A 137354-nucleotide genomic window follows, 5' to 3' on the forward strand; every position below is an offset into this window, starting at 1 on the left:
AAGGCACCTGCGTGATCAGGTTCCTGTCTGCCTCTTGCTTCTCACATCAGCTTTCGGAACTATCCTTAGGCACACTGGTTTTCTCCATAGAACCAAGCTTCTTTCTCTTCCTTCCTTCCTTCCTTCCTTCCTTCCTTCCTTCCTTCCTTCCTTCCTTCCTTCCTTCCTTCCTTCCTTCCTTCCTCCCTCCCTCCCTCCCTCCCTCCCTCCCTCCTTCCCTCCCTCTCTCCCTCTTTCTTTCTCTCTTTCTTTCATGGAGTCTTGGTCGCCCAGGCTGGAGTGCAGAGGTGGAGTCTTGGCTCACTGCAACCTCTGCCTCCCAGGTTCAAGCAATTATTGTGCCTTAGCCTCCCTAAGAGCTGGGATTACAGGCATGTGCCATCACGCCTGGCTAATGTTTTGTATTTTTAGTGGGAATAGGGTTTCACCATGTTGGCCAGGCTGGTCTCGAACTACCGACCTCAAGTGATCTACCTGCTTCGGCCTTCCAAAGTGCTGGGATTACAGGCATGAGCCACCGTGCCCAGTTGAACCAAGCTTTTTTCTGACTCGACCTTTACACGTCCTGTTCTTCAGCCTTACGTGAACAACTTCTACCCATTCTTCAGGCCTCAGCTTAAGTATCAGTTTCTCAGAGAGTCATTTATTTCCTCACTCCCCAAACTAATCTATGATGTCCCCGTGATTCTTTCTCACAGTACTAGGTTCTTTTCCTTCATTGTGCTTGCTGCACTTGGTAATGATATATGTATTTATTGCTTGCTTAATGTCTGTCTCTCCCCTAGATTGCAAGGCCTTTGAAGGAGCTTACAGGATTTACTATTCTACATCCAGCTCCTTGAAAGCATGGGCTAGGAACGGCCTCATGAGCGTAACTTGATACTAAGTGTCAACTTTTCCTATTTTGTGTTACCATTTTTTTTTTTCTTTTTTGAGACACAGTTTTACTCTTTTTGCCCAGGCTGGAGTGCAATGGCACGATCTTGGCTCACTGCAACCTCCTCCTCCTGGGTTCAAGTGATTCTCCTGCCTCAGCCTCCCGATATCTGGGATTACAGGCATGTGCCACCATGCCCGGATAATTTTGTATTTTTAGTAGAGACGGGGTTTCACCATGTTGGCCAGGCTGGTCTCAAACTCCTGACTTCAGGTGATCCACCCGCCTCAGCCTCCCAAAGTGCTGGGATTACAGGTGTGAGCCACCACACCCGGCCTTATAATTCTTTACAGATGTGCAGAGATGAAATGGCCAGAAGTAATTATCAGAAATGCTGAGTCCACCTAACAGGAGGGATGGGGAGAAGTGACAGCCACGAGGCATATGTGGCGCATGTGCACGCTGCTGAGATTCACACGCAGAGGGACTACGTTTCCCTGTCATGCGGCCTGGGTGCTTGGACTATGACACTGGTATGGAGAAGAGTGGTGAAAGAACATGAGAATATTTGCATTACATAAAGCAGGGAGTATGCTTTGTTTTATTAATTATATTTATTAATTATATTTATATTAATTATAAAATCCAGTTGGGCACAGTGGCTAACGCTTGTAATCGTAGCACTTTGGGAGGCCGAGGCAGGCAGATCACTTGAGCTCACAAGTTCAAGACCACCCTGGGCAACATGGCAAAACCCCCATCTCTACAAAAAATACAAAAATTAGCCGGGTGTGGTGGTGCACACCTATAGTCCCAGCGCTCGGGAGGCTGAATTGGGAAGGATTGCTTGAGCCTGGGAAGCAGTGGTTGCAGTGAGCTGAGATTGTGCCACCGCACTCCAGCCTGGGCAATAGAGCCAGAACTTGTTTCAGAAAATAAATAAATAAATAAATAAATAAATAAATAAATAAAACAAAATAAAGTCCTCCCCCTCTTTTTTTTCTAAATCGAGTTCATTCTTTTCTCATAATGTGATGGGTATTTATTCCTACATTCACATTTATCCAATACACATCTGGGACCATATGCTATGCATTGTGTAGGGCTAAAAAGATACAAAATTTCACTTCCATTCTTTAAGAACTCAACATTTAGTATGGGAGTTTTAATATGATAGACATATATTCAAATTTAATATTAGATATTCAAATTAAATGTGGTATATATATTCATATTACAACACACAGCTGCCTATAATAAATAAGATGTGCAGAAAAATGAAGTGTTCTAGAACTTCAGTTACCTAGCCAGTGGTACCCTGATTTACTGACTTTTAGAGGATTACTTAGGACTTAACCAGTGAGCTAGACATGCAGAACTGAGAAGAGTCAACAGGGATGTAATCTAAATATGAAAAACACAGTACTGCATAGGTCCTGACTAACCAGAACATGTCTGACTAATCAGCTAGCACTCCCAACCAATGAGAACAAATGTTGGCCAAATGTCAGTTACATTCAACACTGACATCTGTCATGAATTAAGTACTGTCATAAAGGAGTTCATAGTTTGGTTACAATGCTATAAGTGAGGCAGGGATTACAAGTAGTTTTCCATTTTTGAGCCGAATCCAATTGATAGGTAGTGGCTCCCTGGATAGCAGAGTGAGGGATTCTGAAGCTATGTCTGGGCTCACTGTCAGAGTGTGGTGATTGACATGTGCCCTGGAAGAAGAAAAGACAAACTGGGCCGGGTGCGGTGGCTCACGCCTGTAATCCCAGCACTTCAGGAGGCCGAGGTGGGCAGATCACGAGGTCGGGAGATTGAGACCATCCTGGCTAACACGGTGAAACCTCGTCTCTACTAAAAATACAAACAATTAGCCGGGTGTGGTGGTGGGCACCTGTAGTCCCAGCTACTCGGGAGGCTGAGGCAAGAGAATGGTGTGAACCTGGGAGGCGGAGCTTGCAGTGAGCCGAGATTGCGTCACTGCACTCCAGCCTGGGCAACAGAGCGAGACTCCGTCTCAAAAAAAAAAAAAAAAAAAAAGACAAATTGGAGCATGCATGCCATCTATCTGACGTCACTGCTTGTGATTAAAAGACAGAAAAACCTGCATTCAAATCCTTCTTCAAGTCCTCGGGAATTGTGTAACTTTGGGCAAACGGCTTTATGCATCTGAGTTTACCTTTTCTCACTGATAGACGACCTGCCTCCTAGGATTGCTGTCAGAATTCAACAAGATATTATTAGAGGGGCAATGTGGAGAACAGTGTGTGAGAATTCCACTGTATGGAATGACAACTTCCATGGAAATGTTCTGCCCATAGGATGGAGGTGAGATTCCAGCCTCATGTTGAAGCTAACGGCTGCAGAGGCAAGGAAATAAGGGAGGAGGAGGAAGCCTGAGAGTGGAACTGACCCAAGAGATCTTAGTGGTGGGGAAGAGGAAGTGATGGGGCCAAGAGCAGAGACTGGGAGAAGAGATGCATCTAACAGAGATTTTTTTGGGGGGCAGGGGTGGGGGGGGAATGCTACGTGCCTTGACCCATCTCCCTGGTCCCTTGAATCTTCAGGAAAACCCCTCAAGTCACAAGATGCTTGGCCCATTGCATATTTTTTTTGGAAGTCATTGAAAGGGCTGATCACGACTGGCAAGGGTCCAAAACACTGTCTTCTCTTGGGGGCTGTTACCATCCATACTGCTACTACAGGTCCTTCGGTCAACATGAACACGCTAGAATGAGGGATGGGAGGACGAAGAGCTCATTTGGCCTGGGTGTGTCTGTCCTTAATTACACTGTTCTCAAACATGTGTTCCAGCCAGAGGCTTGTTAAGAAGAAGCCTTTGTTTAAATTTCAGGGCCCACAAAGCATTTTAGAGTCCAGACTCTAGAAAGTTTTATAGGCTGGAAGTCTGTGTGATCTGAGTGAGATGAGCCCTTGTGTTTTATCAAAGGACATTCTGGGAACATAAACCTGTTTGTCTTCATGACAAGGCAACTCCTGGGTAGAGTTCAGTTCTCTGTGAAGAGAAGTGAATATGCCACAGGTACACATGCCTTTCAAACTTCCTGATCCCCACGCAAGACTGATTTCACAGGCTCCTTGACATCTGTGTTTAACCCCCAAATGTCCTCTGCTGGGTACCTCTTTCGCTTTTCTCAATCTCACTGCCCACATTGCTATTTGCTATGACATTTTCTTTTTGCTTTTTGGATCTTGTACTCATTACTGCTTCCTGACCCTTTTTGGCACCCATGTAGCTGAGGGTACTACCCTCCACTTCAGATAAGTCAGTGGAGTTCAGATTTGTCCATCCTCTGCTGATAGATGTAGGAATGGCTTCCAGGAATCTCTCTGCAGAGGGAGTGAGGCGCCTCCTGGGAGAACTTCAGCTTAGACACATAAGTCGTGATGAGAAACTCAGCTCAGGAACAAAGCTTTAGTCCCTACAGCAGAAAGGCAATCCTAAGGAGAGCAGCGCCTGAACCCTTTCCTACCATCAAGAACTCAAGAAGTCAGGTCTGTAATTTACAAAGGCATGGGGTGACCAGTGTCACAGAGATTGGCTAGATGCTCCCCAAACTCGTCTCCTTTTCTTCCTGGGCTCATACCTTCCCAGCACACATATTCTGTGTCTAAGGTCTAGCCTAATAAATGTGGGCAGAAGTCACGTACACCAGCTCCAGGCCTGGCCCATAAAACTTCCTGCATGATCTGGGATGCAAATGATCCAGTGGAGACCTCTGAGGCCCTAAGGATGAAGCAGCTGGAGACAGAAGGGTCTGGGTCCCTGAATGACTGGGAGGAACAGAGCCCCAGCGCAGTCTCCTTGCACCCCCACCTTGACTGTGACATAGGCAGAAATAAACTTTTACACTCTAAAATCACTGAAATCTTGAGGTTGTTTGTTACAGCAATTATCTTGCTCTGGTTGACTCGCTAAGTAACCAGAGCTCTGTCTAATGAAAATACTGCATTCAACCTGAAGGAGTAGCAGCATAGCACTGGCAATTTCCTAATAAAGTGTAACATAAAAAGGAGAGAGAGGCAGTCTTCCGTAGTTACTTTGCTCCTCACAGCTTTGACATTTTAGGAGCACTAAAATATGAGGTGGCATTCAGTGGGAGATACAGGAAGAGGCAGCAGTTTTTGAGAGGAGGCGGTTTTTGAGGGGCCTGGCAGCGCAGTGGAACCAAGGAGGAAGGGAGGCGGCTGCTGGTAGATACAGTGGCATTGATTCCAAGAGGAGGTGGTGAAACCTAGCAGGGGTAGTCAGGACCAGCAGAAGTGGCCACACTGTCCAGGGAAAGGCAAGCATTAGATGGCCAGATTTGATCATAAACCCATGCAGGACACTTAGAGATTTTGAGCAGTACTTGGAGTATGACGAAGGTAATAACCAGCAATATGGGTTCCCTCTATGAGTTATGGGAACTTGAGAAGTTTGGGGAAGAACACTGTCACTGGAGATCAATGTAGGAAAAATAGAAGGTGATTTTTCTGGCTTCAGTTGTGCTTTTTCAGAAACGTAATTTCTTCAAAGAGGCACAGCCGCCAGGCAGGTTAGACTGTCCATAGGCATCCTGCCCCTGCCACTCTTGTACTTGTCAGGGAGGCAAGCCAAGTTCAGAAGGCAGAGAGGGCCCGGGTGTTTGCATTTTCCACAGTGACCTCAGTGGGTGTTTGGGCAACAAAGGTATTCACATTCCACTCGGTAGCTAGAGAGGAACTCACAGGTATTCTCTATGTAAAAGGTAAGGATCCTGATTCATTTGGCAGCTGCTTTGAAGTTTTTTCTTTAATTGAAAAAAAGTACGGGAAATACTATTCTAAGCTGCAGTTCCTATATTCAAATGGAAAAAAGTTGTGGAGGGATGAAAGAGATTTCCAGAGGGACAAGGAAGACAAAGTGGGGGAAAGCTCAGAGAGCCAAGGAAGGAGGGATTCCTGGGCGCTGGCCTCCTGGCAAAAGTCATTTGGGCAAAGCTGGGGTGATTATGGAGCGTGGAGATGCCTTAAAGGTCAAGCATTGAAATCTGAGGAGCTGGAGATGCTGCATCTATTGGATGTGTGTACACTAACACATGTTTATATGTACACATGTAAGTGTGTGCATGCACATGAGCACTTTGGATAACTACACAGTTTGAAGCAAAGTTTTTTTTTTTTCTTTTTTTTGAGACAGGGGTCTCATACTGTTGCCCAGGGTGGAGTGCAGTGGTTCAGTCACGGTTCACTGCAGCTTCTAACTCCTCAACTCCAGTAATCCTCCCGCCTCAGCCTCTCAAAGTTCTGGGATTGCAGGCACAAGCCACTGTGCCTGGTCCTGAGAAAAGTTTTTAAATAAAACTTTACATTTTACATCTTTATTTTATTTATATCACAGAAGAAAGTACTCTCCTGGAATATACCTTTTTACTAAGAAAAGGAGACAGATTTTTCTTCTTTCTTCCTATCCTGTGTGACCTGGCTATGCCTTTCCACCCAAACTTTCTCCTAGAAACTCAAGTTCTTGTTCTGCAACTAAAATGAACATTTTTCTACATCCCTGTCACATTCACAGGTTACTTTTCTCAGTCTTCATATTTCAGGAATGTGTTTCATTTAGTTAAACTGATATCAGGCAAGCTACTACTGGCTCATGGTGACTTGTAGTGTTGCTCCTCTTAGATGACCTACATAGATGTAAAATATGTTTTTTAATCATGCCTCTAGAGATGTGGCAAGCTGTAGAAATTTTGGGTATTGTAGAATGCTGAAAGAATTAATAAATAAATACATTACTAAACCATTAAATTACTATGAAATGTATTATTTGTTATTAAGTTACAAATTCTAAATTGTTAAAACATTAAGAAATTATTGATAAAAAGAGTGAACACTTAGAAAACACTTAAGTACCAGGCACTGTTGTAAGTACTTTCCACATATACATTTAATTCTCAGGAGAACTCGATAAACTAGAAACTGTTTTGTCCCCATTTTGCAGATGAGAAAATTGAGGTGGGGAGAAATTAAGCAACTAACCCTCTGCCTGGCATCTAGGAAATGAGGGAGTCGGGATTTGATCTCCACAGGCCTGGCTCCTGGCTCCAGAGCCTGTGCTCTATCAGAGACAATGACATTTTTTTTTTTTTTCCCGTGGGAAGAAAGGAGGTGAGACTGATTGCTGGAGACTCTCAGATTACTCCCACAGGATAGTCCTGTCTGCAGTTTCTCACGGGAATTAGGCAGCCTGCAAATGAGATTATCTTGGAGCTTTTGTTGTGACCCTCAGAAGTTACATTACCTTTCTATTTCTCAGCTTTCTCTTAAATAAAACAAGGAGAGTGGGACTAGATGGCCTCTAGGATCTGTTCCAGTTCTAAGATAACATAGTATTAGCATCCCTGCACTAAAATGCTGATCTCTTGCTTGTGGGAAAGCAGCAAGTCAGTTCTTCCTTCTACACCACTGTGCCTGGTCCTGAGGCAAGCCAAATTCAGAAGGCAGAGAGGGCCCGGGTGGTGTTTGCATTTTCCGCAGTGACCTCAGTGGGTGTTTGGGCAACAAAGGTATTCACATTCCACTCGGTAGCTAGAGAGGAACTCACAGGTATTCTCTATGTAAAGGTAAGGATCCTGATTCATTTGGCAGCTGCTTTGATTTTTTTTCTTTAATTGAAAAAAAAAGTACATTAAATTTGGGAAATACTATTCTAAGCTGCAGTTCCTATATTCAAATGGAAAAAAGTTGTGGAGGGATGAAAGAGATTTCCAGAGGGACAAGGAAGACAAAGTGGGGGAAAGCTCAGAGAGCCAAGGAAGGAGGGATTCCTGGGCGCTGGCCTCCTGGCAAAAGTCATTCGGGCAAAGCTGGGGTGATTATGGAGCGTGGAGATGCCTTAAAGGTCAAGCATTGATATCTGAGGAGCTGGAGATGCTGCATCTATTGGATGTGTGTACACAGTCAGTTGCTCCTTCTACACCCTTCAACTAGAAGCTGCAGCGTAGGATGCTGAGTAGACACCTGTAAAGAACTGGGAGCAAGAAATGAGGGTTCCAGCTAATAGCAAACTTCAACCTCTACCTAAGAAGCATAATAGAAACACTCTTACTAGGTGCCTACTGTGTGCTGTGTGTTTTAAACAGGTCATATCATTTAATTCTCACTGCAAGCCTGTGAAGTATGTAGTATGCCTTTAATTTAAAAAAAGCAGCTGCAGCTCAGATGCCCCAAGGGACTTGCCCAAGATGGCCCAGCTAGTAAGTGATGCAAGCAGGATTCAAATCCAGTCTGCCTGATTTCAAAGACCACGTACACTGCACAATCCACACCTCCTTAAATATCTCGTTCGAATCATTTTCACTGCAAGCTTACGGGGTATTTTCTCCCCATTTCACTGACAAGGCAAGTGAGACTCAGAATGGTGAGGTGACCTGCACAGGTAGGGTGGAAGAAAAGTCTGCGGAGCTTGTACTCGGGCTTGGCTTCCCTCGGCTCTGTCCCCAGCAAGCAGGTCTCACCTTTCCCGGTGCCAGCCCGGCGCACCGCCCGCCCGGAACTACGCTTCCCGGCAGAACCCGGGCGTGCGCACGCGCACCGGGGCCTCCGCCATGGCGACCGTGCTGTCCAGGGCGCTCAAGCTCCCGGGTAAGGAGTCGCAACCTTGCGACCACCCTGTCCCCGCCAGTGTTGGAATAAGGGGAGGCGAGGCTCTGGGGTGAGGCCGGTCGGGCCTTGGCCTCAACCCAGACACAGCTGCAGGCGCCCAGTGGCGAGGAGGGTGCAGTCCCTGGGGGCTGGGGTTCCTGTGCCACCAGGGGGCGAGAGGGGCGTCCAGCGGGGCAGGGGTCGCGGGTGCCGGGCGAACGCGGAGACGCGCGGGGAGAGGGCGCCGAGCAGGTGTTGTGGCGGGGAGTGTCAGGACGCCGGTCGCCGCTGTCCCGAGGGGAGGCTAGTGAGAGGAGCATCCTTCCCGAGCGCCGCGGACCGGGCACCGCGGGGACTCCGGCGCCTTCTGTCTTGGCTGGACCTGGGCGGGGGCGGCGGGACGGCGAGTGGCCCTCTGTGGATCATCCCCTCTACCTAATGACAGCAGCGAAGCATCCATGAGGCAGGTGGGACAGGTGTTTACGTCCCTTCCTAGTTTACAGAAGACAAAATGAGAGTTATTTGGCTAATTGAATTGTCCCAGGTCTCTCAAGTATTGGGAAAGCTCGGCCTTGAACGTCAGGGGTCTTTTCACTCTAAATCCTGAACTTTTGATTCCACTTGGTCGGTCTCCAGCTGCCGAGATTAAGCATGGGAAATGATTTGGCACCTATAAGTTGAAGATAATGTATGGAATCTTCTTTAAGGCAGCGTTAGGGGTGATGACAACTTCCAGAGCTGATTCAGTACTTCGGGCAGCAGCTCCAAGTTTTTTTTTCCTTTCTTTTTTTTTTTTTTTTTTTTCCTTCCTGAACCTCCAGAGTAGGATTGTACTGTTAGAAACTTGCTATTTTAATAAAAATATATTTATTCCACCCAAGTAAATTTTAAACATTAGGCTTTAGAAAAACTGATGGTTCTATCTAAATAAGTTTTAAGCATTAAACTATAAACATTTGTTTGCTGATAATTTGTATTAGAGGGAAAAGCAGTTGCTTTCACTGTTATCTCTAGAGAGGGCTCTTTGGGTGTTGGGTGGATAGCTAGTTTGAGGTTGCAGGGGGATTACAGGGTCCTTGTTCTCAAGGAGCTTCCAGTTTGCTACCCTGAAGTGAACCTTGCCATTTGGATGACACTGGGTTGGATATTAATTTGCATTTCTGTCCCCAGACTTCATGACCTCAGACAGGTTTTTTTTTTTTTTTTTTTATGGGCTCATTGGAACATTGGAAGGAACACTGATAGTATCTGTCTTGGAATGTGTACATAACACTGGAATTAAATGAGAGACGTGGCCCTTTACTTGCAGGATTAATTTTTTACTTTGAAGAGAGTAGCCTTGTATATCCTTAGTGTAGAATGATATCCTCCCAGAGGGGTAATAAGATGTCAGACACATTTAGCTTTATTTCTTTTTTTCTTTTAGGGTCCTTTTTTTTAAAAAAAATTTTTATTTCAGTGTAGGTCATTGTTATTCTCTAAGAATGAGAATGCGGGGAAATCTTGCTTTAGCAACTCTTGAGCTCTTTTGTGTTCTTATGCCCCAAGGCTGTGGTGTTATTACTCCCTGGAGTATTAGTTATAGGAACTGGTTGGGGTTCCCATAGGCCAGTCCCTGAGCCTGTTTGGCAGGCAGCTTGGCCCTGAACCCTGAGACATGCTTGATACCTTTTTAGGCCCAGATATAGTAGGCATGTGTTCTTTCATGTGATGTGGGTTTTAAGAAAATAAAACCACTTGCACTTTTCCTCGTCTTCTTGCCCTTTCTTGCCTCCACCCAAAATACTATTGTTAGTTTTTGCATTAGGTACAAGTTGTTTTCATATAGCTTTTTTTGACTCCCCTGTAATTGGGGTTCTGAGACTGCTGTCCTGTTTGGGCTACTGTGTTATGTTCCCGTAGTTAACATCCCCACTGTTTTCTTTTTTGTTTTTGTTTTTGAGATGGAGTTTCGCTCTTCTTGCCCAGGCTGGAGTGCAATGGCGTGATCTCGGTTCACTGCAACCTCCGCCTTCTGGGTTCAAGCAATTCTCCTGCCTCAGCCTCCCGAGTAGCTGGGATTACGGGCATGCTCCACAACACCCGGCTAATTTTGTATTTTTAGTAGAGACGGGGTTTCTCCATGTTGGTCAGGCTGGTCGCGAACTCCTGACCTCAGGTGATCACCTGCCTTGGCCTCCCAAAGTGCTGGGTTTACAGGCGTGAGCCACTGTGCCAAGCCCCAACATCCCTACTGTTTTCATGTGTGAGGACGTCAGGATGGAATGGTGGCTGAGAGCATGAAACAGGCTCAGATTCAAATCCAGTCTTTACTTAATTAGTTACTTAATCTCTTTAAGCTTTAGTTTCCTCATCTGTAACAATAACATTATTATGGAACATTCACTCTATGCCACACATTCTACTACATATTTACCTCCTAGGGTTATCTGAAATAGTAAAGGACATGGATGTACTTAGGAGATCTAGTAAGCTCTGACATACGTTAATTAGTCAGTAAGTGTTAGCTGTTGTCATCAGCACCATGCTCATTTATGAATGTGATACCTGAAGGAAGGCTTGATGTAATAGTGAGCTCTTGACAGATCTCAGCAGCCTTGTTAGAAAAGAGCAGTTTCGCTAAGCTCGGGAAGGAAAGATGTTTGGCTCACATGCATAAAATGAGGTTAATTAGTAGCAGAAGGCCAATATGACATTCATAAAGCCAGTAGGACAGCTTGTCTCCTAAGTATATATGTATTTTTTTCCTTAGGCCATTTTATAGTTTGAAGGTCAAACACTGGAGGGAATATCAGAGCAAAATGATTTTTTATGATTTGTTTTATTTGTGTAACTTAGAGTCATTATATGCCCTTGGATAAACTAACCCATGATATGAATTATTTACCTTTAGTTGCAGTAGAGTGTATTGTATAGTATATGTACAGTACAGTGTATGCTATAGTATCATATATGTTATAGAATAGTGTATGTTTTAGTATATTTCCTGAAAACATTTGGGTATGGTATAATTGCATCACTTTCCTATTTGTGTTTTCCTCTCTACCATTTTGGAAATCCTATTATATTTAAACAGCATCTTTAGTCTTCCTAAGAGGAAAAGCAATAGCTGTGGAAAGCTCACTTACAATGATTTGCTATGAAATCAGTGCCCTCTCCCTTATTCTTTGAAAACCTTTCATTCATTAAAAATTTGGGTGCTGGCTGAAAGTAGCAAGGAAGCGAGTGAGTGTTAAGTGTCCTGAACTTGGAAGCTGGATTTGATGCCTAGCTCCTCAGCCTGAGTAGGACTTAAGGCAAGTTGGCGGACTTCTTTTCCTTCACTCTCTCTTATTGTCTTTCTGTAAATAGAAAAAAAAATTATTTAAGACTTCTGTAATAAAAACTTGCAGTCGGTGATCCTTAAGCTGAAGTTTGTTTTTGCACTATCTGAAAAAAAATTAGTATAAAAGTATTTATTCCTCTGAAAAGGCTGGCCAAGAACTGGCCCCTAGTCTTCTGTAATGTAAAGAAAGCACAGGAGTATGATAACTCTGAGCACTTGTGTGCTTGTCTTTATATTTCGGCGATATCCTGGCTGGGTCAGAATGCTTGGACATCAAATTGCATGTTCTTTCTCTGAGGACTTTTGAGATATTGCTCCACCATCTTTTAATAGTGTGTGTGAGTATGGAGAAATCTTTGCCTGATTTTTGTTCCCGTCAGTAGTGACTTGATTCTTTTTCCTTTGGCCTGGCTGCTCATAGGATTCCTTCTTTGTCCTTGAAGTCCTGCGCCTTTACTAGGATGTATTTCAGTATTGATTCTTCTGAATCAGTTTTTTTTGGGACTCTGTGTACTCATTATTCTGCAGTTTTAGGTCTTTATTGTAGGAACTTTTTTTTTTGCAACCCTTTAAAATACTGCTTTTGGTATTTTCTTTTCTGTTATCCTCTTCCGTCATGCATATATTGGCTCACCTTTGTTGTCAGTATCTATCATGTTGTTTCTAGTCTTTTTAAAAAGCCTTGATTTTTTTCCATGGGATCATATGTAGCCAGTACAGACTTTGAGGCCAGACTAGTTTGAATTGTTACCTATCACTTGCTGTTTAACTATAGGCCAGTGTGTTAGTCTGTTTTCGCACTGCTAATAAAGACATACTTGAGACGAGGCAATTTACAAAAGAAAGAGATTTAATGGACTTACAGTTCCATGTGCCTAGGGAGGCCTCACAATCATGGTGGAAGGTAAAAGGCACATCTTACATGGTGGTGGCAAGAGAGAGAATGAGAACCAAGCGAAACAGAGTTCCCCTTGTAAAACCATCAGATCTCGTGAGACTTACTCACTACCATGAGAACAGTATGGGAGAAACTGCCCCCATGATTCAATTATCTCCCATTGGGTCCCTCCCACAACACATGGGAATTATGGGAGTACAATTCAAGTTGAGATTTGGGTGGGGACACAGAGCCAAACCATATCCGCTTAACTTAAACTTTAAAGCCTCAGCTTCCTCGTCTTGAAAGTGAAGACAGTAATGTGTCTACCTCACACAGTTGTTATGAAGATTTGCTGAGATAAGAATTTTTTTTTTGAGACGAAGTCTTGCTCTGTTACTCAGGCTGGAGTGCAGTGGCACGGTCTCAACTCACTCTAACCTCCACCTCCCCAGGTTCAAACAATTTTAATGCCTCAGCCTCCTGAGTAGCTGGGGTTACAGGCGCCTGCCACCACACTTGTCTAATTTTTGTATTTTCAGTAGACACAGGGTCTTGCCATGTTGGCCAGGCTGGTCTTGAAGTCCTGGCCTGAAGTGATCCCTCGCCTTGGCCTCTCAAAGTGCTGGGATTACAGGCGTGAGTCAGCACCCCTGGCCTGAGATAAGACATTAAAAGGGCTTGGAAGAGTGTAGGATAAGTGTTCAGAACTGCCAGCTGTAGTTATTTCCATTTCATTTTGCTTGATTTTCACTAGTCTGTTCTTTATGTCTCTGACTCTGTTTTCAGCAATATCTGTTCCTTTAGCTGATTCCAATAAGGATTTCTTTTCTCAAATTGGTTTTTTATTTTTTCCAGTGTTTTCCTGAGTGCTTATTTCAGAGAAGACGATTTTCCTAAATTTCCCAGACTCTGTGGGGAAGTATATGTTCATTATTTCTTCCATCTTGTGGTGTGATTTGTCCAGCATTTGTTCTTCAGCTAATTGTTTGCTATGTTTCATTGTTACTTCTTTCTTGAATATTCATAGAGCTTTGTGGTATCTTGTGGAATGAGTACTAAACATGGCTTCTTTCTGGTTATTACTCACATTTAAATGGGGCAGTTGTTTGACAGCCTGGCTATTGCCAGAGGGGTGATGTAGGGCAGTTGGAAGCTAGAATGTAATCCAGGCCTGTTAAGTCAGCTGGCTCCCCACCAGCACGCTTCCTGTGTGGATGTCTCTATCCTGGCTAGGACGAGGCTTTTCACAGGACTGTAGGGTGCTGGTTTGGCGTTTCCTTCACTGACTTTGTTGTGCCAGTTATCAATTTATTGCCTGTGAACTCCAAATTCACCTTTGTTGACTGATCTGTGAAAGCGGGTGTGAGCCCTTTTAAATATCGTTTGTCCTGCCTTGGATATTGTCTCTCAGTCCTAGGGGACCTTGTAGAGTTCTCTTCCATCTTTATGTTTACTCTCCTGTCTTCGCTTAGTAATTTTTTATGTTAAACTTGTCCTCTTTGAACTACTGCTTGGCTTCTGCCTCCTGACTGGGTGCAGTCAGAGTGATTATGCCCGGTGACTTTTCGAACCTGCCATCCTGACAGTGTGCTTTTTGTGACGATGTCAGCTTGTGCTTTTCCTCCTTCGGTCCTACTTCCCTTTGACTCTGTGGTGTCGAATGGGGCTCATTGGTGCTTCTGTGACCCCAGACTTTGTCTTTCCAAGCAAGCAATTACTGGTTTGGCTGTATTTGTGGAACAAGGGAGGTAGTATAACTTGTTGGTTAGAACAACAAGTAGACTCTGCAGTCAGATGCCTGGGTTTGAATCCTGGCTTTTCTTTTGGCTAGTTCTGTGATCTTAGCCATCTTACCTCTCTATATTTTATTTTTCTTGTTGATAAAAAGGGGGAAAATAATAATAATATCTACCATATGAGGTTGATGTGAGGATTAAATGAATTAACACATGCAAAATGCTTGGATCAGTGCCTGGGACAGTAGGCACTCAATACACTTCCAGTTGTCATCGTCATCATCATCATCATCATCATCTTACTGTTGTCATGATTATTAATGCTGTGAACTCGGCTCATTGCTGAAGATCTGCAATGTATGTGCAATATATATCCACAAGATGTATTTGCCTGCTCTTACTGAGCTTTCTCAGCTGAGTACAAGTTTCAGTGCATTTGGTTCATAACTTGTGGTTTGGGAATGCGACTGTTTCCTATTTTGTGTTCTATTTTTATTTTTCTTTATTTGTCTTCCTGGTTTTAGGAAGAGAATATGACAGAAATGCCCACTTTTGCCATCGTTAACTAGAAGCATGTAATCTTGCTAAACAGACCAATTTGACAGCAGCTTTTTTCTCAAGGAATGCTTGCAAATTGTTTTATAAATTTCTTACAGATTTTATAAGTTCCTGGAGCATATGCTTCTCTTCCTGCCTGCCTGTGATAGTACATAGCATGAGAAAAGTGAATTTCCTTTAAATTGTTTTGCTGGGCAGCATTTTATTAATGATTTCACTTTGACAAAGGTACTGTTTTAGCCCGATATGTTTCTTGCAGGGTGGAGACTGACTAGCAAGATTGAATTTGATGTCGATGCTAAATTTTTCACTTGGTGCTAAAAATCCAATTGCACAATTATAGGGTGGCTTAAACATGTGTTCAAAATGCTTGGGAGTTTTAATTGAATCAGTATGTGATGTGAATGCCAAGAAAGCTATCAAGATCTTACATTATAGAAATTGAACTGTTATTTGCTATCTGGAGTAGATAGGAAATAGGTCTGCCCTCCCTTTCTCTGGTCAGACTGTACCTAGGATTGTATCCAGTTCCAGGAACCATACTTTAAAAAGCACAGCCGTATCACATTGTGTCCAGAGGAGAATGACCAGGATGTTGAGGACACCTGAAACAATGCTTCTTCAAGTCATGGGTTGAGAGAGGTGGAGGTGTTTGACTTGGAGATGAGAAGAGTGGGGGAGGGCACTGGGAGATACAATGCCAGCACCAGTGATGGCAATGATAATAATAGAAGCTAAAATTTGTTGTGTGACTATAAGCCAGGCACTGAGAACCACACATATATTATCTTATTGGATTCTCATCACAATCGTATGAGCTAAAAAGAATAATTATTCCATTTCATAAATAGGGAAATTGATGCTCAATAAAGTTAAGAAATTTGAGACCACATAGTTCATAAGAGATATAGCCAGGATTTGGCTTGATGTTTGATTGTGAAGAATTGAGCTCTTAAATACCATATCATATGTCTCTTGTGACTGATACCTTTGAGTGTTTGAAGGACTTGCATGTGAAAGAGGGATCCCAGAAATTAAAACTGGAGTAGATAATTGGCAACTTCCCAGAAAAAAATTCTTGAATCAGTGTAAAGAATTTTTTTCTAAATTAGAGGTCAGTGAAGCCCTAATACAGGTTACATTCAGGTGTTTGCTAAGTGACTGATTGGTAGGTCTTTGTAAGTAGCTAGTTGTAAGTTTGGGATGGGGTGGGGATGGATTATGTGATCTTTAAGGTCTCTTGCTGTGCTTTCTCAAGTGACTCTAGAGTTGAGAACTCTGTGTGTGCTTTCCTGTTTTTCAGATACATATAAACATTTTAAATTGTCAAAAAATACATACACCATAAAATTTACTATCTTAACCATTTTAAGTATACAGGTCAGTATTAACTGTATATGCACCTCATCTCTAGTACTTTTTCATCTTGTAAAACTGAAACTCCATACTTATTCAGTAACAACTTTTCCTTCTACCTCCAGACCTAGGCAACAACCATTCTACTTTCTGTTTCTGTGAATGTGACTACTCTAGATAACTCATATAAGTGGAATCACACAGTATTGTCTTTTTGTGCATGGCTCATTTCACTTAGCATAATGTCCTCAAGGTTCATCCATTTTGTAGCAAGTGTCAGAAGTTCCTTCCTTTTTAGAGCTGAATAATATTCCGTGGTATGTACATATCACATTTTGTTTATCATGTCAGGTGTATTTTAGCTAAAAAACAAAACAAAAACAATCACTTTAAAAAGCATTAGAGTTAATATTATTCTAACAACCCATGGCTCTGTGTGCAAATTATTATGTATAGAGTTATCTGGGATGGTTAGGGAATGGTGTGCCCTAATTTACCAAATAATTTGGTTCATGGAGTAGAAATACAAATTGAAGGAGATTATCTGGAACCTCTACTGACCCCATGGCATATTCTGAAAGTACTATTTTGAATTAAGTTTCTAATAACTGATTTATTTTCTTGTAATTTGTGCCTTTTAAAAATCAAATATAATATTTATTGGGCAAAGTGTGTAGCTTTGAAAATAAAAATAAATGGAAATAATTTCTAGTTATTAGGATGACAGATTATTCAGTATTTCTTTGGATTTTTTTTGAAAGTCCTTAATGTTATAATTCTGTGGAATGTTCATTTTAAAAAATCTAAAATTTATTGTTTTTTTAATGTACCAAATACTAGACTTTAACACCACAAGTTTTACTTCCAACATCTGGTATTGGAGGAACCAGCCACCAGTATTTCAACGTAGGTTCTTTCTATTTTCCCTAAGTGTAGCCGGTCTGAGAAATAAAGAGAAAGAGTACAAAGAGAGGGATTTTATAGCTGGGCCTCTGGGGGTAACATCACATATCAGTAGGTCCGTAATGTCCCGAGCCGCAAAACCAGCAAATTTTTATTAGGGATTTTAAAAGGGAAAGAGGTGTATGAACAGGGAGTAGGTCACAAAGATCACGTGCTTCAAAGGGCAATAAAGATCACAAGGCAAAGGCAAAATTAGAATTACTCATGAGGGTGTATGTCCCGCTGTGCATGTATTGTCTTGATAAACGTCTTAACAGAAAACAGGGTTGGAGAGCAGAGAACCAGTCTGACCAAAAATTACCAGGTTGGAATTTCCCCATCCTAGTAAGCCTGAGGGTACTTTGGGAGACCAGGGCATGTTTCAGTCCTTATCTCAACCACATACGATAGACACTCCCAGAGCGGCCATTTATAGCCCTCCCCCAAGGAATGCATTCCTTCCCCAGGGTATTCCTTGCTGGGAAAGTAGTTCAGCGATATCTTCCCTACTTGCACATCCGTTTTTTAGGCTCTCTGCAAGAAGAAAAATATGACTCTATTCTGCCCAACCCCGCAGGCAGTTGGTTATCTTCCCTTGTTCCCTGAGAATTGCTGTTATTCTGTTCTTTTTCAAGGTGCACCGATTTCATATTGTTCAAACATACATGTTTTACGATCAGTTTGTACAGTAGTGGTCCTGAGGTGATGTACATTCTCAGTTTATGAAGATAATGGGATTAAGAGATTAAAGTAAAGACAGACATAAGAAATTATAAGAGTATTATTAGGGAAGGGATAAATGTCCATGAAATCTTCACAATTTATGATCAGAGATTGCAGTAAAGACAGGCATAAGAAATTATAAAAGTATTAATTTTGGGAATTGATAAATGTCCATGAAATCTTCACAATTTATGTTCTTCTGCCACGGTTCCAGCAGGTCTCTCCATTCGGGGTCCCTGACTTCCTGCAACAATCTGGTCTCCATATAGTGTTTTATTCTTTCATTTTATTAATTGAACAAACTGAGATATAATGTATGAAATGACATCACCAAGGCCAAGGTGACCCAGAGGTAGACACTAGCATTAGTAATTATTCTTTTCCTCTTTTTAATTAGCTGGGTTATGTGTTTTTTATTTTTAATATTTCCTCTGAACAAAAGATTTAATGATAGAGTTTACATTAGTGATAGATTACCAGATAAAGTCTCCCCAAAAGAAACATTTTCTTGGTTGTTACTTGGTGGTAACATGAAGTAAAGGCATAAAATCATTCAGTCATTGGCAGTGAGGCCAAGGGGTGAGTGGCTTGGGAGAAGGTGTGCCTAGGCCTTTCTGTAATTTCTGTCTCAGCTATCCCAAATCAACACTGCAGGCTAAGTAAAAAAAAGTGCTTTCCGTGCAAAGCAGCCTCAAGGCAAGTCCCCTACTTCTGTATTCCAGCTAGATCACCACCCCTCCCAGAATGCTTGCTCAGAAGAGCAGTTTTTGGGGGTAAACACTATTTACTAAAAGATATACTGAAAGGGCCTTCAAATCACAGGATGGTTCTTAGAAGTGAGATTTCAATACATCTTCAGATGAACATTCAGTGTTCAACTTTCTAAGTTGTTTCCATAGAAACAGTTGGGAAGCCACAGATATCGGGCTGTGAGAAGCAGCGTATGGAGAATAATTGTTCTAAAAGTTTACCAGGAAAGATTAGGACGTCACAGATGTAAGAAAATCTGAGGCAGTATGCACATTAGGCACATGGAGAGTTGACACGAAGCCATGGTCTTTTTCTTGAGTGAGATTCGAACACATTAAGAGAGCTTTCTTTTTAAACTGAAGACATTTTAAATTTGCTAACTTCTGCCTCCTTTTCCGTTGTCTTCAACTCATGCAGGCAGTGATCCTGGAGCACTGCTTTTGTTTTTCCTTCCATTCCTAACCCCCGCTTCGCTGGCTTGTTTTACAGATAGCCACCAAGGTTCAAACTTGATGTAAACCTGGATTTTTTTGTTTTAGTTTTCTGTGTTCTCCTGGGTATTTACAGATGCCATATATTTGGTGAGGGTGTCTCCTCCCCAGTTCTCCTTGACTGTCTGTTTTTCTGTCTTTTCAGGGAAGAAGAGTCCAGACCTAGGGGAGTATGATCCCCTCACCCAGGCTGACAGTGACGAGAGTGAAGACGATCTGGTGCTTAACTTGCAGAAGAATGGAGGGGTCAAAAATGGGAAGAGTCCTTTGGGAGAAGCGCCAGAACCCGACTCAGATGCTGAGGTTGCAGAGGCTGCAAAGCCACATCTTTCGGAAGTCACCACGGAGGGCTACCCCTCGGAACCCCTTGGGGGCCTGGAACAGAAGGCAGCCTCCTCCCTGGTGTCATATGTGCGCACATCTGTCTTCCTGCTGACTTTGGGGATCTCGATGATCCTGGTCCTCCTGTGTGCTTTCCTGATCCCCTGTCCTCCCAGAGATCTGCACAGCACCTGGAGCCGCCATTTGGGCTCCCAGGGAGGTGAGCTGCAGAATCTTCAGCCCTAATCCTGAGAAACTTCATGCTATCTCTCATTACATTTAAATTTTCCTCTAAATCTGAAAACTTAATATGTGTCATGTGGCATTCCCCACCCTGCCCTCCCCGCTGTGTGGAGGTGGCAAGGAGATTAAGATTTGAAAGAAAACAAACACCTCCAAAAACCTGGGAATCACTGCTCTGTGTGTCTGTTGGCATTGGTCTTTATTCGACCCAGAGAGGACGGGGCTGGTTTGCTGGGTTCCTACTGTGGAGCCAGCACTGTATCGGGGGAATGCAAAGCTGTAGGAAGGGCTATTTACAGAGAAAAGCAAGGTTCAAGGCCTGGCTGCACCAGGTATAGGGCTCTTGTAGAACCCTTCGACATTCGTTGATTATAGAGGCCTGATCTAATTTAAATGATAAAATAATTTCATTTCCTGTAAAAGATAGTTGCTATCTTTTCTTTCTTGCTCCTCATGGTTAGGGTGGTGCTGTCTGAGTAATTCCAGCTATTCTGTCTCCTTTTGGAGCAGGCTTCTTTAAAACCTCTTGCTCTAGAATGGGACTTACGTCTCACCTGTGTTGAGTAGTCCTGTCTCTTGTGAACTGGATTAGGCTCTCCTCAGACCCTGGCATCCTGTTGATCTAGAAATGTTTATCTCTGCCACTTCTCTGAGCCTAGTTGGATTAGCTTCTGACAAGTTCTGTGTTCTCATCTTCAGTTTCTCTGAAGGCAAGTTTAATTTACATATATTTATATACAGTCTAAAGGTGACAGATTGTTGGTGTGTCTGCCACCCAGCTTTAGAAATAGAACATCATTGAGACCTTCACAATCTCTTGTGTGTCCCTCCTGACCACATCCTTCTCTGCCCACCAAAGGCCTCTGCTATCCTGAATTTTTTGTTGATTATTCCTTTTTCTGTAAAGTTTAACCATGTCAATATGCCAGGTTTTAAATTTTACATGAATTTAATCATGCAGTCTTCTGTGAACTGCCTTTTTTTTTTTTGGTGACAGAGTCTTGCTCTGTCACCCAGGCTGGAGTGCAGTGGCACAATCTCAGCTCACTGCTGAGACTTCGCCTCCTGAGTTCAAGTGATTTTCGTGCCTTAGCCTCCCATGTAGCCGGGATTACAGGAGCTCGCCACCACGCCTGGCTAATTTTTGTATTTTCAATAGAGACGGGGTTTCGCCATTTTGGCCGGGCTGATCTTGAACTCCTGACCTCAGATGATCCGCCTGCCTCGGCCTCCCAAAGTGCTGGATTTATAGGTGTGAGCCACTGCGCCCAGCCCGTGACCTGCTTTTTTGTGCCACTTAATTTTCTGAAAACAATTTATTGAGATTCATCTATATTGACGCATTATACCTGGAATTTATTCATTTTCACTACTGTCTAATTTTCCATGGTATGAATATCCCATGATTTATCCATTTTACTGTTGATGAACCTTTAAGTAATGCTTCCAGTCTTTTTTTTTTTTTTTTTTTTAAATAAATAAGTGATGCTGCTAAGAACATTTTTGTGTGTGTTTCCTATTGCAGTGTATAAGAATTTCTCTAAGGCATAAACCTGGGAGTAAAATTGCTGGATCATACCGCAGGGTGTGTGCATGCTCATTATTAGTAGTTTATGTTAAATTATTTTCCAACGTGGTTGTACCAGTTTACACTTCCACCAGCAGTGTGTGAGTTCTCTCCAAATTGTGTGGGCATCCTCGGAGTCCACACTGTTGGGTGGTCGGGGGATGGAAGTCCGGACTCCACACGAGGCCTCTGCTGACACCACGCCTGTGGAGAGGAGGGAGAGGGCTGCCTTGTTGGTGCTAGTTGGGGTGGAACTGCTTTGGTCCTGCTCGGTGAGGATGACAGTCCTGGCCCCCAGCTGGCTTTCTCTGACATGACCCTGATGGTGGTGGTGGTGGTGGGGTGCCTTGTTACGTCCAGGAGAGGATGGGAGCCCGGCTCCACGTTCAGCCTTTGCTATATGGGTGGGTGGAGCTGGGCCCATAATTTTATCTGGGGTGTTTGGTTGGAGTAGGACAGTTATTATCTAAAACTTTCCTGTCTTGCTGGACTGCACCTTTCCTGGGCTTTTGGCTAGGGAAGCCAGCCTTATCTGGGGCTTTTTTTGTCTGTACCTGTGGTGTTTTTGGGTTGCTGGCTTTTCCAGCACCCTGTCTGGGTATTACGAGGCCAAAAGAAAACCCAGAGGACTCATCACCTTGTCATTCCTTGGATCTTGCAGTCCCTAGCTGGTCTACTTCCTTCTCTCCGCCTTTTAGAGTTGTCTTATGTTTGTTGTACATACAGTGTGCAGGACTTTTCGATGCACTTAGCCGGGGTGAGGGGAGCAGGGAGTAGGGAGAGGTGTGTCTACTGTACCTAGTCAAGGAACTGGAGTCTGCCTGGTGTTTATAGAGCTACTGGCAACAGAGAACTGGTTTGTGGTAACTTGCTCAGGACCTTTTTGTTTTTTGTATAACAGGTGGGGACCTGTCTCCATTGGAATTGGCTGATGTGAATGGTGATGGCCTGCGTGATGTGCTTCTCTCCTTTGTGATGTCAAGGAATGGGAGTGCAGTAGGTAAGTGACGTGTCTTTTCAAGACTGCTACAGGGATACCGTCAGCTAGGAGAAAACATCAGAGCTGTGTCCCAAGTGGTAGTGCAGAAGGATCTGCAGTGAACAGAAAGTTAACCTTGGTTCTGGCATACATGAAAACCCTCATAGGAAAGCTTCCACATATAAATAAAGCTCAGTCTAAAAAATCAGAAGGAATTATAGCTGGAAGGAATTTTTAGTCGTGACCAGGCCAGTGAAGAAACTGCGATGCAGAGAGGAAGCGACTTGCTCACACACTTTGCAATGAACAGTGTTTAGTCCTCGGGTTTCATGGGTTTTCTCCTGGTTTTCCATTGCTTCTTAGATTATAGTGAACATTGACTTTATGCTACCTTCCTATTCCTGGCAGAAAAGTTTTGTTCATAGACTTACACATCTTTACACACATACCTGTTGGCCGGGTGTTTTCCTTTCCCCCTTCAGTTTACGCTTGTAGACCTGCTGTCCATCCTGCTCTCTGCATGGGGAAGCTGAGCTGTATGGATGGTATCAACAGGCTTTCTTGCCTGCTGGTCTGCTTTCAATGGGGAGCACAGCTCAGGAATGGGAGGGGAGGAAGAGTGTGAGGGGAGGTATTCACTCCCCTGGCTCCCTCCCCGCCGGGGTCACCGCAGGATGGCTGCTACAGCCTTGACCCTGGGTCACAGCTCGTTTCAAGGTGGCCCTCCTCTAGGACTTTGCTTTTCTGGATTCCAGTAATTGCATCCTCTCCTTGTGTCTTTGTGGGGGAGCCTAACAGTTCTGAGGGTCTGCACTATAACTTGTGGTGTTTCTACACGCTGGCCACATCTTTGTGAATAGTCTTCTTATGAAACCGTCCACCACTTACCCTAATTTAGGGTGCTGTTTCTGGGATCCCAGCTTTTACACATGTCAGCTGTAGAAAAAGAAAAATGTTCTGATTTCAGCCTAAGTACACAAGGCTTTTGGTTGGTCCTGCAGTCTCCACTACAGTGGAGTCAAACTGCAGGCTGTGAGCTGATGCAGGGACCTAGTTTGATGTTGAGGGTGCCCTAGTGACTGCTTTTAAGTCATCTAGGCCTTGGAATACACGTCTAGGTGTGTTTTAGAGAATTCTAAACCACATCTCTTACATTAGTAGGGGTGGCTTTCTGAGGCCCACATGAGATGTAAAAGCAATCTGGGTGGAGATCTGCTATAGAGAGCATCTCCAGCCTAGGAGTAGATTTCCGTGCAATCAAAACTTGATTACGCTTTTCCTGCCTGTGACTTCTGAAGTAAAAATCTTCCCCATCTACTTAGATTTAGAGATGTTTTTAGTCATTTGGTATCTTATGTGGTTTGCTTCATATCAAGACTCATAATGGCAAGGCCGTGGGTTTGGACACAATATGGACCAGGCTGATTTGGCCACAGACTGCACAAATAAGGATGTAGCGAACATATGGTGCTTTCTATGTGTTGACACACCATTGTCAGCACGTAACGTATGAAGGAATTTATCCCTCCACACAGTCCTGTGAGGTAGACTCATTATTATTCCCCTTTTGCACATGAGGAAGGTGAGACACCGTGAGGTTAAAGAACTTGCCCGAAGTCCTGCCGCTGGTAAATGGTGGAGCTGGGGATTCAGATCCAAGGAGTCCGGCTCTGGAGTTCATGTCCTTGACCCTCATGCCAAGCTGCTGTGCCCATAACCCACAAAGCTCTGTGCCACTGGACACAGAGGAATTAAGTTTTTGGTCTATTCACTTGTTCCTTCATTCAGCAACTGTGTGTTGATGCTGACTGTGTGGCAGCCACTGTGCACCTTCTCTAGAGTTCTGCTGATTACACACAGACTGCCGAACAAGAGCAGCCTGGCCTCAGCCTCGAGGACAGGTCTAGCAGGAAGGGGTAACGCATCACCACCTGGGAAAAGATGAGCTAGAGCATTGTAGGATGGAGTAGGTTCCTCCAGTAGGGAGAACTGCACAGGATAGGGATCCTAGCACCTTTGAGAAGCCTGGAAGTTACCATATACCACCCCTGTTTGTCATATATATCTTCTGGCAACAAGGTCTGAAACAGCCAACCATAGTTTGTCACTCGTTTTTAGGTTGTATAATTAATTAGTCGTACTGAGGAATAGATAGAAGGAAGCTCTAAAAGTTTTGTTTCCCTTTCTGTATTAGTTGTTGCTGAAAGTGGGAACTGTATGAAATGAGTCATGTATCCCTGTCCTGAGAGTGCATGTGAAACTGACAAGGGAGAAAGTTCTGAGTCTGATGTAGTAATTAAGTGACATAAAGGCTTATTTACTAAGGGCATGGCTACTCTAATCCCTTACTAGCTGTCCTTGGACCTAGGTATTAGGTCTTCCCAAATATTTTTTCCTGACTGGGACCAAATCAATTGATTCCGTACAACTCTAGACTAGCAAGACCCACTCATCATTGCTATATGTAATCTTCAAGTTTATTATTATTATTTTTTAATTTTTCTACTCTCAGGAAGCATTTGTTAGTGATGATTAGAATTCAGGTATTTTGCTCCCTGCTCTGCACACATTCTAGATCAGTCTCATGTTTCCGAGCATATCTTTTCCTACCGGTTTTTTGTTCTTAACTACTTTTTCGTATTCTCGAATTTGCTCCTGTCTCTTATTAGGCAAACAGTTGGTTGCTATAGGTGCAGACATTAGTGAGACAGTCTTTCTCCTTAAGGATATCACCATTTAGTTGGGGCCAAGGTGGCAAACATGTAAAGAGAAGTGTTGGGAAAGGTGCAAAAGTGGAGATGCATTCAACGGTGTAGAGGAGGCCGCAGCTCTTGTCTTACATGAGAAGCGTGTTGAGCAAAGATGACAGGCATTCTGTGTTCACACCTTGCTGCCAGAAGTGTGGGAGGGAGCTAAATACACAAGTGTGGTTGCTGCCTTACCACTATCCACTTGGAGTTTTGTGGCCTCTTGTTCATCTCTGCCTCTTATCTCCTCTGCCTGCTTTCCTTTTTTATCTCTCTTGTGTGCTTTTAGGTGGCTCAAGGCCAGCTGCTAATCTTGTGTGCCTTTCGGGGATGAATGGCAGCACACTGTGGTCTAGTCTTCTCCCTGAGGAGGCTCGAGATATCACATGTTTGGAGCTGATGCCAGGAAGCTTGGCTGAAACCGTCTGCCTTGTGACGGGGACACACAAAATGCTCAGTGCATTCAATGCAACGTCAGGTAAATACCATTGATCACAAAAGAACTTTGCTCCTACGAGCCATAATTTTGGATTAGAATCATCTGTTGGGTAGGGGACCTTTTTACTCTCACATGGTGGAATGTCTGATTTACTGCTCTGGAATATGGTTATTAAGAAAAATGAGAGAAAAGGTTTGGGCACTTTGAGTAAACAGATCCATGGTTCAACCTGTTTGATGATAGGATGGGGCTGGAACTGAATTACCCAAACAGAAACTACCCTGAGGCCTTTGGTGTGTAAATAGTCTCCTGACTCTGTTCTTTGTACAAAAGACAACTGAACTTTGATTCTTCATATTTGATATACATGGGATCCATGTGTAAACTTGGGCATTAACTACTTAAAAAAAAATACTCCAGTGAAGAAATAAAGGTTTGTTGAGGCTTGTTGACTAGCCTTTTAGCTTCTTACTGCATTCAGATATACATGACAAAGGGAATGAAAAAGAATCACATGTCCTGAAGGTTCTTACAGAATCCTAAGTATACGGCCCATAGACTTGGTACTGCTGGGCCGTGTGCTCACATGGAGCGGAATAAATAACATCCTTCCCAGGTTTAGAGGTTGGAGTTTGGTTGCGGGGTGCTTCTGAGTGAAAAAAACTGGGATTTGAGTTAACTGTAGAACTGAAGCCATCTGGAAAACTTCCTATGATGCTGTGGTGCTTACTTATGTGTGGGGGAAGGAAGCAGAGTGGTCTGGTCAGCTGCCCCTGGATGTTTCCTTAGTAGTTGTTATAATCTCTAACAGATCCGTTCCCTCACCCCAGGCAAGTGAGCCCTTCTTTGTTGGAAAGGATTTAGCACCTCCATTTTATCTAAAAGGATCTAGGTGGGAAATTATTGCATGGATTTGTTAGCCAGATACCTGAGGATTCAGATCACACTCCCTGCTCCCTCCTCCTCAGTAAGACAAAAACGAAAGGCAGTAAGTAGGCAGGAGTTGCTGTCTGTTGTTCAGCCCATTGCGTCTTTCTTTTCTGGCCTGGGAACATGGCATCTGCCTTTTCCAGAGGCAAGAAGCTGTCATAGTGACCAGCCTATGTGTCCTTCCTTAGGGAAAGCCATTTGGACTTTGAACCCAAACTACTTGTCTAATGGTACCTTAGCTGCCCCAGTTGTGGTGCTGCCAGACTTGGATGAAGATGGTGTTCGAGACCTTGTGGTTCTGGCCATTGGGGAATTGCAGGTATGATCTCTATTAAATGGTTTTTGTTTCTTATAGGGAATGCTTCTATTTTAGTTGTCTCAGCTCCTAGTGTTGCTATTATAAATACTGCTTGAAATGTTCTTTTTACAAGGGTTTAAGTAAATTCTCTTTGTGAGGTTAAGTGAATATATGACCATTATGAACCCATTTTCTCTGGCAGCCTCATGGCTCCATGGACTGCGGTGTAGTGGAGCTTTAGAGTCAGATAGGTCTGTATGTGAATTCCACCTTTACCACTTTATATCTTTGCAGCCTTGGGCAAGCCATGGAGCCTGTCCAAGCTCTGGTTTCTTCATATGTAAAAAGGGCATGTTATATCTACTTATATCATTGTTATGAAAATAAGAGCTAACGTATTTAAAGTGCCTAGAGCAATGCCTACGTTTTACTGTGTATATGTATTTTTAATTTTCCTATATTATATATGTACATTTTTATGTCAATTATAAAACAATAGAACAGGCTGGTACAAAGTTCATAAAAGATACATAGGAAAAAAATCTAAGTCAAGCAATAATAACAACAATGACCAAAGAAAGGAGTGTTGTAATCTAGGCTGTGATAAGGCAGACTTTGATCCAGGACAGTGGCCCTTGAATTATGGTCCTAACTTGTGATTTGCAGGAACTTCAGTGTACTGGTCACTCTGCACACAGGTAAAGTAAGAGTAGATCTTTCCTCCAAATCACAGGCAGGAGTAAATTAATGAGCAGGATGATCTCGATTTTAAGTTTTTATTCTGGAAGCGTTTTTCAGAGCTTTTGTCAAAGACTTTTTTCTCAGACTTCCTAGTGTGTCTGCCAAGGAAATGCTTGGGCACAAAAGAGTCAATTGGCAAAGAATGTTTATGGAAAAATGTGGATATGGCTAATTTTGCCTCATTTGATAACCTATTTTAATTTTAATAGACCTTGTGTTTGCTGTTGTGATCTTTGTATTGCCTATATGGAGTAGAGTTGTAAATTCTACAGGTAAAATTATGCAGAATGGAATGAAATCTGTTAAGATTTTGTATCTTTCTGCCAAGAGTCCCCCAAACTCAGAGCGCCCCGTCAGTCATGAGTTTTGAGGAGCACTGTTCTAGCACACTAAACTCTCCCTTACATTTGCAAGATAAAGGCAAGATCCAGAATGAGCTAAATTTCTGAAGCCTACTTAGTTTTAAGGGTTTTAAGCTTTAAGGGTACTTTATGTTCGTTTTCTTTAGCTAGCCAGTTGGTCTCAAAGTGGACCCGAACCAAGGATTCGGGAATTATTCATGTAATCTTTTTTATCCTAGCCATTATGAATAAAGAGATTGGGGACTAGGGAAGATTTGAATTATTACTTACATCAGGGAGCAATTCTCTGAAGGGGAACATATGGGGAGGCACAGCAAGCCATTGAACAAGTTTTTGTGTCGTGATTGAATTTAGAAATCGGTCTGACTGTCCCGTCTGGCCGCTTATTAGCTGGTGGTGGTTGGCAGGAGAGTGGCTCAGGCCCTTGGGGACCCTCCATAGTAAGGAGGTCTCCACCAGAGGAAGTGGCTTCTTGCCCACTCTTACTCTGTGCCCTTTGTGTTGGTCTCTATGCAATGTATTGCCCATCTTGCCCTACAGAATTTTCACAATAGGGTACAGCTAGGGCATAGTCTCAGTTCTGCTTGAAAAGTGGTAGACAGTTCTAGGAAAACCTTATAGAGGCACTAGGTATATAGTGCAGCAGCTTCATCCTTGTACTGACCTCTTTTGACCTCTCTACCAGCAACAAGGGACCCCAGGAACCTGCATAAGCTTCTGAGATGGAAGACTCTTCACAAGGAAGGAAACCTAAGTCTGTGACATAGAGTGATTGCATTTGTTGATCCGGGTTTAGAGTGAAGTGGGCTTGGAGAACTGGACCTGGTTTTTGATTAGAGGAACTGATAAGGTCTAGAACATTAGTGGGAAGGGACCTTGAAGACCATTGGGTTAACTTTCTCGCACCATGCTATGATCTGTGGTTCAACATTACAGGCATGTTGGCACCCCACTCTCTTGGCATACTCAGGCTGATGGGAATAACACGAATTTGTGAGGCAGTCCATTTCATTTTTGGGCCAACTCCAGAAAATTCTGTCCTAAGCAGAAAGAAATCTGCTTTCTCATAGCTTCCACTCATTGTTCCAGCTTCATTCCCATAGAACTACTCTGAATGAGTCTAATCCCCTTTCTATAGGAAAGCCGTTTAACCATTAGCCTAGTCCCTCTAAGCTTGCTACTCAAGGCTAAATATCCCCATTTCTTATACTGTTCCTCATGCAACCAGGAAGTCCAGACCCCTCTTTTTCTTGATTTCTTTCCCTTTGCATTCTAGTTTGTCCAAATCTCTTTTAAAATGTGGTACTTATATCTAAAAACAGCATTTTATTTGTAGTATAACCAATGTGTCAACCTAAGGGAATAGTTACTTATTTTGATATAGACTCTGTATTTCTGTTTTTGCAGACAAAGATCATAATATATTTTCTAAGATTTGCTTTTTGTTTGTAACCAGTTAAAGTACCTATATCTTTTAATGTTTAATTATTAATAGACCAATTTTTTTTTCTGGCAGATTTTGACTCATCTTCCAGCCTAAGGTTTTTTTGAATTTTGAGTTTGTCTTATGCCATATTAGCTATCCTTCTCAGCTTTGTGATAAACTTAAATTCTATTCTTTCAAGTCTTTGATAAGAATGTTTAATAGGAATGGGGCAATGGCAGAGTGCTACGACATTCCTCTAAAAACCTCCCTCTAGGTTGTTATTGATCCCATAAGTACCTTTTCCTGGTACACGGCAAAGCACATTTCTTTATCTTGTCCAGAGAGTTCATGATGATAAACTTTGTCAAAAGCTTTACTGAAGTCAAGATATCAGTAAAATCCTCATATTTAACTGGTGACTCTATCCCCAGAAGAAAATCCTCTAGAGCTGAAGTTGGCCACTGTGGCCTGTAGGTTAAATTTGGCCCAGTACTTGTTTTTGTAAATAGAGCTTTATTGGAACATACTTACACCCATTCATTTATGTGTTGTTTATGACGGCTTTCACACTAGAACAGCAGAGTAGAATAGTTGCTACAGAGATCATCTAGCTTGCAAAGCCTAAAATTTGGCCCTTCACAGAAAAAGTTTGCTGATCTCTCTTTGAGAATAAAGTTGATGGTGTTCAGGCCAGACATCCAGTGTTCTGATGGGAGAGCACTGCCTGGATTAACTCTAGCTGGAACCAAATATTACTGGGGATTTCTGGTATTGAAGTAAAGACCCAGGGGCCAGCCATCCTATGTTTAGCTGTAGGCTAGAATTCTGTGCCTCAGGAGACTGTTCCGCAAGCAACAATTCTGCTTCAGAGAAACTGTCTGAGGTGCTTTGAAGATGCCCTTTGCTGGCTCTAGTGAGGCAATGGGACATTTGCCTCACTTGCTTACTTGAAGGGAAATAAAGCGAAGCAGGTTTGGCTTTGTGCTTTCCAATTTGGGGGAGTGTTTCTGAACCCGTGGCTAATGAGGAGGCAGTGACTGTCTGGAGAAGCCATTTAATTAGGAAACGATAGGGCTTCTGTTGACTCCACCCCCCTCTCTTACTTCCTCAGCCAGATCTGTGCTTTCTACTGGTGTCCGGCCGGACCGGAAGTCCAGTGGGTCGACCTGTGAAGTACAACATCGTGGGAGTTGGGAATCTGATTGGTCCTCAGGTTTACATCACAACAAATGGGGCTGTCTACATCCTGTTTGGCTTTGGTAAGATGCAAGGCTACTTTTTGCTCCTGTTCCCCACTGGCATATGTGATGGGGTCTTCCTTGTGAGACAGGCTGAAAGCTCAGGAACTCCTGACACCAGCCTTCCCAGAGCCTTCTAATGCAGGGGTCTCTCACTGTCCCCTACCTATCACAGGCTGTTAACTCTGCTTTCCTTTGCTGCCTCCTCAAAAGGGAAGACTCTTGTCCAGCATCCACTTAATCACCTCCCCACTTGTTCTGTGTTGTCCAGTCTGGGTGGGCTCTATTAGACCCATCTGGTCAGGCTCTGTGTCTCTTGCTCAGATCCTCACCATGGAACAGTTCTGTTAAATTCAGATTCTCAGTGTTGGTTCTTCCTGTGGTGCTAGGAAATATACAGGCTGTCGCCCTGCGGGACATTTTTGTTCAGGCCCAAAATCGAGACAGCTCACCACCTTCTCTGCAGATAGAAGAGCCAGAATGGGAGAAGCGAAGATCCATCAACCTCTCTGAGCTCATTGATGTTTACAGGTAGGGCAGATATCTGTCCTTGGTCACAGTGAGGTGTCCTGTGAACTCACATGCCTTTGAGTCTCTTAAGTTTGGTTGGGCTGGTGAATATGTGGGTAGAGGTTTGGGGGAAACAGTGCTAATCTTAATTTACTATCTTCTGGTCTGGTTAACATGAGTTAGAAATTTTCTTCTCTTGGTAACGTAATGCCTTGGTATCTATGTGTTGGTGACCATGTGTAATCACTCCTCAGGTAGGATGCAAGGAAGGATACTTAGGGCTCTGAGTCAGAGTGGGGAGGGAGATAGACTTATCTAACTGTTTGTAAAACTGTGTTGAAGGATCTGACCTACTCTTTTCTGTATTTTTCTCTTAGTTGAAGCATCATTTTGACAGAAGTGAGAATAGCGTCCATGAAATCTTATTTTTTTATTTTTATTTATTTCTTAACTAGAAGCATGTAGTTTGTCACATGCTGGGGATTTTACCCATTTAACCCCAAGCCTGGATAATAATTGTTTCATTCTTTTCTACCAGAAGTTCCAATTCATTTTCTAGCATTTTTTTAGGCAGTATCATGTTGTTTTGGTGAATTTGACAGGTATTAAGTAGAATAGTCCCAGGGGCACCGAGCAAGAACAAATTCAGCGAAGTGTATGCCATGGGCTGCTGCCCAAGCTCATTGGCAACCTCTGGCCTCCTGTCCAGATCTCTGTCTGCCTTCCCTGTGATTATCCTTGACTCTGTTGCCTTTCTCAGAGTATCCAATGTGAGAGATATTGCACTGGAACACTTCTCCTATGAGTTCCTTTTGAACTTGTATGGAATTTTCTAGGGATCCTTGGTTTCTAAGGTCAAGAAAATGAGATTCAACTGAAACAACAGTGTGTCCCACTTGATGAGATAGTGGTGGGGCATGAATGTAAGAGTGTATACAGGTATATGTATACTGAGAGAAAAAGCCAAAATAAATGGCTCAGAAATCTCATTCAAGCCAGAGACTAACTGTTGGGGTCTTATTTAACCCAGTGATGGTGTTGAGCTACTCCAGATGGTGAAGGCACCAGATTCCAACTGCAGCAACCTTCTGATTACAACCAGACAAGGCCTTGTGCTGCTTCGGGGGCAAAATCTGACACCTTACTGGACATTGAGACTTCAAGGCCTGCGCAGGTTTGCAGTGTGTTCCTTCTTGTGTTTGCTGTTTTGATCCACTTTCCCATGTCTAAAAATTGTCCAGAACAATTGCTTGCAATTCTTATATCTGGGGCCAGTGCAAGAGAAGGGAGGGAGAGTTCTTAGTTTTCCTGTTTTTCTTGTTCACTATTGATTGCTTACTTTATCCTTATTTGCAGCCAGCCTACTCCTGGATATTTCACTGATGATCAGACGTTAGACTTCCTTCTGCAGATACAGGATGGAGTTGGGATGAAAAAGGTAAAACTTTGGGCCTCAGATCAATCAAAGCATATGTAAAGTATATACTTTCTGTCCAACCCTCTGCTAGGCACAGCAGGGAATAAAAAGAACCTATAATATGATCTCTACCTTCAAAGAACTCAGAGTCTCACTGAGTGGATAAAATGAAAATTCACAGTTCAGTGCTAAAATCTGGAGCACTGGAAGCCTTTCTAGGATAATCTCCTTCCTATATAGGAGTTTCTTGTTCTGGATCCCTAGCTTACAGTTAGGCAGTGGGAACCTTCTGAAATCTCTTGGTGGGGAAAGACAGGTATACAGAAATGTAATACTTTAACACACAGCTACACCTGAGATTTCAGAGAAGTCTGTGGTGACTGGGGTTTTATGGAAGACCTTATAAAGAAGGGAAATATAAGCAGGGCTTTTTAAAGCTGAGTCATATTTATGTGGAGAGGAAAACATGCCAGGTCAGGGGCACCAAGACCAGAGGCCCAGACACAGAAAGGATAGAGCATGTTCCAAGGACACTGAATAGATCCTTAATATTATATGAAATTGTATATTGTGAGAATATAATGATTGGATAGATGACTTTCATTTCTTTAACATTACAGCAGAATTACAGAGTTACAATTTTTTTTTTGAATTATTGACCTTGCATTTTGGTTCATTTTCACTGTGAAATATATATCTGTTTCTATACATTGCCCACTGTTCCCTGAGAGAGAAAAAGAATTCAACAAACACTTTATCATCACCTCTAATGTGTGCCAACTTCTGTAGTGAATGCTGGAGACACAAAATTAATGAAGACAAAGTCACTGCACAGCTCTGCCACGTGCTGGAAAGTGCTGTTGTGGAGGTTCACACAGGGGTCCACCGGAAACACAGGGAGCAGATGGAGTGCAGGCGAGCTGGAGGGCCAGGGAGGCAAGAGATGCCTCATGTTGGTCAGGGGTTGTATGTGCAGAATCATGAGAGCAGAGAAAAGGTTTGCTAAATAGATAAGGGTGGGCTGAGGTGCACTCCCGCCAGAGAGACGAGAATGAGGTCAGCTTACAGAGGGCCCTGAAAGCACAGCTGCAGAATCTGGATGAGGCTTTGGAGGCCATAGGGCTATTTGGTTATGGGCAGAGGACAGATACAGTGATAAAAGCATCATGTTAGGGAGAGACTTCCAACAGTGCTATATAGGAAAAGCCAATGCCTGCGTGTAATTCAAAGGAATTTCCGATACAGATTGGGATTTCACTGGTGCTGGGAGGACAATGGAAGAAGGGTGTATAGTAGGTATAGTAGGTTGAAGGTGGAGATACTGTTTCAGCCCTGGGTTTTAATCCTGACACCATTACTTATTGGAGACCTTGGGCATATTACCTAATCTTGCCTAGCTGCAGTTTCTGCATTTATAAAACAGGGGTAATAATATTGCCTGCCTTCATAGGATTATTGTGACAGTTAAATGAAATATGTGTTTGAGTGGATACAAATTTTTAGTGCAGTGTCTCTAGACTTCTTTTTTCCCCAAGACTGCCAAAGGGAATCTTAAAGTGCTTCTCTGTTTTTCTTTCTCTGCTGATTGAGAAGATTTTGCCTCTGCCAGGTTGGTTCCAGGAACTTGTGTGATGCAGATTCTGAGTACAGACACAGAAAGGCGGGACTCAGGAGCCTGGAAGAATAGGGCAAGCAGTTGTCCAAAGAGGTTAGGTCTTCCACTTATAGAAGTGTGGAGACGCTGAGTAGGAGGGAGTAAAGACACTTGGGCTAGAGGAAATTGGGGAACTTCTTGGGGATTGTGGTAAATGAGAGGTTCCAGATTTGTGAGGCATTTAGGGTGAAGAGCAGACATATGCCAGGATTATGAATTTGAACTCCTTCATCATTATCCTTTGATAAATGCAACTAAGCAATGAATTCCCTCTTGGATTTTTTTTTTTTTTTGCCTGTTTAAACAGCATTGCTTTAAATTTGAGACTTCCCTAGGTCCATATGCCACGACACCAAGAGTCAGATCCGTAAAGCTGGGAACACCGTGCCCGAGGACAGTGTTCACTGGGCCATTGTTTTCTGAGTGGCTGCTGTGTTGTGGGGAATAAGGTGCTGCTGTTGGCATTTGCAGAGTTGCTGCTGTCTCTCTGAGGACTGTCCTAATCGTGGACAATCCCTGTGTCCACATCACTTCCTGTTTCTCAGATCCTGCTTTTCTCACCTGTAAAATGGGGTGGACTACATGATTTGAATGTCCCTTTCCCACTTGAGAACTTTGCAGTTCTTGAAATCTATTAAATGGGAACAAGGGCTGCAGAAGCTTAGGTCCTGTCCTTAGCCATTATTCATGCTCTCTGAACACCCAGTTTGCTTGCATCTTAAAAGTGCAACCTGTTAATGTTTGTGTTATTTGAATACCTGCACATTTTTGTGTGTGCATTTTCTGGGCCTGCTGCTTTTTTGAGGCCTGGCCATGTTTATTCTCTGTCTTCTCTTTTGTAGATGATGGTTGTGGATGGTGACTCTGGCTCTGTTGTTTGGAGTTACCGTGCTCCGTGTCACATGAAAGAAACGCCAGCCACCTCGGCAGTTACTTCAGACCGGAAGTCTGTCTTCCTCTTCTGGGCCGAAGGGCTGTCAGCTGCATCTCCCAATTCCGTGAGTGAGCCTGGGAGGGTCCCTTTTTTACTTTGTCAGATGGCAGCTGCTCTGCAGGGCTGACTGTGTTCTGGAGATGTTATTTGATCCATCACTTTCCAAGGGCTGGGGTAGAAACAAGTCAGCACTCGGTGGAGAAAAGCAGGAACCCTGTGTCCTCCTGAGCCACACCTTTGCCTTTTAGCAGAGAATGTGAATGCTGACAACAGCCCCTGACTGCTGGCTACTGACAGGGGGAAGCTGAATAAAGAATAAAAAGTCCTCCCAAGATGCTAGATACAAATTTGCAGACAATTCATATATGCTACAATTGTTGAAGAGGAGAAATCATTATGACTGGTCTGGAGTGGGCAGAGAGAATTTCAGGGAGGGGTAAGGCTGGGCTTTGAGGCGCATGCCCTGAGACTGAAGGAACGGATATGGGGGAGGGTGGCCAGCAGTTGGAGAGGGACATTGACCACATAAAACTGAGAGGTTGTTTGAGGAACTATGGGAGAGAACGTCTGACACCTAGAAGGCAGATTTTAGAAAGTCCTAAATGTTACACTGCAGTGTTTTCATGGGGTTGATGAGGCAGGGTGCTACCTGTGTTAGGTACCTGGGAGTTTTTAGTAAGACCCACCCTGACCTAGTTCAATGAAACACATCTTGACTCAGCACTTTCTGTGTGCCAGGCACTGTGATCTCTGTAGGGATCTAAGGATAAACTGAAAATAATCTTGGCTCTCTAGAGAAGACAGATGGTCCAAGATAATGGGGGGAACCTGATGAAGGCAGGATCCTGAATTCATCCACCAGGCTCAGTCAACAAGTCACTCAACTTCTCTGAGCCTCATGATCTTTATCCGTTAATGGTTAATGAAGATGCTAATATATTTGCTCATTTTGAGGATCAGATTTACCTAAAATCTAGATTATATTTCTAACTCTGACATGCCCTAACAATGTGACCATGGGCAATTTACTTAACTTTTTAACTTCCTCCCCGCATATGAGGGGACTTCAGGAAGTTCATGGAAAAATGTAATTAAAATATAAAAATAAAAAGTATCGGCCGGACGCAGGGGCTCATGCCTGTAATCCCAGCACTTTCGGAGGCTGAGGCGGGAGAATCACGAGGTCAGGAGTTCGAGACCAGCCTGGCTAACATAGTGAAACCTCGTCTCTACTAAAAATACAAAAAATTAGCCAAGTGTGGTGGTGGGCACCTGTAATTCCAGCTACCTGGGAGGCTGAGGCAGGAGAATCGCTTGAACCTGGGAGGCGGAGGTTGCAGTGAGCTGAGATCATGCCATTGCGCTCTAGCCCAGGCGACAGTGGGAGACTTTGTCTCAAAAAAAAAAAAAAGAACTTTATTTCTTAACATAAGTGCCATCAAGTTCAAGACAGTTTGTAAGCATTAATACCAGCCATTTAGTCCATCCCTAAAGAACTGAGGGTCCTGGGAAAATCTAACCATGTCAATGCAGTCTTTTTTTACATTATAAACTGAAGAAAAATGAGAGCTCTTTAAAGAATTTTTAAGATCAGGAAACTAAAGAAAGTCACAATGAGCTAACTCAGAACTATAAGGTGGATGCCTCATGATTTCCCATTGAAACTCACAAAATTGCTCTTGTTTGATGAGAGGAATGAGTAGGAACATTGTTGTGGTGGAGAAGAACTCTCTGGGGAAGCTTTCCCAGGTGCTTTTCTGCTAAAGCTTTGGCTTTCTCAAACGCTCTGATTTTAAGCAGATGTTATCATTCTTTTTTTTTTTTTTTCTCCTTTTTGTGGAGAATGGGGTCTCATGATTTTGCCCAGGCAGGCCTCGAACTCCTGGGCTCAAGCTATCCTCCTGCCTCTGCCTCCCTAAGAGCTGGGATTGCAGGCGTGAGCCACCACACCTGGCCAATGTTATCATTCTTTAGCCCTAAAGTCAACAAGCAAAATGCCTTGGGCATCCCCCCAAAATACTGCCATGACTTTTGCTGTTGACCTTTCCACTTTTCTTTGACTGGACCACTTCCACCTCTTGTAGTCATTGTGCTTTGCCTTCAGGAGCACACTGGTAAAGCCATGTTTCATCTCCTGCTACAGATCTTCAAAGAAATGCTTCCAGGATCTTGATCCCACTTTTTAAAAATTTCCATTGAAAGCCCTGCTTTTGTCTGCAGCTAATATGGGCCAACAGTTTTGCCACCCGCCCAGTGGAAAGTTTGCTCAACTTTAATTTTTCAACCAGAATTATGTAAGCTGAACCAGTTGAAGTGTCTTCAGTGATGGCTATTGTTTGTGCTATTAATCATTGGTTCTCTTCAATTAGGGCATGAACAAGATGAATTTTTTCCTCACAAATTGATAAGGATGGTCTGCTATTGTGGGCTTAATCTCCAACATCATTTTTTCCCTCGTTAAAATGAGCTATCCACGTCTAAGCTGCTGATTTCTCTGGGGCATCGTCATCATACATTTTTCAGAAGGCATCAATGATTTCACCATTCTTCCACCCAAAATTCACCATAAATTTGATGCATGTTCTTGCTTCAACCTTTTGGCAGAATTCGAGTTACTTTGATAGAGGCTCTTTTCAAACTGATATCTTACCCTTCTTGGTGCCTCAGACTAGCTCCTGTTCAGGTATGTTATAACAACTTAGTATGAGTTTATTTTGGTGCAAAAATAATTTTGAAGTCCTTGCGTAGTTTTTTCATAATCTGCATTTCCATGAACTTTTCGAAGACCCCTAGTATAATAAAATGAGGGTATTGGACAAGATAAGTCTCAAATGTAGTCTTCTATAAATAAAGCGCCATGTTACAAATGCTTTAATAGAGGTACAAGTAATAAGTTTACATGGAAGCACAAAAGAAAGGAGATATTAATTTTGCCTAGGGTAATAAGGGAGCTTTTCCTCAAAGAGGGGGCCCAGGTGGGCACATAAGGATAAGTGTTTTAAAGTGTGGAGATGGGGTAGAGAGGGTGGTTAGGCAGTCTAAGGGGCAAATAAGATTGGCAACGGTTAGGCAGAGTAGGGTGAAGCATGGATTGAGGGTGATGATCAAACATTTGTGCAGCATGGGGTGGGCAGGTGAGTCATTGCAGTTTAGTCTGGAAAAGGCATATTTTGGTTAAATGGTGTAAGACTGCTTTTCATGCTAAGGAATTTGTGTTCATTTTGTAGGCAGTGAGGAAGGTGTTTGGTTGTTTTCTTCTCATGTTAGCTGAGCCAGAGATCTGTCCCGTTGTACCTGGGATCCTAAGGGTGTGTGGAAAATGCCCTCTTCTGCTTTGTGGGCATGTGGTGAGAGTGAGGTTGCAAGCTTCCTGCTCACACTTCTCCTCACCTGGGGACTTCTTCCCATGTAGCCATATGGAAGCAGGGGTAATATTCATCCCTCAGAGCTTCCATTTCCTCTACTGCAGGAGGCCCAAGGTAGTCCCAGGGGAGGAGAGGCACTTGGGAAGTTCTGGAGAGCAGCCACTTACTAACCCACATGGGTGTACTTCTGTGCTTTAACAACTGCATAGCTGCACACTCATGTACCTGCCAAGTCTCAAGTCCCATCCCCCCAATAGAACTCATACTGATGAAGATAGTCCCAATGTGCATTTTTTCTGCTGTAGAGAGTTTGAAGACTGACACTCAGACCTTGGAACTTTTGTTTTATAATTGATGATTTGCCTCTGTCTGGTCAACATTCCATTCATTTCAGGAATGGATAAGATTTTTGTAATTTTTAGCCCGATGCTTGCAATTGGCTTTGACACCAGTGAAAGGAAATACCTTTGGCTTACTGTGTTTTCATAAATAGATTTCATCTCCACAGAGCCCCATCTGCTGCAAGGGATCAACCAGTGTTCTAGTACTTCCATGAGCAGAAGACTGGGAAGTCTCCATGTCAGATTCCTCTCTTGGGGCCTGCACATTGCCTCTTTCTTTCTTTCTTTCCCTTCCTTCCTTCTTCCCTCCCCTCCCCTCCCCTCCCCTCCCCTCCCCTCCCCTCTTCTTTCCTTCTTCTTTCCTTCTTTCCTTCTCTTCCTTCTCTTCCTTCCCTTCCTTCCCTCCCTGCCTTCCTTCCTTTCCTTTCTTTCCCTTTTTTGCAACAGAGTCTCTCTCTGTCACCCAGGCTGGAGTGCAGTGGTGCGATCTTGGCTCACTGCAACCTCTGCCTCCCGGGTTCAAGTGATTCTCCTGCCTCAGCCTCCCAAGTAGCTGGGGCTACAGGCACATGCCACCATGCCCAGCATTTTTTTTTTTTGTATTTTTAGTAGACACAGAGTTTCTCCATGTTGGCCAGGCTGGTCTCGAACTCCTGACCTCAGGTGATATGCCCACCTCAGCCTCCCAAAGTGCTGGGATTATAGGCGTGAGCCACTGTGCTTGGCCTGCCTGCCTTTTTTTTCTTACAAGGGAGAAAGCATTTTCCAGCTGTAGATAGTGGTTTGAAAGAGTTAGTGATTAGTATTTTGAGCTCTTTGAAATATGTCTCTTATACAGGGGAGTTTCTTTCAAACACATTCTTGTAGTTAGGATTAGGCATTAGCATCTGAGAGGAATGAGGAATCACCATTTTCTACTCTGCCTTTTCACCTGCGGACTGTCATGTGTGGGAATGTAGAGTTACCTTTGCTCTTCCTTTTTGCGGTTCATTGTCAGGATATCATCCTAGGAACTGAGCCGCCCAGCCTTCACCACCTTTACCTCCTGCATCCTGCGTTCCCCTCCATCCTTCTGGATCTGGCCAACACCACCGGCACAGTGACGGCTTCAGAGGGTGAGTCCCGGTGCCAGCGGGAGTCTGTGTACACAGATGGTGGGAGAGTAGGTGCTGGCTGCGTGTGATAAGACCATTGCCCCACCCAGGGAAGGATGTGTGCTTCTCAGTCGACAGCAGGGCACTTTCCCTGGTGTCCCGGGTGCCTCGGGCTTTTCTGGAATGCTCCTTTGGGTGGAAGCCTTGGGCTCACAGGGTGAGAACCCATATGCTCTGAATGTGGAGGTGAAAGTGCGTCCCATTCCAAAGAGTGTGTAAGGTGTGATTCATCCAGCCACTCCTTCAGCAGACATTTAATGAACATCAACTGTATGCCAGGCACTGTGCCAGCTGCTGGGACTACAAATAAAACTAGTTCCTTGACCCACTCAGAGATTAGGATTTGGAATTAACTGGGGAGGACATGATGGAGATAGAATGTGTTTTGCCAGGGCACTGATTTAGAAAACCTTTTTTTGCATATAACTATGCACCTTGCATAGAAATCAGAGAAAGAAGAAAAATCAAAGGCAGAAAGAAAAATTGGCCATAATCTGGCCACTTATAACCACGATTAACATTTTGGAAGTGTTCTTCTGCTTTACGTATCTGTCTAAATAACATTGTAAATAAAATGGGACACTATATGGGAGACTCTCAACTCAGAAAACCAAAACATTGGGATCGCAGCCTGTGCTGCTGCTAGTCTAGGTTGTCTGGAGATCTTCTCGGCGATTCCTTCCCTCATGGAATCTGCTGTTCCTGTTGGGGGGTCAGGGGGTGCAGGAGTGGAAGAGGACTAGATGGCCACAGCTCCTTTCTTTCTTTCCACATTCTCTTGCTACTTATGGACTTGGCTGTCTACTTACCAACTCATTGGCCTTGGGCTGCAGGTGGCGTTTGTAGCCCTCTCGATTTATTGGGATACATGGGGAAGAACAGAGCTTACCTGGAACTTGCAGGCACACCTGTCCACTGGTTGGGGGGTGGGGGCAGGGAGGTGTGAGCTTGGAAAATCCTGTGATTAGATCTGAGTGAGCTGTTTTTTCAACAGGAGCATAAAATATTCAGTGAACATCAAATAATGGTAATTAAGACTCTTGACACCATTTTTATTACAATTTGTATTTTAAAGATGAGGCAAAATAAACGCTGGCGAGGTAAATCGCTTCTGTGACTGCGCACTGACAGTCTGGGAATTCTCAGGCTCCCTAGCATTTCGGGCTCTCTTTTCTACTGAATTCTCACCACAAGGGGCACATTCTCTCTGTTCCTGAGTTGGGTTTTTTGGAAATAGCTTCAGAGGAGTAAAGGCGCAAAGACAAGGAAGAATGTGCTGCTTTACTGGCATCCAGTCCTTCCCCAGTTTGCACTCGTGGGCTAGCTCGCTGCCTTCTGTTTATTCAGTGCTCAGGGCTCAGGACATTTCCTGTGTGAACTAATGAGTAAATAAATGTATTGTTGAACCAAACCCCTCTTCTGTTAGTAGACAGTATGTGTCCATGTTAACTGCTCTTGTTTTTGTCCTTCCTCAGTTGGAATTAACGACCTCTGGAAAGATGCCTTTTATGTTACCAGGACAACAGGTCCAAGCTCCGAAGGCCATCCAGCAGCCCTGGTGGTCAGCAAGCTTAGTCTACGGTGGGCACTAATGGAGGGCCAGATGGCTCAGCTACAGGAGTCTACCCCCAAAATTGGCCGTGGGGAGCTGCGAAGATTTCTCTCTAGGATAAAGTTTGTCGAAGCTCCCTACGAGGTGAGTGGCTGCTGAAATATTGTTCCTCTTGAGGGTTTAGGACAAATACTACCAATTCCAGCTTTGTCCTTTAGAAAGTGGCAGAATGGGGAACTTTCTTGAGTAGATGTGTATCAAGACAGTTGTTTTGGACCAACACTATTTCCTATCTGACCATGAAGAAATGATTCTCAGTTGTTTTCAGCTGGAAATAATAGCATCTACCTTAGGGGACATTTGACAATGTGGGGTCGTAGTTTTTATCGTCCCAATGACTGACAGGGGTGGCTACGACTGATATTTTCTGGGTTGGGGCTAGTGATGCTAACATCATGCAGGGCTTGTAGCAGTTACAAACTACAAAGAGTCATCTTGCTTAAAATGCTAATGTTCCCTCCCCACCCCCACTCCCAAGAAATATTATAGTCTAGTTCAAAGTTCAAAAGCTTATCATGGAAAATAACAAAGTTTCTGGGCCTTTCTGGAAGGAGGAGATGTTTACAGACTATTGGGGCTAAAGAAAAGGTCAGGAAAATAGTTGAATATTCTGACCTTTAGTTTTCCTGCTTTTCTTTGAACATCTCTACCATGAAAAACAATAGTCACTGATAACTCTTTTTCCATAGATCTAATCTGATGGAATCTTCAGTTGCAGAAGAAATGAACAGAGTGGATGCCCTCTCTACTCTCCTGTCACTGTAAAATCAGTTCTATGGAGAGAAGACTTCATCCTCATTTACCGCCTCCCTGATGGTTGTAAAGGCTTGGGAAGGCATGTTGGAGTCTTTGACGGCAGCATGTTCTATTTGGCTGGGGTGTCTTACCTACATTTTCAGTCCCTGCATTAACTCCCTCTAGGAACTCTGCGTGGATCGTTTGGAAATGTGACTCTCTTAAGTATTTTATTTTTTTGGTATGTCTAATTTATGAAGTCTTGCTGGGAAAGCCAGTGAAGTCTATGACTAGGAAACATTTTGTTGTACATTATGCTGTGTGTGTGTATTTTCTAATGTTGTGGTGAAGTTATTTTCCAGGTATGTCCTAAGTTTCAGGGATCCAGTTTCCTGTCCTTCTGAAATATATCTGGTTTGTTTGGTCATTTTGAGACTTCCAGATCCCCTACCTCTGATTTTGAGGGCCACTTATTTCTCTCCTTATTCTTTCCACCTGTACCTTGGCTACTTCCAAATTGTAGACAGAGTGCGAAAGATTTATAGTGGAAGACAGAGTTAGCTATCCAAGTATTTTCATCTCTTTTGTTTTATATCTTATTTCCTTAGATTTTCCATCCATGTCTATCAAGTGACCACAAGAATAACCATATTCCTATCACAAGGGGAGCAAGAGGATGTAGTCTGAGTGACCCATCTCTGACCAAGTCCACATGTTGTGTTATATGTGGCTCTGATGGTTCTGCCAGTCATGATCTTTTTTTCTGTGGCGACCTCAGAAGTGTATGTTTGCATGCTGTCTTCAACTTAGAGGAGAACTGGAAGTCAGGAGCCTTTGATGTCCTTATCCTGCTCTATCTCTTCTCTGCATCTTTTTCTATAGGGCATCCTCCTTAGCTCCCCTCACTCTGCTTTCTCTTCTATTCAGGGATATGTTTCTGGACTTTTGCTTCTGCTACTTGAGTCCAGGATGCAACCATTTTGTCCTGCATCTCTCCTTTCCTATAGAGCCTTTGAAGCTTTGTATTTTGGGAAAATTCTTCTGTAAATACTCTAAAATGGTTAAGTTATTTAGAATGATCTCCAGTGCTTACTCCTCCTTTCTTCTGTATCAATCTGCTGCTTCAATTAAGTTCTTCTTTAAACTTTTAGGTCATTGTTTATATAGCAGAAAATTCAACATTGGCAGATGGAAAACTGCTTCTTGAATAACCTTGATAGGTCTTCCCTGAGTGCAACTCAGGTTCTCTCTTTACCTGGGCTTGTATCTTTTTTTTTTGAGACAGAGTTTTGCTCTTGTTGCCCAGGCTGGAGTGCAATGGCACGATCTCGGCTCACTGCAACCTCTGCCTCCTGGGTTCAAGTGATTCTCCAGCCTCAGCCTCCCAGGTAGCTGGGACTACAGGTGCCTGCCACCGCACCTGGCTAATTTTTTTTTTTTTTTTGTATTTTTAGTAGACATGGGGTTTCACCATGTTGGCCAGGCTGGTCATGAACTCCTGACCTCAGATGATCCACCTGCCCCTGCCTCCCAAAATGCTGGGATTATAGGCATGAGCCACTGTGCCTGTCTGGGCTTGTATCTTTTAGCTTGTATTAGTAAAAGGATTGTAGAAAATTATGAAGTCCAGATTTAAAGGGATCTCTGTTAATTACCCACTGACAGGCATTATGACGTAACAGGAGGTTGGTAGCAGTAGATCCAAGCAGGCATGTTGCCTGGCTTCAGATTGGCCTTCTCAGGTTTCTGGGTGCCTCTGCCTTAAGATCCTGAAGGCAAATTTGGTTTCAACAGTTTGGAAGTCTTCTGTGGGTCCAGCTTGACTTTGGGGGATTAAGAAGATACTCCCAGAGTATGGAAATGATTCCAGATAATTTCTGGGATTTGAATCTACTTGAGTATAAGGGCCTGGGACCTACTTTGGTTTAGTATAGAATTTGAAGGATTAATTTATAGGCAGCTGAACACCCAAAACTTGGGTGGTGGTCCTGTGGTCTGACTGAGCTGTCCAGGCATCACCTGGTTCTCTGTCATGTTAAAGCTTTCTGGGAAGCCAGCCACTCTATGCGGCAGTGAAACATGAAGTTGTTAATGAGGACCTGTTTTGGTGGGATTGTTTGGGGAGAGGACTGTGTTGATGCAGGGCAAATCCCAGAACGAGATGAGAGGAAGCTAGAAAAACTTAATGTCTCTGAATTCTTCATGATGTATTTGCAAACTAACCTAACATAGATTCTTTGGACTATGAGTTTGAATCTCTCCTTGCGAAACAACGTTATACGCTTAGTTTTCTTCTTCCTCTTGCAGCCGGCACAGAAAGGTGTAAGTGGTGGCTGAAAATTGAGGAAGCTTCATCTGACCAATGTGGGTGCTGGTTTCTTGTGAAATGTGTCCCTAAACCTCCTTCTCCTTGCAGGCAGCCACCCACCCAGGTGTCTAAGATAGGAAATGCTCCTTTCTTTCTCTAATCCCATCGTGGGGTTGCCAGCAAAGCCAATATGACCACTACTGAGAAATAGTAATGACTTCTGCAAATGCAAGGGTCTTCCCCTCCTCTGTCCCTTAAGTACCCTCCCTTTTCCTTAGACCCCGTTTTTGCCATCCCCCAAATGTTGTGGTATGGTGAAACTAATCCCCTGAATGTGAATTGCTATCCTTATTGCCCTTATTAGAGAAGAGCCAGCTGGTATATTGTCAGGAAGCACTATTTAAAATGTGAACTGTTACAGAGTAAATAAATAAATACTCTAAGGGAATATACTTGTGTGCCATTCTCATTTGTCTGAGTCATCAAGGATGGTTTGTTTCCCCATATGGAAAAGAGAATGGGCAAGTAGATGGGTGGCATTCTTTTTTTTTTTTTTTTTTTTTTTTTTAATTTAAGTTCTAGGGTACATGTGCACAATGTGCAGGTTTGTTACGTATGTATACATGTGCCATGTTGGTGTGCTGCACCCATTAACTCATCATTTACATTAAGTATATCTCCTAATGCTATCCCTTCCCGCTTCCCCACCCCACGACAGGCCCCAGTGTGTGATGATCCCCTTCCTGTGTCCAAGTGATCTCATTGTTCAATTCCCACCTATGAGTGAGAACATGCAGTGTTTGTTTTTCTGTTCTTGCGATAGTTTGCTGAGAATGATGGTTTCCAGCTGCATCCATGTCCCTACAAAGGACAAGAACTCATCCTTTTTTATGGCTGCATAGTATTCCATGGTGTATATGTGCCACATTTTCTTAATCCAGTCTATCACTGATGGACATTTGGGTTGGTTCCAAGTCTTTGCTATTGTGAATAGTGCTGCAGTAAACATACATGTGCATGTGTCTTTATAGCAGCATGATTTATAATCCTTTGGGTATATCCCGAGTAACGGGATGACTGGGTCAAATGGTATTTCTAGTTCTAGATCCTTGAGGAATCGGATGGGTGGCATTCTTTATGGAGGAAATAATAGAGTATATTTCTCAGAAGGGATGAAAAGGTGGGATCCAGAGAGGAGCCTGTGCCCCCTTGTTCACTGGCAAGTCCCTGGTATGACTGTCTAGAAGGGAACCACAGTCCCATCTGAATAGCCTTGGTGGGCTATTTCTAGAAGTGACCCTGCCCCTGTGTGCTGTTGGCGCCTTCTCATGTTAAACCACTCTCCTAAGGGCTCCTGGGACAATGTTTCATAACACTTTTACTGGGTAGGTGCAGGACACTGTCTCAGGCAGTGTGGAGGACCTCTGTGCTACATGGCAAAGCACTCAGGGGTGCTTCTGTCTTCCCATCTGTGACTTCCAGAACAATTCGCGTGTACCATGGAAAGTTGAGCGACAGTCACACTACCGTTAATTTGCTCACCTCCATTTCTCCAATTTCCAGACTGATAACTAGATTTATCAGACCCTTAACGTCAGTCAGGAAGTGTATTTTACTCCTCTTTTTATCTCCATGGTTTAGCCCAGAACTTGGCACAGAAGCTATCAGTAAAAAAGGGAATTCTGGATGTGTGAGATGTGGGGTGGGTGAAATGAGATGGAGCTGTAGAGGAAAAGAGAGCCATGGCACCCAGGAATCCCTTAGGACTTAAAGATAACCCTTATTCATAGCCTCTAAAAACCATGCTCAAGAGACGGACGTTGGCTTAAGCACATGTTGATAATCCGCAGACGTGTAAGGTGGGGCTCAAGCCTACTCCCCAAACCCGCTTAACTCCTAACACTGCTCTTCCTCTACAGATGACCTAACTGCTTCTTTCAGCTCCTGGCTGGCCTCTCGTTGAAATCCCTTGTTCCGCAGCTCAGAGTAGAAGTCGACTCCCTCAGAGACAGAGTGGATGGGCTGATTATGATACTGGTGGTAGCCGGTCAAAGAACCCGTGGTGGGGGCTGCACTTGACAGCTGCCGAGGGAAACACCGGTGGTGATGTGGTCGGCAGTTCGGGGGTTCCTTGAAGCTCTTACTATGCTTGCACTTGAACTCCAGCACCATCCTGGTGTACGTGTTGAAGGTGGTGACAGCTGACGCCATGCAGCAGGTGAAGGAGAGCCAGGCCATGCTAGGGACAAACGCACAAAAAGATTGGACAATAAGAATAGGACTTTCTTGAGAGAAAAATGCCATGACCTCTTCCTACTAGTAGACTAGCTTAATGCCTTGTAGGGATTTAGGGACTTTCCACCATGTTTCAGGTAAAGAACTGTGGGAAGAGAACTTACCGATTTCTAAAAAGAGAATGACTCATGTAGTCCTAGTATCAGACTAGGAGCTTAATGGATTTGTTTTCACTGAATTGTTGAGTTGTCGGTGCCATGCCCTTTTCTATCTGCTGTGCCTATTTTGTGTGTGTGTGTCTGTGTGTATTTGGACTCCTGTTTCCCAAGCTGCATTGACCCTTGTAAAATCTCCAAGATTCCCCAGGCCTGAAGCTGAGCTGTGTGCAGTGGACATAACCCACTGCATACCCTCCCTCTCCCACCCCAACACACACACACACACACACACACACACACACACACACACACACTCTGCCAAAGATGTCCCCCCACTCAGATGCTGGGAGGAATCATCCCTCTTCCATCTTCCTTTGTTTTGAACTTAGCAGTGTTAGGGTCCACAAAGTTGAGCCTCTGAAAGTCATTCAGGAAAACATTTACTACAAATCAGGAGGTATTACAGGTTGTACTAGTGGAATTTGCTTCGTATGAAAACAGTGTGGTTTTGGCTTACAGGAGTTCATAATGGATGGGAGAGGAGCTGGAGATTAAGGGAATCTGGATGGATTCAAGAAAGGAAAAGAAGACACTAGGGAACTATATTAAACACATTCCTGAAAACTTGGAAAATCAAATCCCTAAATCTCCCTGTGGTTCTGGGAAGCTCAGGAAACAGGAAGTTTTGTGAGGTTAGGGAGGGATTTCATGAGGCCAAGTGATGGTTAAAGCCAGGTCACATGCAGACACTGTGTGTTCATATCTGTTGCCTCTGACAAACGCAGTAGGTTCAGTCTGGGATGCTTCTGGGAGTTGATTGATAGGCGTTGCCTAGCCTGAGCTCCACAGCCGTAATGCCAAGAATGGCCTGAAGACAGACAAAAGGTGAGAAATGCTGGATCTGGGAACTGCATTGAGCCGATGCCCTGGCTGGTGGAGTAGACTCAGACTCCCAAATTATTAGCACAGATTGTGCCACGGGAAACGGGATAGGGCCTCGCAACAGACGTGCAGGCTTCCTTCTCTGAGTGGAAACTTGAGCCCATCACTGTGTCTTTTTCAGTGCTCTCAAAGTACTTAGCACTTAGTAAATATCAGTACAAGTTGACAACTTGCTGTGAATAAAGAGTGCTCCTTAAGGGAGAAAGTAAGAGCTCTCAAAGGTAGTATTTAACTTGAATGTGTTGCCTCGTGATGTTTGCTGTCGCTGTCTTTTTAAGAGAAATCTAAAATGACTGACCCCTTAGTTCTTTAAGGGTTAGAGAACGACTGTGGTAGTGAAGTGTTATTTCCAACGCGGTTCAATAGAATAAGAATGGATATAGAAGGAAGTGAAGAGGAGAGGAGTAAGCTATTTGCAGAGAATGCAATTCAATACAAATTTCCAAGTGATTTCTCGATTTCTCTGTTCTCTAATACCTTGAATCATTAAGAAAAAATAGAGCCTATTTCCATAAGGCCTACAAAATCAGTCTTGTTTCCCCAGGGTGACATATATGCCAGGTGAAGAGGCAACTGCCACAGCTGATAAGCAGGAAAACTGGACAAAATAACATCCTCCCAAGACACCCTCGAGGAATCCTCCCTGTACCCACTCAAGGCAGGGAAGAATGGATGTGTCCTGATGATGCAGCCCTGTGTGTGGTTGACAGGCTCCTGGGATGAGGGATGAAGAGAAGGCAGGGCTTCACCGAATAAGCATCTAGCTGGGGGTAGAAAATCTCATGAAGGTTGGCTGGGGCTACAAAGGTTCAGGAGATGACAGCACTTACTAGAAGGCCCAGCCATAATTCCAAACATGGGGTCTCCAGTCTTCCGGACCCAAGTTGGCAGTCGCCTGGAAGACTTGTGAATACATCATGTGGGCCACCATCCCCAAGAGACCTACGGAGGAAACAGGAAGGCAGAGCCCTTAGAGAAAGGCTTTCATGCCATCTGCCAGGAGTATGATTTCGGATCACCCTTCTCGCAGTCAGGCGCAGCCTCTGTTGGAGTAGCCCATTACCCTATGCCACCACATTTCCTGAAGAGTAATCCACAAGGGGGGCTTCTCCTTAAATGCACATCTTTGCAGTAGGTGATCCCAGACTGCAGGCTGAGAGCTATGGAAAAAGTCTGAGTCAATGCTGCACCCAAGGCCACTGCACCCCACCCCTACTCCTTCCCACCCACACCCCAATGTTGGCTTAATTCTTCATTTCATATGTGCATCTCTCACTTTATCCAATGGAGACTGGTCTTGAAAAGCTGTGTGTATGTCACAGCTGAAAAGTAACCCAAACAATAGATTTTACATATTGAGAAAGCTTGCAAATAAAGGAACCTAGAGGTAAATCATTTTGTAAAGTACATGGTGATCCAATATACAATTTTACATGTTACTTCAATTTAAAATTAAAGATGCCTACCTCCATTCTTTATACTGTCTTTGGGCTCCTTCTCCCCTTCAGGGCAAAGACTCAAGTCCTCCAGCTAGGGCTTCAAAGGTGGCCAGGGCCAATCACCCCCTTCCACTCCAGGAGCAACTCACCTGACAGCACAGAGGAAACAGCAGCAAAGGCGCTCAGTTTGAGCCCACAGGCAGGGTTCGCAGTAAGTAGCAAGTCCGTTAGTAGCAGGAGGAAGCTGATGAATTGAAGTCCGATGTAGGTGATCTGCGTTCCCAGGGATAACCATAGGATTTCTGCCAGAAACCAGAGGAAGAGGGAGCGCTCACCCTCAGTTAAAAAACTGAACAAACGGTGAGCATAGGATGCCTATTAGGAGTTAAGACCCTAGCAGCATCCGAGAAGGGGAGAATGAGGCACAGCTGAAACCAGGGAGGACCATTACTTCATTCTGGTTCTTTGACGTCGCTCACAGCTCCTACTCTATAACCAGTATATACCCAAGTAAGTTTGACCGACTGTCAATACTGTTGGGGAGATTTGAGAAGAAATCATCGAATTTTCATAAATCCTGCAGGGAAATAATGTTGCTCTAGTTATCATTTTTGTCCTCGTTTTCCTCATTTAATTTTGGGACGGTTCCCTCCCTGCCTCCTTTCTTCACTCCTTTCATTTGACCAAATAATAATATAATAATAGTGGAGGAGAAGGAGGAAAAACCTAAGCCTTCCTACACGGTTACTTGGCAACAAGAGTAGGTTAGCGCTGTTGGTGGTTTTCTATTTGTGAATCTTATTTATCCCCGCTGTTCCTTTTTTTGCGTTCCTGCATATGAATGAAAGTCAGTTCAAGGAGGAATTTGTGTCACCCTGTGGGGCTCAGAAGAGAAAAGTGGGAGATCACAGTGCAGTTTAGATCCGGAGAGACTCAAGTCAATGGTAACTACTGTAAATTCCTTATCAGACACATACTTGCCACAAAGCCCCAAGGGAGGGGAGGGGAGGGAAGCCTTCTCCATCAACCGCTTCCCTCCAAATCGGAGAGTGGGGTGACATGGGCCTTGCAACGTGGCAAATTCCAGTAGTCCTTTCTCACCTCTCTCGGTTGGTGGTGTGAGTTCAATGAAACTTCGGCACCTCTCCCCTGAAACATACAAGGTGCAACGTCATGGAACTGCTCCCGGGGATGGCTGGAATGAAAACCTTCCCCACCCCATACCTGGCGCTGCTCCCTCTGCTCTAACAGCACCTGCCCCACATAGAGCAGGAAAGCAGGAAAGAATACCTGGGTGAATGAATGGCACAGCCAAGAGTCAGCCCAGGTGAATTTCTCTCTCTTCAATCTCTGATAATGCAGAAGCTGTTTCCCTGAGAGCACCTACATAGCTTAATATTCCCATTTCCCGTGTCCTGAAGAGTTAACGATCTTAGTGTTAACTAATACCTTTTGCTGCCGCTGTACCACTGGACCGAAGGGCTCTAAATTGTTTCCAGGACTGGGGATGGAGCAGTGCTAAGTGGCACAATAATAAATATAAATGTAAATACATTTTTTAAAAAAATTCCTCTTCCATCTCCCTTTTAGCTCAAATAGGGAGAAGTAGCAGATATCAAATTGTTCATGATTCGGGGCATTAGAAAAACTTCACTACCAGGTGCTTTCTTCCCAGGACACAGAGTCACCTCTCAGTGTTCTGGGCAGGGAAGAGGAGGTGCCTTCAATTCGTTCCTCCAAACCTGAGGAACACACATCGACCAGCACCTGCCTGCTTTGCTAGTGTGCACCGAGGGGCAGGAGATCTGGCAGATCTGCCTTCAGTTCCTTGAGGGCTCCCTTATGTGATCTAGTTACCCTAGCTGGCTGGCTTCAGTTCCCCCACTTTTAAATGGTAGCAGTAATACTTAGAATGATAAAACACTTTGGGGCCAGGAAAAGGCTGTAAAGATTATCTACTGTGATGCTTTCATCTCACAAATGAGCAAATCAAAGCCTATAGAAGCGAAGTTATAGGCTGGGCGTGATGGCTCACGCCTGTAATCTTTAGCACTTTGGGAGGCCGAGGTGGGCGGATCACCTGAGGTCGGGAGTTGGAGCCCAGCCTGACCAACATGGAGAAACCCCATCTCTACTAAAAATACAAAATTAGCCAGGCATGGTGGCATATGCCTGTAATCCCAGCTACTTGGGAGGCTGAGGCAGGAAAATTGCTTGAACCTGGGAGGCGGAGGTTGCAGTGAGCCGAGATGGTGCCATTGCACTCCAACCTGGGCAACAAGAGTGAAACTCCGTCTCAAAAAAAAAGAAGGAAACAAAGTTATTTCTATGAGGTCACAGTTGAGCAGAGCTAGGGCTTTCCTACAATATTCCTCTCCGTTTTGTTTCTAAACAGCAATTCTAGGTCTCTAGACTGGAAATTCTCATAATGTGAATGGTCTAAATGAAACTTTTAAGGTTAATTCTATTTTTAACATGCTATTTTGAACCCACAAGTCTACTACAGAGGGAGGAAGTGAAAAGCCAACCTTATTAAAAGGGGCTGCCATAGAGAAGGACACTACACAGAGGTGGAAGGTTCTGTGCTGGGAGAAGGAGGTGAGGCCCACTGGGGTGTGGGCTGCACTTCCCAGGGCAACCCCAGCCCTAAGCGGGCCTACCTGGTTTCCATGCCTGCATTAGATCTCTTGCCCACCCTGACCCCGTTGCTCTTATATCCCAGAATTGAGGCTACCTGGTTCTTCCACAGTTTCCTCACAGGATAGCCATATGCCACTCCGGAAGCTCCGGAAGGAGAACCGGTCATCCCCAGTCTCCCAGTTGTATTGTACCACCTCCTGGGTGGATGTGTTGGTGGTATCTCCATCCAGGGACACTGGCATGTCAAAGCACTTGGCTGCCAGACCTTTCTCGCACAGGGGCTTGGGCACCTTCTGTGTGCCCACAAACCAGTAGTTGCTGAGCAGGGATATTGTGGAGAAGCTGAGTGATAGCATGCTGAGGACGGCAGATAGGAGTGTCCGCTGGCCAGAGAAGGCCTTCGCGAGCTCCATCTGTAATAGACAAGCACAAGTGGAAGGGAAGGGAGCAAGGGAGCTTGACTCAGAGTCGCCTCGGAGATTTGGCCGCCTTTCCCTGTGCTCCCTCTGCTCAAGCCATACCCCTCCAAGGCGGATAGGCACAACCCTCCTCTGCCAGTTTTCTCCAGGGGCCGCATGGAAGCCCGGCTTCAGGAGTGGTCTGCAGCCAGCACCCGGAGGGTCTCAGAAAACCATATGCCCGCACGGGGGCCTCAGAGCAGCTCTCTCTGACCTTCTCCTGTCCTCCTGTCTCAGTCCCACTCTTGCCCGAGGCTAGCCACAGAAACTAGGATCCCTCTGCCTCAAGGTGGGTCATAGAAACCAGAGCCCCTTTCCCCAGAGCCAGCCATAAAACCTAAAAATAGTACTCTAACTTTCCCTCTGCCTTTCCGTGTACAAACGGACCCTGAAGAAGTTTTCTGACCTAGCTTGTGTGACTGTAGGTCATAAGACTCCCATTCCAGAGAGGGTCGCGCCCCGCACCCGGAAGGAAGAAATGCACGCTCACAGAGGCCAACGAGAAGCAGGCCTTGCTGGGTTTCCCCCACGCGGTCTATTAACGTTATTAGATCAGGCCAGATGCAGTGGCTCAGGCCTGTAATCCTAGCACCATAATCCCTCCCAGAGGTGGGAGGGTTGCTTGAGTTCAGGAATTCATGACCAGCCTGGGTAACATAGTGAGACCCTGTCACTATGAAAAATTAGCCGGGCATGATGGTGTGTGCCTGTAGTCCCAGCTTACTTTTGAGGCTGAGGTGGGAGGATCACCTGAGCCCAGGAGGTCGAGGCTGCAGTGAGCCATGATCATGCTACTGCACTCCAGTCTGGGCAACAGACTGTCTCTAAAGTCTGTTTTACAGAGTGCAGTCTGTGCCATTGCACCCCAGTCTGGACTATCTGTCTCTAAAAAATAAAGAACAATCAATAAACAAAAAAACAGTAGATCATGTCCTTGATGTCCAATCATATTTCTACGTGACTGTCCATACTTTTTTGAAACTCAGCATAAAAACAGACAATTTTCCCTGCATCTTTGGGTCTTCATTCTGAAGGATCCCTTGTCATGTGAAACTATGATCAAATAAACTTGTATGTTTTTTCTCCTATTAATCTGCCTCTTGTCAGTGATTTTCAGTGAACCTTCGGAGGGCAAAAGGAAAGTTTTCTCCTGGCGTCTACACAACGCGGGGATGATGCTTCTTCAAGTTGACCTTACACAGGTCCAACCGCAGAAAAGCGGTGATTTGCGTAGATTGAATGACAGGGGCTGGTCTCTGGGCATGATATGCAGCAATACACAGAAGTAGGATAAAGGTGATCCACCAGATATGACAAATTAGAATGATGAATGCAGAAGTCAGAATGAATTGGATGTGAACGTATTAAAATCTTCCATTTCTGCTTCAAATGGTGATGAGAGTAGAATCAACATAGCCTCCAGCTAGCAAATCCTAGGGAGGGTGTGTGTGTGTGTGTGTGTGTGTGTGTGTGTGTGTGTGTGTGTGTGTATGTGTGTGTGTGTACCTTTATGGTAAGTGCCATAATGACCCCACCAACAAACAGCAGGGGGATCATTCTGAGTAGCAGTGATGGATCTGCCAGCAGCCACTACCTGGAGTTCTTGGACCAGCAGATTGAGCAAGAGAGAGAGAAGGTGGATTGCTGCAAATATTAATACCACTGCTGGCCAGGCCCTGTCTACTGAAGTCCTGCCCCTCTGGGGCTCACCCCAAGTCCCAATTGCTTCAGGGACATCCCCTAAACAGCACCTTCCATGGGAAGTGAGGCTTGGAAGGGCTTCAAGGACTGTGGTATGTGCCTTCTTAATGGTATTCTTTTCATATTTATTTTTGGTCATGTCTTCAAGCTTTCAAGATTTCAAGCTGCCATTAGGTAGCAAATGTGTCTTTGTGATTTTTATCTTTCCCACAGCAACTAGCACAGTATTTTACACATTAGACACTCAATACTAAACGACTGAGTAAATTGAGGATGTTCTGAATAAGCATCAGATAGCAATGACCTCAGTCAGAGGTTATATAAACTTTTTTTTTTTTTTGAGACAGAGTTTCACTCTTGTTGCCCAGGCTGGGGTGCGATGGCACAATCTCGGCTCACCACAACCTCCACCTCCTAGGTTCAAGAGATTCTCCTACTTCAGCCTCCCGAGTAGCTGGGATTACAAGCGCCGACTAATTTTTTTGTATTTTTTTTAGTAGAGATGGGGTTTCACCATGTTGGCCAGGCTGGTCTTGATCTCCTGATCTCAAGTGATCTGCCCGCTTCGGCCTCCCAAAGTGCTGGGATTACAGGTGTGAGCCACTGCGCCTGGCCGGTTATATAAACTTTTACATAACAGTTTATATAAACTTTTAACTTTATATAAAATAATAATATATATACACATATATAAATATATAATTATATAATTAATAATTGACAAGGCAATTGACAACTTCTGGAAAACTTTTATATAAAGTCTCAACTTTATATAAAAGTTTAGAAAAAAGAATTGGGAGCATTCCAAATGCTCTTCGTGGTAATCGTTTTTGGCTTTGTCTTCACTGACAGGTAGTAGCACTGACTTGCTGAAGCGTTTGCTATTGTAACAATGTAGTGAGCTATTGGTGTCCTCTTCCCTGCATTATAGATTCCTCTGAAAGGAGTATGGCAATGAATATTAAACTGGAAACCTCCGGGGGAAGCAGATGGATGCTTTGGGGCCTGGAGGATAAAAGAGGGCAGTGAACCTACTGGGATGTGGGGCTATGGAAACCTTTGGAGAGGAGATGGGGCTTCTGGTTCTGGGAGAGGTAGCAGTCGGGCCTAGCTTCCATCCACTGCCACAGAGACAACAGAATTTCAAATGCTCGCATTTGAAATTGTGGTGCCTGTGTAGGCTGGACAGCAGGTTTGGTGTCCACAGAGCCATGGGTAGGGTGTCGGCAGCCAAGCCCTTGGTCGGTGGAGAGGAACCTGGAGGGCGGTGTCTTCCAGCCTGGTGCAGAAGTGCCTGCCTCACGGTGGGGACCTAGAGGAGGCTGCCGAAAGAACTGAAGCCCCCCGGATGGCTCTGGCTGGAGCCCCTACTCTCTATGTCATTTTCAGCCTAAGAGAATAGGAGGGCAAGCTAAAATATGACCAGTATTAGACTGCCAACTTTGTTGAGTGGTGGCTTGGAGCCAGATTTAATTTGACTTAGAGGAGTAATTTGGCAAGTCTCTCACTTTGTGTTAGAGCAGTTTATACAGTCATATTAATGCACACTGAACAGAAAAGAAGCCCATGCTTAGTTGCTGACAGACGCTTCTTAAAGTAAACCTTCTTGAGCTTTCCAGGGGATCCTTCATATCAGAATTAATCAGACTTAAATCTGCTTAGCTTAAGAGCCATAAATAAAACCATAGTTAAATGGACAGGCCCATAAATTTCCCTCCCTTATCACGCCCAACTTAATGTTTCTACATTAACGGAGAACTTTACCTTAGAAATGAAACAATTTGTTCTTCAGAATTTCCAGGGACTAAGACAGTGCATATCACAAAGTGCTTATTATTTATGGCAATAAGAAATACACAAAGATCATATGCATGTAAAACCAATATACAAAACATGATAAAGACAACTTCTGAAAAGCAATCTGCTAATATGATTTTACTTTTAAAAGCACTCAACAAATGAACTCTGCCAAGAATTGTCAGTTCTTGCAAGACTCTGGGTGACCTTGACTAAGGACAAATTATCTGCAGCATCTGGGAGGAGGGAAGATTTTCTATTGCCAGACACTGAAGTCCTATGTTGCCCAGTTCCCCTTTCCTAAAATGTTTTCATCTTGGTTTTAGTTATGAAAATCCTATTGGTTTTAGTCATCATTCTCTTACTGTGAGTCATCCTTTTCTAATAATTCTTACATTGCTTGAATAAGAAATGGATTTCCAGGTAAAACATCTTCACTAACTATTTAGTGTAAAGACTGACCTAAAGACTTAGGCAATTCTAACTTTTGTGACCTCAGCATTCATTTTTCAACAATCATTTTCAGTCTGGTTTGGAAATTTGTCAATTATCATGTCAGATTTTAACTCCACACTCAATCCGTTTCAAGTTACACTTGCAAGATTTTTACTCCACATTCAATCCACTTCAAGTTATATATATTTGCAAGTTATTCTCGGGGTTATTCAGAAATAAGAAAGAATAATGAACCCTGTGCTAAGATACACCCACTTTGTGGCAACAAGGTGACAACCAATTTAAGGAAGAGGCAATGTGAGAAACAAAGAATAAAAAAGAGCTTGGACTGAAGCTCAAAGAGGTTCCTTCCGGAAGGAGTGTCCACCAGGCAGAGACACAAGGAACCTCATTCAAAAATCATCTTCGTGATATCAAATGATAATTTCACTCGAGAATTTTCAAGAATGATCTTCAACACCTATAGTACCATGCCCTTTGTCACATACTTTACTCCTTTCCCCAAACATGCCTTTCCCTGCTAGGATCCAATTACCTCTTGAATTGGAAGAACAAATCTAATTTTGCAATGGTTTCCATAAAGTGATTCTGAAGAAGTAATGACCATAAGAACAACTCTATCTTTGCGTATGCAACAGATCCTATGCCAAGGTGACTCTTGACTCTCTGGAAAAGGGACAGAGTGGTTTCTCTAACACTTGGGCCCTTAGATCATTAGGAAGTGCGTAGGCACCAATGTATAATCAGTAACCCTTCCATCAACATATATCAACAGAGTAACCCAAAATTAGCTAGAAATAGGCTAGAAAGGACAACAGATCGATGAGGCAGGTGCATAAAAAGAGCCAGGTACAAAATAGCTGTAGACTGCATCCCTTGAGCAATATGAGGGGAAGCCGGTTACCTTGGCCATGGTCAGCGTCTTGCAGCTTGTCTGGAAGAACCGAAGGATGCCATCTGCACTCCAAGTCCCTTTGGTTTAACGTTGCAAGAATACAAACTGTCTTCCTACCCTCCTTCCTCTCCTCCTACCCCTCCCTTTCTATCTCATATTCTTTGGAGTGCCTCATGATTAAATGCTGCCTTACAGGGAACATGGGCATTTAATAATTGACAAGGCAATCAGGGCCCAGCTGTTCTGGGAGATTACACCAGAGAGCTTGCCAATGGGGATCCAGGATTAAGCATAAAGAAGCAAGGACGTGCAATTTGCAGAGGAAAATTTCTTTAAAAAGTAAATGATGGTTTAGTTTCCACTGCCTGCCATTCTGTAGGTAACTGGAGTGAATAGATTGGGCTTGAATTTATGGCAGACATGAAGATATGGCAGGTCACCATTATTGCAGAAGTTTACCTTCCCTTGAGTAGGGTTTCCCAGCCCTTTGAAGAAACTCTGTTCTCTGCAATGTCAGGGCCTCACGGAGCCATGAACAGGAAATAGTTTCCCCGTTCCATGGGTGGTCTCCACCTTCCAGTTAGAACATTAGAATAAGTACTATTAAGTATCTCCTCTACACATGGAATGCTGAGTGAGAGTGTTGGCTGGGGATGGGGTGAGGATGCAGATAGGATTGGAGATAAATGAATTCCAGGATCCGGAAGGCCATGGCTATTTACCATTCCTCTCCCAACCTTCAGGCAAAGGAATGACAATATTTTATATTTCAAAAAAGAGTTTCTAAAATGTTGAGAAAGTAATCTGACAGACCAGTAAGGGGTCGTTTGCACATCTTCTTGCCACCAGTCAGTCAGAAGTACAAGTTGTTCTTTTTCTCCTCAAAATTGTACAAACAGCTGGGCCCGATGGTTCATGCCTGCAATCCCAGCACTTTGGGAGGCCAAGGCAGTTGGATCACTTGAGGTGAGGAGTTCGAGACCAGCCTGGTCAACATAGTGACACCCTGTCCGTACTTAAAAATACAAAAAAAAAAAAAAAAAAAAAAAAAAGCCAGGCATTGTGGCAGGCACCTGTAATCCCAACTACTTGGGAGGCTGAGGCAGGAGAATCTCTTGAACCCGGGAGACAGAGGTTGCAGTGAGCCGAGATTGTGCCACTGCCCTCCAACCTGGGCCACAGAATGAGACTCCATTTCAAAAAAAAAAAAAAAAAAAAAAGTGCAAATTAATTGGGACACCAACGTTGAAAGAGATTCTGCCGCTGTTTGTGAGTCCCTAAACGCTGCATGGACTTTCATCCTCCAAGCCTTTGCTGATACTCTTCCTTCTGCCTGGAATGCCTTCAGTCTCTTTTTATCTGGTGAACTGCCTGCCTCTCAACGAAATTAGTCTAAAAAGTCATCCACTCTTTGAAAATGTTTCTTTTCTCCCTAGGACATACAGTTCCCTCCTCATGGTCCTTGTCACACTATACCTCTCTCACAACACTTATTATTATTATTTTTTTAAATTTTAGCAGAGACAGGGTCTCACTGTATTGTCTGGGCTGGTCTCAAAATCCTGGGCTCAACCAGTCCTCCCACCTTGGCCTCCCAAAGTGCTGGGATTACAGGCGTGAGCCACTGCACCCGGCCTTCTCACAACACTTTCTATATTCCATTATAACTACTGCATTTGTCTTAAATGTAACTTCCTTAAAGGTCTCACTTTCATTTTAGAGCAGTTGTTCTCAGTTCTGATGGAGTATCAGAACAACCTTTGGAAGTCTGGAGAATATGCCGATTCCTGGATCCACCCTGAGATTTCATAATAGTTCTAGATGAGGCCCAGGGATTGGGAATTTTAGAAAGTTCTTAATATATACCCAGGGAATTCATGTAAAATGGTACCTGTTGGACTCATTTTGGGCTTACATTTAATAAAACCCTCTGTATCCCACCTGGCCCTTCCTCCCCCTCTTCCAGACTAGCCATGAGGCCGTATTTTTCCCATTCTATATTTGTGCAGTTCGTTTAGGGAATCAAAGGCAGGTTCTTGTGAACTTAACTGTTTGAATTAGTCCACGTTCTAGCTGAATGAGTTGCTTTGGATGTCTGCTCTCCTCAGACTGATGTTAACAAGCAAATTTGATAAACATGTGCCATGTTCAAGCATATTTTCTGCATCGCCCAAACAACCCTTTATTTATTGTGACAGAATCCACTCTCCTTTGGGAGGAGAAGCAGGAATTTTGTGTTCTTTATTTTTTTTTTTACAGTTGCATCGGCTGTTGGTTTCCTAGCTAGTAGTTTCATCATAACGCTGGGTGGCGCTATCCCCTCATCGTTTCCGCTTCCGTCACGTGCTTCCCCCACCAGTCGGCAAAATGTGGGTGGAGGTGGCTGCTCCTCCCCATAGGATCCTTTTTTTTTTAAATTTGGCATCCTCCCTGCCTGCTAATCTACAGAATGCCATGTGTCAGCCCTGTGGAATTCAGGGCTCAGGCTGAACTTTGGGGCATCCAGCCACTCCCTATAGGAGTCTTGTAGGATTGTTTCCTGTAGCACTTTTTTTTTTTTTTTTTGTGCGGCCAGTTCCAGCTTCAGTGACTCAGTAGATCCTCATATACTTCCCATGGGAAATACAACTCCACAGTATCAGAAAATACAGTTAGCCAATGTTTCCTGATGAGTTTTGTGCACATTTTTCTTTACTTAATTGTATCTTCATTGTCTTTCCACCCCAGAACAGTGAACAATTATTTTCCCCTCTCTGTGCTTACACCCTTCAAATACTTGCAGACACTTCTCATAGCCCGCTTGAGTCACTGTTTGGCACGGTCTTATGTCTTTGGTTTTTATTGCCTCTGCTCATAAACCGCACCCCCTGTGCCTTAATAGCCTGAAGTTCGCCTTCTCCAGGGAAATGGGGATGGGAGTGGCAGGCTCTTAAGTGTGTTATATGAGGAGGCTCAGGGGTGGATTTATTTAGAGTGAAGCTAATAAGTGAAGCTTCAGCTTCCATGTCCCCTACTCCCTCCACCTCTTCTAAAACCTTGTTACCTAATTTACACTTGTAATTATGCACTCTTTTTCTTAAAGAGGGCCTCCAAAATTATATTATTTTAGGCCTCCACAAAGCCTGGGTCCACCCCTTAGGAAGCTGTGCATTTTGTGTGCGTACTTGGCTGCCTGGCTGCTGAATGTGACCAGTCTTGATCTCCCCCTCCCCAAGGACCCTGGACCACAACGTCTAATTTCCTCTTTTTGACAAAACATGAGTTTTTCTGCCTGGCCACAAACATCAGAGCCCAGCATCCCACTCACTTCCTTTCATTGTAATTTGGGCATGTTAATATTTTTTTCTTCCCTTTCCTCTCTTAGAACAGAAGAAGTAATTGCTAGTCAATGCGACATAAATATAATTAGGTTCGGCTCAGAAGCTCATGACTCAGCACAGACACGAAGATTCCACACCTAAAAACAGTATTTAGCTCTGGCATTTTGGACTATGATCATTCCAAGATGACCTCCGCAGGAATATATATGCACCTCATAATTTATGACACCACAAGGCCAACGGTGGGGGATAACCCATATTTGCTAAGGTCCTCAGTCCCTGTTCCCTGTGCTGGACAAAACCACATTTACTAGGCTGTGCATCAAGAGAAAACAGTGGTCTTGGGGCACCTACACATACTTTGTAAATGGGAATGCAATTTATTGTTTTGTGAGTTCACTGCAGGTTAGGGGTGATTAAATGACAAGCGTGAATGCTGAGCCGGAAAGCAGGTTATATATCACACCACTTCCCTAATGCCAAGGCCTGGGGCTAAGGGATCCGGTGTTTTTCTTTGTTTGTTTGTTTGTTTGGTTTGTTTCTTTTTTCTTCACATCATCCATACTGGCATCTTCCCGGAAAGGTTTGTTTTCTCTCCCTGGCAGGAGTATCTCTATCCTGCCAGGAGCTAGATTTCCGACCCACGCGCCATTAACTTCTTTCTATTACTCAGTAGACAAAGGCTGGAGTGGGGTGTAAATGTTTCGGCTATCACTGGTCTGATGACCATGCCTGCCCCTGTTCTCTGCTCCTGCATGTTCTAGCATGTGCCTCTCTCATGTAACTCATCACATGGCTTTCCTGTCTGTTATGCTCATTTGACTGTAAGTTGCTTGATATAGTAGCAGCTATGTTTTATTCATTGTTTATCCTCAGAGCCTAGCAGTGTTTTAACATCTATAAATGAATGAATGAGGTTTGTAATGCAAAAAGGCTTATGGATACAATTAGGAATCCTGAGTGAAGATGTGAATAAAGAAGTGTGTCCAAACAGCCTTCTGTTGCTAAAGGAAACAGGATGCTTCCGGATTCACATATGTAAGAGCAGTGAGAAGCTACAAAGGAAGTCCTGGGTCCACAGGCACACCCTAAGCCTTTTTACGCAGATGCACCCAGAGTTTCATCAAACAGATTCTCTGCCAATCCATTTCCTCTCACCTGTGGAAACATTCCTGCTTTTAAATGAGCAAAGCCCAGAAAACAGTGATTATCTCATGAAATAGTATATTATCTTTAGTGCACAGAGATCAGGGGACAAACAGATTGCTCAAAAAACAGTGACAGATTGGAAATGTTATATCCTTTTCCAAGCTGGGTGGTCCCCTACCGATTAGAGCCATTTTGGATGATGTATCTCCAACCTTCTGAGCTTTTGCTGCTCTAACTGCAATGTTTACATCAGTGCCTGACCTTCAGCTCCTTCACTGATGAAGACAAAGAAGGTCTTCACACGGGACATTTTCACATTTGTTTCCCAACTCGGAAGGGAAGAGTAATGCCACCAAAATGCCCATGCTTAGTGTTCAAAATGACTACATCACTGTAGGACACAGCTCCAGGATTTATTCTTAGCTGTAACCACATTTAAGGGGCCACATCACCTCAAATGGTCACACAATCAAATGACTCTAGTCTTCCTAACGTAGATCCCGAGTGTTGGGAACACTTCAATTCAGTGGGAAGGACCCTGGAAAAGCGTTTCGGGACCTCGTTCTCGTCTTTCCCTTTCCGCCTTTTAATGGAATTGTTTGAGGACTTTTGCTAACGCAGTCATTTCCAGGAGAGGAAGCCGCCTTTCTTCCAGGCCCCAAGCAGCTGGAGTGAATCAGAGGGGCAGCCACATCTGCACTTCCTGTGGGGCAATCGCTCACGCGCGGGTGACGGCTCCCGCGGGCCGGCTGGGGTCGGGGGCTTTTGGGGACCGCGGGGCGGGGCGGGGGCGTAACGGGTGGGGCCTCTCGGGGGTGCCTGGGCCGCGCCATCTCCACTTCCGAGCGCGCCCTCCCACCGCAATGAGTAACGCGCCCCCTCCCGTTTACTACGGCGACCGGTCGCCTAGCAACGGGGCGCGTTGCCGCGGCGACGGGCCGGGCGTCTTTGGCATTGTTTGCGAGGCCCCGCCCCACGGCCGCCAACCACCCAGGGCTTCCTGACCGGGTGGGGCGGGGGACCCGGGCTGTTTCTTCCTCTGGGTCTTCCTGCGTCGGCTGAGAACCGTGTCCCGGGGGCCCTCCCAGAGAGCAGGGACTGCCAGGGCAGGCCAGGGACCCGGCGAGCCGCGGAGGGCGGGGCCATGTGTGTCCGGGAGCTGGGCCGGGGCGCTAGGCCACCTGCGGCGCGGCCCCTCTGCGGCCTGGCGAGGCTGGGCGGGAGGGCGGGAGAGACGGGGTAGTCGGAGGGATTCCTTACACCCAGGCGGGTGGGCCAGGGCTCGGGATGTGTCGGGCTGCTGGGAGTCCAAAGTCAGGCATTTCCCTGCCCCTGCCTCCTAACGCTACGGGTCCCAGGCTCCCCTTCTACGGGAAGGGGATGTCTGCACCTCATTGGGAGGACTCGAGGGGCGGGACTTCGCCACCCAGACCCCTCAGCAGATCCGAGTTCTATTTACGACCCCTATGCACGACTGCACTGAGGATTTTGGCCAAGTTACTTAACCTCCCAGAGGGTTAAATTTACCCTCCGGGGTAAATGAGGGCAAAGAGTTGTCCTTCTGTGAAAGTCGAAACAGGTAGAAGAGTGCCTCTAAGCAGCAACGAAGGGGAAGTGCACGTGTGCTACCAGCAGACACCTTGCTAGACCCTTCAGACATCTTCCTTAATCCTCACAACCAGCGTGAAAGAGACGTGGCATCCCCACTCTACAAATGAGGGTTCCGATTCAGAGGGTTTGACTTGCTCAAGGCCACAAAGCTAGTAAATGGTAGAGTCAACATTGGCAATCTTTGAGGACTGTTCGCCTGACTCATCACCAGGCTGCCACTCAGTAAAAGCCAAGGCACAGTCACCTTTAACAAAATGTACAGATTGCAGGCCAGATTATGGGACCTCCTGCAGAATGAGGCAATGGAGTAAGTGTACTTTATACCTCTCAGGTATATATTAGCAACCAGACGCTCCCATATTCCCTCTGTGTCTCTCCTAGAAAACCACTGATAAAGAACAATAATAAAATTTATTCTAAGCCGTGACTGGCTTTTTCTATCATGTTCACATCCACTTCTTTATCATCTGTTCACTTTGGGCTGCTTCTGAATCAGGGAAACTGCCTGAGCCCACACCCCGATGGCTCTTCAGAACCACCAGCTCAGCTCTGCAGTCCCAGAAGCACCTCTTAAGTTATCCTGTTCTTTCCTTTGAGATCCTAACTTCCAGCTGGTCAACTACACACCACATTGCTCCCTCCGTTGGAGTGTGTGTGTGTACGTGTGTGTGAGTTTGTGTATGTGCTAGTTTGCTGGCTAATCACAAGCTTCATTTTTCTCTCATGAGAAAGGCAAGATATTTGCGAATGAACACCATTTGTTTTTTTAAGTAATCCTTAGAGCTGAAAATTGGGAGGCTGGTCGTTTCTGAATGTAGGTCAAATCCTAAACAAGCCGCAACTTCTCTGCAGAGTGTGAGAGTCTGCCCGGGTCTAGAAGGATCCCTGAAGACTCTCCTGGATTCTCTGAGACCAGAAAGAGCTCGACCGTGTGTTGTCCTTCCCAGTTCCAGATCAGAGCTGGTTTCCAGCAGGACTTTGGGGGTGCCCCACTGTTCTCTGGCATAGAGCTTGATGTCTGCTCTTCCAGCTCACTGTGACACACAGCTCTATTGTTGCCACCACTACTGGGCCTTTACCGGGCTCCAGATTTTGGCAACAAGAATAATACAGATGAAAGGAAAAAAGGAGAGGCATAGGGAGCCCTGGGAACAGAGAGGAGAAGGAAGACGATGAGGCAAGGGAAGAAGAAATGGAAGTTTTAATGAAGGAAGATGAAAAGGTAATAGGCTAAGGTATGGACATACCAGTTTTATCTATGAAAACTGGGCTGAGTAACACATTTTCATTCCATTTTGTAGAACCCTATAGTGCATTTCCAAGCTCCTTACTGTGACCATGTGAAATACATGAAATTGATGAGTTAGTGTAACCTGTGTTACAAATCCAGCAGTAAGTAAGTATGTGTACGAGATGTTCATGAGATTTCAAAATCCATGTACCTACCTCCTGGGTGAGGCAAACATTTTGAGTCAGTTGAGAGGAATCGCTCATTCACTCTTGCAGTGCGAAGGCAGAGAAGTTTCAGTTTATCTTCTGTTCTGTCTCAATCAGTTGGGTAGAATGGGTGTTTAGCGTGAGGATGAATCAGCTCCCCTCTTGCCAGCAGAGGGGTAAGGTGGTGTGTGGTGGATTGGAGAGGATGTCCTGAGGGCAGGACACCAGCCAGGGCGGGGCTAGGTGACTCAGGGGGTTTACTCTGTGATGTCACAATGGCAGGCAGGGGTCTCCTTGTTGCTCCCTCAGCCTCCTCCTCTTTCCAGCCCCAGAAGGATTGGGGGGTCATGCTGGGTACCTGCCAGTGGCTGGATGTCTTCTGAGGTCGTCCAGATCACTGCTTCTCTTATTGTGCGTAAGATTCACCTGGGGAGCCTAGTCAAGTGCAGGTCCTGAAGGTCTGGGATGGCTCTCATGCGAGTCCAGCCAGACCACACTGAGTTGTGAGACTCTAGACCAGTGCTGTCAAAGCCAAATGCAATGTGAGCAGCATATGTCACTTAAAATTTTCTAGTAGCCACATTAAAAAAAAGTAAATTGGACACACATACGGCGATACAGCAATCATATGCTATACAATACTATGTTTAAAATGTAGCCCTCCCCAAACAATAAAGTTGGGTTTAATGAAAAGTATTTTATACTGCTTTCATTTTAAAATTAAAATTTAATGAATTCAGATTACATAAAATGAGAAATTCAGTTGCTCAGTTACACTGTCCATATCATAAGGGCTCCACAGCCACACGTGGCAAGTAGCTACCGTATTGGATGGCACAACTCAAGGCCATTCTCTGAAAAGGTAACAATGTACAGAAATTACCCTTCTAAAGGACTAGTATCTGGAAACCCAGTAAGCATTCACTAACATCATTTTAATGAATCCATAATTAGTGTCTGGGGACTGTTAATAGGAGGTATAACTCTTGGAGACTGGAAGAAGGTGTAATGTTGGCCTCATCCAGGATTCCAGTTCACAGTCTGGACAGGGCCCTCTGCCCTGTGAAACCTGTCACACTCAGTCCTCCTCTGAGCTTTTGCCAGGGCTCCCCTCACTGGGATCCCTTCCTCCTCCTTGCTGCCCCGCCTAAATCTTACACAACCTCAGGGCACATGATTCCAGTCTCAGCACCTTGTGGCTCTTCCTCACTCCCCATTTCCTCTGTGCTCACACAGCATGCCTGCTTTGCTTTCAGTGTGTTAGTCTGTTTCTCGTGAAATTCTAAGTTGCTTGAGGACAGAATCTGCTTTTTTACTTCTATCATGCTTAATATAGTGCTTGTGCATTGATTTTATAGCCTAAGACTTTGCAGAAGTTTACCAAGACTAGGAGTTTTTTGGTGGAATCTTTAAGGTTTCTGGGTATAGTTTCATATTATCAGCAAAGAGATAGTTTGATAACTTCTTTTCCTAGTTGGATGCCTTTTATTTCTTTCTCTTGCCTGATTGCTCTGACTGGGACTTCCAGTAATGTGTTGAATATGAATGGTGAGAGTGAATATCCTTGTCTTGTTCCCATTCTTAGGGGTTCCCCATTCAGTATTATGTTGGCTGTGGGTTTGTTTTAAGTGGCTGTTATTATTTTGAGGTATGTTCCTTTGATGCCTAGTTTGTCGACGGTTTTTATCATGAAGGGATGTTGGATTTTATCAAATGCTTTTTCTGAATCTATCGAGATGATCATATCATATGTTTTTTGTTTTTAAGTATGTTTATGTGTTGTATCACATTTATTGATTTGCATATGTCGAGCCATCCTTGCATCCCAGGAATAAAGCCCATTTGATTGTGATGAATTAACTTTTTGATGTACTGCTGGATTCAGTTTGCTAGTATTTTTTCAAGGATTTTTGTATCCATGTTAATCAGGGATATTTGTCTATAGTTTTCTTTTTTTGTTGTGTCTTTGCCAGATTTTGGTATCAGGATGAACTGGTTTTGAAGAATGAGCTAGTGGGGAGTCCCCCCTCCTTGATATTTTGGAATAGTCTCAGTAGGATTGGTACCAGCTCTTCTTTGTATGTCTGGTAGAATTTGGCTGTGAATTCATCTGGTTCAGGGCTTTCTGTGGTTGTCAGGTTTTTTATTATTGATTCTATTTAATTACTCATTCTTGGTCTGCTGAACTATTTTTAGTGTATATACCTTATTCATCTTGTGGTAGATTGTGAAACAACTGTGGAACCGTTTTGGATGTATTGTGGGATTGGGCACATGAGTAAATGCTGTTGAGAGCCAGAGTTCTCATTATAGGAAAGGAACATCAACATATGGAATGGAGGAAGGCAAGAAGGAACCTATGGGTTAGATTGGAATGAGGGGCATCAGTATGAAGCCATGATTTCTTATATTTATATGTGAAATACCCACATATACATACATGCATGTACACATAAACACGTATGCACGTATATTTATCTATGTATATATGTGTATTATATTTGTATATGTTTGTGTAAATAAATGAGTATTTTTTTCTAGTTTTATTTGCTAAAAGGACTTAGAAGAAAGACTCCCCAGTAGCAATGAAAAACTAGCACTCAAATCTTGGTCTCTAATACTAAGAGGAACCAGAGCTCCTCAAATAAATGTCCAATTCTAGAGCTGGGATAGGGCAGGTACAAGATGAACCTGGGACATCTTGATATGCCAGAAAGTAAAGAAATGTCTATGAAAAAATGATGGGGACATTTCACAGAGACACACCAGCCTCCTGAAGGGATTCCTACTGGCTAAATCTGGTACAATTTAAGCACCAAAATAATTAAACACGGTATTGAATTATAAGCCACAGGAAAAAACAGGACTTCATGAGTCCATATGGATGATAAATAGATAGGCAGATAAATATATACATAAATGAATGAGAACAGAAGACTCTTGCTTACTGTACAAAGCAAGGAGCTGACTGATGAATACGGAGGGTGTACTGAAGTTGGAAGATCATAATTTTGCAACTATTTTAGTAAATATGAATTTAGACACAATCATCAGTGGATGCTAAATACAGAGGAACATTTTAATGAGGAACAGGCCAGTTGCATGGTCTTAAACTGTCTCCCCACAGATTGCTCATTAATTTTAAGGGAAAAAGTAGCCCTACAATAGGGAACTCAGATAACACTTTACATAGTCAAGAAATCAAATAACAGCTTAACCAGGTAATTAAAATTGACTTCAGCTTGAGGAGGCAGATGACCATTGTGTGTCTCCTGAGAAGGGCACAATGTCACTTACGTAGTATTCAGGCAGTGACTGTATAACTTGAGTCTAAATGCAGGAAATCATCATACAAATTCAAAATGAGTAAATACTCCATTTTTAAAAGTTAGGATTTGTATTTATCAAAAATGTCAATGTCCAGACAATATTAAAAGCATCTAGGGACCCCCTATACAGTTCTCAACTATTTCCTGTGGATAGATGTGAATACATCCAGAATATCTGACATTATACTTTTGGGACTATAGGCTCAGGTCCCACTGTGGCTTCCAGGTGTTCATTGCTGTTGATTTCTTGTTTACTCTGTTATTTTTCATATAGGGAAGTGGGACTGCTGTTTTTTCTAGTTCCATCTGGTTCATTCCTGGGGGCAGATAATATATCTTACTCATCTTTGAAATTCCCACAGTGCCCAAAACACAGGTGCGTGCTCAGTTAACATTTGCTGACCTGAAATGGATTGAATGAATCCAGATTGTTCTAGTATCAGAATTTTTGTCTGGAGGTCTTGGGGGAAAACCCCTTTAAAATCAAGGAGTGTAGTCTGATCAGCAGTATTTCCAAGATCTCCTTTTTTTGGATCAGGTGAAAGTGGTAAAAGCAAAGCTGGATAAAGAGTTTAGCAGAAAAAGTGGTTGTGGTAGGCTGAAAATGCTCCCTGCGACCCCCTACCCAAAAGATATCCATATCCTGGGACTATTATCTTATATGTCAAAAAAGGACTTTGCAGATGTGATTAAGTTAAGGATTTTGAGATGGAGATTATCCTGGATCATCAGGGTGGGCCCTAAATATGATCACATGTATCCTTAGGAGAGGGAGGCAGAGGAAGATTTGACACATACTGAAGAGGAGCAGGCAACACGACTGTGGAGGCAGAGGATGCAGCCACAAGCCAAGGAATGCTGCCAGCCACCAGAAGTCAGAAGAGCCAAGGAAGGATTTGCTCCTGAGCCTCCAGAGAAAGTGCAGTCCTGCTGATACCTTGATTTTGGACCAAGGAAACAGATTTTAGACTCTTGACCTCCAGAATTCTGGGAGAATAAATTTCTGTTGTTTTGAGCCACCAAGTTAGTGGTAATTTATTACAGCAGCCTTAGAAAAGTAATACAGTGGTAAAATGGAAATTACTTCAATTCCATTTCTACTAGCAACTCATACGCATACTTTCAGGAAGGCGTGTACTCTCTGAGTCTTATTGCTTTAATTTGTGACATAGAAAAATTGAACACATAAAGATATAGTACATAAAGGAGCAAAAGTATGAAAAATACAACTTCTTCATGCAAACCTCTCCTCCCTCTAATAGATAAAGGCAAATGGTTCCCATCCTTCTTTCCTTGATCCATTCCAGTATTATGAACCACAGCATGATCCAGAGTGACCATATGAATAATTCTACCTCTTGTCTTTTCTTTGTTAAAGCATTGTTAGTCTGAGAAAGGATCCAACTCAGACTTAAAAAAAAAATCCAATTACATATTCTAATTAGTCATACTCTCCTTATTGAAATTTAACAGACTTAAACTCCTCGTCCTTAATAATAATAATATAATGTTGACTGGCTAATATTTATGGACTACTTAAAATGTACCAGGTACTATGCTATAAACTTTTTTGCTTATTGTCTCATTTAATCTCCATAATGCAATAAGGTAGGTCCATTAATATTATTTTACTGAAGAGGAACCTGAGGATGTGGCTTTATTGATGGTGACATGTGACTTTCTGATCAATTACAGCAGGACCACAGTTTTTATGGGGGTTCATGCAAGTGGGAGTACTATGGCCGAGATACACATTTTGTCCAACTTGCTATGGTGATTAGCAAATATGACAGAGTTTCAGAGAATGTGACTCTCCATAGGGCAAACTGAGAGTGGGCAGGATGTATGGAGAGAATTTCCAATGGAGTTTGGGCTCTACTGAGTCATCAGGGATCCAGACATAACTGCTATTTTAAATTGTATGATTGCTCAGGGGAGTCTGCTGATTATCCAACCACTTCTGGCATTAAGCGGCTTTGAGAAGTGACCAGGGCAGAACTTTTCTCAAATGTAGGTCATTTCCAGCGTGGCTTTGAAGATTCCAAACCATCTGCATTCTCTATTGAGGAAAAGGTAGAGTTTTTAACATTTGGATGTGCTACTATCCATGAAGCAAAGAACAATTAAAAAATGCACAAATTGCACCCTGTTTATATTTCAGTCTCAAGGCTAGTTATGACACTCTTGCTTTTCCTCTAAATGCAAGTAGTTGCTGTTACCTTAGAAAGATGATGGGATGGATTGTAAGTAGAATTGAGTTGCCGAGTTAGTGGCAGAACTCTTGGGTAAGTCATGGAAACTTTGGGTGTTGCCCCTTTAAAAGGTGGGTTGATACAACCTTCCCTACTTACTTCATAAAGACATAATAAGGTTAAAATAAGGAAATATAAACTTCTTAAGAGCTTTGGATTTAGACCGATCTTGGTTTAAATTCTGCCTTTTCCACTTCTATGCTATATGACTTTGGGGAAATTTATTCAAAATCTCTATTTTGAATACATTTAGTCCTCAGTTTCTATGTGTAACGAGTGGAGATAATAAAAGCTACTTCATAGAGACTTAGAGGGGATTTAATGAGATAACAATTATAAAGCATTTACATGTGCACAGAGTAAACATTTAATTAATGGAAACTATTATTATTAATGTTCATAGTTCATATGTTTATATAAAAGGAATTAAAAGGTGAAAAATAATTTTATAGTATATTAGTTGTAGTAGTAGTAGAACATGCAAGGCTTGTGAAATTAAAGCATGCCTCTGAATCTATGCAAGTGTGTTTTGATTTACTAATGACAGTAAGCAAGGTGAATATACTTGTTCCAGTGATTGGCTTCAGACATAGGAGTATGACCAAACCCTAATGAGTTTCCCTTGGTTGAGACATAGCACACCTATATTTAGATTTCATGTACTGGTATTTGGTGAAGCATTTTATGTCCTGTGTAACTTGATATGCATCTTCTTCTATTTCCTCTTGAGACTGTAAATTCCTTGAGCATAATGATAGCATTTTCTCTGTGGCCATAAAGCCCTGAAGGGCTTGGTGAGGACTGTGTGGGTGTTCAATATATTAAGTACTAACTAGTTCCAGAGGAAAGCTGAGATTGTTATTAACTTTTCCACCCAATGTGATTCTGGGGAGCTGAGTGTGATGCACACGGGGAGTGGGCTCTAGAAAGCCTAATGAGTTGCCAGGAAATCGGGGCCGCTTACAAATGAATGCACAAGTGGTTCTCTCCCCAGGGCTTCCATCGACAGTGGCGTGAATGAAAATACATTCTATAAAGCAAAGAGGATTGGTTCTGCCTCCTTTAGTTCTCTTTTGAAGTGCTGCCTTTCATTAATTTAGACACCAAAGTCCATGCCCCGCCACTCCCTAGCTGTGGGAGCTTGAGTATGTCATTAAGTCACTTTGAGCTTCAGCTTTTTTATTTTTAAAACAGGGGTGATAATATCAGTTCTGTTTACTTCACAGGGTTGTCGTCAGCATACGATGAGATGGTTTACAGACGAACTGTGCACACTGTCAAGCATGATATACATGGAAGGTACTATTATGATGTCATCAGCTAGGGCCTGGGTCTTTATTGGTGGCTTCCTTCCTCAGAGATGACAATCAGCTGCGTTCAAAGCTTTACATGCTTCTTTGGCTTCTAGGAGGGATGGCAGTACAGAGCACTCTGGGGGCTGAGCCCCTTGGTGGCCCCAGTTCTCCAGTGCATGGACTGTGCTTCGATTGCCTCCAAACAGCACAGATGCAAACCTGTCTGTCCTTCAGAAGTAAAGGAGATGTGCATGAATATATTCCCCTATTCCAACACTCATGTGTTCACATGGACTAGCCCCTGTTTCACGCACGGCCCCTGGGAGCACTGACAGGCATTTAGGAGATGGCTGGTTGTGAGTGGGATGCTTTTGAGGACCCCAGAGCAGAATTTCCCTGTGAGAAGGTAACCAGCCCCTAGTGGTTCAGGGATCCTGGTGTTTTCTGGGTCTTCTGCTAGTATTTCTACCCTGACACCTCCCTTGTCTACTCCACATTTTGCCAGATTTCTCCTTTGAGTGTCTCTGCTTTAACTTACGGTATGGGGTGAAAGAACAATAAGCCAGTGGTACACCTGGCCCATGGAGCTTTAAGCCTGACTTGCCTAGTGACAAAGTCAGTTGCTGACGCCAGATAGGTCTCCTATCCATGCCTCCTCCTCCCTCAGGAAGGGGACACCATCAGCTCTCACCATGACACTCATCACCTCATTTTTTGGGGAGGTTTCCAAAAGAGAAGGGACATCTGAGCTTGCTTTTGCCCCTTCTGTTGGTAACTATAAGACACAGAGAAAGACAGAGGTGGCTGGTCCCCTGGAAAAGTCTAGAGGCTTCCTTGCTTACATTTCTCATCATGTCTGTTCCTATTAATATTTACAAACTCTTCAAGCAGCTCATGAACAAATTCCCTTCTTGCCACTTTGTGCATTTCATTGCTTTACCTGGAGGAAGGTGTTTCCAGGGCAGTCACAAAGTCCTTTAAGCTTAAATCACAGCATCAGCGAACTTCAGAGTTAGTAGGGGCCTTGGAAATATCTATCCTAAAGACTTCATGTGAGCACATGTGGACCCTGAAGCTCAAAGAGGCGAGATGATTTAAAGTCCCTCAGCTGAGCAGGGCAAGAGAGACTCCCACTCTGCACTGGACTGAAGTTCCTCTTTGCAATAATCAAAGAATCATAAACTAGAAAGACACTTGAAAGATCCTTGCTCTACTCCTTTAATTGAGGCAGCATTACTTCATCTTAGATGATTTCTTTTACTGAGATCCCTTCCAAGCCTCTCTCTCTTTCTCTTTTTGCTTGCTTTTCTCTTAGCTCCTCCCTCCCTATAAACTGTAACTAAAAATTACTATTTTAGCCACGAGGTATGTGATGCATGCAAAGAATAAATTAGCAAAACAGAACAGTGCTGTAATCTGAAAGGACAACTGTGTCCTGGACGTTTCCTACCTGGCCCACAGGGACACCAGCCTGGGCCCTTCTCACGCCCCTCCTGCCCTTGCTGCCCATTTGTTTTGAACTTAGATCCCTTCATCAGGTCCCCTACGCCCCAAAGAACACCCTGTTCAGAAAGCTCTGTCATTCCTCCACCCTGCCTGCCCCAGCTGCGGAATTCCAAGTCAAACAGTGCTTTCCTGCCTTTTCCATTCCGTACAACATTCCTGGGCTCGTTTCCACTGCTGGCATGCGGCTCGTAGGTAGAGGAAAATGGAGCAAACCTTTGAAGGAATATGTTCAATCACCACAATGGAAATGATGAAAAGTAGATAAAAAGTATAAACCATGTAGTTACAAATCCTTAAAAAGATTGCTATCTCAAAGCATCCTGTATATGCAAATTTCATAATTGCAAGCTTGGAAGTGTTGTAAAGCCAACACAAGCTATTTGGGAGCTGAGGGGCTGTGGACCCTCTTTCTGGTGACCAGTGATTGAGACCCAAACCAGGACTCTTTTGAGTGAAAAGGTGTGTTACTGACGAGGATGCCAGTGGGCTTCTAGCTGGTGCTTAAATACTCTACTGAGATCAGGAACTTCATTTGTCTTTGAATTTCTCTGAGTATTTGCTGAGATTAGCATCTTTGTCTTTGTATGACTTCTTCCCCTTGGGATCACCAGGTGGGGAAAACCTCATCCCTCTTCCCAAGAGGACAGCTGAGCTATTTGGGAACAGCTCTCCTGTCTCCTGAGTTTTTTCTTCTTCAGGCTAAACATCTCTAGGTCCTTCAGCAGTCCCATATTTGGGGTAGTTTTCTGGCCTTTCATTGGCCTGGTTGCTCCTCTGCATGAGCTGCCTATGGTCTGTGTTTTACAGGGTCTGGCCAGAGCTCGATGCAGCTTCCTTCAGCCTCTCGTTCTCGTGTCTCTCAGCCTGACCCGACGCAGCCACTTAGACTCAGGGAGCAGATGCTTAGCTCCCTCATTTCCTGGAGCTTCTTTTCACATACTTTCTTGGGCACAGTACATGGGATTGGCGCTCATCAATGACAAGACCAGAATCAGGGGGAGGAACAAGGGCAGCAGTGTGGGGGCTTTATTCACATCTGAGTTGCTCAAGGGCCTTATGAAATGAATATGATTCAACACCTGTGTCTCTTTTGCTATGTCAAGAGCTTCATTTCCAGAACCAGGCTACTTGGATACAAATCCTGTCTTGTCCCACTTAAACAATGTCTAAATGTGAGCAAGTTACTGCATTCCTCTGTGCCTCAGTTTCCTCCTTTGGGGCATGTAAAATTGTACAGGATCAAATTAAAAGTACTGAGAACAGCATTTGGCATCATGGTGCGTCTCAACCCATGCTATAAAAATTATCATCATTATTCTCCCTGCCCTCCTTTTCTCTTGGTGCTGTAGGTCACTCTTGGGGAGATTTTCCAGAGCAGCAAAAACTGCACCTTGCATGAGTACTTCAGGCTGAAAAGTCACCTTCTGCCCTCTAGATTGCAGGTGTCTCTGGGGGAGGAGAACAACACCTAAAGCCTGTCATTAATGCCTTTCAGGCTCCTGAGGCCTTTCATCCTGAAAGATTCCAAGGCCCTCGAATAAAAGAAGCAAAAACATTCATTAAAACATTAACAATTGCATGGCAGGTACAACAAGTCATCCCGATACAGCCCATTGTGAAACATGCTCGTTATCTGGAGCATTCAAGCAGTTTTAAGAGGTTTGCTTATTCCAAGTATTCTTTGAATTTCAGTGACCAGAATAGTTGAACCCAGAATCTCCTTTCCATTCCTTCTTTCCCTCTCCCTTGGCAAACCAGAGACAAAGGCTTGGTCTGAATGTCCCCTCCAGCTCTGCTTTCTCAGATGGGGCAAAGTGGAAAGCACAGGACAAAAGAGGGAGAGGACAGTCATATTGGATCCCCGCAAAATAACATCACCAACAGCAGAGAGAAATGGGCCTTTCCTCTGAAGATCTCAGATCTGTTTATACTCAACATACTGATATCTGCTGTCAGGCATAGCTGTGCTTAATTTCTGACTTGACCCAGGTTAGAATTTCACTTTTTAGGTGTAAACAGCACCAACAGTAATGTGTTGGCTTGTGAAAAGATCAGTCCATTCTTTCTGATTTTTAATCAACTCTGGAATATTCATCAATCGAGGATGTGCAAAAGATCTGCTCCAGTCTCAGTTCTGGGCTGCATGGTTGGGCCGGCTGACTGCACTGCAGTGACCACATAGTGGGTCATTTGGAGGTTGGCACATGCACAACTGTGAATGGTCCAAGGCTGACTCAGTCTAATTCACTAGCACTCAACTGCATTGCAAATCCCTCACTTCTGGTGAAAAAAAGTGACGGCAAAATTTTATTTCCTGATCACCCATGTGAACAGTCTCAATAGGGTGTGCCATCTGCTAGAGATAACCTGAACCTATCAGTCAGAAGGATTAAAGTTCATTGATCAGGGCGGATCTGTTCACCACACAGGTTTTTAAAGAAATGCATTCCTGGGCCGGGTGTGGTGGCTCATGCCTGTAATCTCAGCACTTTGGGAGGCCGAGGTGGGTGGATCACTTGAGGTCAGGAGTTCGAGACCAGCCTGGCCAACATGGCAAAACGCTGTCTCTACTAAAAATAAAAAAAATTAGCCGGGCATGGTGGTGGGCACCTGTAATCCCAGCTACTCGGGAGGCTGAGGTAGGAGAATTGCTTGAAGGCAGAGGTTGCAGTGAGCCGAGATCGTGGCACTGCACTCCAGCCTGGGCAACAGAGTGAGACTTATCTCAAAAACAAACAAACAAACAAAAAATATATATGTATGTGTGTGTGTATGTGTGTGTGTGTGAGTATACGTGTGTGTGTGTGTACATATATATATAAAGACATGATTCCCATTTCCAGTGGCAACAGATGCCACTGGATTTTCTTCTTGCCTGCTGCCCTTGTCCTCTGCAGAGATGGGTGTTCCTCTTGTCCTCTGCTCAATGCATGGCTGGCAGGCATGGAGGTGGCACTCAATGAAACTGGCTGTTGCCTCTCACTGTCACCACTCCCTTGGGTTTGGTGGCACATTCTTATCCCGCATTTCTAGTTTCTTAAGGGAGATGGAAAGAGAGAAGTGAATTAACATTCAGTGGATGCTTATCATGAATCAGACGTGTCACATACATGAGTTCAATTAATTTCACAGGTTGTAATGTGACCTGAGAGCCGTGGTGTTTTTGAAAATCCAAGTTAAGGCACACAGTGGGTAATATACATATTAATATACATTTAGACCAGAACACAGGAGGCAAGAGGGCAGGGAGATTCCCTGTGGCCTCTTCTATTCTTTCTGCTCACAGGGCATGAAAGTGCTGAAATGTCAGATTCTAGCATTGGTATACTTCCACATTTGGGTACTTTTGGGGGTTACAAATTCTTGTTTACAGGTTCCTGAAATGATAGATTTATTTACATTCTGGACTGTCATACCATTGGCAGTGGCATTTTGGATCTGCGTTAGTGTCTCTGCAGAAACACTTTAGTATCTTTAGCCTAACTCATTGGGAGAACATTCTCAGCTCTTAGTTAGCCACATGTCTGAGGATCATAGCTGTTAGACCATGAGGCTATAACCAAGGCATCTTTCTTACCTTGCAGGACAAACGTCTTGGAGGAGGAAATAAACTGCTTGTATTACCGCCAATCTGTAAAAATGCAGGCAATGGCATAATTACCATTTGTAATATCAGCTGATTTTGGTTCCTATTGCTTTAGTTTTGCTTTTGCTCATGAGAATTATTGCTTGCAGATCATAATAGCTTAGACCTTAATTCTGTTAACATGTTTTTTGGAACAGATGACATGCTTGGTGGGTCAGGGATCCTAGGAACGGGGCAAAGATGTGGCTTCTGAGGTTTGACCCTGACTGTTTTCTGTAGGTGGGCAAATGGCCCGTTCCACATGATGAGTTGCTGGAAAGAACTAATATGAATTATTGCAGTTGACTTTGCATACATAAATACTTAAGTTGTGCTTAATAATACACTTGATCCAAATATCCTGCAAACACATTTACTGCTAAACCAGCCTCAGGTAAGTTCAGTGGGCTTGCCATCCCACAGACAGTTTTTACCAGCCTGCCCTCTCTCCAGGCTACAAAGCCTGTGTCATAGAGACAGTAAAACTGAGTAAAAATGATTAACATTCTTTCCTATTGACTTGTCTTAAGCTTCCCCTGGGAATGGGTATGTAGAATGGTGATGTGTGAGATTCAATCCATACACAAGTGTTTACTGGCATCTTGTGTGTTCCCACCATAAAGCTAAGTGTAGATGCTTGATCCAGAAGATGTGAAAGATATGATCCCTGCCTCCCTTGTGCATGAATAATCAAATCGGAGAGCTAAAAATAACACTCAAGAAGCAAGCATAAAAATTTTTGACAATATGTATAAATGATGTGACTAACCTCTGTCCTGGAGTATTTGAAAAGGTCACCATGAAGACAAAGGGATAAGCAGGACCTTGAAGAAGGTTTGAATTATTAATAATACTTATAATGGAGTACATTAGCATTTACAGTGAGCTCTTTTTATAATCCCTCTGAGAAAGGTGACAGAAGGAGGGAAGGCAGAAGGAGGGAGGACAATTTGTTGAGTAACTAAGCAAACTATGCAAAGTGGACCAGATGACAACTGCTCAGGGTTCATTCTAAGAACTTACAGAAACCAACTCTTGTCTGTCTGTCCATCCGTCCGTCTGTCTTCCTTCCTTCCTTCCTTCCCTCCTTCCCTCCCTCCCTCCCTCCCTCCCTCCTTCCTTCCTTCCTTCCTTCCTTCCTTCCTTCCTTCCTTCCTTCCTTCCTTCCTTCCTTCCTTCCTTTCTCTTTCTTTTCTTTCTCCTTCCTTTTCTTTTCTTTTTTCTTTGCCTTGCCTTGCCTCGCCTTCCTCTCCTGTCCTCTCCTTTTCTCTTTTCTTTCTTTCTTTCTTTCTCTTTCTTTCTTTCTTTCTTTCTTTCTTTCTTTCTTTCTTTCTTTCTTTCTTTCTTTCTTTCTTTCTTTCTCTCTCTTTCTTTCTCTCTCTCTCTTTCTTTCTTTCTCTCTTTTCTCTCTCTCTTTTTTTTTTTTGAGATGGGGTCTCGCTCCATTGCCCAGGCTGAAGTGCAGTGGTGTGATCTCAGCATCCTCGACCTCTCAGGCTCAAGCGATCCTCCCACCTCAGCCTCGTGAGTAGCAGAGACTACAGGTGTGCACCCTTGTGCTTGTGACTTTCTTATTTTTATTATTGTAGAGATGGGGTTTTACTATGTTGCTTAGGCTGGTGTGTAACTCTTGATCTCAAGTGATCCCCTTGCCTTGGCCTCCCAAAACGCTAGAATTATAGGTATGAGCCACCGTGCCTGACTTCCCAACTCTTTTGTAATGGACAGTAATCCTGCTTGACTTCTGTTCCAAAGGAAAATTCTACTCTGTCTTCTAAGGCTGCTTACTATACAAGCATCCTTGAAAAAGTAATCTGGAACCAAAGATAGTGCGTCTCTCACAAAACATGGAAAAATGTGAGAGACCCATGGAGAATTCTCTCCTAACAACTTGCTCAAGGTTCCCAAGCTAGCAGCAAGCATCTGGGCTAGGATTAGAAACCAAGCAGGCTGAGGAACATTTAATGACCTCACTGATTCCCTGTCCAAGATCATCAGACTCCAATCTATCCCAATTTCTGGGACCACCTCTCTTCCTGCGTGGGCAATTTTGGCATTTAAGCAACACGGCCTTTATGTTGCTGGCCTGGCTTGTGTGGGGTAGCACCGTGTCAGTGATTATGCTCCTTCTTTGTCCCTTGGGGCCACGCCCTGATCCTGGGCTCCACTTTTGCGATGTTTCTTGTCTAGTTCCCCAGGATGAAGTGCCTGCCTTGTCCTTGACCTAGTCCCACAATCCCATGCATTCGACTGCCATATTCCAGGCCACTCTTGGCCAGCATGATGCCTGGATCTTTGTGTCTTCTATCCCGGATGTGCTGCTGCATATGGGCCACTCGTCACACTTGCAGGAGCTCTGCCTTGTTGACCTGCCCACCAAGAACTTTAACCTGTCACTTCATCTGCCAACCTAAGACTGCTCCACAGGTTCTGTTGGATTTCAAGTATCTTCTATTACATCTACTCCCATGTGCTTGTCTCACCCTGTACCGTGTGTTTTGTTGCTGGATCATTGTCTCGATGCACTCAGGCAGCAGTAAAAGAATACCATAGCCTGGGTGGCTTATAAACAGCAGAAATTTATTTCTCACAGTTCTGGAGCATGGGAAGTCCAAGATCAAGGAGCCAGAAGATTATGTGTCTGGGGAGGGCTTACTTTCTGGTTCACAGACAGCTGTCTTCTCACTGTGTCTCCACATGGTGGAAGGGGTGAGGGAACGCTCTGGGTTTTCTTCTTGTAAGGGCACTAATCCCATTCATGACCTAATCACCTATTAAAGGCCCGACCTATAATTGCCATCATATTGGGGGTTAGGATTTCAACATATAGATTTTAGAGGGACACAAACATTCAGTCTCCGGCAGTCATTTGTCCAGTTGTTTACCTGGTTTCATTGCAATGAGGGGAGAGAGGTGGTGATGGGTGCTTCAAAGGTGGACAGCATAAGCAAAGTGCTGCAGGGAAATGAGTGTATTTGGCCAACCAGGAAGCCAGTATGATCTGACCCGGGGTAAAGAATGGGAGAATAGAGATTCCCAATGCCAGGATGAAGAATGCAAACAGAACTCAGTGACTGAATCATCGAACATCACAAGAGACTCCATGGTGGTGTGGACTGGTGGATACAGTATGGCTTGGGTGTCAGGTAGAGATGGATTTGAATCCTGGATCTGCTACCTATGAGGTGTGACCTTGGAACTTTGTGTCTCAGAGTTTCTTATCTAGAAAACTGTGATAATAATACCTACCCAATGGGGCTGTTATGAAGATTGTCGATAAAACAGATACAATATCTAGCACAGTGACTTTGAATTATAAATGCTCGGCCGGGCGTGGTGGCTCACGCCTGTAATCCCAGCACTTTGGGAGGCCGAGGCGGACGGATCACGAGGTCAGGAGATTGAGACCATTCTGGCAAACACGGTGAAACCCTGTCTCTATTAAAAATACAAAAAATTAGCCGGGCGTGGTGGCGGGTGCCTGTAGTCCCATCTACTTGGGAGGCTGAGGGAGGAGAATGGTGTGAACCCAGGAGGTGGAGCTTGCAGTGAGCCGAGATTGTGCCACTGCACTCAGGCCTGGGCGACAGAGCGAGACTCCATCTCAAAAAAAAAAAAATTATAATAATAAAATAAAATAAAATAAAATAAATAAATGCTCGATAAGTGGTGGCTGTTATAGATTGATCCTGATGGAATGCTAGTCCTGGAAGGGACCTTATGGCATATTTAATATAACCTGTTTATTTTAGACATGAGAAGAAATGAAGAAGCTCAGAGCAGTCAGCTAAGTGACCTGTTTGCTCAACCTTGCCAGGGGTGACAGAAACTTACTCACTGAACACTGATTACTTATCAAGGGCTTGATCGTGTGCAGTCAATCATTTATTGGTTGCTGACTCGCTGCCAGCAGACAGACAGCAGCATCCTCTGGAGACACAGGTGATGTGTTTGTTTATGGCTTACCCTGTAGTGGGGGCACTGTCCTCTCTTAGCTATCTGGATGTAAACCAGTCAAGTCCTCTGTGATGTAGCCAGCCTACCAGCCCTTCAGCCTCACCGCCTTCCTTCAGTTCATCAAAACTGCTCTATTCTTTGCTGCCACTTAGGGCTACTTCACTCAGCCAATTCCCAGTCATTTTTTAGGTCTCAGCGTAAGTGCTCTTTTTCCAGAAAAGTGTTCCGAGATGCCAGCAGTGAGGCGAGGTTGCCTGTCATCTGCCCCCTTAATGCCTGGGGCTCCTCCTTCACTGTGCTTCTCCTGACATCATCAGTACCCATCTTTTCCACTAGGGAATCTCTGTAAGAGAGGAAGTTGGTTGCTGTTGTTCACTGGGACATCCCCAGGGCCTGGCAGAGAGGAGATGCTTAGTGAATGTTGGTTAAATGACTGATGAAGGTTTGCTAACTGCAATCGATGTTCCAGAATTTTGGTGTTGCTGCTTGGAATGTAAAAAATACTCTAAAAATGGAGTAGTTCTTAAAGTATTTCTTCCCAAGAAAGGCAATGAGGAAGGTTATACTGATAGGTACATATTTATGTAATATGTATTCCACCTACTGGCACAGAAACAGGCATTGCTTTGCCCTTATGCTTCTCAGTTTATCTTGCAGTGACACTTCATCACGGACCACTTCGTCCAAGGACTGATATTTGGATACTGCTCTCCTAAAAGTCACAGCCATTAATTAGCTGTAGCAATTGCCATTGCTCTATATTGCTAAGGAAAGCAAGTTTCTGAGTCCCAAAGGTTTTCATGACAAATTTACCAAATATACATCCTTTGTTTATTTCTTCATGGCTCAATTTTTACCCTAGCTCTACTTTTTATTTTTTAAATGAATATCTTACCTTGTCATGGTGGCTTATTTAGTTCCCCGGTCAGTTCACACTGTCCGGGAAAGGGAGATGGCAGCATATGTGGATAAGGACATTCCTCTTTGAAGTGTCATTTAGCCAAAGTGGAACTTGACCACTTACTACAGCTGAAATCCCCTCATGGACTTATGGTGCCTTTAGATTTGCCCAGTCCTGCCTCAGGGTGAGAACAAGAGGACTGTGCATGACTGTGCTTGGGAGATAGGGCACGGTGACACAGTGTACAGTGGTGCAGGTTGCACCCTGCCAAGGGTCCCCAGCTGAGGGAAGAGTGGGCTCTCTCACTAAGCTATGTACCCAAGCGGAGTCTGGGTCTGTTAGGAAGACAAGGCCACATGTTTCTAGTTCACACGAAGGAGAAAGGGCAGGAGGTGATGGTGGTCCAAGGAGCCAATAGGGTGGATTAATTTGGAGCATGTGGGCTTTGCAGGAAGAGAGGCATAGGCTTAGATCTTTGCCCCCCACCACTATCTGTGTGACTTTTGGCAAGTTTGTCAGCCTCAGTCTTCTCATCTGTAAAACAAGAATAAAAACAATAGCAACAACAAGATCTGTTTTATATGGTTGTTGGAAGGATTAAATGAGATAATGCAGCAGAAGGCTCAGCAGAGTGTCAGGGCTTCATAAATGCTACCTGTGTTGATCATCGATGGTTCCAGGAAGCCCTGAGTCATCCAGGATGCCTTATGGACAGAGAACTCACATGCTCTTTCCTGTTTCCTCCTCCTCACCTCACTGCTCTGTCCGAACAGGTGACTCCCGTCATGTCCCCACCATCTCATTTACTAAAACCAGAAACCAAGACATCACCCTAGACTTCTCTCTCTCCTCCTCCCTCACCTCAACATCTAAGCAGTCTCTAAAGTCTATGAGTCCTACCAGCTCACCCTCCTTCCGCCGACCTTAGCTCAGCTACTTGGTCCAGAGCAGCCTCATTCCTATTTTGGACAATGGCAGCACCCTCAGACTGGCCCCCGCACCAGTTGTTCAGAAATGCAAATCTGATCTCATTGCTTCCTTGTTTAAGACTATCCACTGGTGCCCTCTTTATCTACAGGATAAAGCCTACGTTTCTTTGGGATTAATCACAGTTTTGCAAGACCTAGCCGGTCTCCTTACTACTCCTACCACAACTCCTGTGTCCAGCAACAGGGCATTCTGTGGGCACTTTCTATAGCTTTATGGCATTTCCTGTCTCTGTGCCTTAGACATGTTCTGCTTTCTAGGAATGCTGTTGATGATGATGATGAAGAGGAAGAGGCTGAGAGTAACAGTAACAGCTGCCAGGTATCAGCGATTTACAACAATAACCGTTTTCTGTGCTCAGTGCTTTGCATTCATAATCTGTCTTTCCCCAACCTTGGTTACCTGGTGAACTCCTCAAATAGAATTATGATTTTTTTTTTTTGAGGTGGAGTCTCACTCTGTCACCCAGGCTGGAGGGCAGTGGCACAATCTTGGCTCACTGCAACCTCCGCCTCCCAGGTTCAAGCGATTTTCCTGCCTCAGCCTCCTGAGTAGATGGGATTATAGGTGTGTGCCACTATGCCCAGCTAATTTTTGTCATTTTAGTAGAGACGGGGTTTCACCATTTTGTTCAGGCTGGTCTTGGACTCCTGACCTCATCATCAGCCCACCTAGGCCTCCCAAAGTGCTGGGATTAGGCGTGAGTCACTGCGCCTGGGCACAGAATTATGATCTTTAGGAATATATCGTTGTGTTGATTTACGGGAGTGCTTCACCTGGAATACAGAGGGCTTGACTTTACTGGGCCCTTACTCGAGCCCACGTTGGCATGTGTGGTAGTCAGTGCTGCCCTCCTACTCATTTTAAAAAAATAGACTTTGGTTTCTAGAGCAGTTTTAGGTTCACAGCAAAATTAAGCAGACAGCAGAGTTCTGACATGTCCTCTAAGCCCTTGCCCCAGCCTCACTATCAGCATCCCAGACCAGAGTGATACATTTGTTATGATTGATGAACCTACATTAACACATGAGTATCACCCCAAGTCCCTAGCTTACATTAGGGCTCCCTCTTGGTGTAGTACATTCTATGGGTTTAGGCACACGTGTAATGACATGTATCCACTATTACAGTGAGACAGAGTACCTTCCCTGCCCTACAAATCCCCTGTGCTTCACCTCTTCTTCACTCCCTCAAACCCCGGCCAACCACTGATCTTTTTATTATCTCCATAGTTTTGCCTTTTCTGAAATGTCATATAGTTGCAATCATACAGTACACAGCCTTTTCAGAGCAGCTTCTTTCACTTAGTAACATGCATTTACGTTTCCTCCATGTATTTTCATGGCTTAATAGCTTATTGTTGTTTAGTCCTGAATAATATTCCATTGTCTGAATGCAAAACAGTTTTTGAAGGACAAAACTGAAGGACATTTTGGTTGCTTCCAAGTTTTGGTAATTATGAACAAAACTGCTGTAACATCTATGTGCAGGTTTTGGCATGGACATAAGTTTTCAACTCATTTGGTTGAAACCAACCAAGGAATATGGTTGCTGAGTCATTTGATAGGAGCATGTTTTGTTTTTTGAGAAACCGTTCAACCGCCTTTCAAAGTGGTTGTACTGTTTTGCCTTTCCACCAGTCATGAACGGGAGTGTCTTTAGCTCCACATTCTTGTCAGCACTTGATGTCATCACTGTTCTGGATTTTGACCATTCTATTAAATAATAAGTGCGTGGTAGTATCTTATTTTAACTTGCAATTCTCTAGTGACATATGATATTGAGCACCTTGTCATATGCTTCTTTGACATCTGTATATCTTCTTTGGTGAGGTGTCTGTTCAAATCTTTTCATCATCTTAAAATCAAATTGTTTTCTTTATTGTTGAGTTTGAAGAGTTGTATATATATATATATATACACACACACACACACACACACAAATATATATATGTTCTGTCACCCAGGCTGGAGTACAATGGCTCACTGCCACCTCTGCCTCCTGGGTTCAAGTGATTCTCCTGCCACAGCCTCCCGAGTAGCTGGGATTATAGGCACCCGCCACCATGCCCAGCTAATTTTTGTGTTTTTAGTAGAGACGAGGGTTCACCTTGTTGGCCAAGCTGGTCTTGAACTCTTGACCTCAGGTGATCCACCTGCCTCAGCCTCCCAAAGTACTAGGATTACAGGCGTGAACCACCACGCCAGGCCTGCATTTTGGATAATAGTTCTTTATAAGATACGTCTTTTGCAAACATTTTCTTTCGGTCTGTGGCTTGTTTTCTCATGCTCTTGAGCTCCTACTCATTTTTCTTTCTTTCTTTTTTAAATTTATTTTTTTCTACTCCCCAGATTGGAAGAGCTCCTACTCATTTTTAAAGCACAGCTTGGGACTCAACTTTTGTGATAACTGGAACTGTCTATTTCTGTCTGCAGAAGTTGATCACTATTGACTCTGTGCCATTACTGTGTCTTTTACAAATATCCATCATATTATAAATATTTACTCATCAGACTGTAACATTCTTGGGGAGAGGGATATGCCACTCATTTTTACATTTCCAGAGCAAAGCATAGTATCTGACACTAGCTAATGTGTGTAGTATATGTGTGTCAAGTGAGCTAAAGGTGTAAAATGAGGACCCAAGTGAGCAGGGCACCCCTGCTTCCCTGAAAAGCACTGGGTGAGTTTTGCTTCAGCAGAAGTATGAGAAACATGCTGTGTCTCCTGGTCTTGTTTCCATTACATCCTTACCTGGACACAGGCTTTTTTTTTTTTTTTTTTTTGTGGAGTCTTGCTCTGTCACTCAGGCTGGAGTGCAGTGGTGTGATCTCAGCTCACTGCAACCTCTGCCTCCCAGGTTTAAGTGATTCTCCTGCCTCAGCCTCCTGAGTAGCTGGGATTACAGGCACGCGCCACCACACCTGGCTAATTTTAGTATACTTGGTAGAGACTGGGTTTTGCCATGTTGGTCAGGCTGATCTCTAACTCCTGACCTCAGGTGATCCACCCACCTTGGCCTCCCAAAGTGCTAGGATTACAGGCGTGAGCCACCACGCCTGGCCTGGACACAGGCATTTTTGATAGATCCCAGATGTAAGCCATCCCTCCCTACTGGAAAAGGGGTGGGTGATTAGAGGCCGAATTCCTCCCCAGTCAGGGTAAATACATTTGTAAATTGCTCCGGGGGTCTTCGTGGGCAAGAAGTGTGTCTGTCGCCTGCATATAATTTTCTAGAGTGTGTCCTGACTCAGCTCTTCCCACTCCTTTTTCCATTCCTGCTTATCATTTAGCTAGAATCTTCACTGTGAAGGAACAATTACCATTCTGTCTGCCTCCACAAAGTCTCATCTCTTGCATGGATCTGTAAGAGCGTGTGCATGTGCGTGCTCAGGTGGTGAAATACCTTCTGAATTCTTCCATGGGTCAGAATCTTGCAAACTTAAGTCAAAACCCTTTTCTTTCTCTCTTCTCCTCCCTCTGCCGCGACCTCTCTTCTGTTTTTTTCTTACTTCTCATGTCTGCCTCCCTCTTTCCTTTGGCTTGCAGTGTTTTTGTAAAATTCTCCCCTTCTTGACCCCATATAATCCCTGGCATTTAGCTCAGAATGCATTCCATTATATCTAAGAACAGTTTTCTCTCAATGGGGCTTCTATTAAGACCAGACCTTGCACCCAGAGTTGGCTTAAGCCCTAAGGGGATGAAGTTGGGAGAAGAAAGAATTTTCACATGGTTTTTAGGCTTGTGACCAATTGACTTATAGACATGAATGCTGAGACATTCAAATGAAAAGTAAAGAAAAATCCAGTAAAAGATCAGCAGATGTTTTGTCTGCAAGGCTTGAGGGTTTCGATGTTAGGCAGGAAAAATGTGGATTCTTGACTGAACTTTGCAATTTTCACAGGGTGTTTTAGGGATACTTAGGTAATAGTCGTGATTAGCATCTTGAGTCAGTTGAGATAATTAAAAAAGTTAGCAAACTATTGCATGATTGCTGTAAGAAGTCCAAATAATATGAAAATCTACAGAGCAGAAGCTTAAATGTCCCTTCCGCCTTCCTTCCTCTCCCTGCATTTCACTCTTTCCTGAGACAAATTCATGGATTGAATATATGCGCTTTGGGACAATTTTTTTTCCTGTGCATTTGCACACACTCGGTTCTATTATTACTTTCACGTAAATGGTCATACAATTTATTCTGTGATGTTCATTTATTCATTGAATAACAGACCTTGGAGATCGTTCATGTTAGTGCATACAGAATTATCTCCCTCTTTAGCTGCTGTGGAGGGTTCTGGAACATGGGCATAACATCCTTTACCTAACCATTCTCCCAGGGAGGGTTGTTGGGGTGGCATCGTTCCTATTCTCTCTTTCCTTTTTCTATTTCGAACAATAAAGCAATAAATACCCTTACACATATATTTTTTCATATATATTTTTGTGGATGTTATAAAACTTTACAAATTTTTGCTGATTTCAGGTGACATTGAGCCTCTTGTTCTCTGTCCATTTCTTTTTTTCTAATTTCAAATTGTTTGTTCTTTTTTTACTGTTCTTAGGAATTGTACATATTTTCTTATTAATTTCATGGGGTTCTTTTCCAAGATTTTATGATTAATTTTTAAGCATACAGAAAAATTAACAGAATTGCATATATAATAAACATCCATGTATCCACCACCGAGAATTTATAAATAACATTTTGCTGTTTTGACTTTTATTACGTAGCTTTTCACCTATCCATCCTTTTATTCATTTATCAATCCACCTTCTTTTTATGCATTTCAGAATAAGTTGCAGATCTCAGTATACTATTTCAGATTCTTATCAATAACAGAATTTAATATTTGTTTACAATCCTTTTTATTTTTTATGGTAATGTTTACAGATAGTAAAATGCACAAATCTTAAAGTTTAATTCAATGTGGGGGCTTTATATATATATGTTAAGGGGAATAATCGTTCCCTTTTTATTTATATTGCAAGTATTTTCTTCCAATCTGGCACTTACCTTTTAACTTTGTTATGATATCCTTCACATACAGAACTGCAAAATTTACATAGTCAATAATTTTCTTTATGGATTCTAGAGCTTGCATCTTCCTTAGGATGACTTCTCCTGTCCCAATATTATTTTATTTTATTAAATAAAATAATTGAATGTTATTTTATTAAATAAAATAATTGAATGTTATTTTATTTTATTAAATAAAATAATTGAATGTTATTTTATTTTATTAAATAAAATAATTGAATGTTATTTTATTTTATTAAATAAAATAATTGAATGTTATTTTATTTTATTAAATAAAATAATTGAATGTTATTTTATTTTATTAAATAAAATAATTGAATGTTATTTTATTTTATTAAATAAAGTAATTGAATGTTATTTTATTTTATTAAATAAAGTAATTGAATGTTATTTTATTAAATAAAGTAATTGAATGTTATTTTATTAAATAAAATAATTGAATGTTATTTTATTAAATAAAATAATTGAATGTTATTTTATTAAATAAAATAATTGAATATTATTTTACAAATTCAATTTTTTAAGAGTTTTGGTAGTTATAGTTTTAATTTTAAAAATCTATATTAAATTATATTTTTGTGTAGGGAGTAATAAAACCTAACTCTTGCAATAGCAAACCAGTTGTCCCAAAGCCAGACTGTTTTCAGAATTATCTGCTTTAGTCTTTGATGGATGATTTTCTCCAAAATTTAGAAGAAGTTGGAAGAGTGGAAGAAGAAAAGGCAGCAAGAAGGCAGGAAGAAAGCAGCAAGAAAGCAGGAGAAGGCAGTGCAGAGGGGATGGACAGAAAATGAGAGTTTGGAGTGAAGATTCTAAAAGTCTCACGAAATTTTTTCTGCAACAATTGAACAAAGTTATTTTTTGCATAAAACTGTGAAAACGCAGGTTTTGTCTTCAACAATATCTCCCACGTAATTTTATTTAACAGGATAATACGGTGATTCAGAGCTTGGGAATTATGTCAAAAACAGTTTCTGTATCTTTTTAGTGAAGACTTATCTGTGAAAGCGTTGGAGTCAAGGTGTGCAATTTGTCAGATATCAACTGCAGCATTAGTAACTGATGAGTCTGGGGACATGTGAAAGAAGAGAGAGAGAAGACAGCAGCCAAGAGCACAGCAGTCAGAGGGAGGGTCTGGCTACACTTTGCAGTTTCACTTTTGAGGTAGGGGACAAGGCAGCTTTTGGCAAGGGAACATGATGTAGGGTCAACGTTGCCATTTGAGAAACAAGGGAACAAAAGAAATATGGATATATAGTTCTTTTGAGAACACATCTAGACTATCTCATCCAGTCTTGGAAATGTTAGTTAGTGTTGTTTAGCAGACAATCAGTTGGAGCGAACCAGAGAAAGAGAAGAAGAAGAAGAAGAAAAAATCACTTACAAGGACATGTTAAAAGGAATGCAAAAGAATTTTTGTCAATTGCACTGCATAGCACAAAAGCAATTTCTTTCTATTATTAACACAACATAAGGAAAGAAGAAGAAAGTGCCAATGTTTTATTGCCATGATAAATACTTGCAGGGGTTCAAAGAACTATAAATAAGGGTTCACATGTGTCATGCTTTCTACAATACACTATGTATTTATTCAGGATCTAATAAAAAGTGAATATTGTACAGCAGGTCCTTGAATAATGTCATTTCATTCAATGTAGTTTTGTTATAATACTGATGAGGAAAAATAATCATTTCCTGGCTGGGGCTGTTGTCTGTGTGGAGTTTACTCCAGGTATTCCAGTTTCCTTCCACACCCAATGGCTGTGCACGTTAGGTGAATTGGTGTGTCTAGTTTGTCCATTCTGATTGTGTGTGTGTGAGTGTGTGAGTGAGTGTGCCCTGTGATGCAATGGCATCCTGTCCAGGGTGGGAGCCTGCCTTGTGCCCTGAGATCCTGGAAGAGGCTCTGGCCACCCATGACACTGAACTGGAATAATTGGGTAAATAGCTATCTTACTTGTTTTTATTAATCTTTCATAAATGTATGCATAACTCATTCTTTTTTTTTTATGTTTTTGAGACACGGTCTTGCTCTGTCGCTCAGGCTGCAGTGCGGTGGCATGATCATGGCTCACTGCAACCTTGACTCCCTGAGCTCAAGTGATTCTCTCACCTCAGTCTCCCAAGTAGCTGGGACCACAGGCACGCGCCACGACACCCAGCTAATTTTTTTTGTAGAGACAGTGTTTTGTCATGTTGCCCAGGCTGTTCTCAAATTCCTGGACTCAAGCCATCTGCCCACCTCGGCCTCCCAAAGTGTTGGGATTACAGGCGTGAGCCACCATGCTGGGTCCACTTTTATTTGAATGTTTAATATTAGAATTGCTTTTGTCTTTATTTAAAAGTTTGGTGATGTTTTTGTGATCAGAAATATGCTGTAGGAATTTAACTCTGGTGTATATCAATTAGCCTATGTTCAAATTGATTTTGTTATATGTTGTTTTGCTTAAAGTCACAATTTCCAAGAAGCTATCAATGACGTTAAACAAGGACTTCCTGTACTATATGACCCAGCCATTCCACTCCTGAGTATTTACCTGAGAGAAATGAAAGGATAGATCCATATAGAGCCTAGTACATGAATGTCCACAGCAGCTGTGTGGGTAGTAGCTGTGTCTGAAATAGCCTAAATGTCCGTCAACAAGGGAATAGATGTACCATTGTGGAATATCTGCACAATGGAATCTTGGTCAGCAATAAAAAAGAAGGAACTATGATACACCCAACAACATGAATGAATCCCCAAATAATTATACTGAGTGAAGGAAGCCTGGCAGGGCGCTGTGGCTCATGCCTGCAATCCCAGCACTTTGGGAGGCAGAGGTGGGCGGATTACTTGAGGTCAGGAATTCGAGACCAGCCTGGCCAACATGGTGAAACCCTGTCTTTATTAAAAACGCAAAAATCAGCCGCGCATGGTGGTGCATGCTTGTAATTCCAGTTACTCGCAGGAGGCTGAGGCAGGAGAATTGCTTGAACTCAGGAGGAAGAAGTTGCAGTGAGCCGAGATCATGCCACTGCACTCCAGCCTGGGTGACAGAGAGAGACTCTGTCTAAAAAAAAAAAAAAAAGAAGGAAGCCAGACAAAAGAGAGCACATGCTTCATGATTCTATTTCCCTAGAATTCTAGAAAATACAAACCATGGAGGAAGGGAGACAGGGAGCCCTAACAAAAGTGCACCAACGGTTTTAGGTGTAGTGGATATATTCATTATCTTGATTGTGTTGATGGTTACATGGATGTCTATGTATGTCGGAATTGTTCAAATTGTACAATTTAAATAGCGTATATTATTATATGTCAATTATATCCCAATTAAGTTGTTAAAAAAGATAACGTCAGAAGGTACCTATTCACTTTAAAAAACATGATCTTTTCTAAAAGATTCAAAATTAAATGTTTTAAGCCAGCAAGATTTATTACTATGTTTAATCCACAATTTTATTTTGAAAAATTTAGTTAATACCAATATTTTTTTTTTAGAGATGGAATCTTGCTCTGTCACCCAGGCTGGAGTGTAGTGGCATGATCTTGGCTCACTGCAACCTCTGCCTCCTGGGTTCAAATGATTATCCTGCCTCGGCCTCCCGAGTAGCTGGGACTATAGGTACATGCCGCCATGCCTGGCTAATTTTTTGTATTTTGGTAGAAATGGGGTTTTACCGTGTTGCCCAGGCTGGTCTCCAACTCCTGAGCTCTGGCAATCCACCTGTCTCAGCTTCCCAAAGTGTTAGGATTACAGGTGTGTGCCACTGTGCCCGGCCCCCAAATATCTTTAGAATTAAAATTATTCAAAGAATTTTTCTTAGAGTTGAATGAATCTATGTTGACCATCTATGAGAAGGAAAATTAGTCAGAAGGAAATAAAAGAGGTTTGTAAATGCATCTATTTGCCACGACACTCTTAGGCTTATAGAATTAACTCTCCAAAGAGAAATTATAGAAACCTCATTGCCATTGCCAATAAAACCCAGCTGTACAAAGACCTCAGCTAAGAACAGAGCTCAAAACTTATAAACCCTTTCATCCGAAGATACAAACTTTTCCAGATACCAATTAACAAAATCTTGCACCATGGTATGAGCAGAGGGGTACACTCATTGCTGGTTTAACAGATATTGAATTGGAACCCCAAAAGGTGCAGACAACCTGTCTGAGGTCATCTGGCGAGGCAGCTGCTGACTCAGGGATGAAGCTTAAGGAGTTCTGCCTTCTGGCCCTGCCCTGCCTGACTCCAACCGACAAAGAACTCTCTGGCCCTAAACCAGACCAAGTAGGGGGAAGAAAATTCATGGTTTAAGCAGTTTGCATTGGCACCAGTGTGGTATTAGAGGCCACAGCAAGGGTGGGAACCAGTGGGTCTAATTCTAAATCCATCTCATTTCTCTACTTCTTCCCTCCCTACTTTGGACCAGTCCATTGCTGTCTTCATTGAACTCTTTGTGGCTTGACAGAATATATTATTGCATCCTTTTTGCATAAAGGAGAGATTCTTACAATTTCACTGGACTGTGGGACACTCAATCCTACTAGATTGATTATGGTGATAAATTTGGAGACTCCTGGAACCTGGGAGGGAATTACTGTCAGATCCAAAGCAACAGCAAGTGGAAGATTTACCAAATCCTGGGAGAAGTTTACCCTGGACTTTTGAGGAATATTGTAGCCTTTAGATGTGTCAGGGGCTCCCACTTGTCTGGACTGGGATTCCCGGTTGGCTTTGACTCCCAAGTGTGGAGGAACCGGTTAATTTAGATGTTGTATTCTATAATTAGAAGCAATCTTTTTCCTGGATGACATATGGTGAGATATTCTAACCAATGTAGAAGGCATCTATTATGCATTTCTTCTGCAGTTCTCACAGAAATATTTGACTTATCTGGCAATTATTCACACAACGCAGACACAGCCATCTGAAACACAGGTGAAACCAGCAGGAAGCAAAAAAGGCCTTTGGGTGGCCAACATGGACATCAAAAAATCTTCGAATTATTCTGTATCTCTTCAACACTATTCACTTTTATTTCAGGCATGACCTAGTAAGCTTAATTATGATCTACAGAAGATTAGAAACAGCACATTAATGGGACAGGGGGAAACTTTAGAAACAGAAGCTAGAAGTTAGCAGTTTTATGATGAGGGAGGAGCCAGGAGAATTATATAAGAATGCAGAAAATGTATTAATTTGAGGTAAGGGCAAACAGCTCTCCAGAACTCATGAGTCCAAGAGTTCATTATTTTTCTTCATCAAAATTAAATATTGGAGGTTATAATTATCTCTTTTACAAACATATATTGGAAGCCTGGATACTCCACCTGGCACTGGGTATGTAATGACAGACACGGTCCTGCCCTAATAGAAGGTAATAAATTATGTTGAGTAAACTTTAGAAAAGTGGAGAATAATACAATATATTTAGAAAGATTTCCATAACAATTAAAAATGTTTAAATGACTTCATTCCCCAAATTGTAAGCTCCAAGAATCTGAATCAATTATGTAGAACAGCTAATTTCCCACTAGACCTAATAAATGAGGCATTAATTATATAAGCATGACATTGTTATTAGTTTTAAATGAAGAGCAGTAAGCATATGTGCTCTAGTCTGAAGACACGGATGTCTGCTGTATTCTTTAATTATTACCAGCTCTTGTGACCTTACATATTTCAGCTCAATTAATGCAGCCCAGGGTCCCTGGGGTGAGGAGGCTGGGCACAAGCTCAAGAGCCTTTGGTGATTGGAGGTGACATATTCAAGGGAGGAGAACGTAAAGACATGGAACAAGGGGTGCAAGGGACCTTTCAATTTCTCTTCCTCTGTTTACAGGAGACCCTTATTTTGTTATGTTCTCTCCCCACCCTCTCTCCCAGTTTCCCTTTCTCATGCATAGAAATAAAGGTCCAAAAGGAATAGATTTAAAGGGCTTAGATCTGAGGGTGGAGCTGCCTGGGGATGTGCTGTGCATTTAAAGTAAAACAAAACAAAATGCCTCTTGATTGCCAGGGCAGGAAATTTCTGCTCAACTGGAAGGGCTGGTTGCTGGAACGCAGGAGAGTCCTTGAGGGGACTTTCTGTAAGGCTGGGGGAGGTGTGGCTGTGGGAGAGCTCCTCCGGGCACCCACGCCTCCCTGCGGACTGGCTGAGGAGTGAGTCAAGTACCACAGTGGTGTCAGGGCAGTGAGATGAGTCGGAGCCAGCCCAGGGATCCGGTCCGAATGTGACCACATTCTGGCAGGGTCATCTCCGTGTCATGGAACACTGTGTGCCCAGCAGGCCAAAGACGATTGAGTTGAACAACTAGTTTAGAGTAGAATCAGGATCCAAGCCAGTGTTCAGTCATGCAGGAGGCCTCTCCTCACTAGCCTACTCAGACTACAACCTTTTCTGTGTATTTTTCTCATCACTTACCCCTAGTACCTAGCACAGCTCCTGGCATGAGGTAAGTGTTCACTAATGAATGGATGGATGGATGGATGGATGGACGGATGGATGAATAGATGGATGGATGGGTGAATAGATGGATGGGTAGATGGATAGATGGATGGATGGGTGAATAGATGGATGGGTAGATGGATAGATGGATGGATGGGTGAATAGATGGATGGGTAGATGGATAGATGGAGTAAGGAGGCTTCTTTGTTATCCTCTTATAATATAACCAACTACATTTCTGAAACAACTTACCATTCCTGATTTAAAACACACGTGTCCCAAGAAATAAAGCAAACAACACCACCCTGACCTAGGACAGTTTGCAAAGCTCAAGGAAATTAATCAGATGCTAAAATCGGGAGAAATTGGACAAATTACCTCCACATTATTATTATCTACTACTTCACAAAAATTTCCATAGAATGAAAATAAATAGTTTTTTCCTTTCCTAGTAAAGATTTTGGTGGTTTCCTGTTATAATTTTATTTACCTTTAGTGACGAAATGTATCCTCAGAAGTTGATGGTTAAACAAGTTTTACCCTGAGGAGTGAGCAGTCTAATTATAATGAACACAAACAAGCATAAACACACATACATGCTTCTCTCATCAAAATAACCTGCAGGCAGGGCCTCTGCTCTGTAGCTCCTGAGTATCTTTTAAGTATGGTGTCCAGGACGTCTGTCTGTTATGGAGGGAAGGACAGTGGCTTCGCCTCCTTGGAGCCTGACCTTTGAATCCACAGGTAAGCTGTAGCTGTCCTTCTCCACTGCTCTATGGACAGCACTGCTCAAAGTCCATCACAGAAGCCTGGCCAGAAACTGCTACCAGTTACAACTAGTTAAGGTGCTTGCACCAAAATGTAAACCAATGATGTCAGGAAGCACACTTTCAGGTTCTATTGATTTTTTAGAGTAAGAATTTCTAGACCAAAGGTTGACATATTTTTTCCATAAAATGCCACAGAGTGAGTATTTTAGGCTTTGCAGGACACTGTCTGTCACAATGACTCAACGTTGCTGTCTAGGGGAGCCAAAGCTGCCAGACACAATGCATAAGCAAACGGGTATGACCGTGTGCCAATACAACTTCTTTTTTTTTTGAGATGGAGTTTTGCTCTTTTTTGCCCAGGTTGGAGAGCAATGGCATGATCTTGGTTCACTGCAACCTCCACCTCCTGGGTTCAAGCGATTCTTCTGCCTCAGCCTCTCAAATAGCTAGGATTACAGGCACGTGCCACCATGCCCAGCTGATTTTTTGTATTTTTAGTAGAGACGGGGTTTCACCATGTTGGCCAGTCTGGTCTCAAACTCTTGACCTCAGGTGATCCACCCACCTTGGCCTCCCAAAATGCTGGGATTACAGGCATAAACCACCATGCACAGCAACTTTTTATAAAAATGAAAACTGGTGCAGGCAGGAGATACCTAGTGGGTTGGATGGGCTCTGCTGGTAGAGACAAGGGACTGTAGTTTGCTGACTTCTGTTCTAGATGAAAGAAGCTATTCATTGATTACCTTCTGGCTCAGGCTCCTTGTTATGGAATAGATGCCGCCTGAACACCACTGGACTGCACAACTTAGGAGGAACCACACCAGGCAGGGTCCCAAGGTCCACCCAGCTGTGGCTGGTGAGACCACCAATGCAAATACTATGAGGAGGATGATAGTTTTTCTCCATGGATTTTTTTTTTTTTTTTTAAACGAGATGAGGTCTTGCTATGTCACCCAGGCTGGAGTGCAATGATGCAATCACAGCTCACTGCAGCCTCAACCTCCCGGGTTCAAGGATCCGGGACTACAGGTGCAGGTCACCATGCCCAGCTAACTTTTTAAATTTTTGGTAGAGACATGGTCTCACTATGTTGCTAGGCCTGGTCTTGAACTCCTGGCCTCAAGTGATTCCTTTGCCTGGGCCTTCCAAAGTGCTGAGATTACAGGGGTGAGTCACCACACCATGGAAAATGTTTTTACAAGAGTAAGCATTTACCTACCCTTGGCTATATTGCCTTTCCTCTCAAACTCACCAATGGCGTTATCATCATTGCCAGCCTCATAGCTTCATTTAGTAAATGCTCACCAGACACCTTCCTTGACCTGTCTTCTTCTCAGTCCTCTTCTTTTTTTTTTTTTTTTTTTTTTTTTTGAGACGGAGTCTTGCTCTGTCACCCAGGCTGGAGTGCAGTGGCCGGATCTCAGCTCACTGCAAGCTCCGCCTCCCAGGTTTACGCCATTCTCCTGCCTCAGCCTCCCAAGTAGCTGGGACTACAGGCGCCCGCCACCACGCCCGGCTAGTTTTTTGTATTTTTTAGTAGAGACGGGGTTTCACCGTGTTAGCCAGGATGGTTTCGATCTCCTGACCTCATGATCCGCCCGTCTCGGCCTCCCAAAGTGCTGGGATTACAGGCTTGAGCCACCGCGCCCGGCCCTTCTCAGTCCTCTTCTACACTACCACCTACCTTCTTGTCTTCTCTCACTTCTATTTCTCTGTTCTGGTTAACTTAGTTTTTTGCAATCACTCCAGCTTTCCACTTTCTACCACTCATGGTGCCTGCTTCTACCAATATCACCCATATCACCCGAGAAAGATGCTCTTTTTCCCGCTTGTAGTCACAAAATGGCCAGGGGGCAGGTGTTGTTTTTTCATCTTTCTTTCTTCTTCTTCAATTTTCTTTTTCTTTCTTTTTTTTTTTTTTTTAGAGATGGAGTCTCACTATGTTACCCAGGCTAGTCTCGAACTCCTGGCCTCAAACAATCCTCTTGCCTTGGGCTCCCAAAGTGTTGGGATTGCAGGGGAGAGTCACCATGCTTGGCTACTTTTGTCATCTTTCTTTCTGTTTAGGTGTCCACATCCTCTCTCTGAAGTTCTGTGCTATTCAGATCTCCTGTCTCTGACTCCTCTGGGTCCTGGTTCTTAAAGACACCCCTGCCTTTGCCAGGAGTAGGTTTCCACGCTGTTTCCCATTGCTGAGTCCTTCTTTCCCTTTCTATCTAGTTTCCTAACTTGCTGCCCCTGGCCTCTTGGTCCTCTCTTCTGGGTTGCCATCAAGAAGCACCAGTGTTTTCTCTGCCTGAAAAGTTAGTGGGTTGATCCTTCCTGTCTCTATCTTTCTTGTTCCAGTCAGGGTCTTTGACACCGAGCCTTTCTGTTGGTTTGTACTCTCATAGTCCACACGCTGAACCATAGATTTTTGCAGGAGCCATCCTCCTCCACTGGATTGACAGGGCTTTTTAAACCCTGAACCCTTATTATCTAGCTAGTAGCTGGCACCTGGTGTATATTTTATAAGTTCATTAGACTGAGGACTGTGTGGATCCATCCTCAGTTCCATGATTTCTTGTAAATGGACAAAGAAACTCTCAGGCAGTGGTAAGGCTGCAGAGGAGTTATGTGGTCCTTGGCCAGTCAGACTCCAGGCAAGGTCTGTCTTCTGTTTCTAACTGGGTTTCTCCTTGATTGTCAAATATTTGCCCTGTCTTCTTTGGGGTGACCCTTGACCCTTGCAGGACTTGAGGATGCCTGAGGGCTAGATTGCAGACAGCAGTAGAATGGCTACATGCACCTGACTGTTGTGGAGAATTGGATCTGGAGGGATGGGAGGCTCTGACTTCTTCCCTTCTCATCCCACTAGTGGATACTCTGGATGGGGCATTAACTTCTCCATGGAGCTGCTTGTCAGTGATTTGCACCACCACTCATTTGTCACCCAAGCCAGAAACCCAGGTGTCCCCTTAGATGGTCCCTTCTCCTCACCTGCTGACAGCAAATCCTTCATCTGGTCCTATATCGAATCCTTCATCTGGTCCTATATCCAATCCCTCAGCCAGTCCCACATCTAATCCCTCATCCCGTCCCACATCCAATCCCTCATCCCATCCAGCATCCAATCCCTCATCCCATGCTACATCTAATCCCTCATCCGATTCTACATCCAATCCCTCATCCGGTCCCACATCCAATCCCTCATTCCGTCCTACATCCAATCCCTCACCCGACCCTACATCCAATCCCTCATCCGGTCCCACACTCAATCCCTCATCCCATCCTACATCCAACCCCTCATCCCGTCCTACACCCAACCCCTCATCCCGTCCTACACCCAACCCCTCATCCCGTCCCACATCCAATGCCTCATCCCTTCCTACATCCAATCCCTCACCTTGTCCTACATCCAATCCCTCATCCGGTCCTACATTCAATCCCTCATCCCATCCTACACCCAACTCCTCATCCAGTGCCACATCTAATCCCTCATCCCGTCCTACACCCAATCCCTCGTCCCGTCCTACATCCAATCCTTCATCTGGTCCTACACCCAATCTCTCATCCCGTCCTACACTCAATCCCTCATCCCGTCCTACATCCAACCCATCATCCCATCCTACACCCAATCTCTCATCCCATCCTACATCCAATCCCTCATCCCATCCCACATCCAACCCCTCATCCTGTCCCACATCCAATCCGTCATCCCGTCCTACATCCAATCCCTCATCCCGTCCTGCATCCAATCCCTCATCCGGTCCCACATCCAATCCCTCATTCAGTCCTACATCCAATCCTTCATCCCGTCCTACATCCAATCCCTCATCCCATCCTTTAATCCCTCATCCAGTCCTACATCCAATCCCTCATTCAGTCCCACATCCAATCCCTCATTCTGTCCTGCATCCAATCCCTCATTCGATCCTAAATCCAATCCCTCAACTGGCTCTACATCCAATCACTCATCCAGTCATACATCCAATACTGCATCTGGCCCTACATCCAATTCCTAATCTGATCCCACATCTAATCCCTCATCCAGCCCTACATCCAATCCCTCATCCAGTCCCACATCCAATCCCTCATCTGGTCCTATATCCAATCTCTCATCTGGTCCCACATCCAATCCCTCATCCAGTCCTACATCCAATCCCTTATCTTGTCCAGCATCCAATCCCTCATCTGATCCTACATCCAATCCCTCATCTGGTCCCACATTCAATCCCTCATCTGGTCCTACATCTAATCCCTCATCCCGTCCTACACCCAACCCCTCTTCCCGTCCTACACCCAACCCCTCATCCCACCCTACATCCAATCCCTCATTCCATCCTACATCCAATCCCTCATCCTGTCCTACATCCAATCCCTCATCCGGTCTCACATCCAATCTCTCATCCCCTCCTACATCCAATCCCTCATCTCGTCCTACATCCAATCCCTTATCCGGTCCTATATCCAATCCTTCATCCCGTCCTACATCCAATCCCTCATCCCATCCTACATCCCATCCTACATCCAATCCCTCATCCCATCCTACATCCAATCCCTCATCCCGTCCTACATCCAGCCCCTCATCCGGTCCTATATCCAATCCCTCATCCTGTCCTACATCTAATCCCTCATCCGGCCCTACATCCAATCCCTTATCTGCTCCTACATCCAATCCCTCATCTCGTCCTATATCCAACCTCTCATCTGGTCCCACATCCAATCTCTCATCCAGTCCTACATCTAATCCCTCATCCCGTCCTACATCCAATCCCTCATCTGGTCCTACATCCAATCCCTCATCTGGGACCACATCCAATCCCTCATCCGGTCCTACATCAATCCTTCATCCTGTCCTACATCTAATTCCTCATCGAGTCTTCTCATCATAGGCCTTCATGCCTACTTCGCTTCCCCAGTTGCCGTTAGTTGGTTCAGTGACTGGCAGCCCTCCGGTGCATGACCATAACAACTCTCTTCTCTCTAGGCTTGTTGCCTGTAGTTTGAACCCAATGAATCCACTGTCTCCACTATAGCTAAAGTGACCTTTCTAAAATGCAGATCTGACCCTTAAAGGTTTCTTGTCTTTTTCAGGTTAAAGGCCGAATTTCTTAGCCATTCTTGACTGCCACCTGCAGGTCCTCATCACTCCTTGTCTACAGTTACGAGTGATGCCTCCACTAAGTTCTGGCCTATGTGCTATAAGCAGAAGTAATGTGTGGCACTTCCAGGAAATCTCTTTATAAGACAGTTGTCAGATGCCAGTTTTTTCCCCTTTGATTGCATTGTTACTGCCAGGTTCATAGTCATTCTGAGAATTTCAGAAGGCTGATCTCTGGAGAACTGAGGTGTTCGAAAGATTGACTTCTCAGCAGCATGGCTGAGAATGGAATGGGCCCTTAATACCTGACAGTTTCCCAAACCCTGATGACAGAAAGCCAGTGTAATTAACACAGAACATAAGGCTTCTGATTGCATTACTGACTCATCATCAGTGGTGGCAGCAGCAGCAGAAGTCACTTAAGCTCCTTGTGCTCATGGCACCATGATGGGAGTCCTGCATGTTCCTTGTCTGCTGACAATGGTACGTATCTGCAGTGACGTGGGCTGCTTTGGAAAGTGAGTAGCTTGGGTTTAAGTCTTCAGAGATGGGGTTGGATGTCAGTTTGCAAGGCTGTGGTAGAGGTACGCTGGGTGAAACAGCTTCCCTGAGATTCTAACTATGGTACAGCCAGTGGGAAACACTGGAATCGTCCATCTTTTCTTTCAACAAACATTTCTTGAACACTAACTGCGTGCCTGGCACTGTGCTAGGCCCAGAAGATCCCCAGGTGAATATCACCAGTTCCTGCCCTTCTGAAGCTCACAGCTGAGAGAAGGGAGCCACTCCAAAAAGCCATCCCCGGATGCTGTGCAGAGGAGTCACATCATGTTCGAACGTAGTCCAAAGTCAGCACAGAAAGGGAGGTGACAAACAGTCCGGAAAACTCCTCCCTCAAAAATCCCATAAATCGACTCTAAGTAGCTTCCTTTATTTTCAGCTAGAACCTCCTTTTAAAACGTTTTTATAAAAATAATATATAAGATTTTTTTTTTTAGAGGATGGGGAATAAAGAGATTTCTTTCTCTTTCTTTTCTTTTCTGTTTACTGAGCATGCATAGTTAAATTAAAGCAACTCAAGTATGCATATGATGCAGTCCCTTGGCTGTCCCTAAAGATTGAAATTTGCTTGAAGGCAAAGTGCTTTGGAAGCGTAGAGGAGAAGGGGTCTAACTCTGCCTGAGGAAATCCTGGAAGGCAGAGGAGGTATTATTTGCACTCGTGGAGGGTTAAGAGCATCCTAAACACAGGGAACAGCATGCACGAAGACTTGTTGCTCTGGAAGAACATGGCTGGTTCAGAGAATAAACTGGAGTTTGTGTTTGGGGCAGGGATGATGGCAGTGGAGACCATGCAGGGACCAAAAGCACACCCCATGGTGGGCACAGCTGGAGGAAAGAGTGGTCAGGAACACTGTGTCCACTCCCCGTCAGCCCCACCCTCCAGCCTCTCTCCTCTTCCTTCGCCACTTCCTTCCACTGCCAGCTACTTCCCGAAATGGCCAGATCTATTATTCTCCATCACAATTGTGTTGTGTGGGCTCTGACCCGGTGAGTGTTGTTTTCTAGCTGAAGACACGGATGTGTTTCTGTTTCCTGAGCCTCTTTTATCTAAGGATCACCAAGTAATCTGGAGACATCAAATTGCTATTAATCTCTAGGTTGGTTCTAAATGTAGGGGGGTGTGATGTTTCTGTTTAATAGTTATACTGTGGCACAGCTGCCCCCAGGGAACCCTTGAATCAGGATGGGATCTAAATGATATTCCATTTTCTCCCTTGTCACTCAGACCATGAATTTCTGAGCAAGAATTTATTTAAGATAACTTATGTGTTATACCTAAAGCCTGGAGAGATTTTTTTTTGTCCGTTAGAATCAGATCAGGTCACATATAACAAAGAAACCAAAATAATAGTGTCATAGACAAAGTAGAAATTTATTTTCTTTTTAAATAGAAGAAGTCTAGAGATAAGCAGTCCAGGGTTGATATGATCATACAAACTGTCAGGGATTCAGATTTCTGTCTAAATACCCTTACCCTCTGCATGTGGCTTCCACCTAATAGTCTAAGGTGGCTGCTCAAACTCCAGCCATCACATCCACATTCTAACCAGGAGAAAGAAGGAAGGATCAATGAAGGAGGGGAAAAAAATGGCATCTGACAATGGACTTATAAAGAGATTTCCTGGAAGTGCCACACGTTGCTTCTCCTTATAGCACATTGGCCAGAGCTTAGTGGAAGCTGGGAAATATTGTGATTTCTCCAGTTGGCATGATGAGAATAGAGAGAAACTGCAGTGGGCAACTAGCAGCCTCTGCCACAAATCCCACTAGCAAGAGTGCAGCACTGTACCTGTGCTCAGAGAACTGACACCCTTGCTTATCCCCCATCCCTGGTGGCAATGAGGCCTATGCCTCAGAGAATCATGTCATGGTGGCAGGGGCTCCTCTGGAGTCCTTAATCCCCATACTCCATACTCATAGACGTGATCTCTGTGATCTGATTCCCCCTGGTTCTAATTTAAATGCTGGAGAAAGGAGAGGTCATCCCAATTTGTGATCACAGTAGCCCTCCAGGTTTCTTGAGCGTATAACATGGAGATATCCTGCCTCTTAGGGTTCCATCCACATGACATTCACTCATTCCAGGGAGAGCCATAAATATCAGGGCTCTTACGGAACTACTTTCTCAGATTCTTTACTTTTTTTCCCAGAGCCTCCTGTGTTTGGATGTTACATAAGAGGTACCTGGCATCTTGTTTTTAGGCAATAGTGAACATGGGCTTCCTGTGTAACCTGAATCTTACATATGTGAGTGAAAACAGTAGGAAAAGAAGAGGAGGAAGTAGTGGTTCATGTAGAGAAGTAGTGGCAGGCAGGGAGGAGGAGGAGGAAGGAAGTGGGTGGGCCAGGCCAGCCCCACACAAATATGTGAATGAATCCAGCTTCCTTTCAGGGCCTTTCCCTATCTTTGGGCACAACCCTCTCCACTTACTCTTCTGTCTGCACAGTCCTGCACTCATCACCCTCAGCGCCCTCCTTAGTACTGCCATGACCAAGCTTCCCCTCCCTCTTCAGAACCTAAAGCAACATCTACTGCACTGTCTCTTGAGGGATTCACAGAAGCAATAACACTTCAATAATGGCAAGTAAATGGCAGGCTCTCAAAATATGCTATATTTATCCGCTCTTTCCAACAAGTTTGACAAGCTCAGTCACTTCCATAATGAGCAAGATAAGAATATACTTCTAGAAGCCATATTTATCTTGTAAGAGAGATTTTTAAGCCTAAACCCAAAGATATATCAATCACCTTCAGTAGAATTAGCAAAGGGAAAAGAATTGGGTAGGAGGTGCCTCTATAGGGCTGGGGCTGGAGTTCCAGGGCCCTAACAGGAAGGAGGGAGAGGTGACACAGGGCTCACGTCCACCACGAAACTGGCATGTGCCTAGCACGGTGTCAGCTTCACACTAAGTGAATAATCCATAATGAATAAATACCTGACAGGGGATTTAATGAGTGAACACTTTACAAAGCTGTGGGGTAAGTCTGAGAACCAGGAAGGGATGGTGCAGTATGCAGGGATTAACAATGTGGAAATCCTTATACCTCTCAGCCTGAACGGGCACAGGGAAGGAGTGGCTACCAGATCTGCAGACAGCTGTGGCTATCAGAGAGGGGACATTGGATAGGAGCTATGGCATTTAGTAGAAGAACAAAACCACTGCTCAAAGCATGGCCTGGCAGGAGGGAGTAAATACCTGGGCTCTCTCTCTTCTTACCCTCCAATCTTTCATCTGCGCATCCCATTGGTCACACCCACCAGCAGCCACAGGTGCAAGGGACCCAAGGTGCGTTGGTGGGGAACTGAAGAATTCAGCCTCCCTAGGGAAGGATGGAGAAGGCGGAAAGTGGACCTGGAGGGACAAATAGGAAATCTAGTACATTAGCCTTTAGGTTTATATTGTAGTTTGAGAGACAGACTGATACATAATTCTAAAAAAAGACAGTGAGATAAGACAGTAATAAGACCAGGCAAGGATGACTTCACTGGGGTAGAGGATCCCGCTTGGGAGTGGAGAGAGATAAAGTGGGATGGGTATCAGGACCACTCAGCAGAAGATTTTTAAAGGACTTAGGGCTGAAAAAACAAAACAGCACAGAGTGTCCATCAAGGTCATTAACAGAATGTATTATTGACTCATTTTATAGAAAAAAATTTCAAAGACTGCTGGCAGGCCCTGAGGATGGTCTGAGGTCTCCAAATCCTCAGATCAGATGCAACTATACATCAGGGTAATCCTTCCCTCCCTCCCTCCCTCCCTTCTTTCTTCTCTCCCTGTGTCTGTCCCTCCTTTCCTCCTTCCTGTCCTGCCCTCTCTCCCTTCTTCCCTCCCTTCTTCCCTCCCCCTCCCTCCCTCCCTCCCCCCTCCCTCCCTCCCTCCCTCCCTCCCTCCCTCCCTCCCTCCCTCCCTTCCTTCCTTCCTTCCTTCCTTCCTTCCTTCCTTCCTTCCTTCCTTCCTTCCTTCCTTCCTTCCTTCCTTCCTTCCCTCGTTCCCTTCTTCCTCCCTCCCCTCCCTCCTCATGAGAGGCAGTGTGCCTGCCCTTGGCTCGTGGTTGGTGTCTGCCCTTACATGCCTTCATCACAGGACAGATTTTCTTTCTGTCCCATAGACCAGCCTTTCCAGATCCTTTTTGAGAGACAGCAGGGCTTCCTTGTTGCTGGCAGGCAACCATTCTTGTTTAGGGAGATGTGAAGGTTTTTCAAAAGAAACAAGCCATGTGGACAAAGGAGTGGAAGGAAGGGTTAGGATTTTGGAGATACTGGGCTAGAAGGCAAAGGCTACAGGTCCATAGGGAAGAGGAATGTGGGGGAGACTTAGTCAAATGTTCTAGGGGAAAATGTATTGAAATGTCAGCAGGTATCTCTTTCCTTCTTCCCTTCCATAAGAAATAGGCACAAATATGAGGGAGAACTGACCTCAGAAGTTGGAGGCAGAGCTTTCTTTCAGCTCACTTGACCTAGAACTGACCCTTTTAAAGCTTTACACCAGGAATTCAGCAGTATATAACATCCATTCACATAGTCCTAGAACCATTAAGCAATGCAGACAGACTCTTGGAACGTGGCATGGATTTCTGGCAGTTCCCCTTGCGACATGTGCCCCTCATTCTGTCTATTGGGACCTGCTTGTTTATCTTTCTCTCACTCTGCCGGTAGTCATTGACCTGGTTTCATCATTGCTTCGGAGAGTTATTCAGTATGTTCCTCCTCTGTCCCTAAGAGCCACTGCTCCTTAATAACTCTGTGTGTGGCCAACCTATTCTAAAGTGTCTCTGAGGCATCCCTCTAGATTCCTGTTTTTATTGAGTAGCTACTGTATGCTAGACAATGCAGTTCACTACTTTTACAGCTTCTTCTTCCTTCTCTGATGGGTCTTCAGACCTCAACAGAGTCTTCATCTTGGTCTCCATTTTTAACAGCATAGTGCTTCAAAGCACTGATGTTGAAGTCAGCTTCTGCTATTAGCAGCAACATGATTTTGGACAACTCCCTTAACCTCTTTGAGCCTTAGTTTCCTAACCTGTAAAATGAGATTGATATTAGTTCCAATTTCATAGGACTGTCCTGGAAATTAAATGAGTTAATATGTATAAAATGCTGGGCTCCATATCTAACCCATTGTGAGTTCTCAATAACAACATGCTTTTATTATTCTCATTTTGGGGGTGATTATAATGACCCAGGGCACAGGGTAGTCCTCTTTGGAGCACAATGTGCAAATTTTCTTCTCTGAATTGCTCTGTGTGATGGGTTACAAGGATCTTCCAAGCATAGAGAGGATCTAATAGTTCCCAGGTTGATCTCTCCATAAAACTCCATTTTCCCATGAAGAGGAGACTGTAGAGCGAGTTACAAGATCATTAAAGGCAACTGTAGGCATCTTGTAGAGCTTCCTTGCAATCAGAGAGCCAACTAATGTTGGAGTTAAAGGTCCTTAGAGAGCACTTAAGAAAAAAAGAGAGACTTACAGGTTATGATCACATCAGAACTAGTGGTAACCTAGACCAGAAGTCATTTCTCCTAACTCCCAAGGCAGCATTCTTTCTACCCCACCAGGATTTCTCATGCTATACATGTTTTGTCTATCTCTCTCTGTCTTGATCTGGCTTCCAACATTCTTTTCTCTCTCTCTCTTTCTTTCTTCCTTTCTTTCTTTCTTTCTTCCTTCCTTCCTTTCTTTCTTTCTTTCTTTCTTTCTTTCTTTCTTTCTTTCTTTCTTTCTTTCTTTCTTTCTTTCTTTCTTTCTTTCTTTCTTTCTTTCTTTCTCTTTCTTTCTTTCTTCTATTTGTCTATCTGTCATCTATAATCTATCTATCATCTATTTAATCTATCATCAATCTATATCTTATCTATCTATCTATCTATCTATCTATCTATCTATCTATCTACCTACCTACCTTCTATCTAAGCCAGCTCATCTATCAGGATCTTTTTCTCTAAACTGAAGCTTTTTCAGAACCCAGTTTATGGGGCCTGAAAGCTGAGCTCCTCAGGCTGCAGGGAGAAGCAGGCCCAGCTCCCTGCTTACTGCTTTTCCTTTGCCCTCTGCGGCAGCCCTGGAGACAGACCACACTCTTACCTTATCAGTACTTGTGCATCTGTTTCTTTGACATGGTTTCAAATTCCACTTTTTGAACCAGTTTTTCTGGTACATGGAGTTTTTGAAGCAGTTCTGTCTTAAAAGGGGGCTGTCACCTAATTTTCTCCGTATGATACACTGTAAAAGGAGAGGTTTTTGGACAGATCACTCTGAACTTTGGTCTTTCCAAGGAGCCTGGAAGCCAGTCTGACTCTAACACTGGCCAGAGTTCTGTAGAATGGGAAGGACCCTAAAGCAAACAAGCCGACACCCCACTTTCATCAGTCCAAATATTTCTGTCCTCAGCTTGCAGCACACCCAGGACCAAGTTCCAAAAATTCCATTTAATTTTTCTTGGCTTCTATATTCACTTAGTTACAATTGGATCAGAAGGGGTCTTGGCACCAAAAACCTGTAAGGAAAAAGCTGTTTCTTTAAACTTTGTTGCCCAATTTTGTAGACATTACAGGTTCAGATAAGGTTGTGGGTGGCCCGTCAATTATTTCTACATGTTGTTCTAAAATGAACCCAAACCCTGCCACCTCCTGAGATTCCCTAGTCAGACTGTGGCAATAACAAGCGAACATTCCTGATTTTAAAGCCAAGTTTTCCTAAGGGTCAGCTCTTCTCAGTGCTCTTTCTCCTAGCCATGTGCTTCTCTTGATCTGCAGGTGAGGGGAGAACAATGGTCGGAGCCTCTTCCTCTGGCCCCTGTGCAGCTGCTTAGAGGCATCTGTGTCAATGTGCACCGGTTGTTCACCTGAGAAGGTGAGAAAAGTTTCTGGAAGCATTGCTTTAACTTTCTTAGTTACTTCTTACTTTTAAACCCCCAAGCTCTGCCCCATCAATTGAGTCTTCTACTATAGGGGTTATAAGATAGCTATGTGAATAGTTTCTTTCCCACTTCAGGTAGCCGTGTGTGTGTGTGTGTGTGTGTGTGTGTGTGTGTGTGTGTGTTGTAAGAGGGTAAGGGCAAGTTAAGGAGCTCATCATATTCTGAGCGCCATGACCTCAGGGAACATGTGCGCCATGTTTAGTGCTATCCTCTGGGCCTATCACGTACCAGATACAAACAAGACAAGGATGTTGCTTTTTTGAGCTCCAATAAATATTGGCTGAAGGAATGAATGAACGTCTGCCTAACTGTATTAGTAGGTCTTTCCTTCCATTGCAGAGTTAGAAAGTAAACCATCCTCTGAGACCCAGGACGTGGACTTTAGTGGACTGTAGGTTTGTATCCATAGGGACTGGTCAGTGGGGCTATCCTTAAGTCAAAGAGGTCATTCATGTGATATGCTTTGAAGGGTGTTGGGAGTTCTTAACATCCAAAATCATCCCATATGTTAAGGCTCGACAGTCCAGCATTTGAGATAAATTTATTTTGGTCTTAAGATTGTTTGTTCAGCAGTAGTTCTCTGTGGGAACGTCAATGTTCCTCATGGGACATCACCTTTGAATTTGTTAGTCAGATGAAACAGCAAGATATGGTGAGCAGTGCATTGTTTTTGGAATCAAATGGACTTGTGTTCTAACCCTGCTTCCACGATTTACCATCTGTGTGACTTGGATAAGTTATTTGACCTCTCTCAGTGGGTTTACTTTCTGTAAAATGGGGATAATAATACCTGCCTGTCAAACTCATGGAGATAAATTATGTAGTTACAATTGTACATTACAATTGAGTGTGTAAGGTGTCCAGTCATGTACCAGCACACAGACGACCCTCAATACAGGCAGGTATTTTCCCTAGTTTTCTCCTTCCTAAGAGCCAGATCCTGAGGAAGAGGCTGTGGGTGGCATTGTTGGGGAAGGTGATGGTGGTGAGAACAGAGGGTAGTGAGAACGAATCTTGCCACGGATTTAAAAATTTTTCTGAGTGGGACAAGTCTCATTGAATAATATTTGTTGATGGCATGTGAAACTAGAAACTAGAGAAATACAAAACTTTTTCTAGTTATATTATTTTATTGGAACAACCCAACAGGCTTTATGCAATGCCTTTGTGCACATGTGAAAAAGTAGCACAGGTCAGGTATCAGTCACCATTTGCCCCATCAGCCACTTGCCCTGTGCAGTGAACTACCTGTCCAATATATGAGATGGGCCTGCAAACCAAAGAGATAACAATTTGCAGTAAACTTGGCCAAGTCACTAAAGATAGAAGTTTGTGGAGGAAAATTCATGATTTAAGTCAGAAGATCTGGTTCAAATCACTTCCACTACCAACTCTAACCCAGAGCAGGTTTGTGAGATAAGTAAATACTCCAAATGCCAGTTGCTTCATGTATAAAACAATGATAACAATGCTATCCTTGTAATCTGTTCTTTATAACAAATTACCTTAAAATTCACCAGCTTAAGAAAGAAACAGCATTTATTATATCATATAGTTTCTGTGCATTGAGAATGCAGGAGCAGATTAGCTGTTTGGTCTGGCTCAGTGTGTCCCATAAGCTCATGGTCAAGATGTTGGTGGGTCAATGAATATAATACAGCATAACAACAGAATGAAAACCAAAAGCCTGTGATCATATCATTAAATGCAGAAAAAATATCTGACAAATCCAAAACACTTCCCTGATAAAAACACTCAACAAACTAGGAATAGAAGGGAGCTTCCTCAGTCTGGCAAAGAGTATCTGTGAAAAGTCTACAGTTAATATCTCATTAATGTTGAGGCTAGATGCTTTCCCCTGAATATCAGAAATAAGACAAGGATGTTGCTTTTGTCACTTTCATTCAGCATGATATTAGAGGATCTAGCCAGGGCAATTGGGCAAGAGAAAGGAATAAAAGCCATCCAGATTGGAAGAAAAGAAACAAAACCATCTCTGTTCACAGATGAAATGATCTTTTATATAGAAATTCCTAAGGAATAAAGAAAACTATTAGAACTAATAAATAAGCTCAACAAGGTTGCAGGATACAAGATCAATATACAAAAGTCCATTGTATTTCTAAATACTTGCAATGTACAATCTGAAAATCCAATCAAGAAATCAATTCCCTTTACAGTAGTATCAAAATGAATAAAATACATAGAAATGAAATTAACAAAAAAGTGGAAAACTTATACTCTGAAAACTACAAAATATAGTTGAAAGAAATTAAGATCTTAATAAATGCATATTCCATGTTCATGGATCAGAAGACTTAATGTTGTTAAAATGGCAATATTCTCCAAACTCATCTACAGATTCGATAAAATCCCTATCAGAATCCCTGCTGGCATCTTTGTAGAAACTGACAAACTGACTGAAATTCTTATGAAATTACAAGGGATGAGAATAGCCAAAATCATCTTGAAAAAGAAGAACAAAATTAGAGGACTCACACTTTCTGATTTCAACTTAGTACAAAGCAATAGCCCTCAAGACAGTGTGGTACTGGCACAGCAGTACACATATAGATCAATGGAATAGAAGTGAGAGTCTAGAAATATATCCATGTGCACTGTGGTCAACTGATTTTTGAGAAGAATGCTAATGTCCTTCAATGGGGGAAAGGAGAATCTTTTTTTTTTTTTTGAGTCGGAGTCTTGCTCTGTCTCCCAGGCTGGAGTGCGGTGGCGCAACCTCGGCTCACTACAGCCTCTGCCTCCCGGGTTCAAGCAATTCTTCTGCCTCAGCCTCCCAAATAGCTGGGACTACAGGTGCACGCTGCTACGCCTGGCTAATTTTTTGTATTTTAGTAGAGATGGGGTTTCACTGTGTTGCCCAGGCTGGTCGTGAACTCCTGAGCTCAGGCAATCCGCCCGCCTTGGCCTCCCAAAGTGCTGTGATTACAGGCGTGAGACACTGTGCTCGGCCTAATTTTGTATTTTTAGTAGAGACGGGTTTTCACCATGTTGGCCAGGCTGGTCTTGAACTCCTGACCTCGGGTGATCCACCCACCATGACCTCCCAAAGTGCTAGGATTACAGGAGTGAGCCACCGTTCCCGGTCAGAAGAATCTTTTTAACATATAGTGCTGGAACAACTGGATAGCCACATGTAAAAGAATGAAGTTGGACCTTTATCTTACACCATATAAAAATTAATTCAAATGGATCAAAGATTTAAATCTAAGAGTTAAAACTATAAAACTATTATGAGGAAACAGGGGAAAATCTTCACAACCTTGGATTTGGCACTGGATTCTTAAATATAACATAACACCAAAAGCACAAGCCACAAAAGAAAACAAATAGATAAATTGGACTTCATCAAAATTAAAATATTTTGTACTTTGAAGGATACTGTTTAAAAGTGAAAAGACAATCTATGGAATGGAATAAGATATTTGCAAATTATGTATTTGATAAGAGACTTATATATAGAATATGTAAAGAACACTTACAGCTCAGTAATAAAGACCAAATAACTCAATTAAAAAAATGCACAAAGATCTGAATAGACATTTCTCCAAGGAAAGCATACAAATGACCCATGACACATGAAAAAATGCTCAGCATCATGAGTTATCAGGGAAATGCAAATCAAAAGCACAATGAAATGCTACTTCATATACAAATAAGTGAGATAACAAACGTGGGTGAGTATGTGGAGAAATCAGAACCCTTGTATAGTTCTGGTGGGAATGTAAAAGTGGTACAGCCACTTTGGAAAACAGCCTGGAAGCTCCTCAAACGCTTAAACATATAGTTAACATATACCCAGCGATTCTACTCCTAGGTATATACACAAGAGAACATACATCCACTCCAATAATTGTATGTAAATGTTTAAAGCAGCATGCATTTATAATAGCCCAAAGTCAGAAACAAGCCAAGCATTCATGAAGTGATGAATGGATGAACAAAATGTGTATACATACGATGGAATGTTATTCAGCCATAAGATGAAACCAAGTTCTGATACATGCTACAACACAGATGAACTTTGAAAACATGATGCTTAATATAAGAAGTAGGTCACAAAATACCACATACTATATGATTCCATTTATATGAAATGTCCACAAGTGGCAAATCTATACAGAGAAAGAGTTTAGTGGTTGCTTAGGGCTGGGGAAACTGGGAAGATATGGAGGCAACGGCTAAAGGTTATGGGTTTTTGTTTTTGTGCTGAAGGTGTTCTAAATTTGACTGTGGTGATGGTTGCACATATCTGTGAATAGACTAAAAACTAGTGACTTCTATCGTTTAAATGAGTGAACTGTATGGTAAGTGAATTATATTTTAAAATGCTGAGTGTGACTGCAGTTATCTGAAAGTTTGATAGGAGCTTAAGGATCCATTTCCACGTTGTTCCTGCTCCACTGGGCCGCTCAGCATCCTCACAAGATGGCCGCTAGCTTCCTCCGGAGGGAGGGACCCAAGAGATTATGAGGTGAAAGCCAGAAAGTCTTTAATGACCTAATCTTAGAGGCCACACTCCATCATTTCAGGTGAGTCCTATTCAGTGCAGGAGTAGCTGCAGAAGGGCATGAATATCAGGAGGAGAAAATCATTTGGACAGCTTGGAGGCTGGCTACACAAACACCTGCCTCACAGGGTAGCTTTCACGATCACATGAGGTAATGGGTATAAAACATATTGTAAACTTTAACCTGCTCTATCAATATTCAATATTGTTCATCTTATAATTGACATGGAGTCGTTGTCCACAGCTAACTGCAGTTTGCTTATTAATGTTTACTGCTTTAGTTGGTCAGAATTAGTGTCTTAGAACTCTCAACTGTCTGCAAAATTGAGGTATGTTTTTGAGACTATGTCTTTATTGACATTTAGATATGATGGAGAAGCTAGTAGTTCTAGAATTGACCAGGAGTGAGACCCAAACAGCCCTGCTTGTCAATTCAGCACCTCATTTATCTCCTCACGGATTTATTATGTGGGCTGAAAAGAAGCAAAGTATATTGTAAAATTCTCAAAGAGAAGGGGAAAGAAACCTCAAACCTGGCACCCAAGAAGAAACACTGACTTTCTTTGGGTGATTATCCAGGGAGAGATGCTTTGCTTCTCAACTTGTGTGGAATCTGATCCAGCTTCAGGCCAGCCCCAGGAGTGCAATTTCAGACAGGATGGAGATGAGGGTGTGGTGGAACTTCAGCCAGATGTCTGGAAGTGGCCAGCTCCCTGCCTTTGTGGCTGCCTCTCCCTCCCATGTTTATGGCTCCAAGAACACAACACTTGTGGCCACTAAAGCCCAGGACAGCAGTGGATTCCAGGCTGTCTTCTGGTGTCTACTGGTTATGATTCTCTCACAGGCAACACACAGAGTTTAGGTTCAACACCATCATGAGACTGCAGTCACAGGTTCACAAGCTAAGGGTGGAGGCTGGTTATTTAGACAGTTTCCCTAACTGATGTGTATGTTTCTCTCCAACTTACTGAGTCTAGTGCTTTCTTGATCTCCAGGGGTTCCCTTAGAAGAATGCTAGTCTCCCACCTGCTTGGTCCAAGCTTACTCCCCCAGTTGCCTAAGAAACCTATTCTCTCACCTACCCAGGTGTTCTCTTTCATAATTTTACAAATGCTTAACATCTGTGTGAGGCATTTCCAGAATGTTCAGAAATCTAATCTCACGTAATCATCAATGGAGCCCAGTGGTGTAGGTAATGCTATCATCATTTGAAGACTGAGGTAATGACAACATGAAAGGTTGACCAACATGTCTAGTAGCACACAGCTGGTAACTAGCTCCCCAGCCCGGATTCTCTGGGCTTCCTCCTGACTCTGCCCCTCTTTTCTTTGGCTCTAGACACTAGGATTTCCCTAAACCTATAGCATCTCTACCCTTTCTGGGGGAAGAAAGTGACCTGCTACAATTAATCCTCATAGAAATGGATGATGTTTCTATAGGCTGTGGAGGCCATTCTCCCTAAACACTCTCTTCTGGTTTGGGTCGTTGCCAGGAGCTCCAACCTAGCCTGTTTAGAAGTTAATGAGGAGACAGTGAATCCTGGGAATAGCCAGCGACCACTGCAGGGTGAGCTTACAGTAACACAAGGGCAAGGTCTGCTCTGTAAGCCCCAGATGAGTTCTGGAATCATTCCTGCCTTCTGAGCCTCCTCCCCATTGGGCTTGTTCTGAGGCACCCAGATTGGTTTGGGTTCATCCTGGTGTGCTTTCCTGCCTCGTGATGGGGTAAAAACTGGGCCATCCTCTGTGGGCCTGCAGAGGCAGGAGGGAAGACACAGTGATGCTTTATATGGGGATCTGATCACTCGTGCTACCTTGTGACCCTCATTAGCACGAAGGAAAAGCTATGACAGAGCAAGTTCTCAACAACGGCTTTTTGGATTTAATTAAATTGTAACCAATATTTTGCCTCCCCCTAACCCCCAGCCAGAAAACTTATTCAAATAAAATACATGTAAATGGGATTTTTTTCTCCCTCTCTTCCTTCCCCTTCCTGCTCTCCCTTCCTTCACCGGGCTGCTTTTTGTCTTCTTTTCTTCCTTACCTTTTTCTATACCTTGTAACATTTATAAAGAATGTCAACACTCTCCAAGTGCCTTTCAGTCTCCCAAGCCCTACACACAAAAGGCAGAATTTGAACAAATAATGAGCCTCCCCCAAATAATCTCATTTGATCTGCTTCACCACTTTTATCCGCAATGCATATCAAATATAAAAGATCACTAATTCATTTCATCCCAAATCCTAGTGCTTGTCCTGTTTTATTTTTTCCACCTTCTGCATTAAAATACTGTGATTCATAGCCCTCCACTCCCACCCCTGGGGGTGGGGTGGGTGGGAGGAAGGAACAACCCAACTTCTAGTTTTCTACCAGTGGCCTGTGAGGGTTTCTGAGCAGATGTTCAGGGAATTAGCTTTCAGCATCCATAAATGTGTGGCTGGATCGCTTTGGTGATCTTGAGTATTCAGTAAGTTGCTACCTAGTACCTCCTCCTACCACTTCTTTTACTATTTTTTTTTTTCAGTTTCATTCTGTTATTTAAAGGAACACTTCTGCTTTTGAGAGTTTCGTTTCTTACAGTAATGAGTACCGGTTGCCTAATATTTGGGGCAGATGTCAAAATTACTTAGATCATATTATATACTGGTAATTCTGTTCTCAACCAACTCAGGGACTTTAAGGACTTCAGAAAGGTGTGATTCAGCAATTGACCTCAAGAAAATGATACACAGAGTTTGACCAAGCTCCAGAGTTTTTCTTAAACAATTTACCCAACGTTCTTCAATACAGAATGCAATAGTGTAGCCCCAAAATTTTTGCTTATGTCTGGTTTGAGACTACACTGAAATGATGTAAAATCAGTTCTTAGACTCTTTTCAAAGAAAAAGCCGTGTATGACAAGTGGCAGAGACATCAAACCACTGGAATGAAAACACAACTCTTAATGCCATATTCATGCTCAGGGAGTATTTGAAAATTTGTACCTGGCAACTTAGCTAAAAGCAACCATACATTTATGTATTGTAAAAGGTATGATTCTGAAGGGCGAAAGGAGGATTCCTGCAGGAGAGAAAAAAGAAATATTAAGCAAGTGAATACCAATAGTTTAAAGGGTTCCCTGGGAAGAATTTGTTTTTTAAAGACAAAGAAATCCAAGGGAACTGTGTGTTCCATAAGAAAACAATATGGTTCTAATAATATAAGAAAAAGTGATCTTGATCCATGAGAAAGCAGGGAAGGGTAGAAATAAATTAACTTGGCAAGACTAAGGTTTGCTTTGAAATGATCTCAGAAGTGGTAAGTTTGCCAGGCTACCAGTAAAAAGGATGGAAAAAAATGGAAATAATTTGCTTAGAAAACCAGAAGGTCGAAGTAGGAAATGAAATGCAACTCTCAAAGGATGTAAAGAGAAACAGAAAAATACCATATATTAGTTAAATACTTAAGACATAAATGAGATATAGAAAAACATCTTTCACAAGTGAAAAAAGAAAGCTAAAAATATGGGATACTTACATGCCAAACTTAAAAAAAATTTTAAATTGTGAAAGCAATTTCACACATCGAATTCATATATGAACCATTTTGTATGGATTTTGAAAAGCATTTTGGTGCATTTTCTTCCAGACCTAAGCCATATAGAACTTGAAATGTGGCTAGTTCAAATTGAGATGTACTGTAAATATAAAATACAGACTGGATTATGAAGATTTAGTTAAAAATTTCATGAATAATTTTATATTGATTACATGTTGAAGTTATTACATTTTGGATAGTTATGTTAAATCAATATATTAAAATTAATTTCATCCATTTGTTCTTAGAATTTTTTAATGTGTTTCCTAGAAAATTTTAAATTGCATGAGTGGGTCACATTATGTTTCTATTGGACAGGGTCATTCTATTTTTTGTCTTCTAGATGAATGATCAGGAAGTTTTTGTTAAACCAAGATAATGGTACTAGAAAATGATCATGTGAAGTTAACCAATTAAAATAGGAGTGAAAATTTCATAATAAGCAGTTAAAAAGATTATGATTTTATCTTGGGAATGTAATGAAATTATAAAAATAATTTTATTGTAAGTATTTTAAATAAAATTTAAGTTATACTTGCAATTTTATACCAATTCTTAGAAGAAAATGTCAATAAATAAAGAGATTTGGGGTGACGTGGGGCAGACAATTTTTTAAAAGAAAATGAAAGCTTAAATATGACCTCTTTGACCTCATGTTTGATTTTTTGGTAACAATTAAAAAGGGAAATTTTTTGTAAACATGTTTGAAGAGTTCATAAATTCCTCAACAGCCTCTCTTAAGACTTTACCTGTTAGATCGTTGCAGGGCCTGTCTCGTATCATCCTTGTTGACTTTCTCTTTGGTTTTTTACCACTCTAACTCTCCAGCTCCTTATCTATTAGTGGTTTTGCATGTGATTTGTGTAATTCTCCAAACTGCCTCTCATACTTCATGAAATCTTGCAACTGTGGTGACTTAGATAGTGAATATGTGGGTAATGAGGACCCTTGTATATATTTACATAGCTGGGGTGACACTGTATTACCAGTCTACCCCTACACTGCCACTTAGTACTACATCACAGTTATTTTTCCATCTCTTTAGGAATTCTTTTTTTTTTGCATGCTTTTTACAAGTACTTTAAGAATTATTTAGAAACATCATCCTAAGTGAATGACTACATAATAATCGCTCTTATGAGTAAACCATAATCTATAATTGATGGAATCATTCCCTATTACTGGATGTTTATGCTGCTTCTTTTTTCCTCTGTGGGTTTTTTTTTTTTTTTTGCTATTATAAACCATGCAGCAATTAACCGCTCTGAACATAAATCTTTATTACATTCCCATTTTTGTTTCTATAGATACCTAGAGGTGTAATTAATTACAAGGTAAAAAGTTAGACATTTTAGGCTGAGCGCAGTGGCTCATGCCTGTAATCCCAGCACTTTGGGAAGCTGAGGTTGGTGGATTGGATTGTTTGAGGCCAGGAGTTCGAAACTACCCTGGGCAACATGGCAAAACCCCATCTCTTCAAAAAATTAGCCAGGCATGCTGGTGTGCACCCATACTTCCAGATCCTTGGGAGACTGAGGTGGGAGGTTCACTTGAGTCTGGGAGGAGGAGGTTGAGATCATGCCACTGCACTCCAGCCGAGGGAGACCCTCTCTCCAAAAAAGTTATTGACATTTTAATCCAAACTGCCAAATGGTTTTCCTGAATATTAATAGTAGTCTGTGCCCTTACTAGCAGTGAATAACCTCATGGAATCATACTCTTGCCAACACTGAATATTACCAAGAAAAATATTTTTCCTAATCTTATATGTGAAAATAACATCCATTTATTTTCAATTTGAATTTCTTTGATAATGGCTTAAAATGTTCATTAACTATGTACAGTTTATTTTTTTTTTGGATTCTCTGTTCATTTTTTTCCATTTATCTATGGTGGATGTTTTTGTCCTTTGTAAGAGGCTTTCTTCTATATTAAAGGCGTTAACCATTTGTCTAACATATTTGTAAAAACTTAGGTTTTTACTTTCAAAATGATTGTTAAACAGTTTAAACATATACAAACAAATAGAGAATATTTATAAGAATTCTGTGTACTCACCACCAGTTTTACATATGACCTTAGCCAAAAGGCTGAGAAGCGATCGCTGCCAGTTTTAAAACCTTAAAGTTTGCCATATTTCGCAAAACATGTTAGAAGTAATTGAGTCCCTGGTGATCCTCCCACCTCAGTCTCACGGGTAGCTGGGACCATAGGCACACGCCACCGTGCCCGGCCAATTTTCATTTTTTGTTGAGGCGGGGTTTTGCCATGTTGCCCTGGCTGGTCTCGAACTCCCGGGCTCAAGCAATCCACTTGCCTGAGCCTCTCAAAGTGTTAGGATTACAGGCGTGAGGTACTACACCTGAAAAGCCACTTTTTAAAGCTTCTGATGGTAGTTCCTGTGCATGTTTTGATACTTTTACTGCATACTCATGTGTCCTAAGTTAGTGTTTTTTGCATTTTATAAATGTGTATAAGTGGTATCGTAATGTAATATACCGTTCAGGAGGTGGTTCTTGTTATATTTTTATTTTTTGCTCCAAATAATATTAAGCAATATTTATTTATTTTAAATAAAAATTAAGTTTCTGAAGTTTGTCCACTTTAACTACTATAGATATTTCATTGTAACTCTTCATTCTTCTGTTAGGATTTTTTTGGCTATCACAGAAAATGCTGCAAAAAATTTTTAAATGTGCCTCCTTGTGCACTTGTGCTATAGTTTTTCCAAGGCATGTATATAGAGAGAAGGAGAATTGCTGGGTCCTAGGAAATGCATATCCTTAATTTTACACGTCTTGCCATATTTTAATCCATAGTGGGTTGTACCAATTTACATTCTCACCAGTAAGTTTTGAGTTCTTCTTTCTCTGCATCCTTGAGAAGATTTGGTATTGAGAAGCTTTATTTTTTTTAACTTCCATTTTCGTAATTCTAGTGAGGTCAAGCATTTTTCGCAAGTATATTGGCCATTTGTTTTTCTCCTGTGTATTTCCTACGGTGTATTTTAACTATATTTCTATTGAGCTACTTGTTCTTTCATATTGAATTGTATAAGTATTTTATATTTTCTAGACATCCTTTGTTGATTATATGCATTGAAAATATAGTCTCTTCATCTGTGACTTATTTCACTTTTTCTTCACATCTATAATAGCGCAGAATTTAAAAAATAATCAGTTTGTAATTTTTTCATTTAAATTTAGTGTTTTCTCGCCTTGTTTAAGACAAAAGATGTCATGAAGATATTTTCCCAATTTTATTCTAAAATTCATGACATTTTCTTTTCAAATTTATGTTTAATCCACTTGGAATTTATATCAATGGCTCCTGGGATGGGGGATATAATTTTAGGCGTACTCAATTGTATCAGGACTACTTACTAAATATGCCATCTTTTCTCCACTGATTTTTTTAGAGATACTTCTCTTATTTATTAAATTTTAGTTCATATGAGAGTCTGTTTCTGAGCTCTCTGCTCCATTGGTTTACTTGTTTATCCCTTATTAATACACTGTCTTAATAATTTTACTTTATAAAAAATCTTGATTTTTTTGCTATTTTAAACCATGTAGCAAATAACCTGTCTGAACATAAATCGTTATTACATTCTCATTTTTGTTTCCATAGACACCTCGAAGTGTAATTAAATAAAGTGAGGGACAGGATCAGCAAGCCCGGTCCCTTACTTTATCTATCTACTTCAGGAGTATCTTGGCGATTTGTAGGCCTTTTCTCTTCCATGTGAATTTTAGGATCAAATAAAGATTTTAATGGAATCGTATTTCTTTCAAAGACTTATTTCGAGAGAATTCATGTCTTTTTAATACTGAGTCTTCAGGCTGGGTGCTGTGACTCGTAATCCCAGCACTTTTGGAGGCCGAGGCGGGCGGATCACAAGGGCAGGGGATAGAGATCATCTTGGCAAACACGGTGAAATCCCGTCTCTACTAAAAATACAAAAAATTAGCCGGGCGTGGTGGTGGACACCTGTAGTTCCAGCTACTCGGGAGGCTGAGGCAGGAGAATGGCGTGAGCCCAGGAGGCCGAGCTTGCAATGAGCCGAGATCGCGCCACTGCACTCCAGCCTGGGCGACAGAGCTAGACTCCATCTCAAAAAAGAAAAAAAAATTTGAGTCTTCCATCCATGAACATGTTTTATTTCTCTATTTATTCAAGTCTTTTCTTGCTTCAACATTGTAATTTTCTTAATAAAGGTTTTATATAATATTTATTAGGTTTGTAGACATTGTACAAGTTTTTGTTGATTTTGTGAATGGAATTTTTTTCCCACTAAGTTTTCTAATAGTGTATCACTTATTTATAGGCATCTATTGAGTTTTAATAGCCTTATTGTTCACGCAGCATACAATTCACCCATTTAAAATGTACAATTCGATGGTTATTAGCTTAGCATATTCAAAAATTTGTTCAACCATCCCTATGATCAAGTTTAGAACATTTTCATCACAGCAAGAAGCCTAGTATCCTTCGTTTACCTGCCTTCTCCTGTCCCTCCCTACCTCCTCCAGTCCTGGGCAACCACTGATCTACTTTCTTTTTTTTAAGATGAAGTCTTGCTCTGTCACCCAGGCTGGAGTGCAGTGGTGCGATCTTGGCTCACTGCACCCTCTGCCTCCCAGATTCAAGCGATTGTCTTTGCCTCAGGCTCCCAAGTAGCTGGGATTACAAGTGCCTGCCACCATGCCCAGCTAATTTTTGTATTTTTAGTAGAGATGGGGTTTCACTGTGTTGGCTAGGCTGGTCTCGAACTCCTGACCTCGTGATCCACCTGCCTCAGCCTCCCCAAGTGCTGGGACTACAGGCATGAGCCACTGTGCCCGGCCCACTGATCTCCTTTCTCTTTGTATGTCTTTCTCTTCTGGGCCTTCATATGAATAAAATATATGATGTAGTCTTTTGTGACTGGCTTCTTTCATTTAGCACAATCTTTTAAGGTACTTTTCATGTTGTAGCCGTACTGGTACCTCCTTTCTAAGACTGAATAATATTTCATTATTCAGCACTATGGATATGGATATGGATACAGATATATACTGTTGATTTTCACCCGTTGATTTTGTTTCTAATAACATTGCTGAAAGCTTTCATTAATTTTACTGATACTTTTTTTTTTTTTTTTTTTTTTTGAGACAGAGTCTTGTTCTGTCAGCCAGACTAGAGCACACTGGTCTCGGCTCACTGCAACCTCCACCTCTCAGGTTCAAGTGAGTCTCGTGCCTTAGCCTCTAGAGTAGCTTGGAGTACAGGCGTCCGCCACCACACGTGGCTAATTTTTGTATTTTTAGTGGAGACGGGGTTTCGCCATGCTGCCAGCTGGTCTCGAACTCCTGACCTCAAGTGAGCTGTCTGCCTTTGCTTCACAAATTGTTGGGATTACAAGCATGAGCCACTGTGCCTGGCCGATATTCATTTTTAATGTAGATTTTCTATAGATACTCCTATCCTCTGCAGTTTTATAAATTCTTTTTTTACCTTTGTGCGTTTCTTTTTCTAATCCTTGTCTTATTTCACTGGTTAGGACTCTAGGACTGAATGGAAATGTTGATGTAAGTATTATTGTCTTACTCCTGACTTTAATGCAATTGCTTTTAAGATTTTACTATCAAATATGTTACCTATAGTATTTTAGTGAATACACTTTTGAGATTGACTTTTTTTTCTTTTTTCTTCATTGGATAAGCATAAATGTTTTACTGTTGATAAGATGTTTTTCATGACATAGTTAAATTTTGGCTATTTTATATCTATGAGATGATCAGATTTCCCCCTTTAATCTACTAATGTGGTGTGTTAATGAAAAGATTTTCTAATATTGCATTCCACTTCATTAAACAATTCTCTAACATTTTTCAGCATTCATTCAACATCTTCAATCCTTCAATGTTATGGGATGAATATCTATTATGTCAGGTGTAGAAATAAAGATAAATAACACATAGTCCCTTTCTTCAGAAAGCCTACCATTTCTTTTGAAAAGTAAGAGAATGAGAAGGGGGTCCTGTGAGTAACATGCATTCAGTGTTTGCTATGTGCCAGATATTCTTTTAGATGCTCCAGAAATGTATTCCGATTTAATTCTCCCAACAACTTTATAGGATAAGTGCAATAATTTTATCCATTTTATATATTAGATAGCTGAGGCTTCCAGAAATAAGTGATTTGCTCAAAATCAGCACTCAAACCAAGACTCTGTGGCCCTAAAGACCAGGCTCTTGCAATGTAAGTATCATGGTTGTTGAAAGCACGGAGAGCCACGTTTAAGTTAGGTTTATGATCTCCAGAAAATATTGGATTTAAATGATTCAACAAGGGGGCAGGCATGAGATAGAGGGGAGCTGTAGACAGCAGTTAAAGCAGAGGAGGCTATGGGAGGCGAGCAAAGTCTCAGGGTCGGGAAAGCACAAGATAGCCCAGGGACCAATGGGTAGACCAGTTAGCTAGATGTATACATTGTGTAAAATGATGTTGGGAAGTAAACCTAGAGAGATGGATTAGCAGATTATCCCATGAAAACTCTTGTGATGACATGCAACACAGACTGGAGTAAGGAAAGTCAGAATCTCAGCAGGAGGCCGTGGCTACTGTCAAAGTGAGCAATAGTAACAACCCTTCATTTGCTCCTCATTGATCTTAGGATGGAGTCCGACCAAATACCTTACCTTGGTTGACCAGACCTGACATGGTCTGTCCCTTTCTTTCTTCTCCAGTCTCATCTTACCCCTTGCCCACTCAACTCCAACCTTATTGGCCTCTCTGTTTCCTGAACCTCCTATATTCCTTTTAACCAAATAGTCTTTGAATAAATTGTTCCATCAGTAAGTAACTTTCTTCCTCCTCTGAGCAGGACACCTCTATTTGTCTAGTCGATTTCTACTCATACTTGATGTCTCAATCCTTAATTGTGTTCTTCTCTTTCAGGAGTGCTAATTTCAATTTATAGCTCCATTTTCATTAGAGTTTTCCTAAGCAATGCTTGTCTCTTCTCCCAGGTTATAAATTATGTTGCTGGAATAGGGAAAGTCTGAGTCTGTTTTTGCTTACCTAATTCCTAGCACAAAGCCTGGCTCAGAGTAGACACTCGATACATATGCATAGTTGTTAAATGAATGAATAAAAGAACAATTTATCTGAACTATGGAGGGTGAAGTCAGTAGAAATAAAATGAATAAGGAGAAAAGGAGATTGCTTTAGAACTCTCCTTTTTACCTGTTAGAAAGAAGAGCTGACTTACTTGGTGATTGACTGAACGTGGGGATGAAACAGGTGAAGGAATTAGGAATGGTTTTCAAGCTTAGCTTCCAAATGATTAATTGAGAGAGAAGTATTATTAACAGAAACAGGGAATCCAGAAAGATGATGAATTTAATTTTAGATATATCAAATCACTACGAAGACCCAGAGGAACATACCCAATAGGCATTTGCAGGTCAGAGTAGTCATACACGGAGATACAGATTTGGGACACGCTTTCAAAATGAAAAGCTGTCCGCTTAAGAAAGTGGAATTAACAAGAGAAAGAGAATAAACAGAATAGCAGAGGCCCTGGGAACTGCATATTGACACATGTCTATTGAAGGAGGCAGTGAAGAGAAGAGGAGTTGATTAAGTGGACAGAGCAGCAGACAGGGATGACATGAGGGTTGAGCACTGCCACAGAAGCCTGGGAGAAGTGAATCCCACTGAGAGGAACATCAACATTGCAGAGGAAGAACGAAGACCAAAAATTAGGCATTGACCTTTAGACAATTCCTCGGTGACCTCTGGGAGTACAGTTTCTATAGAGCACGAAGTGGGACAAAATACTGATTTTCGGAAAAGAAGAGACTGCTTGTACACATCACTGATTGAAGAAGTGTGGCAATGGCAAGCAAATACAAATAGGATTGTAAGTAGAGTGAATAGTGGAGGAGACATCAAGGAAATTTCTCGAGTTATTAGAAGCCTGTATATGCTTATAAACAGAGGGGAAGTCTGTGGACAGGAGAAATTGACGGTGCAGTTGGATGGGAAAAGGGGAGTGTACAGGGCCAGCCGTGCTTATTGAGGGAGGAGTTTTCCAGAAGCGATGAAATAGGTGGTGTGGCTCACTTAAGTAAAAGAGCTTGCTTTCTCTCTGAGACTATCACTTCTCATCAAGACTGCGGAAGAAATTGAGGGGGGAGGGGAAACTGAGTGCGCAAAGGAAGTGGAGTAATAGGGAATAGGCTTCACATCCTCAGCATTCTCCACTTGCACAAGCTCACACTGGGGAAAAGCATGAGTTGTTGCCCTGGAGCAAGCTGCCTGTCTGCCAGGCCAGTAGTGACACAGCCCCTTTCAAATGCTCCAGACTTATGAGAACCAAAAAAAAAAAAAAAAAAAAAAAAGAAGAGAGAAAAAAAGGTAGGTTCAGGGCTGACACACGGCGGCTGCATTCTGGGATTGGGCTACAGCTGGCCCTGGCCGTGCCCCTCTCTCTGAGGGCTGTTGGAAGAGGTGCTTTCTTGTGTACACAGGTGGAGAAGCCCACATTTCCAATCTTTTAGCCCCACCTCTGGCCCAGCCCAGCTGCAGACACCCTTCCTTTGGGCTGTGAACTGGACTGCATGGTCAAGCCTAGGGCAGCCTGAAGCCAGTGATGAAAATCCCTGGCATTTCCTCTCATAACTATTTCCAAAGGGCTTTCCCCAAATATGATCTCATTCCATTCTCATGGCACCATGGCATTTTCAACTCCAATTTAGAGATGCCAATCTCTAAGCACCTCTAGAGAGGCCATGCCGTTAATAGTATCTAGGGCTGCTGACTTGAAAACCTGGGCTCTTTCAGCCATCTCACATGGTTTGCATCTGACTCATCCCCTTTGGAGGTGAGAAGGTGGGCTCTGGGATTTGGGAGATGAGAATGACAAAAAAAACCTGTATTAGCCATCCCGCCTGAGCTTGCCAAAGGTAGCCACCTCCATCTGTGGGTCAGGAAGCTCTTTGCATTTCTGCTAGAAGGAACTGATGGTGCCTATTGATTAAAAATCTCATGAAAAGAGAAGCAGAGCAGGCAATTGTTATGTGTTTGGTGGTGTTGGTATGTGGGGCATGAAGAGAAAGGAGAAATGTCTGAAACTACATTCACCAATCTTAAGCAAACTTCATTGCTTGAAACACAAGAGGGAAACAGCTGACTTCCTTCATCTTCACCTTGGATGTGCGAAGGTTCACCCCAGGTGAAGGACACTGACCAAATGTGTGACCCTGGGCAAGTCACTTCGTCCCTTTAGGCTTGAGCTTCCTTTCCTGGAAAACAACGAGGCTGCAATAAATGCCCAAGGTCGGACTAACTCGAATAGTCTGTGAGTCCAGGATTCTTAGGAAAATGGAAATCTTTAGAGTAGGAAGGGAAGAGTTTCTTCTTGGGGACCTCTGGTTCAAGGCCTGCCTTCCTGAAGGGGCAGTTAAATCATTAATAGGTTGGTGAAAAAGCATCATTTTCTTAGGGATGGAACGTGCCCTTAAAGTATTTGCAAAACTAGCTAACTAACAACCAGCAAACTAACCACCTAACTAACCAACTAGCCAATTAACTACCTAACCAACCAGCTAGCTAACTAACTATCTACTAACTAAAACTAACACCTGAACAGCAGCCACAGTGTGGGGAAGGAGCAATTGCAAATACCCTTTTCTTCTGTTGCAAACAGGGACGGCTCCAGCAGTTGGATGGCAGCCCCGGGTTTCCTGACATAACCTGTATCTGCTTGGTGCTCCTCGGCTTGCAGGGCACAGGCAATTTGGTTTCATGCGGCCATGCCAAGTGCAGAGAGAGGCCCCAGCTGCACTTTCAGTCACGTGACCTGGTGACTCAGGCCCTTTCTGGTTCCTGCTTGTCAGGGTATGGGAAAGGTGAGACACCACTTTGCAGTGGCTCTTTGGGAGGGTCTAGGGTTGAGCAATGGTTTGTTATTATATAGGTTGCCCTGAACCCTTTTTACGTGAGCGTAATAAAGTTATCTTATAGCCCCAGAATTGCCATTTTCAGATGATGTCTGCAGAGTTGCTGTGTTCATCTCCTGTCTCCAGGAGTAAGCCAAAATCATCGGAGGGGAAAAAATAAATCTACATTTCACCACTTCCTTTAATGAAATAGTTCGGTATTTAACCACCTCATCACCCGAAATGTCTTTTATGCTAACCTGAATCCACCCTGCCACGTTTAAGCATAATTCCTCTTACTCTGGTAGACAGAGTGGAAAATTTGTTCCACGATGGCAGGAATGTCTACGTAACCTTAAGAGAAGATGCTAATTCCAACTTTGTTTTCTCTTCTCTGCCTATCTGTGGCCTCTGTTCTTTCAAGCTAGGTTTCAAATTTACCTCCTTTAGGAATCTTTCACTGTGGAACCCCTCCTTTCTACAGAAGAGACCAGAACACACAGGCTCAGAGTTTATATTCTTATGTGTTTGTTCTTACTGATGTGCGGTTTTGAAAACGCTTTTGAGTTGATTTCAGGGCGCAGTGCTCTGTATTTGCAGGTGGGATGGATTCTCTTTAATGCAACTGTGGTGTTGTGAAAAGCGCTGTGGCCTTGGAGTCAGGAATCCTGGATACTTACCAGCCATTACTTGAGGCAGGTTCCTCAATCTCGGAGAGGTTTGTATTATTCCTCTGGAAATCAGAAAATGGGGCTGTAACTCCTGGAGTCACTGTGAAGATAAATGAAGGAATGAAGATAAATGAAGGAAAGTGCGGAGGATAATGGCTTGCATTTAACAGGCAGCCCATTGACACTCACTTACGTACCCTGAGGGACCAAATCTTCTATTTCTATTGTTTTTCTCCATAACGCCTCACTGCACTGCTCTGCCCACAGCATAAGCTTAATGAGTGCCACACACTGACTATCTATTTGGTACCTAAGAACAAGCAAGCTGGAAAGGGCTTAGGGCCACTTTATGGTCTGAGTGAAGTCTTGAAAAGTCCAGGATGTGGGTCCCCACTCCAGGTAGATCACAGGAGATAGCTCAGGGTGTGTCTCTGAGCCAGGGAACCAGATGAGAGGCAGGATCCATGAAATAGGAATCTAGAGGAAACAGAAGATTTGGTCCTAAAAGGGATGTCTGGTGCAGGCATGTGCCGGAGAAAAAGGGGCCAGCAATGCTTCTACTAAAATCTGTTCCTTGTAACTTCACCGGCTCTTAGAGTTCACCTTTGCACTGCCGGCTCCATTTTCCTGCGTCACTTCGACAAGCCAATTTCCGGTCCTTATCAGCACTGTGGGAGGTGGGGTTTCTTTATCCAGGTGCTCAGTTTGATTACCTATGAGAGACAGATGTTATTGATGCTGAAGTAATTTATTTTCCCTGGGAAATGCAGGCTTTGACCTCCGCCTGGTTCCTTAGCCCTTCCTGCACACAAGGGTCAGAGGCTCAGAGACGGCTGTGGCCATGCTCCAGTGAGTGCAGGTGACAAATCTCAACCCTGATCCAGTTTGACTCCAGGGTGAAATGGGCAGGGATGACTCACAGGTTGAGGAACCCGCTCCACAAAGGCTCTGTGGAAGGAAATGATGTCTGGGTGGAAAATGGGCTTGCAGCTTTGGGATGAACTAAGCCTGGAGAGATTACTGAGGGCGAGGGAGGGGTTTATTTATAGAGGGCGAGGCCTTCTCTTTTTCCCACTAGGCCAGATGAATGGAGAGGTGAGGAAAGAAGCCTGTTGGGGGACCACATCTATTCCCCGGCTCATCTCTTCAGTCGAAGCCTGGCAGAAGCTTCTCATTTATTTTTCTACCACCAGTTCCCTGACCCAGGATAGGATATCAGGTGGTAAATCAATACTTGCATGTGGTGATTTTTGCTTTGTGGACCCTCAGATACAGACAGCCAAGCTCAACACATTCCTCAGCCACACTGTTGTTAGTAGGCTGTGCAAGGTCACATTTTGGTTTTATTTTGGTCATTTGCCTTTTTCCTTTCATCCCTTATCTTCACTTCCATTTCCCTTCTGTACCTCCCTTCCCTATTCCATACTCTACCTGTACCCCTGACTCACTCGTGGTATTCTAATGACAGAACAAGAACCCCATGCATGTGCCCCTATGGCTTTGGCAAGAGCTTCTCTGGGTATATACCAGTCTGCAGGATCACTGGGCCATAAGGCATAGGCATGGCCTATGCCGCTCCTATATATGCCACATAGGAGTATTTCACTAAATACCGCTTGGTTGCTCTCCAGAATGGCTGCACTCCAGCAGTGAATGAATGAGCCTGTTTCCTGGAATCTTCTCCAGAACTTGCTGTTACCTGGCTTTCTAATCTTTGTATACTGGGTGTGTGTAAAATACTATATAATTGTTTTTAAATTTGTATTTTTCTGATTTCTAGGAGGGTTACATATCTCATCTCTTACTTGTTATCTATTCTCTAATTTGTGTATTCCATGTTTTGCCCATTGTTCTTTGGGGTTTCCAGTCTTTTTCATGTTGATTTGCAGGAGTTTTTGCATATATTAGATATATAATTATCTATGTATGTAGACACTATAATTTTTTGGGTATTGTTCTTATCCAGTTTTGGAAGCAAGATTATACTTACTAGCCTTGTCAACTGAATACTATTTTAATTTCTATAATGATGATCTATGCAAACTTTCAACTTCTTCTTCTGCCAATGTTGGTACTTTATAAATTCACTATAATGTGTCTAGGTGTGGACCATTCTCCCCATCTGTGTTGTATAACATTCCATAAGTCTTTCCAATTGAAGTCTCTCATTTTCTTTAATTCTAAGAAATAATAATTATTTCCTTAAGTATTTTCCCCTTTCATTTTTTTTTTTTTGGTCTTTTTGGAGAGCATCTGTTGTATGGTTAGTGATTCTTCTACTTCTGTAAATCTAACTTCCACTTTTGATTCTTTTTTAGAAAGAACTTAAAATTATATGGTATTTATTCATTTACTCTTAATAAAAATAAGCCTCTTAATATTCCCTTGTATTTATTTCACTTCTTCCTGGAGTACTTCTTCTAAGAGAATATTGAAAGAGGTTTTATATGTGCCTAAGATATCCTCAATTTGCCCCCAAACTTAAAGACAGTTTAATTGGAGTTAAAATTCTAGGTTGAAAGTTTGTCTTTCAATGCTGAAAAAAGTATTCTATTATCCCACATCCAATGTCGGTAGTAAGGATTCCTGGTTGTCACCCAACACCCCCTGCCCTGTCCCAGGGGATCTGAACCTTCTCTCTGGAAATCAAGAGAATGTGGAGAGGATCTTTGGAGGCTAAGTGATGGTGTGCTGTGTGGATTGCAGCAGTGGCAAGAGGACCAAGAGCTAATGAGGTGGGGTGGGCAGGGCAAGGCACAGGGAAGGAGATGTGCAGGTTGGGGGTGGCTGGCTAATTCTTCTGGCTGGCAAGTGCTGACTTTTCCTGCAGAACCCTGGAAGGGTACAAAATTCTAAATTTAGAGGACTCAAAAACTCTAGATTTGATGGTGAGCAAGAGTGAGATGCAGGCTGAAACTCCCCACTTCTCTACCCTATCACAGGGGAAGGATTGTTCCTCTGTAAAGAAACTGAACAACCTGATCCTGATGTGGGAGCTGATGCCACATCCAGGCTCCATTACCACTGACCCTGCAGTGGAGCTGGGTAGTCTGCACAACCTCCGGTGTACTCTGAGTTCAGCCAGTTTTGCTTGCATCACCAACTGATAGGCATTTGAAAGAAACTATGAAACACAATTTAAGAAAAAGAGAAATGACTCCACAGAAAAACAAGAGTTAATTCAGGATACATAAGGAACTTGAAAGAAACTCGAATTTGTATATTCAGAGACATTTATGAAACTATCACATCAATTAACAGAAGAGAATGCTATAAAAACATTAACTAAAAAGTTGGAGGATAAAATAGAGGAAAAGTAAAATAAAAAAGGTAACACATAGACTAAACCAGGGAACCAACTCTAACTGATAGAGGCTCCAAAAAGAGATGAAGACAAACAGATGAGGGAATGAAGTACAGAAAAACATTACAAGAGAATTCCCCAGAGTTGAAGGACACAAAATTTAAGAAAGACATATTCATCTTGTACTCACTACAATAAGGAAGAGTTGGCAAATGAAACGGTGTAAAATTCGGGACACTAATACTGAAAAGAGAGTTCTTAAATGTTTTCTGGGAGAGAGAAATGGAGAAAAAAATAACGCCAACCTACAAATAAATGAGCACCAAAGATTTCTAACAGCAACACAGTTTGCTAGAAAACAGTGTTTAACTGCTTTAAATTATGAAGGAAAATGATTTTCAACTAGAATTCTTTATTTTTTTATTCTTATTGTTAGATGAATATGCTTATGTATCAACTAGAATTGTATACTCCTCAAGAATATCTATGAAATTTGAAGTCAGAGGAAAAGACATTTTGAAACAGATAAGAAGTCAGAAGGCTTAACTTTACACACCTTTTTTTGGAAGTCATTTGAAAACACACTCCTGAAAAATGAGAAAGTAGAACAAGCCAGAGGAAGACATCAAATTCCAGAAGCAGTATATTCAACCTGGAATCATAGTGAAGAGTAACACACAATGACAGTTTTGCTGCAGGTCTGGAGAGGCCAGTATAGATTTTACAGCTGAAATAAACACTAATTTGTGTCTTCAAATGTTTTTTGAAGACATGTAAGCACAGAGATGTTAAATCAGTTGGCCAAGATCACTCAGTAGTAAGTAGTAAGTTAGCGATCCTGACTCAGCCTGTCAGGCTTTGGAGCCTGAGCTCTTACCTCTTACTATACAGTGCTTCTCCTGGTAACCTGCCTTAAAGTTATTAACGAGTTCCATTAGGAAAATGAAAATAGTGATATGTTCCATGCATGCTAAACCCTCATTTATTATAGTCAGAATGCAAAACAATACTATGTAAAATTGCTAAATTAAGAATTAGCTTTATAGAAGTCAAGAAACAGTTTTTAGAGAAATAAAAGTAATCACCAGGAGAGAAAACTCAAAGAGAATGCAAGGTGATTAGGTAGAGGGAGTGGACAAGGGAAAGCGGAGAGGGAAGAGGAAGGGAAGAGACTGTTGCTTTGCATTTTAAATCCCCTGCACCTTAAAAAATTAAATTATGTGCATGAATTACTTCGAAAAACTGTAAATTTGTGTATCTTTTAAAACGGTAAATAGGGCTTGTTTGGAAGATGAGCCGAAAGGGCAATGATAGTAATGTTCAAAGGGGGAGAAGAGTTGGAAGTTCATGGCCTGGTGGGGAATGGTGTGATCTAGTGGCTGGATTCTAGGGTGGTTGTTTTAGCAGTGGGTGGGCAGCAGGCAGGGGAGGGGGGCAGCAGCTGGAGGTGACTCTGGAAAAGTGGGCTAAGGCAAGGCTGTGGAAAGCATTGAATGCCATGCTAAGAAGTTTGGAATTTCCTCTGTTGACCATGGGGAGCTATGAAAAAAAGTTTTGAGCAACATTGATTCCATCTGTGTTTCAGAAGAATCATCCTTATGGCAAAATGCAGTAGGATTTGGAGTGTGGGAATGACAGGAAGCGGGAAAGCCAGATCAGAGGTGGTTACAAGCTTAAGGGACTCTTCAGGGTCCGAATTAAGGCTGTCAACCTATGTAGAAAACTGAAGTTCCATAATTGCAACTTGAATGAAAACTCTTCCACCACTTTCCTCACCCTCCTGCGGACTAGGGTGTCCTCTGCCCAGGAAGACACTGATGGGGCGGTAGGGTGGTGGTGGGTGGGCCACAGGGAACTGCCCACCCCTCCTCATTCAGGGGCCACTAGAACCTCCTGCCTGGTCCAAGTCTCACTTCAGATTTTTAAAATCTTATTACAAACAATTTTTTGGCCACATTTCAAGACATGTCTTAGTTTTTAGCCCAGGATTTTTACCAATCTCTCCCCAGCCCCCTCCACACCCTTTAATGATTCCCTTGGTTTTTATAAGTAGTTTTCCAGTTTTTTCCTCCTGCCCTGCCAACTCATCTAAGAAGTAGGATTTTTTTCTCCTTTTTTATTATTAATATTTTAAAAATAATAAAATGGAAAAAATGAATGTTTTTGCACTTCTGGCCTCTTGCTTTCGAGGTTCACACCCACTGGTGCCCTCCCTCTGAGGCTCACTAACATTCCACACTGCTGGGCGTGTGTCTGCGTGACTAGGAGCCCTCGGCTGCTGTCTCCTGTCATTATAATTTCTCCCTTACCTCCTCACCTACTTCCATTCCTCCGTTTCTCTCGCCCTCTGGTTGCTAGGCAACACAGCGCAGGGGCAGGAGGAGCTGGCGGGCAGAGCCCCCATGGAAATAGTGGCTGCTTGTCTTCCTCTCCCAGCAGCTTGGCTGGGAGTTGGATAATTGCTGAAGGTCAAAGGCAGCCATCCATAACTGTGCCATTCCCTCCACTAGGTATAAACCTGACGCAACCAGGGAAATACCTGAAGGTAGGGGATGGGGTAAAGTAAGGCAGTTAATTTTCCTTTCATACCCAAGAGGCTGGGCGTGGCTCCTGCCTTCCGGCAGAAGAGGGTAAAGGTGGAGATGAATTGGCCTTTCTTCATTTCAGGAATGTGAATTTCATTTCCTTCCACACCTCTCTGTCCAGTGGCTGGGCTTCAGAACTAGAATCGACCCTGCAAAATACAAATTCACTTCTTAGCAGAGGTTGAATTTTTTGAGTTGGGGTCCATTTCTCTAGTACCAAACATGATCTGGGGACTCGCAGCATGGACAGCCTCTGGGAGCTTGTTAGAAATGTAGACCTCGGTCCCATCCCCGACCACCGAACCAGAAGCTGCAGTTTTTCAGAATGGCTGGGTAATTTGTATGCATGCTGATCAAATATTGTAGATTTGGTCTTAGGTTCTTGAGACTTCTTCTTTTCTCCTGCTCAGTGGGGCATCATGGAATCCTATCTTGGGGTCCTTCATGGGTTTACGGAGAGATGAGTGAGCAAATGCAGAGAACTGTCTTAGCCTGACAAAAACCCCTTCCCCTTTCTCCATCTATCCTTATCCTACACAGGTGTGAGACAAGGCATGTCTAGATATGTTACTTCCCTTATCCTCACACGCTCCTGTGTCTATTTTTAAACAACGAATCCCAATTATATTGATGAAGAAATGACCTAGTTTGTTGAAGCTTTCAGAGCTTCAATGGACTCACCCTGGTGATTGCTGAACAGCTTGCTTTCACCTTCCTTTGGTATGTGTCTTAGGCTAGAACTTCTATCCTTTTAAACACATAGCTCCAAAGAGTCATTATTGAAAAAAAGCAATCAGAAACAGAATGTTGGGTTTGGTTTGAGTCATAAATTCCACCACGTAGGGATGAAATTAAGGACTTTTTTCCTGAGCCTCTGCAAATGATTCCAGTAGTTCAGAGGCCCTTTTGAACGAGAGGTTACATGGATTGAGTTTCAAAGAAAAGAATGTCGAAAGACGTCTTCCAGCTGAGAATGGGCTCCAGATGTGAGCATTGCTCTTCCAGATGTGTGGACGAATGGAGCGGGACTGAGATGCCTCACATGTCTGCAACATGAAATGGAAAATCCTCTCTCAGCCATAGGGGAAAGTAGGACAGGGGGAAGACAAATGGAATCCAAATTAAACTCTTCAAGGTGGGGCCAGACTAACTCGAAGAAATCATTCCCACGTGGGCTGACATTTTACATATGCAGTATGTGTAGAGGCCACGCCTCAAACTGCGCTGCTGAGCAGAAACTCAGGAGGTATTTTGTCTGCGGGAACTCACTCTTCTCAGACCTGCGTAATTCTGATTCAGCCCCTTAGAGGAGCCTCACTGAGAACTGCTGAGACTACAGACAGATCAAGCAGGACAGGCGGCCAGACTTACTTAGGGGAGCTGAGAACAGAGCCCAGAATGCGGAAGGGGAAGGAGCCAGGAATCACACAGTCCTTTCTTTCTTCGGCTTCTGAATCAGCAACTCATTCTCTCGGGGATCGCTGGGTTTGTTTCTTGACAATGGCTAGCAGGTCCCATGTTTCTCAGATGAGTAAATTTGAAACCACAGAAAACCGAGGCCTTGTGGCCAAGTCCTCTTGGTTTGTCACATCTCTGAAAATCTGAGCCATTGTCAAACTCCTGGCTGCAGGGAATTAAACCCTTTATTTCCCTCTGCCAGCATCTTCACCTTCTCCAGGAAGATCTGCCAAAGGACTGCTCCAGGTGCAGGTCCACCCACCTCCCCACTTTCCCAAACCTTCCTTTTCCATTTAGAGGCTGTCCTTGAGTCCCAATTTCCATGTCACTCTGGAAGCGTAAAAGTGATCTTTATTCCCCCTACCTTCTCTATTTTTAAGCAACACAACTAACTCACTCTGTACTGGTTCAGCTGGTGAGGATCCATATTTTCATTTTCCCCTAAGAGTTCCCAGGATCTAAACAATATGTTCTGACAAAACAGGTTAATTTGAGTTGCTAATTATTTACATTATTAAAACATTATTACGTTTGTCCATGTAATAATGTCTACATACTGATTACACACACACACACACACACACCCAAACTGGCATAATCCCTGGTTAATATGCTAATAATAAAATTGATGATTACTAAGTTGAAAAAGTTAGTTAGCTGTCTTCTGTTTTTGTATATGGGGCCTAATTCTTCCTGTGATCTTGGGCCCAACACTTTTCTGAAAGGCCACACCAGTCAGAAAGCAGATTTTCCAGTTGGAAGGTATTGAATGCATTGCAGGGGTAAACCCAGGACCAGTCCACCCTGGGAGGACGTATGTCATTACAATGAGAATCAAGTATCAGGAAGTATAGTATCATCATCATCATTATCAATCAATGACTAACTATGAGTTTATTTCCTTTTGTTTTTATTTTATTTTTTAATTTAATTTAATTTTTATTTATTTATTTTTTTGAGATGGGGTCTCAGTCTGTCATCCAGGCTGGAGTGCAGTGGCATGATGTTGATTCTCTGCAACCTCTGCCTCCTGGATTCAAGCAATTCTCCTGCCTTAGCCTCCTGAGTAGCTGGGACTACAGGCATATGCCACCATGGCAGGCTAATTTTTTGTATTTTTAGTAGAGACAGGGTTTCACCACATTGGCCAGGCTGGTCTTGAACTCCAACTCCTGACCTCAAGTGATCTGCCTGCCTCAGCCTCCCAAAGTGCTGGGATTACAGGCATGAGCCACCGAATCCAGCCTCCTTTTGCTTTTAATCAATTTAGAATTGAGTTCTCAAGTTGCTGTTTTGATTCTAAGCATATGTTTTGATTCTAAGCATATTTTGATATTCCAGTGAGTACCCAATTCAGTTTATATATATATATATATACACACACACACATATATATATATATATATATATAAAATTACACACCCTGCATCAAAAACATCTTTACGTATTTTTATACTTAAACCCAGTTCAAATTGCTTTAAGGCTTAGGAAAATAGGTTTAGTTCAGTATGTAGTTTAGAAAATGTATACATTTTATTCTGGCTTCCAACTAAAACTGTGGTGTATTTCTTGCCTCTGAATTGGACAGATTTCTGTGTTTGGCATGTATTGTGGCAATGGTGTATTATTTTGTTCTTGTCAGTTGCATTCATCATTATTTTAAAAAGATTCCAGAAAGCCTGGTGTTATAGTTAGCCCACCTTGACCCTAAATGTTGCACCATTGCATTTTGACCAAGCATTGGGATCATAAAAATTCTCCACCTTCTGTTTCTAGGCTTTCCCCACAGCTCACAGCCCAGAGTCAGGAGAAATGGCATTTTGGTTCATCGGCTTCCCTGCAGTGAGCAGGGCTGTCCAGACTGAAGGGAAATGGCATTTCTCCTGCTGCAACTCAGGACCCTGCTAGAATAATTCTTGCCTAAGACGGCATCTCAGCCATGTGTTCTCCAGCTCATTAATCCTCAGCAGTGACTAACGCTGAAAACCCAACCCTTGTCTTTGGCCAAGGGTGTAATTTCGTTTGGAATGTTGCTTTCTGTTGACTTGTTCTCTACCTTTCTTTTCACCTGTCTGTTATGCTTAACTCTACCCTCCTGCACGTGTTAATTCTAGTCCTTTGGTGATCTAAACTAAAGAAAATGCCTCAGGCATAAACTTTTTATTGATTAGGTTTCTTTTCATGTGCTATGGCACCTATACCTCTAACATTGATATATTAGTTTAAGCCTACCATTTCTCGAATGCCTATGTGCCAGGTAACTTACATGTATCATGTTTGTTGTGACTAACAACCCAATATAGTGTTGTCCCCACTTTTTAGATGAGAAAACTGAATCTCAGAGAGTCTGAATGCCTTGCCCAAGGCCCTGCAGCTAGAAAACCTCGTCTATCTGACTTCAAAGTCTATGCTTCATGGACTTCCAGCTCTGGTTCACGTTACCCCAGTAGAACCCTGTGACTTCAAGAATTTCTCAAACGTTCAAACCAATCTATTTTAATTCACTTTATTAATAAAAATAATAATTCCTGCCTGTCTCATAGATGGTGTAATGAAGTGAAAGGAAGCAGAAGAGAGTGTTGTAGCTGGAAAGGTGGGAAATCACCCCCTCTATGCTGAAGGGAAGATTTCAGGTTCCAAATGACACGTTTCCCTCAGAACGTGTGAACCTGCCACCACCCTTTTAATTTGGTGGATTGATTTAATCCTGTATCTGAACCTGAGTGAGGAGATTCCTTCCTGGTTCATGACCCCGCTCTTGGAAATGCAGGATCTTGAACTAGAAGGCTCTGAGTGACAGAATGAAGAGCTGGAGGAATCAGAGTGAGATACAAGAGGGTTCTAGACTTGTTCCTCATTTTATCAGACATTTGAAAGTGTTGATCTTTCTTCTAGAACTTGTAACAAGAGAAAGAACAGCAAACATGAACTGTTTCCCCTCGAGTTTGTTTTCTTGCACATACCCTCTCTTCCTGACGCCTTGGAAGAACAGCCTCTCTTGACCACCAGAGGACAAGCCTACAAAAGTGTAGAGTAGATGCGTGGCTGAGTGCATGTTTGCACCCTCATTCCACATCCATCTATGAAGCATTTGAGGCAGTTCCAACAATAGCATGATCACTAGCCGTGCTGCCATTTCTTCCAACAGTGACCATGAATATCTTTGCTGTGCTCCTGAAACTCTGCAGACAGTCCTGAGGGATCCAGTGGGTCCTCTGACAGACCCCAATGCTGGAAGTCACGCATATAGCTCTGAAGAGTTGTCACAAGAAATGGCGTTTCTAGAGGATGCACAGGAAGCTTTTCATTTGGCATCAGAAAGGCTATTGGATTTGCAAAGACTGCAGAGGAAGAGTTTAAATTCTGAGCCCTCAAAACAGATTTTCAGAAAAGTGTCTTCCAAGCTCTGTTTAGTAAATATAAACAAGATAAGACAACACGCTTCCCAGGATCTTTCTCTTGGGTTTTTATTATGTATGTATTCGTTTATTTTTTGCCTATGATAGGGGTATTACTAGGAAAGGGAGACCAAAACCTCTCATTCCTTAGGCTGCATGTAATGCTTACTCAGGAGATACGAGCAAACACTTTGGAATCTTTATCATTTATATGTTAGCTGCCTTACTGGTGAACTCTACAGAGACTATCATATTTACCAAAATAGAATGACATCTCTGCAGAATCTTTTGTCATAGGATTTCTTGGCCAAGTCACCTTCCCTCTAATTTGCAGAGATGATAATAAAAATCAAGTGAGGTCACTAGTTGAAGAATAAGTCATCAGCAGAAGCTGATGAGCTCAGCCT

General features: G+C 43.0%; 2 protein-coding genes and 2 long non-coding RNA genes across 8 annotated transcripts; 1 reads left to right on the top strand and 3 right to left on the bottom strand.

Moving 5' to 3' along the window:
• Positions 1 to 8457: 8457 nt before the first annotated feature.
• Positions 8458 to 45045, top strand: FAM234B (family with sequence similarity 234 member B). 2 transcript variants are annotated; one of them, XM_074006301.1, is made up of 13 exons: positions 8458 to 8982; positions 19422 to 19817; positions 22309 to 22407; positions 25423 to 25611; positions 26691 to 26821; positions 30441 to 30588; positions 30957 to 31098; positions 32108 to 32251; positions 32434 to 32515; positions 34991 to 35146; positions 39786 to 39903; positions 41418 to 41638; positions 42244 to 45045. In XM_074006301.1, exons 2-13 carry the CDS (start codon positions 19727 to 19729, stop codon positions 42247 to 42249), a joined length of 1527 nt encoding a protein of 508 aa, XP_073862402.1. In that variant the 5' UTR covers positions 8458 to 8982; positions 19422 to 19726; the 3' UTR covers positions 42250 to 45045. The 2 variants fall into 2 exon arrangements, with proteins under 2 accessions (XP_073862402.1, XP_005570252.1); XM_005570195.4 differs by having other exon boundaries at positions 8458 to 8515.
• A 1372-nt stretch (positions 45046 to 46417) lies between these two features.
• Positions 46418 to 65025, bottom strand: GSG1 (germ cell associated 1). Of its 4 annotated transcripts, XM_045364781.3 has the most exons (7): positions 64845 to 64963; positions 52106 to 52424; positions 50821 to 50889; positions 50353 to 50520; positions 49521 to 49673; positions 48763 to 48874; positions 46418 to 46836 (listed from the first exon to the last, which is right to left on the bottom strand). In XM_045364781.3, exons 1-7 carry the CDS (start codon positions 64890 to 64892, stop codon positions 46494 to 46496), a joined length of 1212 nt encoding a protein of 403 aa, XP_045220716.2. In that variant the 5' UTR covers positions 64893 to 64963; the 3' UTR covers positions 46418 to 46493. The 4 variants fall into 4 exon arrangements, with proteins under 4 accessions (XP_045220716.2, XP_005570254.2, XP_015285888.2 ...); XM_005570197.4 differs by lacking the exon at positions 50821 to 50889 and having other exon boundaries at positions 50473 to 50520; positions 64845 to 65025; XM_015430402.3 differs by lacking the exon at positions 50821 to 50889 and having other exon boundaries at positions 50349 to 50520; positions 64845 to 65025.
• A 40678-nt stretch (positions 65026 to 105703) lies between these two features.
• On the bottom strand, positions 105704 to 106798 carry LOC141408027 (uncharacterized). The gene is made up of 2 exons (XR_012420042.1): positions 106661 to 106798; positions 105704 to 106025 (listed from the first exon to the last, which is right to left on the bottom strand). It is a non-coding gene; the product is annotated as an uncharacterized lncRNA (long non-coding RNA).
• Positions 106799 to 121719: 14921 nt separating this feature from the next.
• LOC123567666 (uncharacterized) lies at positions 121720 to 132820 on the bottom strand. The gene is made up of 5 exons (XR_006690794.3): positions 132773 to 132820; positions 132096 to 132240; positions 126806 to 126915; positions 126212 to 126302; positions 121720 to 124895 (listed from the first exon to the last, which is right to left on the bottom strand). It is a non-coding gene; the product is annotated as an uncharacterized lncRNA (long non-coding RNA).
• Positions 132821 to 137354: the final 4534 nt, after the last annotated feature.

Source organism: Macaca fascicularis, chromosome 11 (assembly GCF_037993035.2).
Source record: "Macaca fascicularis isolate 582-1 chromosome 11, T2T-MFA8v1.1".
Lineage (NCBI taxonomy): Eukaryota > Metazoa > Chordata > Mammalia > Primates > Cercopithecidae > Macaca > Macaca fascicularis.

Bases quoted from the DNA above. Each gene is read 5' to 3' on its own strand.
- FAM234B (XM_005570195.4), top strand. From the start codon at position 8,479: ATGGCGACCGTGCTGTCCAGGGCGCTCAAGCTCCCGG. The intron at 30,589-30,956 runs GTAAGATGCAAG...CTGTGGTGCTAG, and splicing joins CTACATCCTGTTTGGCTTTG to GAAATATACAGGCTGTCGCC. The intron at 31,099-32,107 runs GTAGGGCAGATA...TATTTAACCCAG, and splicing joins GAGCTCATTGATGTTTACAG to TGATGGTGTTGAGCTACTCC.
- GSG1 (XM_045364781.3), bottom strand. From the start codon at position 64,892: ATGAGCGATTCCTCTCAACTGACTCAAAATGTTTGCCTCACCCAGGAG. The intron at 49,674-50,352 runs GCAAGTATGTGT...GGTTTCTGGCAG, and splicing joins CCCTCCCTTGGGGCTTTGTG to AAATCCTATGGTTATCCCTG. The intron at 48,875-49,520 runs GTGAGTTGCTCC...TTTCCTCCGTAG, and splicing joins TGTTTCCTCTGTGCTGTCAG to GTCTCTTGGGGATGGTGGCC.